The 144179-nt window shown below is 44.6% G+C and overlaps 1 protein-coding gene and 19 non-coding genes across 20 annotated transcripts; all 20 read left to right on the forward strand.

The window, feature by feature from the left end:
- The first annotated feature begins 14563 nt into the window (after window positions 1-14563).
- Window positions 14564-105774, forward strand: LOC139235670 (probable G-protein coupled receptor 139). The gene is made up of 3 exons (XM_070866711.1): window positions 14564-14640; window positions 30108-30331; window positions 104882-105774. The coding sequence occupies exons 1-3, from the start codon at window positions 14564-14566 to the stop codon at window positions 105772-105774; spliced, it is 1194 nt and encodes a 397-aa protein (XP_070722812.1).
- Window positions 53052-53134, forward strand: trnat-ggu (transfer RNA threonine (anticodon GGU)). Its single transcript has one exon. It is a non-coding gene; the product is annotated as a tRNA-Thr (tRNA).
- trnal-uaa (transfer RNA leucine (anticodon UAA)) lies at window positions 59000-59082 on the forward strand. Its single transcript has one exon. It is a non-coding gene; the product is annotated as a tRNA-Leu (tRNA).
- On the forward strand, window positions 61392-61474 carry trnal-uaa (transfer RNA leucine (anticodon UAA)). The gene has a single exon. It is a non-coding gene; the product is annotated as a tRNA-Leu (tRNA).
- Window positions 63785-63867, forward strand: trnal-uaa (transfer RNA leucine (anticodon UAA)). The gene has a single exon. It is a non-coding gene; the product is annotated as a tRNA-Leu (tRNA).
- On the forward strand, window positions 66178-66260 carry trnal-uaa (transfer RNA leucine (anticodon UAA)). Its single transcript has one exon. It is a non-coding gene; the product is annotated as a tRNA-Leu (tRNA).
- On the forward strand, window positions 68570-68652 carry trnal-uaa (transfer RNA leucine (anticodon UAA)). The gene has a single exon. It is a non-coding gene; the product is annotated as a tRNA-Leu (tRNA).
- On the forward strand, window positions 70963-71045 carry trnal-uaa (transfer RNA leucine (anticodon UAA)). The gene has a single exon. It is a non-coding gene; the product is annotated as a tRNA-Leu (tRNA).
- trnal-uaa (transfer RNA leucine (anticodon UAA)) lies at window positions 73356-73438 on the forward strand. Its single transcript has one exon. It is a non-coding gene; the product is annotated as a tRNA-Leu (tRNA).
- trnal-uaa (transfer RNA leucine (anticodon UAA)) lies at window positions 75748-75830 on the forward strand. Its single transcript has one exon. It is a non-coding gene; the product is annotated as a tRNA-Leu (tRNA).
- On the forward strand, window positions 78141-78223 carry trnal-uaa (transfer RNA leucine (anticodon UAA)). Its single transcript has one exon. It is a non-coding gene; the product is annotated as a tRNA-Leu (tRNA).
- Window positions 80547-80629, forward strand: trnal-uaa (transfer RNA leucine (anticodon UAA)). Its single transcript has one exon. It is a non-coding gene; the product is annotated as a tRNA-Leu (tRNA).
- Window positions 82946-83030, forward strand: trnal-uaa (transfer RNA leucine (anticodon UAA)). Its single transcript has one exon. It is a non-coding gene; the product is annotated as a tRNA-Leu (tRNA).
- trnal-uaa (transfer RNA leucine (anticodon UAA)) lies at window positions 85353-85435 on the forward strand. Its single transcript has one exon. It is a non-coding gene; the product is annotated as a tRNA-Leu (tRNA).
- Window positions 87728-87810, forward strand: trnal-uaa (transfer RNA leucine (anticodon UAA)). The gene has a single exon. It is a non-coding gene; the product is annotated as a tRNA-Leu (tRNA).
- trnal-uaa (transfer RNA leucine (anticodon UAA)) lies at window positions 90121-90203 on the forward strand. Its single transcript has one exon. It is a non-coding gene; the product is annotated as a tRNA-Leu (tRNA).
- Window positions 92527-92609, forward strand: trnal-uaa (transfer RNA leucine (anticodon UAA)). The gene has a single exon. It is a non-coding gene; the product is annotated as a tRNA-Leu (tRNA).
- Window positions 94926-95010, forward strand: trnal-uaa (transfer RNA leucine (anticodon UAA)). Its single transcript has one exon. It is a non-coding gene; the product is annotated as a tRNA-Leu (tRNA).
- trnal-uaa (transfer RNA leucine (anticodon UAA)) lies at window positions 97333-97415 on the forward strand. Its single transcript has one exon. It is a non-coding gene; the product is annotated as a tRNA-Leu (tRNA).
- On the forward strand, window positions 99739-99821 carry trnav-uac (transfer RNA valine (anticodon UAC)). The gene has a single exon. It is a non-coding gene; the product is annotated as a tRNA-Val (tRNA).
- Window positions 105775-144179: the final 38405 nt, after the last annotated feature.

The following is a 144179-nucleotide window of genomic DNA, read 5'->3' on the forward strand; positions in this document are numbered from 1 at the left end:
CTGACATTAAACATCTCCGAAAAACAAAGGTGCTCTATCAAACTAGCCCCGCCACACAGCACTGCCCTTCCAAGGCACCACGGGTGGCTCAGCTGCACAGGGGGGAGGGACAAAGAATAAAAGAGCTGTAGTGATAGGGGATTCTGTAGTAGGAGAACAGAGAGGCGTTTCTGCGGCCGCAGACGTGACTCCAGAATGGTGTGGTTCCAAGCTCAAGGATGTGACAGAGCAGACACAGGGAATTCTGGGGGGGTGGGGAGAGGGTAAACAGCTAGAGGTCATGGACCATATCAGGACCAGTACCATAGATAGAAAGAGGGATGAGGTCCTACAGGCAAAATTTAGGGAGCTAGGAAGAAAATTAAAGAGTAGGACCTCAAAGGTAGTAATCTCCAGATCACTACCAGTGCCACGTGCTAATGCGTACAAGAATAGAAGGACAGAGAGAATGAACACGTGGCTGGAGAGTTGGTGTAGGAGGGAGGGCTTTAAATTCTTGAGGGATTGGGACCACTTCTGGGGGAGATGGGACATGTACAAACCGGACGGGTTGCACCTCAACAGTGCCGGGACCAATATCCTCGCGGGAAGCTTTGCTAGTGCTGTTGGGGAGAGTTTAAACTAGCTTGGCAGGGGGATGGGCACTTGAGAACACATTCAATAGGGAAGGAAGTAAAGCAGAAATTGGATAGCATGAATTTAGAAAGCAAATCTGTAAAACAGAGGAAACAAGGAGGTCTTCCTGTGCTAAATGGTATATACTTTAATGCAAGGAGTGTAGCGAGTAAGCCAGATGAGCTAAGAGCACAGGTAGATACTTGGGAGTATGACATTATAGCCATGACAGAGACATGGCTTAAAGAGGGGCAGGTTTGGCAGATCAATATTCCTGGTTACAGGATTTTTTGACAAGACAGAGAGGGGGGTAAAAAGGGTGTCACAGTATTGATTAAATAAACTATTACAGCGGTGAGGAGGGATATTTTGGAGAGATCATCAAATAAGGCCATATGGGTCGAATTTAAAAATAAAAAAGGGGCAATTGCACTGCTGGCTGTGTATTATAGACCCCCAAACAGAGGGAGGGAGATAGAGGAATAAATATGTCGGCAAATTGCTGTGAAGTCCAAAAACCATAGGGCAGTAATGGTAGGGGATTTTAACTATCCTAATATTGATTGGGACAAATTTAGTGTGAAGGGTATAGAGGGTGCGGAATTCTTAAACTGCATTCAAGAGAACTTGTCAGAGGGGGCGGTTTTGGATTTCGTTTTGGGGAATGAATCTGGGCAGGTTGAAGGGGTATTAGTGGGAGAGCACTTAGGTGCCAGTGACCATAATTCATTCAGATTCAAGTTAGTTATGGATAAGGACAAGGATAGGCCTCGAATAAAAGTCCCAAATTGTGGAAAAGCTAACTTTGCTAAGTTGAGGGGTGATTTGGCCACAGTGGACTGGAAATTGTTTAACAGGGGTTGACACATACTTACCCGATGGGCCGACTCAGGATCCACCCCTCAAGCACCGCGATTGATTGCAGAACACGCTGCTCGCTGGGCCCTCCGGCCTCTGAGCTCTCTTCCTGTTGGTTCCCAGGGCAATCAATCACCACTCGCCAACATTACACTGACAGATTAAGTTGAGATGCTCAGAGGAAGAAATAAAATGAGGCCGTGAATCTGAGTTAAGAAATAAAATTAGAAAAGCATGATTAAATGAATGAGGAGTGGCAATATAAACTAAAGAGTACAATCCTAAAGGGGATGCATGAACAGTGAGATCTGCGGGTATATGTGCACAAATCGCTGAAGGTGGCAGGACAGTTTGAGAAAGCAGTTAGAAATGCTTACTGGATCCTGGGCATCACAGAGTACAAAAGCAAGGAAGTTATGATGAACCTTTGTAAAACACTGGTTCGGCCTCAACTGGATCATTGTGTCCAATTCTGGGCACCGCACATTAGGATGTGAAGGCCTTCGAGAGGGTGCAGAAAATATTGACAAGAATGATTCATGAGATGAGGGACTTCGGTTATGTGGATTGACTGGAGAAGCTGGAGTTGTTCTCCTGGGAGCAGAGAAGGTTGAGAGGAGAATTGATAGAGGTGTTCAAATTCATGAGGGGTCCGGACAGAGTAGATAGAGAGATACTGTTCCCATTGGTGGAGGGGTCGAGAACCAGAGGAGACAGATTTAAGGTGATTGGTAGATGAACCAAAAGCAACATAAGAAAAAACTATTTTATGCAGCGAGTGTTTAGGATCCGGAAAGCACGGCCTGAAAGGCTGGTGGAGACAGACTCAATCACAGCTTTCAAAAGGAAGGTGGATAAGTATCTGAAAGAAAACATTTGCAGGGGGAAAGGGCGGGGCAGTGGGACTAGCTGGGAGCCGGCAAGGGCTCGACGGGCCGAATGGCCTTCCGTGCTGTAACCATTCTTTGATTGTGTGAGCAGAACCACTCTGTTCCCTGACTCAATCTAAAGCCTTCCTGATTGTGAGCACCTCTGTTAAACCTGTCTATCTCCGCCTTAAATATATTCAATGACCCAGCCTCCACAGCTTTCTGGGGCAGAGATTTCTGCAGATTTACAGCACTCAAGAGAAGAAATTCCTCCTCATCTCAGTTTTAAATGGGCGGCCCCTTCTTTTAAGACAATGTCCCCTAGTAATCGGTTTCTCCATGTGGAAACATCCTCTCTGCATCCACCTTGTCGAGCCCCCTCCTTATCTTATAAATTTCAATAAGATCACCATTCTTTCTTCTAAACTCCAATGTGTACAGGCCCAACCTACTTAACCTATCCTCATAAGTCAACCCCTTCATCTCCAAAATCAACTTGCATTCACTGGTTCCACTCTGTCCCTTCCCCTGAAGGTGCTGACTCTGGCTGGGTTTAGTTCTACACTCACTGGTTCTCCTACCCTGAAGGTACTGACTCTGGCTGGGTTCAGTTCTACACTCAGTGGTTCCCCTCCCCTGAAGGTACTGACTCTGGCTGGGTTCAGTTCTACACTCACTGGTTCCCCTCCCCTGAAGGTGCTGACTCTGGCTGGGTTCAGTTCTACACTCACTGGTTCCCCTCTCCTGAAGGTACTGACTCTGGCTGGGTTCAGTTCTACACTCACTGGTTTCCCTCCCCTGAAGGTACTGACTCTGGCTGGGTTCAGTTCTACACTCACTGTCTCCCCTCCCCTGAAGTTCCTGACTCTGGCTGGGTTCAGTTCTACACTCACTGGTTCCCCTCCCCTGAAGGTGCTGACTCTGGCTGGGTTCAGTTCTACACTCACTGGTTCCCCTCCCCTGAAGGTGCTGACTCTGGCTGGGTTCAGTTCTACACTCACTGGTTCCCCTCCCCTGAAGGTTCTGACTCTGGCTGGGTTCAGTTCTACACTCACTGGTTCCCCTCCCCTGAAGGTACTGACTCTGGCTGGGTTCAGTTCTACACTCACTGGTTCCCCTCCCCTGAAGGTACTTACTCTGGCTGGGTTCAGTTTCAGACACTGACATCATTCGCATTGTTCCTGCAGCAAAATGGCCGCGCATGCGCTATTCTACTCACTGAATGAAGAAGGCGGAGCGCTGAAGCTGCCTTCCTGTACGAAGATGGCCGCCGTTAGCCTGGGCCTGTGACCGGGAGAAAACCCCGAAGCTGCAACCGCCGATATTCCGGTGATTATTCCGGGCTTGCGGCGAGCACCGGTTGTTTATGAAGCCTCCCCAGCTCCCCGCTGGTCCATTACTCCCCTCCGTCCCGCTGAAAAGGACACATCTGAGGAGCCTGTCCAAAACACGTCTTGTCCGCCATTACAGGTGTCGCGCATGCTCCAAACACAGCCAGGGTCTGCGCCTGCGCACTGACCTCCGTTAAACTTGGTGCGGCACATTCTCCCCCGCGGGGCATGCTGGATACATAAGACCATGAGAAATAGGAGCAGGAGTGGGCCACCCGTTCCCCTCAGCCTGCTCTCCATTCAATAACATTTGACTGGACAGTCGAGGGGGAGCGTCACTCTATCTCACCCGTGCTGTACCTGCCCTGAGAGTCTTTGATGGGACAGTGTACAGGGAGATTAACTCTATCTAACCAATGCAGTACCTAACCTGGGAGAGTTTTGGACAGGCTAGAGGGAGATTTAATCTTTATGTAACCCGTGCTGTACCTGCCTTTGAATGTCTGGTGAGACCATGTGGAGGGACCTTTACTCTGCATCTAACCTGCGTTGCAAGTTCCCTGGAAATAGTTGATGGGACAATATGTATTTAATTGTGTATTTAACCTGTGTTGTCCTGCCATGGGAGTGTTTGATAGGTCAGCTTACAGGGTGCTTTAAATTGTGACTAACCCTTGCTGTACCTGACCTGGGATTCTTTAGGACAGTGCAGGAGGACCTTTACTCTGTATGTAACCCGTGCTGTATCTGCCGTTGGACTGTGTAGAGAGAGATTTACTCTGTATTTAAATGGTGCTGTACTTCACCTCAGAGTGTTTGATGGGACAGTGTAGGGGGAGCTTTACTCTGTATCTAACCCGTGATGTACCTGCCCTAGTTGTGTTTGATGGGACAATGTAGACGAAGCTTTACTTTGAATCTGAGTCGGGATAAATGGGCCATTTTCCAGTTGGCAAACAGTGATTAGTGGGGTGCTACAGTGATCGGTGCTCAGTCCTCAACTATTTACAATCTATATTAATGACTTGGATGAAGGGACCGAGTGTAATGTAGTAACGATTGCTGATGATCCAAAGATGGATTGGAAAACAGATAAGATAATGAGAGGGCTCGACAAGGTGAATGCAGAGAAGATATTTGCACTCATAGGGGAAACTAAAACTCGGGGACCCAGTCTCAGAATAAGAGGTCGCTCATTTAAAACTGAGATGAGGAGAAATTTCTTCTCTCAAGGGTTATAAATCTATGGAATTTCTGCCTTAGAGAGCTGTAGAGGCTGGGTCATTGAATATATTAAAGGCAGAGATAGACAGATTTTTGAGCGACAAGAGAATAATGTGTATGGGGAGCAGGCAGGAAAGTAGAGCTGAGCTCAAGATCAATCAGCCATAATCTTATTAAATGGCGGAGCAGTCTCGAGGGGCAAGTGGCCTACTCCTGCTCCTATTTATTATATTATCATCGACCCTGTTCTATCCTTCCCTGGGAATGTGTGATGGGACAATGTAGACGGAGCTTTACTCTGTATCTAACGTGTGCTGTACCTGCCTCAGAATTTTTGTTGGGGTATTGTAGAGGGAGAGATTACTCTGTATTTATCCCATGCTGTACCTGCCCTCGGAGTGTGTGATGGGACAATGTAGACGGAGCTTTATTCTGTATCTAACCCCGTGTTGTACCTGCCCTTGGAATGTCTGGTGGGACAGTGTCGAGGGAGCTTTACTCAGTATCTAAGCAAGGCAAGTCTATCATTCCTTAGATAAGGAGACCATAACTGTGCACAGTGCTCCAAGTGTGGTCTCATCAAGGCCCTGTACAATTGTAGAGAGAGATTAGAGAGAGAATTACACTGTATCTAAATTATGCTGTACCTGCCCTTGGAATGTTTATTTGGACATTGCAGAGGGAGCTTTACTTATTATCTAACCAATGCAGTACCTGCCCTGGGAATGTCCGGTGGAACAGTATAGAGGGAGACTTAGTCTATATCTAATCCATGCTGTACTTGCCCTGGGATGGTTGGGACAGAGTAGTGGGAGATGCACCCCATGTCTAACCCCGTGCTGTACCTGCCCTGGGAGTGTTTGATGGAACAGTGCAGAGCGAGATTTACTCTGTATCTAACCCCGTGCTGTACCTGCCCTGGTGCTGTTTGATGGAACAGTGTAGAGGGAGCTTTTCTCTGTATCTAACCCATGTTGTACCTGCCCTGGGAGTGTTTGGGATATTGTAGACTGAGATTTAATCTGTATCAACCCTAGTAGTGTTTGGGACAAGATGGAGTGAGATTTACTCTGTATCTAACCCCTGCATTACTGGTCGTCCTGACATCAGTCGCAGCAAAAATGCTAAAATCTACTATTAAGCACGTTGTAAGTACTAACAGGATTGGGCAGAATCAGCACGGATTTATTTAGGGAAATTGTACTTGACAAATCTGTTCGCATTTTTGAGGCTGTAACTAGCAGGATAGATCAGGGCGAACCACTGGACGTGGTGTATTTAGATTTACAGAAGGCATTCGATGAGGTGCCACACAAGAGGTTATAAAATAAAATTAGGGCTCATGGGATTGAAGGTAATATACGAGCAAGGATTAAGGATTGGTTAACCTATAGAAAACAGAGAGTAGGAATAAACGGGTGATTTATGGGTTGGCAGGCTGTAACTGGTGGGGTGATGCAAGGATCGGTGCTTGGGCCCCAGCTACTCACAATCTATATCAATAATTTGGATGAGGGGACCAAATGTAATATATCGAAGTTTGCAGAGGTTGCAAAACTAGTTGGGAATGTAAGTTGTGAGGAGGATGAAAATAGGTTTCAAGGGGATATATACAGGCTCAGTGAGTGGGCAAGAACATGGTAAATGGAATATAATGTGAAGAAATGTTAAGTTAGACACTGACAGTAAAAATAGAAAGGCAGAGTATTGTTTTTTTAATGGTGAGATTGGGAAACATTGTGTTCAGAGGGACCTGGGTGTTCTTGTACACAAATCGCCAAAAGTTAATATGCAGGTGCAGCAAGCAATTTAGAAAGCAAATGGTATATTGGCCTTTATTACAATGAGATTTGAATATTTACGTCTTATTGCAATTATACAGGGCCCTGGTGAGACCACACCAGGAGTATTGTGTACTGTTTTGTTCTCCTTACCTAAGGAAAGATAAACTAGCTGTAGAGGGAGTGCAATGAAGATTCACCAGACTGATTCCTGGGATGGGGGGATTTTCCTATGAGAGATTGAATAGACTCGGCCTACATTCTCCAGCGTTTAGAAGAATGAGAGGTGAGAGGCGACACCCACAGTCCATGAACACATTTTTAAAAAGGGATGTGCGGTGTTTAACTTTGATAAAGGACGCCAGCCAAATTATTAGAGACACTCCCTGTCCTTCAGGACATGTGTTCAGGGGAGAAGCTGATGGTTTTATCTGATCATCTTTGGGTTAAATGTTGTGCTCATCGAGCTGAGCACCTCGTGCCAGCATCAAACACTCTCCAGTCGGGCACAGCTCGGGTTATATAAAGAGTGAACTCATCGGTCGCTCCCCGGCATAGATACTGAGGGACAGGCAGTGTCCGGGACACTGACATTTCTCACTCAATAAGGTATAAATTGATCCTGTACTTCTCCCCATTAATCCTGCGCTCCACACGGCTCGAACCCTGCTCCTGTTTCCTTCCTGTAACAGCACTGCGATCAACCCAGCCCTTAATGAGCAGGGCTCAGGGAGGGTGGTTGCTCGGCGCTGCAGTGATGTCATAAAGCAGGGCCATTCAGGCCAGCTGGTCGTCTCCTTGCCCTTTAAAGGTGGAGAGCTGGGACATCCTGTCTCCATACACAAACCACTGTTCATACTGAGAATCCCCGGGGAAGGCCCAAGGCCCAAGGCCCAGAGTGTGGAACACAACCAAAGGGGAAAGAGGAGGAGAGAAGGAGAGGTAAATCAAGGAGTGAGGACTGAGAGCCACCAAGCTTCAGTTTTAAAGCCTGGAGACTTCAGGAGGGATCAGTGAGTTCTGTAGTTTCAGGATCCAGGGAGAGAACAAGGAGCAGATGGGGAGACTTGTGTGGATTCCAGCACAGTGAGGATGTAGTGGGAGGGAGATTGTAACGGGCCGTTTATTAAGGGTGCAGGAGGGACAAGAGAGGAAAGGTCAGAGGAGCAATTACTGCAGCCGTGTCCATCAATAGTGAGAGAGAGAACGTGTGGGTCAGTGTGTGCCCTGGACAGGCCGGGAAACTATTTGTTTGCTGTGACCAGCTTTCCTTCTGTCACAAATAGCCTCCTAGAGCCCAGTGACACAAACAGCCAATTAAACTCCAGCCAATGTCCTTTGGTCGGGTGAGGTCTCCCTTTGTGAAACACGGTTGTTGTTAAAGCTTCTCATTCTGACTCGCTCACAGTGAGACAGTATCCACTGTCCCTTTTATTCCATGGGCTTCATCTTTGCTGGTATTGGTAACACGCCCGGTATCACTAAACACAAAACCCAGTCTGTCAATCACTTTCAGCTACTGGACTTAGCGTGTGCCCCACAGCATCTCTCTCACCTTCGATGTGTGAATAGGGCATCACACCTGCAAAGCTTGTTTAAGTTTGTATCCACGGAGCAAATTTATTTGAGAAAAGCCTGTAGGAAGATGAGACACATTTCAGGTGCCAATGTGCTGCTGGTTTGCCCGGCATTTTGCCTGCCATGAAAAATAACTGAACATTTCTCCCAGTGTAACCTTTGCTGTAATGAAATGTGTCTTTTAATAAGCCTCATGTCCTTGCTCATGTCTGCTGCAATTGTGTAGAAAGAGGATGTGTGAAGTGATGGTGTTTGTATGGAGATGTGAAACGAGGAAATGGTATTGGCGTGTGGCAGTGACACAGTCTTGTGGTCACAGGCAGAACCATGCACCGATATCCTTGTCGTTATGGTTTGAGCAGGGTCAGTTCATGAATGCTCAAGCTAAGAGGTGCCAGGGATCGGGAGCAGCGGCAATAAATAAAATCTAAATGTAAATTCCGATGTAGTTTATCTTCATTTATTCCTATTATAATAGCTTTTGCTGAATGTGGCCTATGCCAAGTGCCAGGATATTGGATCAGGCCCACCACAGAAAATGAGTTTGACACCTTGAGGTAGATAATGTCAACCGGATTCCGCCATCCACCAACCGAACAACTTCTTCACAAACTCAAGCTAGTTTGTAAGATGTGACCATGTTTACCAGAATCCATGTTCAGTATCTGTAATGGCCCCTTCCCTTTCCCCATGATGGAAAACAACAGCTCTCAGGATCCCTTCTAGCACCTTCCTGGTGATCAAGGTCACGTTGATGGGCCTTCAGTTCCTGAGCTCTGACTTGTGGCCAATTTGGAAAATGGGAACTACATGTGCTATCTTCCAATCTCAGGGAACAACCCATGACTCTACTGAGCTGTTGCAGATATGGGCAAGTGGCTGACAGAGCACCCGTCCCATCTCTTTAAACACCCTTGGGTGGATATCATCCGCACCTTACACCGTCAAGATTAACCCGCACGGTGACTTTGCTGACTGTGAAGAGAGATGAGAAAGACCAAAGTGCCATTTGCCCCTCTCAATGTGACCCTGAAGGACTGTGTCGAGGCTGAAGTTCTCCCCCATACGATTTTCCCCCAGATTGTCCTCTCTGAGCTCCAGCCAGGTGTTGCTAAACACACGGGTGGGAAAGACAAAAATCTACAGCAATGTGTTGAAAGCAACACGAATGTTTTTGTCTATATCCCAAATATTAAACTCCAGTCCAGTTACCAGAGTTATTAACATCAGCGGAAACAAACCCCAACTGTCAGAATGAACATGGTTCAGTCGGGATGTGATTAACAGCAGCAATAACAGCAGATACCAACCCCTGCAGTCACTTGTGAACTTGCTGGTGTATCAGTAGGTGCAATGACTGAATGAATCCCTTCCCACACTCCGGGTGGAGTAGCGGCGAGAGATCAGGGATGAGAGATTGGGGCCCACAAGAGGCGAGGGTTTGGGGTGGAGAGATTGTGGCCTACGAGAGGCACGAATTCGGGGCCCGGAAGCGGCAAGGGCCCAGGGACAGCATGGGCAAGACTACACTGTGATCTATGGGCATTAGGATTATGTGCACCAGGTCTGTGCAGCAGAACTTGGTCTCCAGTCGTCTTGTTTAACACTTGCCACAGGACCAAGACCTTGCTCTGTCCAGCCCGTGTGGTGGCTGGCGTACAACGGACACACACATTAAAAGAATGCATGCACAGGCATCTCCCACACTTCAATATGTAGTTCTGGACCTGGAATATCAGATCTCATATTGAAACATCTGTGAACTCATCCCTTTTTGGTGTGGACGTGGGTCATCCTCAATTCAAGGGACTGTCTAATACTATGCTGCACAGGAGGCCACGGATTGACTTCCGCATCCAGCACCCACCCTGATACAGAGCGGCTGGGAACTGCTGGGCCTGCTGTATAAATGCAACCAGTTGTTTTCATGGTTTGGGTGAGGCGCTGCCCCCGGTGTTTACTGGGGCCGAGCCCGGTTCTCTGACTCGGGGCGGGGGAGGGGGCCACACTCGGTGTTGCCCGGGGCCTGAGGGCCGCACTCGGTGCTGCCTGGGGCCTGAGAGCAGCACTCGGTGTTGCCTGGGGCCTGAGAGCCGCACTCGCTGTTGCCCGCGACCTGAGGGCCACACTTGGTGTTGTCTGGGGCCTGAGAGCCGCACTCGGTGTTGCCCGGGACCTGAGAGCCGCACTCGGTTTTGCCCGGGGCCTGAGAGCAGCACTTGGTGTTGCCTGGGGCCTGAGAGCCATACTCGCTGTTGCCCGCGACCTGAGGGCCACACTTGGTGTTGTCTAGGGCCTGAGAGCCGCACTCGGTGTTGCCCGGGGACTGAGGGCCGCACTCGGTGTTGCCCTGCGCCGTGCTCGCTCCGGTCTGTCCCTGGGAGCCTCTCCGCACAGGGAGGTGCTCTCTGGGAACCAGTCCTTCACACGTGTTGCCTCCCTGCTGATGGAGATTGGGTGTATTCCCCCGGGCGGAGCACTCTGGGTACAATCATTCGCTATTGTCAGGGAGTGGTACAGCACAGAAGGCCATGCGACCCATCGTGTCTGTGCCAGTTCTTCAGTGGAGCTGTTCAATGAGTCTCACTGCTCTCCTCTTTACCGATAGCTCGGTATATTCTTCCCGGCAAGTATTTATCCAATTCCCTTTTAAAAGTTACGATTGAATCTGCTTCCACCACCCTTTCGGATAGTGCAGTCTGGATCATAACAATTCGCTGGGTAACAAATGATCCCACATTTCACCTCTCGTTATTTTGCCAATCATCGGAAGTCTGACTCCTCTGGTTACCTTCCCTAATGCCGCTGGAAAGAATTTCCATATTTACTCTTTCTTCTAAATCATTCATAATTTTGTACATCTCTGTCAAATCTCCTTTTACCCTTTTTTGCTCTCTGGAGAAAACTTCACCAGGCTCTCCACATCACGGAAGTCCCACATCCCTGGCACCGCTACTTCCGCACCTTCTCTAAAAGCTTGGCATCATTCCGAAAGTTTGGAGCCCAAACTTGAACACAATTCTCCAGCTGAGGCCGAACCAGTTTTTTTATAAAGGTTTGGCAAACTAAACATCAAATGCTGATATTTCTCTGATGGGGTTTAAAGGGCGAGGTCCATCCAGTCAGTTGGATGTGTCAATGAGACTGCGATCTGAAATAAGCGCATTTGGAGTGGAGAGCCAGGGATATGCTGTGTAACTGGGCGCAAACAGTCCTGCACTCCCCCCACATCACTTGTTTCCCATTTGGCATGAAAGGAACGTGATAGTTGCAACAATTCATTTGATTTGATTTCAAATAGTTTAGTATAGAAATTGAATTATGTTTCTATGATTTCTTTGCCCCAACTCTGGTTCAAGGCCTCAATTTTTCGCTTCGACTGTGTACTCTCACAGGATTCGAATTCTGCGACTGTACATTGCAATTCCAACCCTGGGACTGTATATTGGGATTCTAACCCTGGGAGTGTAAGTGGGCATTCTAACCCTGGGGGAGAGTACATAGGGATTCTAACCCTGGCACTGTACATGGGGATTCTAACCCTGGGACTGTACATGGGGATTCTAACCCTGGGACTGTACATGGGGATTCTAACCCTGGGACTGTACATGGGGATTCTAACCCTGAGAGAGTACATGGGGATTCTAAACCTGGCACTGTACATGGGGATTCTAAGTCTGGCCCTGTACATGGGGATTCTAAACCTGGCACTGTAAATGGGGATTCAAAACCTGGCACTGTACACGGGGATTCTAACCATGGAACTGTATATCGTGTCCAGGCATTCGGGCCCCCTATGGAGCCGACCAGGCCTCTACTTCCCCGCAGTGCTCCAGGTGTGGTCTAGCCAGGGCTTTGTGCAGCTGCAGAAGGCTGGCAGTGCCCATGGAATAGTATCAAGGGAGGTAGCTTAGTCGTGACTTTAATTTTAAACTTTAAATCAACTTGGGAAACTTATAAATAACTTGGGAAAACTTTTTTAAAACTCCAGAAGAAACATTTAAAACTTCTGAAAAAACTTTTAACCAACATGGAAGAACTTTCAGGAATTCTTTTCTTTAAATTTTTTTTTTATTGAGGAATTGAATACAGTACCCGAATCTAACGAGAAAATAGTTTGGTGTGTTTTATTAGCATCATTTTCAATCATTTGAAACCAGGTTACACACGACGATGCCTGGCAAGCAGGTGTGCCTCCGACAAGGTGACCTGGACGTCAGCCTCCCGCCTCCCCCCAGAGGCGAGATTTCATCCCTCCATTTATGTATTTATTTGTCTATATCCCAAATATTAAACTCCAGTCCAGTTACAGGAGTTATCATCAGCAAAAACAAACTCCAATTGTCAGAATGTACATGGTTCAGTCAGGATGTGATTAACAGCAGATTCCACCCCTGCAGTCAGTTGTGAACTCGCTGGTGTGCCAGCAGGGTGGATGACTGAGTGAATCCCTTCCCACACTCAGAGCAGGTGAACGGCCTCTCCCCAGTGTGAACTCGCTGGTGTCTCAGCAGGCCGGATGACCAAAAGAATCCTTTCCCACACTCAGAGCAGGTGAATGGCCTCTCCCTAGTATGAATTCCCTGGTGTGCCAGCAGGTGCGATGGCTGAGTGAATCCCTTCCCACACACGGAGAAGGTGAACGGCCTCTCCCAAGTGTGAACTCGCTGGTGTGCCAGCAGGTCAGATGACTGAAAGAATCCCTTCCCACACTCAGAGCAGGTGAACAGCCTCTCCCCAGTGTGAATTCGCTGGTGTGACTGCAGGTGGGATGACTGAGTGAATCTCTTCCCACACACGGAGCAGGTGAATGGCCTCTCCCCAGTGTGAATGCGTCGATGAATTTCCAGTTCTGATGGCGACCTGAATCCCTTCCCACAGTCCCCACATTTCCACGGTTTCTCCATGGTGCGGGTATCCATGTGACTCTCCATGGTTGGATGATCAGTTGAAGCCTCACCCACACACACAACACGTTTACAGTTTCTCCGCGCTGTGAATGGTGCGATGTTTCTTCAAGCTGTGTAACTGGTTAAAGCTCTTTCCACAGGCAGTGCACTGGAACACTCACTCAGGTGTGTGTGTGTCTCGGTGCTTTTCCAGTCACACTGATATTTAAAATATTGTCCCACAGGCAGGACAGACAAATATTTCTTGTTCCGCTTTCAAATACCGATGATATTCAGGTCCTGATGAATCGATTGACTCCGTCAGATCTTGACGCGATGTTTGGTTTCTGTTTCCTGTCTGAAAATCTCCCCTTTTAATATGCTGTAAAAGGAAATAACAAAACTCATCACTGTCAGTGCAAGACACAAATTCAGGATAGACACATCTCGGGGCCAGGTTTCGACAGGAGTTGCTCCTATTGTTTTGGAGTATCCAATAAATCACAATTCTCCACGTTTAGTTTGTTCCACTTTCAGTCAGTTAGTTCAGTTTCTTTTTCCAGCCACTTACGCCCGTTTTGGCTAGTTAAGCAAGTTTAGACAGCGAAAAGTTACTCAAAACTAATTTAGGCCTGAGTCAGTGCTCACTTTTGTACGCTCAGAAAAACCTTGTGGAGACTTTAGAAATCAGGCGCCGGTAGCCAGAGATGGCGGGTGGCGGAGGGGTTGTGGAGGGAAGGGAAGTTCGAGGATTTTCCAAAGCATTAAATACTTCACTTTTAAAAATAAAGAACCATCATCAATAATAAATGATCAATAACTCAATCAATAAATAACATTTAAAAATAAATTAAAAATCAATCAATAAATAAAAAATTAAAATTTGCTACCTCAGCTACTGCAGCACCTATCCGTTCAGGAGCACTGCGAGCCCTCCAGCAGCACACACAGCCCTGCCTGCCTCCTTACATTTTGAAGGTTGAAGAGTTCAGGCGGGGCGTGCCACTGGGGAAGAGTTTGGGCAGGGCCCGCCGCCGGGGAAGAGTTTGGGTGGGGCCCGCCGCCGGGGAGGTGGTCGGGTGGGGCCCGTCGGAGAGATGGTCAGACGGCCCCATCACGGAGCTGGTGTTTGGGCGGGCCGACAGGGAGGCCTTGACGTAAGAGCAGTGGCAGTGATGCGAGGCCCGAGGACAGGCAGCGGCGAGGTGAGGGACGGTGAGGCAAGGCGAGGGGCGGCAAGGCGAGGCTCAGGCAGGCAGGCTACTCGGCCCGGGCTAGGGGAAGTGAACATCGCGTCGTTCCTTCGGCCAGTGATAGGATCGCCCACAGCCACGACACGCTGGGAGGGCCAGGAGCTACTGTGTACACACGCAGACCCCACTGCACACACAGGCAGCTGCCGACACTCTTTTTGGCGCATGGCTGTAGCTCCGCCCCCCGCTGCTTCTCTTGTGCTCAGCCCAAAGCAGGCCAGATCACCGTGGAGAATCCCGAGGTAAGTATAAGGCTCACTTTTCCTTCAAGAAAGTCGGCGGACCTCTCGGAGGTGCACCGTCCTATGGGTCAGTCGAAACTTGGCCTCCTAGTTTCCATGGAACATTCTGTCCTCTCTTGTTCTTCCAAAGCTGTAAATCCCTGTCCCACACATTGTCTCTCCTGCTGTGCTGAAATCCAAATCAACACACAATTCTAAACATTTCTCCTCCACTCAGAGTTTTCACCACCAATTCTGACTGGGTTCAGAAATACACTCACTGGTACACTTCCTTCTCCTATAGGAGTGGACTCTAGCTGGGTTCACTTGTACACTCACTGGTTCCCCTCCAATGTGTGTGGTGATTCTGGTTATTCTCAGTACTACACTCACTGGTTCCCGTCCCTCTGCTCCCCTAAAGGTACTGACTCTGGCTGGGTTCAGTTCTACACTCACTGGTTCCCCTCCCCTGAAGGTGCTGACTCTGGCTGGGTTCAGTTCTACACTCACTGGTTCCCCTCCCTCTCCTCCCCTGAAGGTACTGACTCTGGCTGTGTTCAGTTCTACACTCACTGGTTCCCCTCCCCTGAAGGTACTGACTCTGGCTGGGTTCAGTTCTACACTCACTGGTTCCCCTCCCCTGAAGGTATTGACTCTGGCTGGGTTCAGTTCTACACTCACTGGTTCCCCTCCCTCTCCTCCCATGAAGGTGCTGACTCTGGCTGGGTTCAGTTCTACATTCACCAGTTTCTCTCCAATATATGTCCCATGTGCCCGATCTCCATGTGTGAACCTCGACAGTGAGTGTCGACAGGCTATTCCACTGTCCTCACCTGAGGCCTCACACATGCATTTCCCAGCAGGATCACTGGACCCTCCTCACAATGGCTCAGTTTCTAAACAATAAGGTGATAAGTGGTTATGGGGAGCGGGCAGGGAACAGAAGAACATAAGAAATAGGAGCAGGAGTAGGCTATAGCGCTGCTCGAGCCTGCTCCGCCATTCAAAAAGATCATGCCTGATCTGATCATGGACTCAGCTCCACTTACCGGCCTGCTCCCCATAATCTCTTATCGTTTAAGAAACTGTCGATTTCTGTCTTAATTTTATTCAATGTCCCAGCTTCCACAGCTCTCTGAGGCAGCAAATTCCACAGATTTACAACCGTTTGATAGAAGAAATTTCTCCTCATCTCTGTTTTAAATGGGCGGCCCCATATTCGAAGATTATGCCCTCTAGTTCTAGTCTCACCTATCAGTAGAAACATCCTCTCTGCATCCACCTTGTCAAAACCCCTCATAATCTTATACATTTCGATAAGATTACCTCTCATTCTTCTGAATTCCAATGATTAGAGGCCCAACCTACTCAACCTCATAGGTCAACCCCCTCATCCCTGGAATCAACCTAGTGAACCTTCTCTGAACTGCCTCCAAAGCAAGTATATCCTTTCGTAAATATGGAAACCAAAACTGCACGCAGTAGTCCAGCTGTGGCCTCACCAATACCTTATATAGCTGTAGCAAGACTTCCCTGCTTGTATACTCCATCCCCTTTGCAATAAAAGCCAAGATACCATTGGCGTTCCTGATCACTTGGTGTACCTGCATACTATTCTTTTGTGTTTCATGCAGAAGTACCTCCAGGTCCCGCTGTACTGCAGCACTTCGCAATCTTTCTCCATTTAAATAATAACTTGTTCTTTGATTTTTTTTTCTGCTAAAGTACATGACCTCACACTTTCCAACATTATACTCCATCTGACAAATTTTTCCCCACTCACTTAGCCTGTTTATGTCCTTTTGCAGATTTTTTGTGTGCTCACACATTGCTTTTCCTCCCATCTTTGTATCGTCAGCAAACCTGGCTACGTTACACTCAGTCCCTTCTTCCACGTCGTTAATATAGATTGTAAATAGTTGGGGTCCCAGCACTGATCCCTGCGGCACCCCACGAGTTACGAGTTGCCAACCCGAGAATGAACCATTTATCCCGACTCTCTGTTTTCTGTCAGTTAGCCAATCCTCAATCCATGCTAATATATTGCCCCCAACCTCCTCAACATTTCCTCATTAGTCCATCCCCTCATCTCCAGAATCAACCTCGTAAACCTTCTCTGAACTGCCTCCCCTCTCCACCGCTGAAGATGCTGAATCTATCTGGTTTCAGTTATGCACTCACTGGTTCCCCTGCCCTGAAGGTGCTAACTCTGGCTGGGATCCATTTTGCACTCACTGGTACCCCTCCCTCCCATCTGCCACTCCCCTTAGGGTGCTGACTCTTGCTGGGTTCAGATATAGACTCTCTGGTTCCCCTCTCATTCCCTGAAGGTGTAGAATCTGGCTGCGATCAGTTCGCCAATCACTCATTTCCCTCCCACCCATCTCTCTCCTCCCCTGAAGGTACTGACTCTGGCTGGGTTCAGTTCTACACTCACTGGTTCCTCTCCCCTGAAGGTACTGACTCTGGCTGGGTTCAGTTCTACACTCACTGGTTCCCCTCCCCTGAAGGTACTGACTCTGGCTGGGTTCAATTCCACACTCACTGGTTCCTCTCCCCTGAAGGTACTGACTCTGGCTGGGTTCAGTTCTACACTCACTGGTTCCCTTCCCCTGAAAGTACTGACTATGGCTGGGTTCAGTTCTGCACTCACTGGTTCCCCTCCCCTGAAGGTGCTGACTCTGGCTGGGTTCAGTTCTACACTCACTGGTTCCCCTCTCCTCCCCTGAAGATGCTGACTCTGTCTGGTTTCAGTTCTGCACTCACTGGGTAACATACGATATAGGAGCAGCAGTAAGCCATGCGGCCCCTCGAACCTGCTCCGCCATTTAATACCATCATGGCTGATCCGATCATGGACTCAGGTCCGCTTCCCTGCCCACTCCCCATAACCCCTTATTGTTTAAGAAAGTGTTTATTTCTGTCTGAAATTTATACAATGTCCCAGCTTCCACACCTCTCAGAGGCAGTGAATTCCACACATCCACAACCCTCAGAAGAAATTTCTCCTCATCTCAGTTTTAAATGGAGGCCCCTTATTCTAAGATTATGCCCTCTAGTTCTAGTCTCCCCCATCAGTGAAACATCCTCTCTGCATCCACCTTGTCACGCCCCCTCATAATCTTATATGTTTCGATAAGATCACTTTTCTATCTTCTGAATTCCAATGAGTGTAGGCCCAACATATTCAACCTTTCCTCAGAAGTCAAACCCCTCATCTCCAGAATCAACTTTGTGAACCTTCTCTGAACTGTCTCCAATGCAAGTATATCCTTTCGTAAATATGGAAACCAAAACTGCACGCAATATTCCAAGTGTGTCCTCACCAATACCCTGTACAACTGTAGCATGACTTCCCAGCTTTTATACTCCATCCCCTTTGTAATAATGGCCAAGATTCCATTGGCCTTCCTGATCACTTGCTGTACCTGCATACTGATCTTTTGTGTTTCATGCATAAGTACCCCCAGGTCCCGCTGTACAGTAGCACTTGGCAATCTTTCTCCATTTTAAATAATAACTTGATATGTGATTGTTTTTTCTGCTAAAGTGCATGACCTCACACTTTCCAACATTATACTCCATCTGCCAAGTTTTTGCCAACTCACTTAGCCTGTCAATGTGGTTTTGCATATTTTGTGTGTCCTCCTCACACATTGCATTTCCTCCCATCTTTGTATCATCAGCAAATGTGGCTACACTACACTCGGTCCCTTCTTCCAAGTCGTTAATATAGATTGTAAAAAGTTGGGGTCCCAGCACTGATCCCTGCGGAAGCCCGCTAGTTACTGATTGCCAAACTGAGAATGAACCATTTATCCCGACTCAATATTTCCTTATAAGTCAACCCTCTCATCTCCGGAATCAACCTCCTCTCAACTGCCTCTCCTTTCCTCCCCTGAAGTTGCTGAATCTATCTGGTTTCAGTTCTGCACTCACTGGTTCCCCTCCCCTGATGGTGCTGACTCTGGCTGGGTTCAGTTCTACACTCACTGGATCCCCTCCCCTGAAGGTTCGGACTCTGGGTGGGTTCAGTTCCACACTCACTGGTTCCCCTCCCCTGAAGGTACTGACTCTGGCTGGGTTCAGTTCTACACTCACTGGTTCCCCTCCCCTGAAGGTGCTGACTCTGGCTGGGTCCAGTTGTATACTCACTGGTTCCCCTCCCTCCCATCTGCCCCGTCCCTGAAGGCACTAACTCCGGCTGTTTTCAATTCCACACTCACTGTTTCCCCTCCCTCCCCTCTCCAGCAGGCAGAGTTTAGGGAGCTCGGAGAGAGATTAAAAAGCAGGACCTCAAAAGTTAGTAATCTCCGAATTCCTCCCGATGTCACGAGCTAGTGACTACAGAAACAGGAGGATAGAGCAGATGAATGGCTGGCTGGAGAAATAGTGCAGGCGGGAGGGCTTTACTTTCCTGAGGCACTGGGACCGCTTCTGGGGGAGGTGGGACATGGACAAACCAGATGGGTTGCACCTCAACAGAGCCGGTACCAATATCCTCACGGTGGGGTGTGCTCGTGCTTTTGGGGAGGGGTTAAACTAGCTTGGCAGGGGGATGGGAACCTGAAAATAGATTCAGTAGGGAGGGGAGTAAAGCTGGAATTAGAAAGCAAAAATAAAGAAAGTGAGTTTGAAGGAGAGAGGAAACAAGCAGGAAAAACGTGTAAGAAAACACTTTGTCTCAATGCACATAGCATTTGAAACAAAATAGATGAGTTGACGGCACAAATAGATACAAATGGGTATGATCTGATAGCCATTACAGAGGCGTGGTTGCAAGGTGACCAGGTCTGGGAATTAAATATTTAGCGGTACTGGACAGTCCGGAAGGACAGAAAGAAAGGAAAAGGACGTGGAGTAGCTCTATTGATAAAGGATGGAATCACTGCAATAGTAAGAAACGATATTGGCTCAAATGATCAGGATGTTGAAACGGTTTGGGTGGAGATAAGGAACAATAAGTGGAAAAAGTCACTGGTGGATGTCGACTATAGGCCCCCTAACAACAGCTACTCTGTTGGTCAGCGCATAAACCAGGAAATAGTGGGGGCTTGTAAAAAGGGAACAGCAATAATCATGGGTGATTTTAACCTCCATATTGAATGGACAAATCAAATTGGTCAGGGTAGCCTTGAGGAGGAGTTCATAGAGTGCATAAGGGACGGGTTCCTTCAGCAGTATGTAACGGAACCAACCAGGGGGCAGGCCATCTTAGATCTGGTCCTGTGTAATGAGACAAGATTACTAAACAATCTCCTAATAAAGGATCTCTTGGAATGAGTGATCATAGCATGATCTGAATTTGAAATTTAGATGGTGGGTGAGAAAGTTGGATCTCTAACCAGCGTACTAATCTTAAATAAAGGAGACTATGCAGGTATGAGGGCAGAGTTGGGAAAGTGGACTGGGAAAATAGATTTAAGTGTAGGACGGTTGATGAACAGTGGTGTACATTTAAGGAGATATTGATTGCACAACTCTCAAGAAAAATATATTTCAGTGAGGAGGAAAGGGTGTAAAAGAAAAGATAGCCATCCGTGGCTAACTCAAGAAATAAAGGACGGTATCCAATTAAAAACAAGGGCATACAAAGTGGCCAAAACTCGTGGGAGGACAGAAGACTGGGAAGCTTTTAAAAGCCAGCAAAGAATGACTAAAAAAATGATTAAGAAAGGGAAGATAGACTATGAAAGTAAACTAGCACAAAATATAAAAACAGATAGCAAGAGTTTCTATAGGTATATAAAAAGGAAAAGAGTGGCTAAAGTAAATGTTGGTCCCTGAGAGGACGAGATCGGGGAATTAGTAATGGGGAACATGGAGATGGCAGAAACACTGAACAAATATATTCTATCAGTCTTTACGGCCGAGGACACTAACAATATCCCAACAGTGGACAGTCAAGGGGCTACAGGGGGGAGGAACTTAACACGATCACTAAGAAGGTGGTACTCAGTAAGATAACGGGATTAAAGGCGGATAAATCCCCTGGAGCTGATGGCTTGCATCCTAGGGTCTTAAGAGAAGTCGCAGCAGGGACAGTGGATGCATTGGTTGTAATTTACCAAAATTCCCTGGATTCTGGGAGGTCCCAGTGATTGGAAAACTGCAAATGTAATGTCCTTATTTAAAAAAGGAGGCAGAAAAAAAGCAGGAAACTATAGACCAGTTAGCCTAACATCTGTGGTTGGGAAAATGTTGGAGTCCATCATTAAAGAAGCAGTAGCAGGATATTTGGAAAAGCAAAATTTGGTCAGGCAGAGTCAGCATGGATTTATGAAGGGGAAGGCATGTTTGACAAATTTGCTGGAATTCTTTGACGATGTAACAAACAGGGTGGATAAAGGGGAACAAGTGAGTGTGGTGTATTTGGACTTCCAGAAGACATTTGACAAGGTGCCACGTAAAAGTTCACAGGGTTGGGGGTAATATATCAGCAAGGATAGAGGATTGGCTAACTAACAGAAAACAGAGAGTCGGATAAATGGTTCATTCTCTGGTTGGCAACCAGTAACTAGTGGGTTGATGCAGGGATCAGTGCTGGGACCCCAACTATTTACATTCTATATTCAAGAACTTGGAAGAAGGGAGTGAATGTAATGTTGCCGAGTTTGCTGACGATACAAAGGATGGGAGGAAAAGCAATATGTGAGTACACATAAAATCTGCAAAAGGACATAGACAGGCTAAGTGAATGGGAAAACATTTGGCAGATGGAGTATAATATTAGAAAGTGTGAGGTCATGCACTTTGGCAGAAAAAAAATCAAAGAGCAAGTTATTATTTAAATGGAGAAAGATTACAAAGTGCTGCAGTACAGCGGGACCTGGAGGCACTTGTGCATGAAACACAAAAGGATGGTATGCAGGTACAGCAAGTGATCAGGAAAGCGAATAGAATCTTGGCCTTCCTGATCCATGTTTCTGAAAAGATATACTTGCTTTGGAGGCAGTTCAGAGAAGGTTTCGGGGATGAGGGGGATGACTTATGAGGAAAGGTTGAGTAGTTTGGGCCTCTACCCATTGGAATTCAGAAGAATGAGAGGTGATCTTATCGAAACGTATAAGATTATGAGGCGGGGGGACAAGGTGGATGCAGAGAGAATGTTTCCACTGATGGGGGAGACTCGAACTAGAGGGCATAATCTTAGAATAAGGGGCCACCCATTTAAAATTGAGATGAGGATAAATGTCTTCTCTCAAAGGGTTGTAAATCTGTGGAATTTGCTGCCTCAGAGAGCTGTGGAAGTTGGGTCATAGAAACATAGAAAATAGTTGCAGGAGTGGGCCATTCGGTGTTTTTGTGACTGGAAGGCTATTTCCAGTGGGGTTCTGCAGGGCTCAGTGCTGGGTCCCTTGTTTTTTCTGGTATATATCAATGAATTGGACTTCAATGTTGGGGGTATGATTAAGACGTTTGCAGGTGAAACTAAAATAGGCTGTGTGGTTGAGAATTAAGAACAAAACTGCACACTGCAGGAAACTATAAATGTACTTTTCAGGCGGGCAGTAAAGTGGCAAATGGAATTTAATCCAGATAAGTGTGAGGTAATGCATTTGGGGAGGTCTAACAAGGCAAGGGATTACACATTAAATGCTACAGCACTGAAAATTGTTTAGGAACAAAGGGACCTTGAAGTGTAGGTCCACAGATCCCTGAAAGTGGCAGGCCAGGTCGATAAGGTGGTTAAGAAGGCACATGGAATATTTGCCTTTATTAGTCGAGGCATGGAATACAAGAGCTCGAGGTTATGCTTGAAATGGTTAGGCCGCAGTTGGAATACTGTGTGCAGTTCTGGTCATCACATTACAGGAAAGATGTGATTGTACTGGAAAGGGTACAGAGGAGATTTACAAGAATGTTGCCTGGACTGGAGAATTTTGGCGATGAAGAAAGATTGGAGATGCAGAGTCCATTTTCTTTGGATCAGAGGACACTGAGGGGAGACCTGATGAAAGTATTAAATTATAAGGGGCTTGGATGGAGTGGATAGAAAGGACCTGTTTCCTGTGGCAGAGTGGTCAATAACAAGGAGGCACAGATTTAAAGTAATTGGTTCAGAGGAGATACGAATGGAAATTTCTTCACCCAGAGGTTTGTGGGGGTCTGGAACTCACTGCCTGAAAGGCTGGTAGAGGCAGAAACACTCAGCACATTTGAAAAATACTTGGATGTGCACTTCAACTGTCATCACCGACAGGGCTACGGACCGAGAGCTGGAGAGTGGGATTATGCTGGATAGCTGTTTGTTGGCCGGCACGGACACAGTGGGCTGAAATGGTCTCCTGCCATGCTGTAAATTTCGATGATTTTATGATTTATGACCTAGATGAAGGGACCGAGTGTAATGTATCCAAATTTGCTGATGATACAAAACTAGGTGGGACAGTAAGCTGTGAGAACACAAGAGTCTGCAAGATATACATAGATAGATTATGTGAGTGGGCAGTAAGGTGGCAGATGGAGTATAATGTAGGGAAATGTGAGGTTATTCACTTTGGTAGGAAAAACAGAATATCTTTTAAATTATGAGAAACTTTTAAACTTTGGTGTTTAGAGAGATTTGGGGTGCCCTTGTGCAAGACACACAGAAAGTGAGCGTGCAGGTATGCAAGCAATAAGGAAGGCAAATGGTTTGTCCTTTATTGCAAGGGGTTAGAATATAAGAGTAAGGAGGTCTTGCTACAATTGTACAGGGCCTTGGTGAGACCACACCTGGAGTACTGGGCACAGTTTTGGTCTCCTTATCGAAGGACGGAACCACTGGCCTTGGACACTGTGCAACAAAGGTTCACAAGATTGATTCCTGGGCTGTCTTATGATGAGATAGTGTGTAGAATGGGCCTATACACTCTCAAGTTTAGAATAATGAGAGGTGATCTCATTGAAACATACAAGGTTCTTAAGGGGACTGACAGGTTAGATGCTGAGTGGTTGATTCCCTTGGCTGGACTGTCTCGAACTAGGGGGCACAGTCTCAGGATAAGTGGTAGGCCATTTAAGACAGAATTGAGGAGGATTTTCTTCATTCAGAGGGTTGTGAATCTTTGGCATTCTCTCCCCCAGAGGGCTGTGGATGCTCAGTCTATTCAAGGTTGAGATTGATAGATTTTTGTATATTAAGCGAATCAAGGGATATGGAGATCAGGCGGGAAAGTGGAGTTGAGGGCGATGATCAGCCATGATCTCATTGAATTGCGGTGCAGGCTCGAGGGACCTTATGGCCTCCTCCTGCCCCTATTTCTTATGTTGATATCCAGGGGGCTCTAGATTTATTAGTCCCACCCTTTTTCTTGAAGGTAACATACTTCCTCTGAACCCTCATTATCTCCTCATTGAATGCCTCCCACTGCTCTGGGACTGATTTAACTTCAACATAAGAACATAAGATTTCAGAGCAGGAGTATGCCATTCGGCCCCTCGAGCCTGCTCTGCCATTCAATGAGATCATGGCTGATCTTCTACCTCAACTCCACTTTCCTGCACTATTCCATATCCCTTGATTCCCTAAATTTACAAAAATCTATCGATCTCTGTCTTAAATATGCTCAAAGGCAGAGCCTCCACAGCCCTCTGGGGTAGAGAATTGCAAAGATTAATGAGTAAATAAGTTTCTGCTCTTCTCAGTCCTAAATGGCCAACCCCTTATTTTGAGACTGTGACCCCTGGTTCTAGACTCCTCAGCCAGAAACATCCTCCCTGCATCTATCCTGTCACGCCTTGTAAGAATTTTGTATGTTTCAATGAGATCATCTCTCATTCTTCTAAACTCTAGAGAATATGTGCCTAGGTCTACTCAATCTCTCCTCATAGGACAATCCTCCCACCACAGGAATTCAGTTTGGTGAACCTTCGTTGCCATCCTCAATGGCAAGTACATCCTTCCTTTGGTAAGCAGCCAAAACTGTACACAATACTCCAGCTGCAGTCTCACCAGGGCCCTATATAATTGCAGTAAGACATCTTTACTCCTGCACTCAAATCCTCTTGTAATAAAGGCCAACATACCATTTGCTTTCTTCGTTGCTTGCTGTACCTCCATATTAACTTTCAGTGATTCGTGTACAAGGACACACAAGGTCCCTCTGAATACCAAAGTTTCCCAATCTCTCACCATTTCAAATAGCTGTTTCCAGTCCACTTTGGCTAAATCACATATTCAGCTTCGTAAAATTGGCTTTTCCCCAATTGAGAACTTTTATTCCTGGTCTATCTTTGTCCTTTTCCATAACTACCCTAAATCTAACTGAATTACGATCACAAGCACCAATGCTCTCCCACTGATACCCCTTCCACCTGCCCAGCTTCAGTCCCTAATACTAAGTCCAGAACTTCCCCCTCTCTTGTTGGGCTTGCTACGTACTGGCTAAAAAGTTCTGCTGGTTGCTGACCCCTCTGTGAAGGGAAATAGGTCCTTCCTCTCCACTATATCTGGGCCCCTCATAATTTTATACACCTCATTAAAGTCTCCCCTCAGCCTCCTTTGTTCCAAAGAAAACAAACTATTAAGAGGGTTGGTGGGCTGGAGGAGGTTACAGAGATAGCGAAGGGTGAGACCCTGGAGAGAGTTGAACAAGAGAATGCGTATTTTAAAGGCTGATGCCACCAGCCATCTCGCCCAGCACAGAATGTAACTCACTACCAACAGGAAGGATGTTACTTTAACTACTACGAATGCATAATGCGGGGAAATCAATCTCTGTCCCTTTAACTAACAGTGTCATGGAAAGAGGGAAATGAATTACCTTTAAACACCTGATTATCTTGGCACTGAAGTGTCAGAAACTCACAATAGGAACTCCAGGAAAACAAAGTACTGAGCAATGTTACATTGTTTTGTTAACAAAATAAATCTCGATTTAATTTTTAAAAGATAAATTGTTCAACAGGGGTTCACACAGACTCACCTGACAGGCCGACTCAGGATCCACCCCTCAAGCACCGCGATTGGTTGCAGAAAACGCTGCTCCCTGGGCCCAACGGCCCCTGACCTCTCTTCCTGTTGGTTCCCAGGGCAATCAATCACCACTCGCCAACATTACACTGCAAGAACAAGTTGAGGGGCTTGGAGGAAGAAATAAAGCAAGACCGTGAACCTGTGAAGAAATAAAATTGGAGAAGCATGATGAAATAAACAAGGATAGACAATATAAACTGAAGGGTACAATCCGAAAGGGGGTGCATGAACAGTGAGACCTGCGGGTACATGTGCACAAATTACTGAAGGTGCAGGACAGGTTGAGAAAGCAGTTAAAAAAGCTTACAGGTTGCTGGGCAAGAAACTTATGATGAACCTTTGTAAAACACTGGTTCGGTCTCAACTGGAGCATTGTGTCCAATTCTGGGCACCGCACATTAGGATGTGAAGGCCTCAGAAAGGGTGCAGAAAAAATTGACAAGAATGATTCATGAGATGAGGGACTTCGGTTACGTGGATTGACTGGAGACGCTGGGGTTGTTCTCCTTGGAGCAGAGAAGGTTGAGAGGAGAATTGATAGAAGTGTTCAAAATCATTAGGGGTCCGGACAGAGTAGATAGAGAGCTACTATTCTCATTGGCAGAAAGGTGGAGAATCAGAGGAATTGAGGTGAATGGCAAAAGAACCAAAGGTGACATCAGAAAATCTATTTTATGCAGCGAGCGGTTAGAATCCGGAAAGCACGGCCTGAAAGGGTGGTGGAGGAAGACTCAATCACAGCTTTCAAAAAAAAAAGTTGGATAAGTATCTGAAAGAAAACATTTGCAGGGCTGGGGGAAGGGCGGGGCAGTGGGACTAGCTGGGAGCAGGCAAGGGCTCGACGGGCCGAATGGCCTTCCGTGCTGTAACCATTCTCTGATTGTGTGAGCAGAACCACTCTGTTCCCTGACTCAATCTAAAGCCTTCCTGATTGTGAGCACCTCTGTTAAACCTGCCCTGCACCTTCACTGCTCCAAGGAGAACCACCCCAGATGCTGCAGTCATCATCTTATTGAATGGCAGCAGGCTCGAGGGGCCAAAGGGCCGACTCATCTCCTATTTCTGATGTTCTCATGTGTTCATGTCACTGGTCCCCATCCTGCACCTGCTCCCTGCAGTAAGATGGCCGCCGCGTATGCTCCCTGCCCTGCAGCGGGACAATGGAAAGTATTGTGACGTCGAGGAAGCCCCGCCCGTGTTGCTCCCTGCTCCCCGTGGCGGGCGGACCCGTGCTGCCCAAAGATGGCGGCCAAACTCCCGGCAACCCCCGACAGTAACCAAGGCCCGTCCCCGCCCGAAGGTGCCCCACCCGCCGACTCGGCGGCAAATCTCACCGCCCGCGCGTGTCCGTGAGTCTGTGAGTCCTCAGGGAGGCTGGGCGCACTGCCCGGGCTGATCATCCATCCTCCGCGGGGGGGCAAAACGTCGTCTGTCCGCAGCTAATCTCCCACAATAGGCTGTCCCCACGTCTGCGCACAACTCCGCCTCGCCTCACCTGGGCCCCGAGCTCAAAGGCTGCGAGCGGAGCCCACCAACAAACCCCCCAACCGCCCGCAATCAGTGGCGGGGGGCGGGGCCGCGGCACCAATCAATCACTGGTCCCTGAAGATGCTGACTCTGGCTGGGTTCAGTTCTACACTCACGGGTTTCCCTCCCCTGAAGGTGCTGACTCTGGCTGGGTTCAGTTGTACACTCACTGGTTCCCCTCCCCTGAAGGTACTGACTCTGGCTGGGTTCAGTTCTACACTCACTAGTTCCCCTCCCCTGAAGGTACTGACTCTGGCTGTGTTCAGTTCTGCACTCACTGGTTCCCCTCCCCTGAAGGTACTGACTCTGGCTGGGTTCAGTTGTACACTCACTGGTTCCCCTCCCCTGAAGGTACTGACTCTGGCTGGGTTCAGTTCTGCACTCACTGGTTCCCCTACCCTGAAGGTACTGACTCTGGCTGGGTTCAGTTGTACACTCACTGGTTCCCCTCCCCTGAAGGTGCTGACTCTGGCTGGGTTCAGTTCTGCACTCACTGGTTCCCCTCCCCTGAAGGTTCTGACTCTGGCTGTGTTCAGTTCTGCACTCACTGGTTCCCCTCCCCTGAAGGTACTGACTCTGGCTGGGTTCAGTTGTACACTCACTGGTTCCCCTCCCCTGAAGGTACTGACTCTGGCTGGGTTCAGTTGTACACTCACTGGTTCCCCTCCCCTGAAGGTACTGACTCTGGCTGGGTTCAGTTCTACACTCACTGGTTCCCCTCCCCTGAAGGTAATGACTCTGGCTGGGTTCAGTTCCTGACACTGGCATCATTCACTTTGTTCCTGCACCAAGATGGCTGCGCATGCGCTCTGCTACTCACTGAATCAAGATGGCGGAGCGCTGAACCTGCCTTCCTGCACGAAGATGGCCGCCGTTAGCCGAGGCCTGTGACCGGGAGAAAGCCCCGAAGCTGCAACCGCCGATATTCCGGTTATTATTCCGGGCATGCGGCGGGCACCGGTTCTTTATGAAGCCTCCACGACTCCCTGCTGGTCGATTATTCCCCTCCGCCCCGCCGAAATGAACAATTCTCAGGAACCTCTGAAAAAGATGTCTCCTCCGCCATTACACGCACTGCGCATGCTCTCAACACAGCCTGGGCCCGCGCCTGCGCACTGAGCTCCTGTAGTCTGGGTGCGTCACAGTCTCCCCCGCGGGGCATGCTGGGTGCATAGGGCCATGAGAAACAGGAGCAGGAGTGGGCTCGTTACGACACGGTTATATACAGAGTAAAGCTGCCTCTCTACTGTCCTAAAGAATCCCAGGGCAGGGACAGCACGGGTTAGTTACAATTTAAAGCTTGCTGTACGCTGACTCATCAAACACTCCCAGGGCAGGTACAGCACATGTTAAATACATAGCAAGGATCCATCTGCACTGTCCCACCAGGTATTCCCAGGGTATGCACAGCACAGGTTAGATACAGAATAAAGCTCCCTCTGCACTGTCCCAAAGAACAATCCCAGGGCAGGTACAGCACAACTATTTTGTTGTTGACCTGTAAATCAAATGCATCCTGATTAAAGGAGGGAGGGAAACTATAACCGACAAAATAAACCAATTAAACTTTGGACGGTAAACTTAAATCAAATTAAAATTTGGTTGCTGGAGCTGATGATGCACTCCAGTCCCTCCGGTGCCGACCTCTTACAGAAGGCTGCAAGCGCACTGGTGGCAGGTACAGCACGGGTTAGATACAGAGTAAAGCTCCCTCTACACTGTCCCATCAAACACTGCCAGGATATGTACAGCACATGTTAGATACAGAGTAAAGCTCCATCAACAGTGACGCATCAAACACTCCCAGGTCAGGTACAGCACCAGTTAGATACGGAGTAAATCTCCCTCTACACTGTCCCATTAAACACTCCCAGTGCAGGTACAGCATGGGTTAGATACAGAGTGAAGCTCCATCTACACTGTCCGATCAAACACTCCCAGGGCAAGTACAGCATAATTTAGATGCAGGGTAAACGTCTCTCTAAACAGCCAATCCAAAAATGCACAGGACAGGCACAACACAGGTTAGGTACACATCATCATCATCACAGGCAGTCCGTCCAAATCGAAGAAGACTTGCTTATACTCTAAAGGTGAGTTCTTACGTGACTAAACAATCCAGTACGGGAATTACAGTCTCTGTCACAGGTGGGACAGCCAGTCGTTGAATGACAGGGTGGGTGAGACTGGTTTGCCGCATGCTCCTACGCTTGGTTTCTGCATGCTCTCAGTGATGAGACACGAGCTGCTCAGAGCCCTCCCGGATTCACTTCCTCAACTTAGGACGGACGTTTGTCAGGGACTCCCATGTATCAGGGGGTTGTTGAATTTTATCAAGGAGTCTTTGAGGGTGTCGTTGAAAGGTTTCCTCTGCCTACTGTAGGCTCGCTTGCCATGTAGGAGTTCCGAGTAGAGCCTTGCTTTGGGAATCTTGTGTCAGGCATGTGAACCATGTGTCGAGCCAGGGTATCCCTGGAGATTGAGCATGCAGTGTCCACCGGTAGACTCGTGGCCTTCCATGAGAGGTGAGCACCAGAGAGACTGGAGTGCATCATTCCAGAGGGAACAGAATTGTAATTTTAATTCATTTGATTTGATTTGACAAAAGTTACCTTTATGTTGAATTGTTAATTTGTGTTTTTGTTTCCCCTCAAAAAAACAAGGGGGCACTTTAATGAAAGTTTCTGGAGTGTGACCCCCCTCCACTCTTTAATCAGGGGGAACCTGATTATTGTTCTACTTAAAATAGTTGTGAACAATGTGGCCCACCCAATGCAGCTGGTCGAGTGTGGTCAGTGCTTCGATGATGGGGATGTTAGCCTGATCGAGGAAACACCAGGACTGGTTTGATGAGAATGACCAGGAGATGCAAGAGCTAATTAATCACAAGCACAGGGTATTTCTGAACCTAAAACAACAACCCAACTCGGGAGCAGCAAATCAGCATTACAGACGGCTTAAGGCCGAGGTTCAAGAAAAAAACCTGTGACCTAAAGCATAGATGGTGGGTGGAGAAATTAAAGGAGGCTCAGCAGCTGGCCGACAGCCGTGATGTGCGAGGATTCTTCATCGCAGTCAAGGCCACCTATGGCCCAAGCACCCAAGGCACCACTCCACTGCTGGCCAAGAATGAGGAAACACTCATCAAGGTCACTGAGGCCGTCAGGACTCGCTGGAAGGAGCACTTCGAAGATGTCCTGAACCAAGACTCTGCCTCTGATTCGAGTGTCCTCGACTCCATCCAGCAGCATGCTACCCGCCAACATCTCAGCAAAACCTCAGCCCTGCATGAGATAGAAAAGGCCATCCGCCAGCTCAAGAACAACAAGGCAATGGGAGCAGATGGAATCCCCACTGAGGCACTAAAGTATGGTGGAGAGGCAATATTGGCGTGAATGCGTGACCTCATCTCTCTCATCTGGAAGGAGGAGAGCAGGCCTGGAGATCTCAGAGATGCAGTAATCGTGACCATCTTTAACAAAGGAGACAAGTCCGACTGTGGCAATTACAGATAAGTCTCCCTGTTACCAGCCACTGGGAAAGTCATCGCTAGAATCCTCCTCAACCGTCTTCCCCTGTGGCTGAGGAACTCCTCCTGGAGTCACAATGTGAATTTCGTCCTCTACGGAGTACAACGGACATGGAGTAGATACAGATTAAAGCTCCCTCTACACTGTCCCATCAGACATTCCCAGGGCAAGTACAACATGGGTTATGTTATGTATGCAACCTGATGAAACCAACAATCTACCGCCATCAGAGGGCATATCTGTTGGAGTCCCAAGGGATCCCAGCATCGCTTGGGAGCATTGTATATAAGCAGGCCCCCCATGCTGTACGTGCACTCTGGAGTTAGAAAAAAAGAGACCAAGATCACACATCCTCATGTCTACAGTACTCAATCACATTACTTTATTCTGGACATAACAATTGGCGACGAGATAATGAAACATCATGCAAAAATGCAGAGAACTGTTGGTATCCTGGAGAAATTCTCAGAAGGGGACGATTGGGATGTCTTCATGCAGCGACTCGACTAATACTTCATGACCAACTGGCAGGGAATGTGAATGCTGCCAAACAAAGGGTGATCCTCCTCACTCTCTGCGGGGCAACAACCTATGGCCTCATGAAGAATTTTCTTGCTCCAGTGAAACCAACAACCAAATCGCATGACGAACTGTGTACGCTGGTCCAGGAGCACCTAAATCCGAAGGAGAGCATTCTGATGGCAAGGTATCGATTTTACACATGTCAACGGTCTGAAGACCAGGAAGTGGCGAGCTACGTCGGCGAAATAAGGCATCTTGCAGGACATTGCGAATTTGATGGATGCCTGGAGTAAATGCTAAGAGATTTTTTTGTGTTTGGCATTGGCCATGAGGATATCCTTCGCAATCTATTGACTGTTGAAACACTGCACCTAAGCAAAGCCATAATGATAGCCGAGGCATTTATGTCCACCAGCGATAACACCAAACAAATTTCGCAGCAATCAGATGTTTCGGCAAGTACTGTACACAAAGTAACATCGTTTTCAGGCAGGAATGCATATGGCAGAATGTACACGCCTGCAGCTGCATGATCTCAGATGACTCAGAGTCTGCCATCAAGCATTAATGCGAGGCAGTTAACAGCTTGTTGGCATTGCGGAGGTGATCATCGAGCCCATCAATGCAGCTTCAAACACTATGCGTGCAAAGGCTGTGGAACAATGGGACACCTCCAGCGAATGTGCAGATGAGCTGCAAACACTGCAAAGCACCACATTGCAGTGGAAGACCGATCCATGGTGGATCAAACTGAACTAGAGACTCAACCCGAGGAGGCAGATGTGTATGGGGTACACACCTTCACCACGAAATGTCCACCGATCATGTTAAATGTTGAACTGAACGGAATTCTGTATCCATAGAATTGGACATGGGTGCGAGTCAGTCCATCATGAGAAAACGGCCTTCGACAGGCCCAAGCTGAGCCCCATTCACACCAAGCTGAAAACGTGCACGAAAGAGCTGATCCCTATAATTGACAGCACAGCATATTAAAAGTCTCTTATGATGGAACAGTACACGAACTACCACTAAGGATCGTGTCAGGAGATGGCCCCACACTGTTCGGCAGAAGCTGGCTGAGAAAATTACGCTGGAACTGGGATGACATCCGAGCGCTTTCATCCATCGATGACGCCTCATGTGCCCAGGTTCTGAGCAAGTTTCCATCATTGTTTGAGCCAGGGATCGGAAGTTTCTTGAGGGCGAAGGTGCAGATCCATTTGATTCCCGGTACATGACCCATCCATCACAAGGCACGGGCAGTGACATATATGATGCGAGAGAAAGTGGAGATCGAGTTAGACAGGCTGCAATGAGAGGACATCATCGCACTGGTGGAGTTCAACGAGTGGGATAGTCAGATTGTTCTGGTTTTCAAGGGTGATGTCACGGTCAGCATATGCGGGACTATAAATTAATGATTAAGCATTTTTCGCTGCAGGACCAGTACCAGCAACCCAAGGCAGACAATCTATTTGCGACACTGGCAGGAGGAAAGATATTTACCAAGTTTGACCTGACCTCGGCCTACATGACGCAGGAGCTGGCGGAATCTTAAAAAGGCCTCACCTGCATCAACACGCACAAAGGTCTGTTCATCGACATTAGATGCCCGTTTGGAATTCGATCGATCGCGGCTATTTTTCAAAGGGACATGGAGAGTCTGCTAAAGTCGGTGCTGCACATCGTGGTTTTCCAGGATGATATACTGGTCACAGGTCGGAACACCATCGAGCACATGCAGAACGTGGAAGAGGTTCCAAATCGGCTAGATCATGTGGGACTCAGGTTGACACGCTCGAAGTGTGCTTTCCGGGCGCCAAAGGTCGAGTTCTTAGGAAGAAGAATCGTGGCAGATGGCACCAGGCGCACTGACGCCAAGACAGAGGCCATCAAGAACGCACCGAGACCACAGAACGTGACGGAGCTGCGGTCGTTCCTGGGCTCCTCAATTATTTTGGTAATTTCCTACTCGGGTTGAGCACCTTGCTAGAACCTCTACATATATGGCTGCACAAGGGAGATTATTAGGCATGGGGGAGATCAAAAGAGACTGCTTTTGAGAAAGACCGAAATCTGTTATGTTCCAACAAACTGCTTGTCCTGTATGATCCATGTAATCGTTTAGTGCTAGCTTGCGATGCATCTTTGTACGGGGTCGGGCGTATGTTACAATAAGCAAACGAATTGGGAACATTGCAACCGGTCTCCTATGCGTCCAGGTGTTTGTCCAAGGCCGAAAGAACCGACAGCATGATTGAAAAAGAAGCTCTGGCATACGTTTACGGGATGAAAAAATACACCAGTATCTGTTTAGGCTTTAGTTCGATTTAGAAACTCACCATAAGCCGCTCATATCGCTATTCACAGAGAGCAAAGGTATTAAAACCAATGCTTCTGCTCGCATCGAAAGATGGGTGCTCACGCTGTATGCATATAAGTATGTAATTCATCACTGGCCAGGCACAGAGAACTGCACTGATGCCTTCAGTCGGCTACTTTTCCCACCACCGGGGTGGAAATGGCACAGCCTGCAGACTTGCTCTTGGTGAAGGATGCATTTGAAAATGAAAAGTCACCCGTTACGGCCGCCAGATGAGGACCTGGACCAGCCAGGGTCCTTTACTGTCCCTTGTAAAAACTGTATCCTCCATGGGAGCTGGTCCAGCATCCCAGCGGAGATGCATGAAGAGATCAAGCTGTTCCAGCAGCGTAAAGACGAAATGTCCATACAGGTGGCCCGATATCGACTCAGATTTGGAGTCTTGCGTGTGCTAATGCACCACTTGCTCGTAACTGAGCAATGCACCCAGGGCACCCAAGTTTTTGGTCATGGCCCTCCAAACCGTGGTCTAGGATCCACGCTGACTTTGCTGGCCCATTTCTAGGCAAAATGTTCTTCGTTCTTGTGGATTTCTATTCCAACTGGATTGAGTATGTAATAATGTCTGTAAGCACGTCCACTGCCACCTTCGAAAACCTACGAGCCACGCACGGCCAGCCTGATGTCCTTGTCAGCGACAACGGGCCGTGCTTCACCAGCGCTGAATCCAAGGAATTCATGACACACAATGGGATCAAGCACATCACAACTGCCCCGTTCAAGCCCGCATCCAATGACCAGACAGAACGTGCAGTCCAAACCATCAAACAAAGCTTGAAACACCTGTCAAAAGAATCCCTGCAGACCCACCTGTCCCGAGTCCTGCTCAGCCACTGCACCAGACACCATTCTTTCACCGGGGTTCCCCAGCTGAGCTGCTCCTGAAAAGGGTGCTCAAAACAAGGCTTTCTCTCGTTCACCCTGATCTCCATGATCAAGTCGAGGGCAGGCGGCATCAATAAAGCATGTACCGTGATCGCACAAATTTGTAACGCAATATTGAAGTCAATGACCCTGTATTTGTACTCAACTATGGACATAGTCCCAAATAGCTTGCTGGCCCTGCCATAGCCAAAGAAGGGAGGAGGGTGTTTCAGGTCAAACTCGCAAATGGAATAACTTGCAGAAAGCATTTGGACCAAACCAAACTGCGATTCACAGACAGCCACAAGCAACCAACTTCGACCCTCCGACGCACACACAAGTGGCAGCCAACATCATGGTAGACCACGAAGCTGAACTCATCATCCCCAGCAGCCCAGCAAGGTCATCTGCGCAGCAATCCAGCGAAGAACCAACCAACTCACCTGCACCTGTATTTTTACTGAGACGATTGACTCTGGAGCGAAAAGCCCCAGATCATCTCAGCTTGCAAATAAGTATACGATTGACTTTGGGAGGGAGTGATGTTATGTGTGCAACCCTATGTAACCAGAATTCTACCACCACAATAGGCCGTATCTGTTGGAGTCCCAAGGGATCCCAGCGTCCCTTGGGAGCACTGTATATAAGCAGACCTTCCATGTTGTACGTGCACTCTGAAGTTTGAATAAAGAGACAGGTCACAATTACTCACGTCTACAGTACTCAATCACATTACTTTTTCTGAACTGAATATGTTAAATATAGAATAAAACTCACTCTATACTGTTACACCAAACGTTTCCAGTGCAAGTACAGCACAGGTTAGACACAGACTACATCTCCCTCTAACTTGTCTCAGCCATTCCAGGGCCGATACAGATCTGTTAGATCTAGAGAAAATATCCCTGTATTCTGTTCCAGCGGATATTCGCGGTACAGGTGCAGCACGGGTGAGACACAGAGTAAAGCTCCCTCTACACTGTCCCACTGTAATAAAAAGGCAAGCATGAAAGCTCGGTGCCTCAATGCGAGGAGTATTCGGAACCAAGAGAGGGCTCTGAGCTAGTTAGAGTGGGGGAGAGCTCAGATGAACAGGGCCCCAAGAAAGAATGCAAAAGGCAGGAGGCAACAGAGCAGAGCAGCACTGGGGTAAGAGTAAACCACAAGGTGATAGGAAGGGACAATATTTATAAATATAAAGGGGCTGCAGGAGGGGTCAAAACTAAAAATTATGGTTCAAAAACTAGTATTAATATACTCTACCTAAACGCATACAGCATTCGAAATAAAATAAATGAGTTGACGGCACAAATCATTACAAATGGGGATGATTTGGTGGCCATTACAGAAACGTGGTTGCAGGGGGGCCAAGACTGGGAATTAAACATACAGGGGTATCTGACAATTCGGAAAGATAGACAAGAAGTGAAAGGAGCTGGGGTAGCTCTGTTAATAAAGGATGATATCAGGCCAGTTGTCAGAGACGATATTGGCTCTCATGAACAAAATGTTGAATCATTGTGGGTGGAGATTAGAGATAGTAAGGGGAAAAAAGTCACTGGTGTGCGTAGTTTATAGGCCCGCAAATAATAACTTCATGGTGGGGCGGACAATAATCAAGGGAATAATGGAGGCATGTGAAAAAGGAACGGCAGTAATCATGGAGATTTTAACCTACATATCGATTGGTCAAATCAAATCGCACAGGGTAGCCTTGAGGAGGAATTCATAGAATGCATATGGGATTTCTTCTCGGAACAGTATGTTCCAGAACCTGCAAGGGAGCAAGCTATCTTAGATCTGGTCCTGTGTAATGAGACAGGAATAATAAACGATCTCCTCGTAACAGATCCTCTCGGAATGAGTGATCACAGTATGGTTGTATTTGTAATACAGATTGAGGGTGAGGAAGTAGTGTTTCAAACAAGCATACTATGCTTAAACAAAGGGGACTACAGTGGGATGAGGGCAGAGTTGGCTAAAGTAGACTGGAAACACAGCTGAGTGGCACAATTGAGGAACAGTGGAGGACTTTTAAGGAGCTATTTCATAGTGCTCAGCAAAATTATATTCCAGTGAAAAAGAAGGGCGGAAAGAGAAGGGATAACCAGCCATGGATAACCAAGGAAATAAAGGAGAGTATCAAATTAAAAACCAATGCTTATAAGGTGGCCAAGGTTAGTGGGAAACTAGAAGATTGGGAACAGTTTAAACGACAGCAAAGAATGACTAAGAAAGCAATAAATAAAGGAAAGATAGATTACGAAAGTAAACTTGCACAAAACATATAAACGGATAGTAAAAGCTTTTACCGATATATAAAACGGAAAAGAGTGACTAAAGTAAATGTTGGTCCATTCGAAGATGAGAAGGGGATTTAATAATGGGAAATTTGGAAATGGCTGAGACCTGAAACAATTATTTTGCTTCGGTTTTCACAGTGGAAGACACAAAAACCATGCCAAAAATTGCTGGTCACGGGAATGTGGGAAGGGAGGACCTTGAGATAATCTCTATCACTAAGAGGGTAGTGCTGGACAGGCTAATGGGACTCAAGGTAGACAAGTCCCCTGGTCCTGATGAAATGCATCCCAGGGTATTTAAAGAGATGGCGGAAGTTACAGCAGGTGCATTCGTTATAATCTACCAAAATTCTCTGGGCTCTGGGGAGGTACCAGCGGATTGGAAAGCATCAAATGTAACGCCTCTGTTTAAGAAAGGGGGCAGAGAAAAGGCAGGTAACTATAGGCCGGTTAATTTAACATCTGTAGTGGGGAAAATGCTTGAAGCTATCATTAAGGAAGAAATAGCGGGACATCTAGACAGGAATAGTGCAATCAAGCAGATGCAACATGGATTCATGAAGGGGAAATCATGTTTAACTAATCTACTATAATTATATGGGGATATAACGGGCATGGTGGATAGAGGTGTACCGATGGATGTGGTATATTTAGATTTCCAAAAGGATAAGATGCCACACAAAAGGTGACTGCAGAAGATAGAGGTACACGGAGTCAGAGGAAATGTATTCGCATGGATCAAGAATTGGCTGGCGAACAGAAAGCAGAGAGTCGGGATAAATGGGTCCTTTTCGGGTTGGAAATCGGTGGTTAGTGGTGTGCCACAGGGATCGGTGCTGGGATCACAACTGTTTACAATATACATAGATGGCCTGGAAGAGTGGACAGAGTGTAGTGTAACAAAATTTGCAGATGACACAAAGATTAGTGGGAAAGCGGGTTGTGTAGACGACACAGAGAGGCTGCAAAGAGATTTAGATAGGTTAAGCGAATGGGCTAAGGTTTGGCAGATGGAATACAATGTCGGAAAATGTGAGGTCATCCATCTTGGGAAAAAAAACAGTAAAAGGGAATATTATTTGAATGGGGAGAAATTACAACATGCTACGGTGCAAAGGGACCTGGGGGTCCTTGTGCATGAATCCCCAAAAAGTTAGTTTGCAGGTGCAGCAGGTAATCAGGAAGGCGAATGGAATGTTGGCCTTCATTGCGAGAGGAATGGAGTACAAAAGCAGGGAGGTCATGCTGCAACTGTATCGAGTATTGGTGAGGCCGTACCTGGAGTACAGCGTGCAGTTTTGGTCACCTTACTTAATGAAGGATATACTAGCTTTGGAGGGGGTACAGAGACGATTCACTAGGCTGATTCCGGAGATGAGGGGTTTAACTTATGATGATAGATTGAGTAGACTGGGTCTTTACTCGTTGGAGTTCAGAAGGATGAGGGATGATCTTATAGAAACATTTAAAATCATGAAAGGGATAGACAAGATAGAGGCAGAGAGGTTGTTTCCACTGGTCGGGGAGACGAGAACTAGGGGGCACAGCCTCAAAATACGGGGGAGCCAATTTAAAACCGAGTTGAGAAGGAATTGTTTCTCACAGAGATTTGTGAATCTGTGGAAGTCTTTGCCCAAGGAAGCAGTTGAGGCTAGCTCATTGAATGTATTCAAATCACAGATAGATAGATTTTTAACCAATAAGGGAATTAAGAGTTATGGGGAGCGGGCGGGTAAGTGGAGCTGAGTCCACAGCCAGATCAGCCATGATCTTGTTGAATGGCGGAGCAGGCTCGAGGGGCTAGATGGCCTACTCATGTTCCTAATTCTTATGTTCTTATGTTCTTATCAAACACTCCCAGAACAGATACAGCGTGGGTTGGAGACAGAGTAAAGTTTCCTCTTCACTGTCTCGTTAACCATTCCCTGGGCAGGTACAACCAAGCTCATGGTCTACAGGGCTGTCATAATACCCGCCCTCCTGTATGTCTCAGAGGCATGGACAATGTACAGTAGACACTTTTTCTCGCTGGAGATATATCACCAACAATGTCCCCGCAAAATCCTACAAATCACCTGGCAGTACAGGCACACCAACATCAGCGTCCTAGACCAGGCTAACGTCCCCAGCATTGAAGCACTGACCACACTCGATTAGCTCCGCTACGCAGACCACATAGTTCGCATGCCAGACACGAGACTCCCAAAGCAAGTGGTCTATGCGGAACTTCTTCACGGAAAATGAGCCAAAGGTGGGCAGCGGATACGTTACAAGGACACCCTCAAAGCCTCCCTAATAAAGTGTGAGATCACCACTGATATCCCTGGCCAGGGAGTCCCTGGCCAAAGACCACCCGAAGTGAAGGAAGTCTATCCGGGAGTTTAATCGCCAAGAGCATGCAGAAAACAAGTGCAAGCAGAGGAAAGAGCGTGCTGCAAATCGGTCCCACTCACCCCTTCCTTCAACAACTATCTGTCCCACCTGCGACAGAGTCTGTGGCTCTCGTATTAGACTGTTCAGCCCCAATTAACTCACTTCAGGTGTGGAAGCAAGTCTTCATCGATTCTGAGGGACTGCCTATGATGATGATGATGATAACACAGGTTAGATGCAGAGTAAAACTCCCTCTACAATGTCTCACCAGACATTCCCAGGCAGATACAGCTATGTTTATTGAAGGTTAGATCTCCCTCTTGCCTGTCCCAAACACTCCCAGGGTATGTACAACATTGGTTAGATACAGAGTTAATCTCCCTCTACACTGTCCCATCAAACATTCGCACAATAGGCACAGCAGGGGTTAGTCAGAGAGTAAAGCTCCCCATAGACTGATCCATCAAATACTCGCATCGCAGTTACGGCATGGATTAGATAGAGAGTACAACTCTTGCAACACTGCCCCATCAAAAACTGCCAGCGCAGGTATAGCACGGGTTACTTACAATGTAAAGCTCCCCCAACACTATCCATCAAACACACCCAGGGGAGGAACAACACGGGTTAGATACTGAGTAAAGCTCACCCTACACTCTCCTATCAAACACTCCGTGGAAAGATGCGACACGGAGTAGATGGAGAGAAAAGCTTGCTCTACACTATCCAATCAAGAACTGCCAGGGCAGGTACAGCACGGGTTAGACAGAAATGTTTAGGCTGGGTTTTCCAGAACTTGGGGCCTTGGCAACAGAAGGCACAGCCACCAAAGCCATCAATGGTTGAACAATTATAATCAGGGATGCTCAGGAAGACAGATATCTCATGGGTGGGCGGGGGGGGGGGGGCGGTGTGGTGCTGGTTGGGGCTGGAGCAGTTTACAGAGCTAGGGAGGGGCGAGGCCATGGAGAGTTTTGAAAATGTATTAGAATTTTGAAAGCAAGGCGTTGCTGAACGAGAAGCCAATGTAGTTCAGCGAGCACAGGGCTGATGGGTGAGCTGGACTTGGTGAGAGTTAGGGCATGGGCAACCGAATTTTGGATCAACTCAAGTTTATGCAGGTGAGAATGTGGCAGGAATGCGTTGGAATAGTCAAGTCCAGAAGTAACAAAGGCAGGGATGACGGGTCAGCAGCGGATGAGCTGAGGCAACGGCGATGTTACAGAGGTGGAAATATGTATTCATAATTATGCTGTGGATATGCGGTCAAAAACATACTTCAGGGTTAAGTATGGCACCAAGGTTGCAAACAGTCCGGTTCAGGCACAGACACAAGTTGGGGAGAGGGATTGAGTCGGTGGCTAGAGAGCTGAGTTTGTGGCAATGACAATTACAAATATCAGAATATTTCACAGGCTATCACGTGCAAAATGTGTGGATGCATTTTAAAATTCAATCGGTTCCAAAACCAGGTTACAGAAAGTTACGGATTTCAAATCTTATGCAAGACAGTTCAATAAAGGGGCGGTTCAAAGGATTTCAGCTGAGTTTAAACTGCAGTTAAGTCTATTACAACGACAACTCGTGTACTCAAACGGAACAAGTTTGGGGTTTGATATAATAGAAGGTGAACTAGGTGAGAAGTGATGTAAGTTAGATTAAGAAAAAGCACTAAAATGGAACAGTCGGTAACAGAACATCAATTAGTCTTCTCTGATCATGGAGCAATCAAAAAGTCGACACACTGTTTTTGAAACGAAGATAATTTGTTCAACATTTATACAAGATATTAATCTCCAGCCCATATATCGGGGTTATTAAGATAATCGGAAACAAACAAGAGCAGCCAGAATGAACATGGTTCAGTGCCCAAAGCAATCCCAGTAAATCCTGTTCTATTTACAAATGCAGCTTTTCTCCTCAGACTATTTAAAACTAAGATGAGGAGGAATTTCTTCTCTCAGAGGGTTGTAATCTGTGGAATTCTCTGCCCCAGAGAGCTGTGGAGGCTGGGTCATTGAATATATTTAAGGCTGAGGTAGACAGGTTTAACAGAGTTGTTCACAATCAGGAAGGCTTTAGATTGAGTCAGGGAACAGAGTAGTTCTGCTCACACAATCAAAGAATGGTTACAGCACGAAAGGCCATTCGGCTCGTCGAGCCCTTGCCGGCTCCCAACTAGTCTCACTGCCCCGCCCTTTCCCACCGGTCCTGAAAATGTTTTCTTTCAGATACTTATCCAATTCCCTTTTTAAAGCTGTGATTGAGTCTGCCTCCACCACCCTTTCAGGCGGTGCATTCCAGATCCTAACGACTCACTGCATAAAATAGATTTTTCTTCCATTGTCTTTGGTTCTTCTTCTCATCCACTTTAAATCCGTCTCCTCTGGTTCTCGACCCCTCCACCAATGGGAACAGTATCTCTCAATCTACTCTGTCCGGACCCCTCATGATTTTGAACACCTCGATCAATTCTCCTCGCAACCTTCTCTGCTCCAAGGAGAACAACCCCAGCTTCTCCAGTCAATCCACGGAACTGAAGTCCGTAATCTCGTGAATCATTCTTGTCAATCTTTTCTGCACCCTCTCTAAGGCCATCACATCCGAATCTGCGGTGCCCAGAATTGGACACAATGATCCAGTTGAGACCGAACCAGTGTTTTACAAAGGATCATCATAACCTCCTTGCTTTTGTACTCTGTGATGCCCAGGATCCTGCAAGCTTTTTTAACTGCTTTCCCAACCTGTCCTGCCACCTTCAGCGATTTGTCCACATATACCCGCAGGTCTCACTGTTCATGCATCCCCTTTAGGATTGTACCCTTTCGTTTATATTGTCTCTCCTTGTTCATTTAATCATGCTTTTCTAATTTTATTTCTTAACTCAGATTCACGGCCTCATTTTATTTCTTCCTCCGAACCCCACAACTTAATCTGGCAGTGTAATGTTGGCGAGTGGTGATTGATTGCCCTGGGAACCAACAGGAAGAGATGTCAGAGGCCGGAGGGCAGAGGGTGCAGCGTGTTCTGCAACAAATCACGGTGCTTGAGGGGTGGATCCTGAGTCGGCCCATCGGGTAAGTATGTTTCAACATCTGTTAAACAATTTATCTTTAAAAGTTAAATTGAGATTTCCTTTGTCAACAAAACAGTTTAACATCTGTCAGTATTTTATTTCCATTTATGAGTTCCTATTATGAGTTTCAGACACTTCAGTTCCAAGTGTACCAGGTATTTAAAGGTCATTCATTCCCTCTTTTCATGTCGCTGTTAGTTAAAGGGACAGAGATTGATTTCCTCTCATTATGCATTTGTAGTAGTAAAAGTAACATCCTTCCTGTTGGTCGTGATTTACATTCTGTGCTGGGCGAAATGACTGGTGGCATCAACCTTTAAAATACACATTCTCGTGTTTAAATCTCTCCAGGGTCTCACCCATCCCTATCTCTGTAACCTTCTCCAGCCAACCAATCCTCTTAACAGTTTGTTTTCTTTGGAACAGAGGAGGCTGAGTGCAGACGTTAATGAGGTATAGAAAATTATGAGGGACCTAGATAGAGTGGATAGGAAGGACCTATTTCCCTTCGCAGAGGGGTCAGCAACTAGCTGAACCTTTTAGCCAGTATGTAGCAAGCCCAGCAAGAGAGGGGGAAGTTCTGGACTTTGTATTAGGGATTGAAGCTGGGCAGATGGAAGGGGTATCAGTGGGAGAGCATTGGTGCTATTGATCGTAATTCTCTTAGATTTAGGGTAGTTATGGAAAAGGACAAAGATAGACCAGGAATAAAAGTTCTCAATTGGGGGAAAGCCAATTTTACTGAACTGAGATGTGGTTTAGCCAAAGTGGACTGGAAACAGCTACTTGAAGTGGTGAGAGATTGGGAAATGTTGGTGTTCAGAGGGACCTTGGTGTCCTTGAACACGAATCACTGAAAGTTAACATGCAGGCACAGCAAGCAATTAAGAAAACAAATGGTATGTCGGCCTTTATTACAAGAGAAGTTGAGGATAATAGTAAACATAAGAACAGGAACATAAGAAATAGGAACTGGAGTAGGACATACGGCCCCTCGAGCCTGCTCCGCCATTCAATGAGATCATGGCTGATCTGATCATAGACTCAGCTCCACTTACCCGCGATCACTCCATAACCCCTCATCCCCTTATCATTTAAACAACTATTTCTGTCTCAAGTTTATTCAATATCCCAGCTTCCACAGTTCTCTGAGGCAGCGAGTTCGACAGGTTTACAACCGTCTGAGAGAAGAAATTCCTCCTCATCTGTTTTAAATGGGCAGCCCCTTCTTCTAAGATCATGCCCTCTAGTTCCAGTCTCCCCCCATCTTATACGTTTCGATAAGATCACCTCTCATTCTTCTGAATTCCAATGAGTAGAAGCCAAAACTACTCAACCTTTCCTCATAATTCAACCTGCTGATCCCTTATATCAACCTAGTGAACCTTCTCTGAACTGCCTCCAAAGCAATTATATTCTTTCCTAAATATGGAAACCAAAACTGCATTCAGTATTCCAGGTGTGGCCTCACCAAAACCTTCTATAGCTGCAGCAAGACTTCCCCGCTTTTATACTCCATCCCCTTTGCAAAAAAGGTCAAAAAAGAATTGGCCTTCCTGATCACTTGCTGTACCTGCATACTATCCTTTAGTTTTTCATGCACAAGTAACCCCAGGGCCTGCTGTTTTGCGGCACATTGCAATCTTTCTCCATTTAAATAATAACTTGCTCCAAGATATCTTACTGCAATTATATAGGACCCTGCTGAGACGACACCTGGAGTATTGTGTACAGTTATGATTGCTTACCTAAGGAAGGATGTACTTACCATTGAGGATGGCAACGAAGGTTCGCCAGACTGATACCTGGGATGGAGGGATTGTCCTGTGAGGAGAGATTGAGTAGACTAGGCCTATATTCTGTACAGGTTAGAAGAATGAGAGGTGATCTCATTTAAAAACATAAAAATTCTTACAGGGTTTGACAGTATAGATCAGGGGTGTCAAACATACGGCCCGCGGGCCGAACACGGTCCCGCAAGCCTCTTCCTCTGGCCCACCACGTGTTTTAATTTATATGAACCCTCCCCTCCCCCCCGCCCCGATCTTTTGCTTGCTGACTGGAACACAACTTGAATTTGACGGCCGTCACGGAACAGGAGGAGGGTGGCGGAGGCACGGGAAAGGTCAGTCGGTGTCCACGGGGCGCAATTCTGGGACAACGAGGGCACTCACATGGACTGTCAATGGGAGATAAGTTTTGAGTGAGGCAGTGAGTAGACAAACACCAAGAGAGAGGGGGAGGAGTGTCGCTGGAACTCCAGGTGATGTAACAGATGATGGGGGTTAGTGCAGGGTAGGTAGTGAGGGGGTTGTGTTCTTGTACTTCTCCCCCCTCCTCAGCCCCAGTGAGGCGCTGATTTTAAAATTCTCAGCTTCCTGTTCAAACCCCTCGATGGCCCCGCCCCTCCCTATCTCTGTAACCTCCTCCAGCCCCTACAACTTTCCCTCTCTCTGTAACCTTCTCCAGTCCCGACACCCCTCCCTATCTCTGTAACCTCCTCCAGCCCCTACAACTTTCCCTCTCTCTGTAACCTTCTCCAGTCCCGATACCCCTCCCTATCTCTGTAACCTCCTCCAGCCCCTACTCCCTCCCTATTTCTGTAACCTCCTCCAGTCCCTACACCACTACCTATCTATGTAACCTCCTCCAGACCCTACACCCGTCCCTATCTCTGTAACATCCTCCAGCCCTACACCCCTCCCTATCTCTCTAACCTCCTTGAGCCCCTACACCTCTCCCTATCTTTGTAACCTCCTCCAGCCCTACACCCTTCCCTATCTCTGTAACCTCCTCCAGCCCTACACCCGTCCCTCTCTCTCTAACCTCTTCGAGCCCCTCCACCTCTCCCGATCTCTCCAACGTTGTTAGCGTTAACTTCAACCCACCACTAGGATTCTGTTAGCCTTAAAGTAAATGCAGGTTTTATTAATACAAGCCGGCAGGGGAGCTATCCTTGAAGGAATGCTCGAAGATAGAGCCAGAGACATATTACTTTATACAGTTTCAGATTATAGCATTAAGTAAATACGCATGTTCGAATTAATACATGCTGATTGATTAATACATGATTGGTACAGCGCTTCCTCCAATCTGGCTTCTATATGCCTTAATTGGCAATTCCAAATACATGTTGTTATGATTCTTTTTAATTAACTCTTATCTTGCTATACAATTCAAATTCTATGTTATCTGTGTCTCTGCCCAGCTCCCAAGGCCTTTGGTCTATGAATTGGAACATCTGCTCCTCTGTGGAAGGCATCCCACACATGGTTCCCACAGTCTGAAAACAGGCTGTGGGATCCATTTTAAAAACCTCTTAACTCCATTTTAAAACATCGCAATTGTTATTATTAATTGTAATTTCAATTTGTAATCTGCCCTTTCAGTCCCTCCTGTTGATCCCTGATTATTTCTAAATAATCAGCTGACCACATATATGTTCTGAGCCATCTGCTGGAAATGGTGATATCAAGTCCATATTCCTGGGATCGCTCGTAGTTCCATTTTTTGCGGAGTCTTTACACACTACCATTGACCATTCCCCTGGGATATTGGCACGCCATTTATATTTCTTTTTGTACATACAGCGCATAAGCTCGGGGGTCTTGGTTGTTTCCCTAACGCGTTACAAAATCATTCGCCTCCCTATCATGCCTACATTACATAATTAACAAGGCTGTTTGATGTTCGGCTAGAACCACGTGGTTGTATATCTCTCTGATCTGACACATCAGATATAGTTGGATCACGATACATGTCCCTTCCACTACCATTATTATCTCAATTAAATGCCACATCAATTTGAGGACTGCGTAGGCTTCAGGTGACCAGACCTTAAAAATATCCCACCATGAACAACAATCTTCCTTTCCCTGCCTTATCCTAACCTGATTCCTATGTCTCCCGCCTCGGTTTCGTTGATCAGGCGATAGGATTGGGACACTCACGACTCAGATCAGGTGTTCATGCCGTTTTTTTTTGTTTGATTAACCCTCTTTAGATCTAGCAAAGGCTTTCTGCGTTCTTGGTTACGGGCCTTGGCCAACCTCTTCTTCTTGCATCTCTTGTATCTGCCTGTGTAGTCTCCCAGGAGCATCAACACCACTATCAGCTGCACTAGGACTAACACATGGGATATAATTCGAATCCCTATCTTGTAACTTTACTCGGGTAAGCCTCGCCTGTCTTTGCACTTGTTACATAACATCACCAACCAACTCAAGGCTATTACTATCTTTACTGCCACTAGGGTATGGGAAAGGATCCTTATCCAGGGATGTATAATCTCAAGTACCAAGGCGGGTTTTTCAGGTTATCCTTTATTTCACTGTCCAGTTCTTCAGCTTTCTCCTTCAGCTCTTAATATCTTTTAATGTTATTTCTTGAGCTCAGTTAAATCTTCAAGTAACAGGTGAATTGATTGTGCTTGCTCTTCCATGTAAACATCCATGCCTTGCTTAATCTCATCACTTATATTTCATGTCATTGTCTTCCTGGCATGTCATGTTTGCTCTTCCCACTGCCACCGACAGTCTTGGAGTAACGTAAGTTCCCAGGCTAGTTACCACACAATATTCTCCTCGCCCATGATGGGTGTAATGTGTGGGTTCGGTTCGGGCAGGGTTTATTCCCATGACACATCCTTCCGTAGTATTGTCAAACCCGCAGCTATCCTTGCTCCCGTCTCCCACTGGGTGAGGGCATATAGTTAGACTCCCTTCTCTCCGGCACATGGATAAAGATATTCCCCTTATATTTCCAATTCTTTTTGATCTCATACTGGTCCATCGCGGATGCACTCTTCCCCTCGTATTATGTTTGTTTCCCCTCACATCCTCCTGTAACCGCATACACCCTTGTCATTCCTTTCAAAAAGGGCCACATTACAGCAAAAGTCTAAAGGGACAAAGTGTGTTAAAAAGACAAGCCTGAAGGCTCTGTGCCTCCATGTGAGGAATATTCGTAATAAGGTGGACGAATTAACTGCACAGGCACCAATTAATGAATATGATATAATTGGCACCACGGAGACATGGCTGTCCTAAGGCTGTGTCCCCTGGTTCTGGACTTCCCCAAAATCGGGAACAAGCTACCCGCATCTAACCTGTCCCGTCCCGCCAGAATCCTTATGTTTCTATGAAATCCCCTCTCATCCTTCTCAACTCCAATATATAAAAATCCAGTTGATCCAGTCTCTCCTCATATGATAGTCCAGCCATCCCGGGAATCAGTCTGGTGAACCTTCGCTGCACTCCCTCAATAGCAAGAACGTCCTTTCTCAGATTATGAGACCAAAACTGAACACAATATTCCATGTGAGGCCTCACCAATGCCCTGTACAACTGCCGTAAGAATCTGTTGAATCTGCATTTTACTGTAACTCTATGACATTCTGAACCGATAAAGAAATGGAATCGTGAAATGTATCTGTGTCTCTCAGTCTCTGCCTCACTCTCTACCTCTGTCTCTTTAGAGATCTGTGCATGTGTTTGCGTGTTTGAGTCTTTGTCTCCCTCACGCTGCCTCTCTCTGACTCACTCTGTCTTTCCCTGTTTTTCTGTTTGTCTCGGTCTCTCAATCTGCCCGTGTCTTTCTCACAGTGTCCAGTTCTGTTCCAAAGGGATTCTCACAGTCTCTCCGTCTGACTGTCTCTCTCTTTCCCATCATCACTGTCTGTCGATGTCTCTGCCTGTCTGTCTCTCTTTGCCTGTCTCTGTTCGACCGTGTCTCTAACCTGTTGAGTATTTCCATCATTTTCTGTTTTTATCTCTGTCTCTCGCTCTCACCTCTCACTATCTCTCTCTCTCTCTCTTTGACGCTCACTTTTTCCATGTCTTTGTCTTTGTCTCTGGCTTTCCTGTACTCTTTGCCTCCCTCTCTTTATGGAGCACACACACACACATATCTGTGTATGTGTGTGTTTGAGTCTTTGTTTCACTCAGTCTGCCTATCCCTCTCAGTCTCACACTTGCTCTCTCTCTATTTCTCTAGCTCACTGTCTGTCTCTCCCTGTTCCTGTTTTTGTATCTGCCTCTCAATGTGTCTGTCTCTTTCTCATGGTGTCTAGTTCTTTTCACAGCTCGATTCCTGCTGTCTCAAAATCTACACCCGTCAGTACCTCGTTAGTATAGTCGTGAGTATCCCCACCTGTCATGCGGGAGGAAGCATTTTCGAAATGTAGAATTGTACTTCTGTTATTCGGTATAGATTCATATTAAAAGTTCCAGAGCAACATAGAAGAGTAAAAATACAGCAAGACGATATTGGCTCTTCCAGATTTTTAGGAAACGGAGACTTTTTCAGGACTCTGTGGTGTTCTGATGCAGAGAGATGGATGATTGAGTTATATCTTAGTAACATTTAAAAACACACAGACGCAGTAATCGTGGCCGAGTGCTTAAGGCGATGGACTAGATATCCATTGGAGTTTACCCGCGCAGGTTCGAATCCTGCCGACTACGGATTTCAGTATTTTTCATTCAATTTCAGACTTTAACCAGGTTTCTGGAAAACGGATCCTGAGTTGGATGGAATAACGTCCCACACCTTTCAACACTGACATGTTATTCTCATTTTCATTAATCTGCAATATTTACGATACATACGGATAGAAAAACGCAACAATCAGCTAAATTAGCGACAGTGATTCAGCCTGTCTATCCCTCTATATGTCTAAGGCACTCTGTGTATGTCCATTGGTGCATCTATATTTTTGGTTATGTATGCGTGTGTGTCTCTGTGTCTGTCTATCTGTGTGTGTGTCTCTGTGTCTGTCTATCTGTGTATATGTCTCTGTGTATGCGCAACTGTCTGCGGATATCATCACCATGAATTTGGTATGTCCTGGAACTTTTAAAAAAGATTTGGGGAAAATAATACGGTTGTGACATTTGATATCGGCTTTGCTTCAGCGACAGCATTTTCGACTTCAAGTCCCACTCCTGAGACTTGAGCATATAATCTTGGTTGACACTCAAGTGCAGTACTTGGGGAATTTTGCATTGTTGAAGATGTTGACTTTCGGATGAAATGTTAAATTGAAGCTCCATCTGCTCTCTCGGGTGAATGTGAATGTTCCGACAGCATTATTCGATAAAGAGTACTGAGTTGCCCCCATGTCACTTTTATATAAATATTCTGAAATGCTCACTGAAAACCTGTGTGTATGCGTGTGTCTGTGAGGGTGGAGCTCAAGCCCAGATTCTCACAGAGACAGAATGTGAAGGTTCACAAGTCCAGAATGGCCGAGTGTATAAGTCGTTGCATTTAAGATCCAATGGGTTTATAGTTACGTGGGTTCGAACCCCACTCCTGGTAACTCTTGAATTTAACACCGATTTTCTCCCATCCTGCTCAGTGATACCCTAATGCCTTCTGTTGAAACTGTAACTCTGTCACATTCTCAACTGACCAAGAAATGGGATTGTGAAGTGCCTCTCACCTATATCTTTACGTGTTTGAGTCTCTGACTCAATGTGTCTGAGGACCAACAAGCTGAATTCAGGGAGCTCGGAGTTAAATTAAAAAGTAGGATTTCAAAGGTCGCAAACTCATAATTGCTACCAGCGCCACCTGCTAGTCGGAGCAGGAATCGCAGGATAGCTCAGATGAATACGTGGCTTGAAGTGTGGTGCAGATGGGAGGGATTCAAGTTCTGGGACTTTGGAACCGGTTCTGCGGGAGGTGGGACCTGAACGAAACCGGACGGTCTGCACCTGGGCAGGACCAGAACCAATGTTCAAGGGGGAGTGCATGCTAGCGTTTCTGGGGAGGGTTTAAAGTAATATGGCAGGGCGACGGTAGACAGAGGGAAGTAGAATGGGCGCAGAAGTGAAAGAATAAAAGTAAAGGTGGACGGCCGAGAAACCCACGGCAAAAATCAAATAGGGCCACTTTACAGCAAAATTCTAAAGGGTCAAAGTGTGTTAAAATAACAAGCCTGGAGGTTCTGTGCCTCATTGCGAGGAGTATTCGTAATAAGCTGGACGAATTAACTGCACAAGCAGCAATTACTGAATATTAAATAATTGACATCACGGAGACATGGCTCCAGGCTGACCAAGGCTGGGAATTCAACATTCAGGAAGCATAGACAGAAATGAAAAGGTGGTAGGGTAGCGTTGCTGGTTAAAGAAGAAATTAAGGCAATAGTGAGGAAATTAAGGCAATAGTAAAGAACGACATTAGCTTGGATGATGTGGAATATGAATGGGTGGAGCTGCGGAATACCAAAGGGAAGAAAACGCAAGTGGAGTTGTGTACAGATCAGCAGACAGCAGTAGTGAGGTTGGGGACAGCATCAAACAAGAATTTAGGGATGCGTGCCATAAAGATACAGTTGTTATCAAAGGCGACTTTATGTTACATGTAGATTGGGCTAACCAAACAGGTAGCAATATGGTGGAGGAGTATTTCCTCGAGCGTATTAGGGATGGTTTTCTCACTCAGTATATCGAGGGATCATCTAGAGGGCTGGCCATCCTAGACTGGGTGATGTGTAATGAGAAAGGATCAATTAGCAATCTTGTTGTGCGAGGCCCCTTGGGAAAGAGTGACCATAATAAGGTAGAATTCTTTATTAAGGTGGCGAGTGACACAGTTAATTCAGAGACTAGGGTCCTGAATTTAAGGAAAGATAACTTCGATGGTATGAGGCGTGAATTTGCTAGAATAGACTGGCGAATGATACTTAAAGGGTTGAAGGTGGATAGGCCATGGCAAACATTTAAAGATCAAATGGATGAACTTCAACAATTGTATTTCCCTGTCTGGAGTAAAAATAAAACGGGGAATGTGGTTCAACCGTGGCTAACAAAGGAAATTAAGGATAGTGTTAAATCCAGGGAAGAGGCATATAAATTGGCCAGAAAAAGCTTCAACCTGAGGACTGGGAGGAATTTAGAATTCGGCAGAGGAGGACAAAGGGTTTAATTAGGAGGGGGAACATAGATTATGAGAGGAATCTTGCTGGGAACATAATAAAGTTCGATAGATATGTGAAGACAAAAAGATTAGAGAAGACAAACGTAGGTCCCTTGCAATCAGATTCAGGTGAATTTATAATGGGGAAGAAGGCAATTGTAGACCAGTTGAACAATCACTTTGGTTCTGTCTTCACGAAGGAAGAAACGCATAACCTTCCAGAAATACTAGGGCACCAAGGATCTAGCGAGAAGGAGGAACTGAAGGAAATCCTTATCAGTCAGGTAATTGTGTTCGGGAAATTGATGGGATTGAAGGCCGATAAATCCCCGGGGCCTGATAGTCTGCATTGGAAAGTACTTAAGGAAGTGGCCCTAGAAATAGCGGATGATCATTTTCGAACAGTCTATCGACTCTAGATCAGTTCATATGAACTGAAGGGTAAATAATGTAACACCACATTTTAAAAAAGGAGGGAGATAGAAAGCGGATAATTACAGACCGGTTAGCCTGACAACAGTAGTGGGGAAAATGTACGAATCAATTTATTAAAGATGAAATAGCAGCGCATTTGGAAAGCAGTGACAGGATCGGTCCAAGCTGCATGAATATATGAATGGGAAATCAAGCTCGACAAAACTTCTGGAATTATTTGAGGATGTAGCTAGTATAATGGACAAGGGCAACCAGTGGATGTGGTGTATTTGGACTTTCAAAAGGCTTTCAACAAGGTCCCACACACGTATTGGTGTTCAAAGTTAAAGCACATGGTATTGGGGGTAATGTACTGACGTGGATAGAGAACTGGTTGGCAGACAGAAAGCAGAGAGTCGGGATAAACGGTCCTTTTCAGAAAAGCAGGCAGTGACTAGTGGGGTGCCACAGCGCTCAGTGCTGGGATCCCAGCTATTTACAATATACATTAATGATTTAGATGAAGGAATTGAGTGTAATATCTTCAAGTTTGCAGATGATACTAACAGGGTGGCGGTGTGAGCTGTGAGGAGGACGCTAAGAGGCTGCAGGGTGACTTGGACCGGTTAGGTGAGAGGGCAAATGCATGGCAGATGCAGTATAATGTGGATAAATATGAGGTTATCCACTTTAGTGGCAAAAACACGAAGGCAGAATATTATCTGTATGGCAACAGATTTGGAAAACGGGAGCTGCAACGAGACCTGGGTGTCATGGTACATCAGTCATTGAAAGCTGGCATGCAGTTGCAGCAGGCAGTGAAGAAGGCAAATGGTATGTTGGCCTTCATAGCTCGGGGATTTGAGTATCGGCGCAGGGAGGTCTTACTGCAGTTGTACAGGACCTTTGTGAGACCTCACCTGGAATATTGTGTTCAGTTTTGGTCTCGTAATCTGAGGAAGGTCTTTCTTGCTATTGAGGGAGTGCAGCAAAGGTTTACCTGACTGATTCCCGGGATGGCAGGACTGACATATGAGGAGAGATTGAATCGACTGTGTCTCTGTGTCTGTCTATCTGTATATATGTCTCTGTGTATGTGCAACTGTCTGTGGAAATCATCACCGTGAACTTGGTATGTCCTGGAACTTAAAAAAAAAGACTTGGGGAAAGTAATACGGCTGTGAACTTTTGTCTCAGCTTTGGTTCAGTGGCAGCATTCTCGACTGAATCAGGAGTTTGTGTGTTCAAGTCGCACTCCTGAGACTTGAGCATATAATCTTTGCTAACACTCAACTGCAGGACTTGGGGAATTTTGCATTGTTGAAGCTGTTGACATTCGGATGAAATGTTAAATTGAAGCTCCGTCTGCGCACTCGGGTGGATGTGAGAGGTCCCAGAGCATTACTTCAAAAAGAATAGGAAAGTTGCCCCCTAGTCAATATTGCTAAAAATGATCGGAAATGCTCCCTGAAACCCGATGTGCATGTGTGTGGCTGTGGGGGTGGAGATGAAGCCCAGATTCTCACAGAGACAGAATCCAATTGCTGACGGGACCAGGATGGCCGAGTGGTTAAGGCGTTGGGCTGGTGATCCAATGGGTTTTTACGCTCGTGGGTTCGTATCCCAGTCCTGGTGATTGCTTAATTAAACAAAGATTTTTTTCCCATCCTGCTCAGTGATACCCGAATTTCATCTGTTGCATTTGCATTTTCCTGTAACTCGGTGACACTCTGAGCAGATAATGAAATGAAATTGTGCAATGTATCTGTGTCGCTAAGTCTCTGCCTCTCTCTCCCTTTAGAGAGCTGTGTATGTGTTTGTGTATTTGAATCTTTGTCTCTCTCATTCTGCCTCTCTCTGATTCACTCTGTCTGTCCCTTTTACTTTGTTTGTCTCTGTCTCTCAATCTGTCTCTTTCTCACGGTGTCAAGTTCTGTTCCAAAGGGATTCTCTCAGACTATCTGTCTGACTGTCTCTCTCTTTCCATCATCTCTGTCTGTCCATGTCTTTGCCTGTCTCTATTACTCCCTGCCTCCAACCTGATGAGTATTTCCATCATTTTCTGTTTTTGCCTCTTTGTCTCTCTCTCTATCTGTCTTTTTCTCTATCTGTCTCCCTCTTTGTCTCTCTCTTTGTCCCTGGCTTTTTCTTTTCATTCCATCACTATTTGCCTCCCTCTCTTTTTGGAGCACGCAAACACATCTCTGTGTATATATGTTTTCAAGTCTTTGTCTCACGCAGTCTGACCCTCCGTCTCAGTCTCAAACTTTCTGTCTCTCTCCGTCTGTATCTCACTTTCTGTCACTCCCTGTTTCCCTGTTTGTCTCTGTTTCTCAATGTGTCTCTCTCTTTCTCACGGTGTCCAGTTCTGTTCCAATCGGATTCTCTCAGTCTCTCTTTCTGACTGTCTCACTCTTTCCCATCATCTCTGTCTGTCTATGTCTCTGCCTGTCTGTCTCCCTTTGTCTGTCTCTATTAGTCCCTGTCTCTAACCTGATAAGAGTTTCCATCATTTTCTGCTTTTGTCTCTATCTCTCTCTCTCTATCTGTATCTCTCCTTGTCACTGTATTTATCATTGTCTTTCTCTCATTCTATCCCTCTCTCTCTTAATAGATCACACACACAGACCTCTGTATATGTATGTGTTTGAGTCTTTTTCTCACTCAGTCTGCCTCTCCTTCTCAGTCTCACACTTTCTGTCTCTCGTTGTCTCTATCTCGCTGTCTGTCTCTCCCTGTTTGTCGGTTTGCCTCTGTCTCTCAATGTGTCTGTCGACTTTTCATGGTGTCCAGTTCTATTCACAACTCGATTCCTGCTCTGACAGAACTGATGCTCGTCAGTTTCTCGTTTGTATAGTGGTGAGTATCCCCGCCTGTCATGAGGAGTCCGGGGATCAATTCCCCGACGGGGAGGCAGTTGTTTCAAAATGTTGAATTTTACTTCTGTTTCTTGGAAGAGATTCATATTAAAAAGTTCCAGAGCAATATAGAACTGTAAAAATACAGGTAGAGGAGATTGCCTCTTCCTGATTTTGAGCAAACGGAGACTTTTTCATGATTCTTTGGCCGTCTGCTGCACAGAGATGGATGACTGAGTTGTTTCTGCGCAACGTTCAAGGAGGCAGAAATGCATTAGTCGTGGCCGAGTGGTTAAGGCGATGAACTCGAAATCCATTGAGTTTTCCCCATGCAGGTTCGAATCCTGCAGACTTCGATACCCAGCATTTTTCATTGCATTTCACAAATTTAACCATGTCTCTACAAAACTGATCCTGAGATAGGTGGAATAACATCCCACACCTTTCAACACTGACATCTCTTTCTGATTTTTATTAATCTGCAATATTAAAGATACATACGGATAGAAAAACGCAAAAAGCTGTCAAAGTTTCTACAGTGATTCAGACTGCCTATCCTTCTATATGTCTAAGGCATCGGTGCATCTCCGTTGGTGCGTGTAACTGTCTGTGGAAATCACCACCATGAATTTGGTATGTCCTGGAACTTATAAAAAAGAATTGGGAAAAATAATACTGTTGTGAACTTTGATATCGGCTTTGTTGCAGTGGCAGCAGTCTCGACTGAATCAGGAGTTTGTGTGTTCAATTCCCACTCTTGAGACTTAAGCATATAATCTTGGCTAACGCTCTAGTGCAGCACTTGGGGAATTTTGCATTGTTGAAGCTGTTGATGTTCGGATGAAATGTTAAATTGATGCTCCGTCTGCACCCTCGTATGGATGTGAAACATCCCAGAGCATTACTCGAAAAAGAATAGGAGAGTTGCCCCCGTGTCAATATTACTAAAAATGTTCGTAAATGCTCACTGAAAAACGATGTGTATGTGTGTGTCTGTGGGAGTGGGGTTGAATCCAGATTCTCGCAGAGACAGAATCCAGATTGTGACAGGACCAGGATGGCCGCGTGGTTAAGGCGGTGGCTTTAAAATTCAATGGACTTTTCCCGCGTGGGTTTGTACCCCACTCCTGGTATATCTTTAATTTAACACGGATTTCCTCCCATTCCGATCAGTGATACCGGATTTTCATCTGTTGAATCTGTAATTTTCTGTACCTATGTGACACTCTGAGCCGATAATGAAATGAAATTGTGAAATGTATCTGTGTCGCTCGGTCTCTGCCTCTCTCTCTCTTTCGAGAGCTGTGTATGCGTTTGTATGTTTGAGTCTTTGTCTCAATCTATCTGTCCCTGTTTCTCGATTTGTCTCTGTCTCTCAATCTGTCTCTTTCTCACGGTGTCCACGTATGTCCCAATGGGATTCTTTCAGACTCTTTGTCTGACTGGCTCTCTCTTTCCCATCATTTCTGTCTGACCATGTCTTTGCTGGCCTCTGTTCGTCCCTGTCTCTAACCTGACAAGTATTTCCATCATTTTCATTTTTTGTCTCTATCTCTCTCTCGCTATCTGTCTCTCTCCTTGTCACTGTCTTTATCATTGTCTTTCTCTCACTCTTTCCCTCTCTTTCTTTATAAATCACACACACACATCTCTGTATATGTTTGTATTTGAGTCTTTTTCTCACTCAGTCTGCCTCAGACTCATACTTTCTGTCTCTCGTTGTCTCTATCTCGTTGTCTGTCTCTCCCTGTTTGTCGGTTTGTCTCTGTCTCTCAATACGTCGGTCGGCTTCTCATGGTGTCCAGTTCTGTTCACATCTCGATTCCAGGTCTGACAGAGCCACTATCTGTCAGTTCCTCGTTAGTATAGTGGTGAGTATCCCTGCCTGTCATGCGGGAGACTGGGGTTCAATTCGCCAACGAGGAGGCAGTTGTTTCAAATATACAAAGTTTTACTTTTGTTTCTTGGTATCGACTCATGTTAAAAAGTTCCAGAGTACATAGAACATTAAAAATACAGCAAGATCAGATTGCTACTTCCAGATTTTTAACAAACGGAGACTGTTTCCGGATTCTGTGGCCGTCTGCTGCACAGAAATGGATGACTGAGTTTTATCTGAGTAACATTTAACAAGGCAGCGGACCAGTAGTTGTGGCCGAGTGGTTAAGACGATGGACTGAAAATCTATTGGGGTTGCCCCGTGCAGATTTGATTCCGGCCGACTGCGTTTCTCAGCATGTTTCATTCTGTTTGATAATTTAACCAGTTTCATGCAAAACTGATTCTGAGATAGATGGAACAAAAGCCAGCCAAAGTAGCGACAGTGAACCTGCCTGTCTATCCATCTATTTGTATAAGGCACTCTGTGTATATCTTGATCTGGGTGTCATGGTACATCAGTCATTGAAAGTTGGCACGCAGGTGCAGCAGGCGGTGAAGCAGGCAAATGGCATGTTCGCCTTCATAGCTGGGTGATTTGAGTACAGGAGCAGGGAGGTCTGACTGCAGTTGTACAGACCCTTGGTGGGGTCACACCTGGAATATTGTGTTTAGTTTTGTTCTCACAATCTGAGGAAGGACGTCCTTGCTATTGAGGGAGTACAGCGAAGATTCACCAGCTTGATTCCCGGGATGGCAGGACTGACATATGAGGAGAGACTGGATCAACTGGACTGGTATCCACTGGAGTTTAGAAGAATGAGAGGCGCTCTCATAGAAATATATAAAATTCTGACGAGATTGGACAGGTTAGAGGCGGGTAGAATGTTCCCATTGCTGTGGAATTCGAGAACCAAGGGTGACAGTGTAAGATTAAGTGGTAAGGTATTTAGGACCGAAATGAGGAGAAACTTCTTCACTCTGGCATTCTCTACCGCAGAAAGTTGTTGAGGCCAGATCGTTAGATATATTCAAAACGGAGTTAGATATGGCCCTTACGGCTAAAGGGATCAAGGGGTATGGAGAGAAAGCAGGAAAGGGGTACTGAGGTTGAATGATCAGCCATGATCTTATTGAATGATGGTGCAGGCTCGAAGGGCCGAATGGCCTACTCCTGCAACTAATTTATTTGTTTCTATGTTTCTATGTTGATGCGTGTATATTTTTGGTTATTGTGTGTGTGTGTGTCTGTGTATGTCTGTCTGTATGCATGTCTCTGTGTATGTGCAACTGTCTATGGAAATCATCACCATGAATTTGGTGCGTCCTGGAAATTTTAAAAAGCTTCGGGAAAATAATACGGTTGTGATCTTTGGTATCGGCTTTTTTCAGTGGCTCCATTCTCGACTGAATCAGGAGGTAGTGTGTGTCAGTCGCACTCCTGAGACTTGAGCACGTCATCTTGGCTGACACTCAAATGCAGTGCTTGGGGAATTTTGCATTGTTGAAGCTGTTGACATTCGGATGAAATGTTAAATTGAAGCTTCATCTGCACACTCGGGTGGATGTGAAAGGTCCCATAGCCTTCTCATGGTGTCCAGTTCTATTCACAGCTCGAATATTGCTTTGACAAAACCCATGCGCATCAATTCCTCGTGGGAAAGTGGTGAATATCCCCATCTGTCACACGGGAGACCACGGTTCAATTCCCAAACGGGGAGGCTGCATTTTACAAAAGGCAGAATTTTGCTTCTGTTTCTTGGTATAGATTCATATTAAAAAGTTCCAGAGCAGTATAGAGCAGCAAAAATACAGCCTCTTCCTGATTTTTAGCAAACGGTGACTTTTTCACTATTCTGTGGCCGTCTGCTGCACAGAGATGGATGGTTGAGTTTCAACTGAGTAACATTAAAAAAGGCAGCGAGCCAGTAGTCGTGGCCCAGTGGTTAAGGCCATAGACTAAAAATCCATTCGGGTTTCACTGCATAGATTTGAATCCTGCCGACTCCGTTTCTCAACATATTTCATTCTGTTTGACAATTTAAACAGGTCCCTGCAAAACTGATTCTGAGATAGACGGAACAACGTCCTACACCTTTCAATGCTGCCGCTATTTTCTTTCTTTCAATAATCTGCAATATTCACGATACATACGGATAGAAAATCGCAAAAATCAGCCAAAGTTGCGACAGTGATTCAGCCTTTCTATCCCTCGAGATGTCTAAGGCATCTGTGCATGTCCGTTGGTGCTTGTAAATTTTTGTGTGTGTGTCTCTGTGTCTGTCTATCTGTAAAAATGTCTATGTGTATGTGCAACTGCCTGTGGAAATCATCACCATGAATTTGGTATGTCCCGGAACTTAAAAAAAAGACTTGGGAAAGTAATATGGCTGTGAACTTTTGTCTCAGCTTTGGTTCAGTGGCAGCATTCTTGACTGAATCAGGAGTTTGTGTGTACAAGTCGCACTCCTGAGACTTGAGCATATAACCTTGGCTAACACTCAACTGCAGCATTTGGGGAATTTTGCATTGTTGAAACTGTTGACTTTCGGATGAAATCTTAAATTGAAGCTCCGTCTGCGCACTCGGGTGGTTGTGATAGGTCGCAGAGCATTGCTCGAAAAAGAATAGGAGAGTTGCCCCCGTATCAATATTCCGAAAAATGTTCGGAAATACTCCCTGAAAACCGATGTGTTTGTGTGTGTCTGTGGAGGTGGAGTTGAAGCCCAGATTCTCACAGAGACAGAATCTAATCGCTGACAGCACCAGGATGGCCGAGTGGTTAAGGCGTTGGGCTTAAGATCTAATGGGTTTATACCCGCGTGGGTTCGAGCCCCACTCCTGGTAATTACTTAATTAAACAGTGATATCTCCCATTCTGCTCAGTGATAAGTGATTTTCATCTGTTGCATTTGCATTTTTCTGTAGCTCGGTGACAATCTGAGCAGATAATGAAATGAAATTGTGAAATGTATCTGTATCGCTCAGTCTCTGCCTCTCGCTCTGTCTTTAGAGAGCTGTATGTGTATTTGTGCGTTTGAGTCTTTGTCTCTCTCAGTCTGCCTCTCTCTGATTCACTCTGTCTGTCCCTGTTTCTCTGTTTGTCTCTGTCTCTCAATCTGTCTCCTTCACACGGTATCCAGTTCTGTTCCAATGGGATTCTGTCATACTCTCTATCTGACTGTCTCGTTCTTTTCCATCATCTCTGTCTTTGCCTGTCTCTGCTCGTCCCTGTCTCTAACCTGATGAGTATTTCCATCATTTTCTATTTTTGTCTCGATGTCTCTCTCTCTCTATTTATCTTTCTCTCTATCTGTCTCCCTCTTTGTCTCTCTCCTTGTCCCTGTCTTTCTCTCACTCTTTCCCTCCCTCTCTTTATAAATCAGACAAACACATCTCTGTATATGTATGTGTTTGAGTCTTTGCCTCACTCAGTCTGACCCTAACTCTCAGTCTCAAACTTTCTGTCTCTCTCTGTCTGTACCTCGCTGTCAGTTTCTCCCTGTTTTGCTGTTTGCCTCTCTGTCTCTCAATGTGCCTGTCTCTTTCTCACGGTGTCCAGTTGTGTTCCAATGGGATTCTCTCAATCTCTGTCTGACTGTTTCATTCTTTCCCATCATCTCTGTCTAACTATGTCTCTGCCTGCCTGTCTCTCTTTGCCTGTCGCTGGTACTTCCTGTCTCTAACCTGCTGAGAATTTCCAACATTTTCTTTTTATTTCTTTGTCTCTCTGTCTATCTGTCGTTCTCTTTCTCCATCTGTCTCTCTCCTTGTCACTTTCTTTATGATTGTCTTTCTCTCACTCTTTCCCTCTTTCTCTTTATAGATCACACACACAGATCTCTTTAGATGTATGTGTTTGAGAGTCTTTTTCTCACTCAGTCTGCCTCTCGTTTTCAGTCTCACACTTGCTGTCTCTCGTTGTCTCGATCTCGCTGTCTGTCTCTCCCTGTTTGTCGGTTTGTCTCTGTCTCGCAATGTGTCTGTCGACTTCTCATGGTGTCCAGTTCTATTCACAGCTCGAATATTGCTTTGAAAAAACCCATGCGCATAAATTTCTCGTGGGAAAGTGGTGAATATCCCCGCCTGTCACACGGGAGACCACGGTTCAATTTCCTAACGGGGAGGCTGCATTTTACAAAAGGCAGAATTTTGCTTCTGTTTCTTGGTATAGATTCATATTAAAAAGTTCCAGAGCAATATAGAGCAGCAAAAATACAGCCTCTTCCAGATTTTTAGCAAACGGTGACTTTTTCACTATTCTGTGGCCGTCTGCTGCACAGAGATGGATGGTTGAGTTTTAACTGAGTAACATTTAAAAAGGCAACGAGCCAGTAGTCGTGCCCATAGACTAAAAATCCATTCGGGTTTCCCCGCATAGATTTGAATCCTGCCGACTCCGTTTCTCAGCATATTTCATTCTTTTTGACAATTTAAACAGGTCCCTGCAAAACTGATTCTGAGATAGACGGAACAACGTCCCACACCTTTCAATTCCGCCGCTATTTTCTTTCTTTCATTAATCTGCAATATTCACGATACATACGGATAGAAAATCGCAAAAATCAGCCAAAGTTGCGTCAGTGATTCAGCATGTCTATCCCTCGAGATGTCTAAGGCATCTGTGCATGACCGTTGGTGCGTGTAAATTTTTGTGTGTGTGCCTCTGTGTCTGTCTATCTGTAAAAATGTCGATGTGTATGTGCAACTGTCTGTGGAAATCATCACCATGAATTTGGTATGTCCCGGAACTTAAAAAAAAGACTTGGGAAAGTAATATGGCTGTGAACTTTTGTCTCAGCTTTGGTTCAGTTGCAGCATTCTTGACTGAATCAGGAGTTTGTGTGTACAAGTCGCACTCCTGAGACTTGAGCATATAACCTTGGCTAACACTCAACTGCAGCATTTGGGGAATTTTGCATTGTTGAAACTGTTGACTTTCGGATGAAATCTTAAATTGAAGCTCCGTCTGCGCACTCGGGTGGTTGTGAGAGGTCCCAGAGCATTGCTCGAAAAAGAATAGGAGAGTTGCGCCCGTATCAATATTCCGAAAAATGTTCGGAAATACTCCCTGAAACCCGATGTGTTTGTGTGTGTCTGTGGAGGTGGAGTTGAAGCCCAGATTCTCACAGAGACAGAATCTAATCGCTGACAGCACCAGGATGGCCGAGTGGTTAAGGCGTTGGGCTTAAGATCCAATGGGTTTATACCCGCGTGGGTTCGAGCCCCACTCCTGGTAATTACTTAATTAAACAGTGATTTTTCCCATTCTGCTCAGTGATAACTGATTTTCATCTGTTGCATTTGCATTTTTCTGTAGCTCATTGACAATCTGAGCAGATAATGAAATGAAATTGTGAAATGTATCTGTATCGCTCAGTCTCTGCCTCTCGCTCTGTCTTTAGAGAGCTGTGTATGTATTTGTGTGTTTGAGTCTTTGTCTCTCTCAGTCTGCCTCTCTCTGATTCACTCTGTCTGTCCCTGTTTCTCTGTTTGTCTCTGTCTCTCAATCTGTCTCCTTCACACGGTATCCAGTTCTGTTCCAGTGGGATTCTGTCATACTCTCTATCTGACTGTCTCGTTCTTTTCCATCATCTCTGTCTTTGCCTGTCTCTGCTCGTCCCTGTCTCTAACCTGATGAGTATTTCCATCATTTTCTATTTTTGTCTCGATGTCTCTCTCTCTCTATTTATCTTTCTCTCTATCTGTCTCCCTCTTTGTCTCTCTCCTTGTCCCTGTCTTTCTCTCACTCTTTCCCTCCCTCTCGTTATAAATCAGACAAACACATCTCTGTATATGTATGTGTTTGAGTCTTTGCCTCACTCAGTCTGACCCTAACTCTCAGTCTCAAACTTTCTGTCTCTCTCTGTCTGTACCTCGCTGTCAGTTTCTCCCTGTTTTGCTGTTTGCCTCTCTGTCTCTCAATGTGCCTGTCTCTTTCTCACGGTGTCCAGTTGTGTTCCAATGGGATTCTCTCAGTCTCTGTCTGACTGTTTCATTCTTTCCCATCATCTCTGTCTAACTATGTCTCTGCCTGCCTGTCTCTCTTTGCCTGTCGCTGGTACTTCCTGTCTCTAACCTGCTGAGAATTTCCAACATTTTCTTTTTATTTCTTTGTCTCTCTGTCTATCTGTCGTTCTCTTTCTCCATCTGTCTCTCTCCTTGTCACTTTCTTTATGATTGTCTTTCTCTCACTCTTTCCCTCTTTCTCTTTATAGATCACACACACAGATCTCTTTAGATGTATCTGTTTGAGAGTCTTTTTCTCACTCAGTCTGCCTCTCGTTTTCAGTCTCACACTTGCTGTCTCTCGTTGTCTCGATCTCGCTGTCTGTCTCTCCCTGTTTGTCGGTTTGTCTCTGTCTCGCAATGTGTCTGTCGACTTCTCATGGTGTCCAGTTCTATTCACAGCTCGAATATTGCTTTGACAAAACCCATGCGCATAAATTTCTCGTGGGAAAGTGGTGAATATCCCCGCCTGTCACACGGGAGACCACGGTTCAATTTCCTAACGGGGAGGCTGCATTTTACAAAAGGCAGAATTTTGCTTCTGTTTCTTGGTATAGATTCATATTAAAAAGTTCCAGAGCAATATAGAGCAGCAAAAATACAGCCTCTTCCAGATTTTTAGCAAACGGTGAATTTTTCACTATTCTGTGGCCGTCTGCTGCACAGAGATGGATGGTTGAGTTTTAACTGAGTAACATTTAAAAAGGCAACGAGCCAGTAGTCGTGGCCCATAGACTAAAAATGCATTCGGGTTTCCCCGCATAGATTTGAATCCTGCCGACTCCGTTTCTCAGCATATTTCATTCTTTTTGACAATTTAACCAGGTCCCTGCAAAACTGATTGTGAGATAGACGGAACAACGTCCCACACCTTTCAATGCCGCCGCTATTTTCTTTCTTTCATTAATCTGCAATATTCACGATACATACGGATAGAAAATCGCAAAAATCAGCCAAAGTTGCGTCAGTGATTCAGCATGTCTATCCCTCGAGATGTCTAAGGCATCTGTGCATGACCGTTCGTGCGTGTAAATTTTTGTGTGTGTGCCTCTGTGTCTGTCTATCTGTAAAAATGTCGATGTGTATGTGCAACTGTCTGTGGAAATCATCACCATGAATTTGGTATGTCCCGGAACTTAAAAAAAAGACTTGGGAAAGTAATATGGCTGTGAACGTTTGTCTCAGCTTTGGTTCAGTTGCAGCATTCTTGACTGAATCAGGAGTTTGTGTGTACAAGTCGCACTCCTGAGACTTGAGCATATAACCTTGGCTAACACTCAACTGCAGCATTTGGGGAATTTTGCATTGTTGAAACTGTTGACTTTCGGATGAAATCTTAAATTGAAGCTCCATCTGCGCACTCGGGTGGTTGTGAGAGGTCCCAGAGCTTTGCTCGAAAAAGAATAGGAGAGTTGCGCCCGTATCAATATTCTGAAAAATGTTCGGAAATACTCCCTGAAACCCGATGTGTTTGTGTGTGTCTGTGGAGGTGGAGTTGAAGCCCAGATTCTCACAGAGACAGAATCTAATCGCTGACAGCACCAGGATGGCCGAGTGGTTAAGGCGTTGGGCTTAAGATCCAATGGGTTTATACCCGCGTGGGTTCGAGCCCCACTCCTGGTAATTACTTAATTAAACAGTGATTTTTCCCATTCTGCTCAGTGATAACTGATTTTCATCTGTTGCATTTGCATTTTTCTGTAGCTCATTGACAATCTGAGCAGATAATGAAATGAAATTGTGAAATGTATCTGTATCGCTCAGTCTCTGCCTCTCGCTCTGTCTTTAGAGAGCTGTGTATGTATTTGTGTGTTTGAGTCTTTGTCTCTCTCAGTCTGCCTCTCTCTGATTCACTCTGTCTGTCCCTGTTTCTCTGTTTGTCTCTGTCTCTCAATCTGTCTCCTTCACACGGTATCCAGTTCTGTTCCAATGGGATTCTGTCATACTCTCTATCTGACTGTCTCGTTCTTTTCCATCATCTCTGTCTTTGCCTGTCTCTGCTCGTCCCTGTCTCTAACCTGATGAGTATTTCCATCATTTTCTATTTTTGTCTCGATGTCTCTCTCTCTCTATTTATCTTTCTCTCTATCTGTCTCCCTCTTTGTCTCTCTCCTTGTCCCTGTCTTTCTCTCACTCTTTCCCTCCCTCTCTTTATAAATCAGACAAACACATCTCTGTATATGTATGTGTTTGAGTCTTTGCCTCACTCAGTCTGACCCTAACTCTCAGTCTCAAACTTTCTGTCTCTCTCTGTCTGTACCTCGCTGTCAGTTTCTCCCTGTTTTGCTGTTTGCCTCTCTGTCTCTCAATGTGCCTGTCTCTTTCTCACGGTGTCCAGTTGTGTTCCAATGGGATTCTCTCAGTCTCTGTCTGACTGTTTCATTCTTTCCCATCATCTCTGTCTATCTATGTCTCTGCCTGCCTGTCTCTCTTTGCCTGTCGCTGGTGCTTCCTGTCTCTAACCTGCTGAGAATTTCCAACATTTTCTTTTTATTTCTTTGTCTCTCTGTCTATCTGTCGTTCTCTTTCTCCATCTGTCTCTCTCCTTGTCACTTTCTTTATGAAGGTCTTTCTCTCACTCTTTCCCTCTTTCTCTTTATAGATCACACACACAGATCTGTTTAGATGTATGTGTTTGAGAGTCTTTTTCTCACTCAGTCTGCCTCTCGTTTTCAGTCTCACACTTGCTGTCTCTCGTTGTCTCGATCTCGCTGTCTGTCTCTCCCTGTTTGTCGGTTTGTCTCTGTCTCGCAATGTGTCTGTCGACTTCTCATGGTGTCCAGTTCTATTCACAGCTCGAATATTGCTTTGACAAAACCCATGCGCATAAATTTCTCGTGGGAAAGTGGTGAATATCCCCGCCTGTCACACGGGAGACCACGGTTCAATTTCCTAACGGGGAGGCTGCATTTTACAAAAGGCAGAATTTTGCTTCTGTTTCTTGGTATAGATTCATATTAAAAAGTTCCAGAGCAATATAGAGCAGCAAAAATACAGCCTCTTCCAGATTTTTAGCAAACGGTGACTTTTTCACTATTCTGTGGCCGTCTGCTGCACAGAGATGGATGGTTGAGTTTTAACTGAGTAACATTTAAAAAGGCAACGAGCCAGTAGTCGTGGCCCATAGACTAAAAATCCATTCGGGTTTCCCCGCATAGATTTGAATCCTGCCGACTCCGTTTCTCAGCATATTTCATTCTTTTTGACAATTTAACCAGGTCCCTGCAAAACTGATTCTGAGATAGACGGAACAACGTCCCACACCTTTCAATTCCGCCGCTATTTTCTTTCTTTCATTAATCTGCAATATTCACGATACATACGGATAGAAAATCGCAAAAATCAGCCAAAGTTGCGTCAGTGATTCAGCATGTCTATCCCTCGAGATGTCTAAGGCATCTGTGCATGACCGTTGGTGCGTGTAAATTTTTGTGTGTGTGCCTCTGTGTCTGTCTATCTGTAAAAATGTCGATGTGTATGTGCAACTGTCTGTGGAAATCATCACCATGAATTTGGTATGTCCCGGAACTTAAAAAAAAGACTTGGGAAAGTAATATGGCTGTGAACTTTTGTCTCAGCTTTGGTTCAGTTGCAGCATTCTTGACTGAATCAGGAGTTTGTGTGTACAAGTCGCACTCCTGAGACTTGAGCATATAACCTTGGCTAACACTCAACTGCAGCATTTGGGGAATTTTGCATTGTTGAAACTGTTGACTTTCGGATGAAATCTTAAATTGAAGCTCCGTCTGCGCACTCGGGTGGTTGTGAGAGGTCCCAGAGCATTGCTCGAAAAAGAATAGGAGAGTTGCGCCCGTATCAATATTCCGAAAAATGTTCGGAAATACTCCCTGAAACCCGATGTGTTTGTGTGTGTCTGTGGAGGTGGAGTTGAAGCCCAGATTCTCACAGAGACAGAATCTAATCGCTGACAGCACCAGGATGGCCGAGTGGTTAAGGCGTTGGTCTTAAGATCCAATGGGTTTATACCCGCGTGGGTTCGAGCCCCACTCCTGGTAATTACTTAATTAAACAGTGATTTTTCCCATTCTGCTCAGTGATAACTGATTTTCATCTGTTGCATTTGCATTTTTCTGTAGCTCATTGACAATCTGAGCAGATAATGAAATGAAATTGTGAAATGTATCTGTATCGCTCAGTCTCTGCCTCTCGCTCTGTCTTTAGAGAGCTGTGTATGTATTTGTGTGTTTGAGTCTTTGTCTCTCTCAGTCTGCCTCTCTCTGATTCACTCTGTCTGTCCCTGTTTCTCTGTTTGTCTCTGTCTCTCAATCTGTCTCCTTCACACGGTATCCAGTTCTGTTCCAATGGGATTCTGTCATACTCTCTATCTGACTGTCTCGTTCTTTTCCATCATCTCTGTCTTTGCCTGTCTCTGCTCGTCCCTGTCTCTAACCTGATGAGTATTTCCATCATTTTCTATTTTTGTCTCGATGTCTCTCTCTCTCTATTTATCTTTCTCTCTATCTGTCTCCCTCTTTGTCTCTCTCCTTGTCCCTGTCTTTCTCTCACTCTTTCCCTCCCTCTCTTTATAAATCAGACAAACACATCTCTGTATATGTATGTGTTTGAGTCTTTGCCTCACTCAGTCTGACCCTAACTCTCAGTCTCAAACTTTCTGTCTCTCTCTGTCTGTACCTTGCTGTCAGTTTCTCCCTGTTTTGCTGTTTGCCTCTCTGTCTCTCAATGTGCCTGTCTCTTTCTCACGGTGTCCAGTTGTGTTCCAATGGGATTCTCTCAGTCTCTGTCTGACTGTTTCATTCTTTCCCATCATCTCTGTCTATCTATGTCTCTGCCTGCCTGTCTCTCTTTGCCTGTCGCTGGTGCTTCCTGTCTCTAACCTGCTGAGAATTTCCAACATTTTCTTTTTATTTCTTTGTCTCTCTGTCTATCTGTCGTTCTCTTTCTCCATCTGTCTCTCTCCTTGTCACCTTCTTTATGAAGGTCTTTCTCTCACTCTTTCCCTCTTTCTCTTTATAGATCACACACACAGATCTCTTTAGATGTATGTGTTTGAGAGTCTTTTTCTCACTCAGTCTGCCTCTCGTTTTCAGTCTCACACTTGCTGTCTCTCGTTGTCTCGATCTCGCTGTCTGTCTCTCCCTGTTTGTCGGTTTGTCTCTGTCTCGCAATGTGTCTGTCGACTTCTCATGGTGTCCAGTTCTATTCACAGCTCGAATATTGCTTTGACAAAACCCATGCGCATAAATTTCTCGTGGGAAAGTGGTGAATATCCCCGCCTGTCACACGGGAGACCACGGTTCAATTTCCTAACGGGGAGGCTGAATTTTACAAAAGGCAGAATTTTGCTTCTGTTTCTTGGTATAGATTCATGTTAAAAAGTTCCAGAGCAATATAGAGCAGCAAAAATACAGCCTCTTCCAGATTTTTAGCAAACGGTGACTTTTTCACTATTCTGTGGCCGTCTGCTGCACAGAGATGGATGGTTGAGTTTTAACTGAGTAACATTTAAAAAGGCAACGAGCCAGTAGTCGTGGCCCATAGACTAAAAATCCATTCGGGTTTCCCCGCATAGATTTGAATCCTGCCGACTCCGTTTCTCAGCATATTTCATTCTTTTTGACAATTTAACCAGGTCCCTGCAAAACTGATTCTGAGATAGACGGAACAACGTACCACACCTTTCAATGACGCCGCTATTTTCTTTCTTTCATTAATCTGCAATATTCACGATACATACGGATAGAAAATCGCAAAAATCAGCCAAAGTTGCGTCAGTGATTCAGCATGTCTATCCCTCGAGATGTCTAAGGCATCTGTGCATGACCGTTGGTGCGTGTAAATTTTGTGTGTGTGCATCTGTGTCTGTCTATCTGTAAAAATGTCGATGTGTATGTGCAACTGTCTGTGGAAATCATCACCATGAATTTGGTATGTCCCGGAACTTAAAAAAAAGACTTGGGAAAGTAATATGGCTGTGAACTTTTGTCTCAGCTTTGGTTCAGTTGCAGCATTCTTGACTGAATCAGGAGTTTGTGTGTACAAGTCGCACTCCTGAGACTTAAGCATATAACCTTGGCTAACACTCAACTGCAGCATTTGGGGAATTTTGCATTGTTGAAACTGTTGACTTTCGGATGAAATCTTAAATTGAAGCTCCGTCTGCGCACTCGGGTGGTTGTGAGAGGTCCCAGAGCATTGCTCGAAAAAGAATAGGAGAGTTGCGCCCGTATCAATATTCCGAAAAATGTTCGGAAATACTCCCTGAAACCCGATGTGTTTGTGTGTGTCTGTGGAGGTGGAGTTGAAGCCCAGATTCTCACAGAGACAGAATCTAATCGCTGACAGCACCAGGATGGCCGAGTGGTTAAGGCGTTGGGCTTAAGATCCAATGGGTTTATACCCGCGTGGGTTCGAGCCCCACTCCTGGTAATTACTTAATTAAACAGTGATTTTTCCCATTCTGCTCAGTGATAACTGATTTTCATCTGTTGCCTTTGCATTTTTCTGTAGCTCATTGACAATCTGAGCAGATAATGAAATGAAATTGTGAAATGTATCTGTATCGCTCAGTCTCTGCCTCTCGCTCTGTCTTTAGAGAGCTGTGTATGTATTTGTGTGTTTGAGTCTTTGTCTCTCTCAGTCTGCCTCTCTCTGATTCACTCTGTCTGTCCCTGTTTCTCTGTTTGTCTCTGTCTCTCAATCTGTCTCCTTCACACGGTATCCAGTTCTGTTCCAATGGGATTCTGTCATACTCTCTATCTGACTGTCTCGTTCTTTTCCATCATCTCTGTCTTTGCCTGTCTCTGCTCGTCCCTGTCTCTAACCTGATGAGTATTTCCATCATTTTCTATTTTTGTCTCGATGTCTCTCTCTCTCTATTTATCTTTCTCTCTATCTGTCTCCCTCTTTGTCTCTCTCCTTGTCCCTGTCTTTCTCTCACTCTTTCCCTCCCTCTCTTTATAAATCAGACAAACACATCTCTGTATATGTATGTGTTTGAGTCTTTGCCTCACTCAGTCTGACCCTAACTCTCAGTCTCAAACTTTCTGTCTCTCTCTGTCTGTACCTCGCTGTCAGTTTCTCCCTGTTTTGCTGTTTGCCTCTCTGTCTCTCAATGTGCCTGTCTCTTTCTCACGGTGTCCAGTTGTGTTGCAATGGGATTCTCTCAGTCACTGTCTGACTGTTTCATTCTTTCCCATCATCTCTGTCTATCTATGTCTCTGCCTGCCTGTCTCTCTTTGCCTGTCGCTGGTGCTTCCTGTCTCTAACCTGCTGAGAATTTCCAACATTTTCTTTTTATTTCTTTGTCTCTCTGTCTATCTGTCGTTCTCTTTCTCCATCTGTCTCTCTCCTTGTTACTTTCTTTATGAAGGTCTTTCTCTCACTCTTTCCCTCTTTCTCTTTATAGATCACACACACAGATCTCTTTAGATGTATCTGTTTGAGAGTCTTTTTCTCACTCAGTCTGCCTCTCGTTTTCAGTCTCACACTTGCTGTCTCTCGTTGTCTCGATCTCGCTGTCTGTCTCTCCCTGTTTGTCGGTTTGTCTCTGTCTCGCAATGTGTCTGTCGACTTCTCATGGTGTCCAGTTCTATTCACAGCTCGAATATTGCTTTGACAAAACCCATGCGCATAAATTTCTCGTGGGAAAGTGGTGAATATCCCCGCCTGTCACACGGGAGACCACGGTTCAATTTCCTAACGGGGAGGCTGCATTTTACAAAAGGCAGAATTTTGCTTCTGTTTCTTGGTATAGATTCATATTAAAAAGTTCCAGAGCAATATAGAGCAGCAAAAATACAGCCTCTTCCAGATTTTTAGCAAACGGTGAATTTTTCACTATTCTGTGGCCGTCTGCTGCACAGAGATGGATGGTTGAGTTTTAACTGAGTAACATTTAAAAAGGCAACGAGCCAGTAGTCGTGGCCCATAGACTAAAAATGCATTCGGGTTTCCCCGCATAGATTTGAATCCTGCCGACTCCGTTTCTCAGCATATTTCATTCTTTTTGACAATTTAACCAGGTCCCTGCAAAACTGATTGTGAGATAGACGGAACAACGTCCCACACCTTTCAATGCCGCCGCTATTTTCTTTCTTTCATTAATCTGCAATATTCACGATACATACGGATAGAAAATCGCAAAAATCAGCCAAAGTTGCGTCAGTGATTCAGCATGTCTATCCCTCGAGATGTCTAAGGCATCTGTGCATGACCGTTCGTGCGTGTAAATTTTTGTGTGTGTGCCTCTGTGTCTGTCTATCTGTAAAAATGTCGATGTGTATGTGCAACTGTCTGTGGAAATCATCACCATGAATTTGGTATGTCCCGGAACTTAAAAAAAAGACTTGGGAAAGTAATATGGCTGTGAACGTTTGTCTCAGCTTTGGTTCAGTTGCAGCATTCTTGACTGAATCAGGAGTTTGTGTGTACAAGTCGCACTCCTGAGACTTGAGCATATAACCTTGGCTAACACTCAACTGCAGCATTTGGGGAATTTTGCATTGTTGAAACTGTTGACTTTCGGATGAAATCTTAAATTGAAGCTCCATCTGCGCACTCGGGTGGTTGTGAGAGGTCCCAGAGCTTTGCTCGAAAAAGAATAGGAGAGTTGCGCCCGTATCAATATTCTGAAAAATGTTCGGAAATACTCCCTGAAACCCGATGTGTTTGTGTGTGTCTGTGGAGGTGGAGTTGAAGCCCAGATTCTCACAGAGACAGAATCTAATCGCTGACAGCACCAGGATGGCCGAGTGGTTAAGGCGTTGGGCTTAAGATCCAATGGGTTTATACCCGCGTGGGTTCGAGCCCCACTCCTGGTAATTACTTAATTAAACAGTGATTTTTCCCATTCTGCTCAGTGATAACTGATTTTCATCTGTTGCATTTGCATTTTTCTGTAGCTCATTGACAATCTGAGCAGATAATGAAATGAAATTGTGAAATGTATCTGTATCGCTCAGTCTCTGCCTCTCGCTCTGTCTTTAGAGAGCTGTGTATGTATTTGTGTGTTTGAGTCTTTGTCTCTCTCAGTCTGCCTCTCTCTGATTCACTCTGTCTGTCCCTGTTTCTCTGTTTGTCTCTGTCTCTCAATCTGTCTCCTTCACACGGTATCCAGTTCTGTTCCAATGGGATTCTGTCATACTCTCTATCTGACTGTCTCGTTCTTTTCCATCATCTCTGTCTTTGCCTGTCTCTGCTCGTCCCTGTCTCTAACCTGATGAGTATTTCCATCATTTTCTATTTTTGTCTCGATGTCTCTCTCTCTCTATTTATCTTTCTCTCTATCTGTCTCCCTCTTTGTCTCTCTCCTTGTCCCTGTCTTTCTCTCACTCTTTCCCTCCCTCTCTTTATAAATCAGACAAACACATCTCTGTATATGTATGTGTTTGAGTCTTTGCCTCACTCAGTCTGACCCTAACTCTCAGTCTCAAACTTTCTGTCTCTCTCTGTCTGTACCTCGCTGTCAGTTTCTCCCTGTTTTGCTGTTTGCCTCTCTGTCTCTCAATGTGCCTGTCTCTTTCTCACGGTGTCCAGTTGTGTTCCAATGGGATTCTCTCAGTCTCTGTCTGACTGTTTCATTCTTTCCCATCATCTCTGTCTATCTATGTCTCTGCCTGCCTGTCTCTCTTTGCCTGTCGCTGGTGCTTCCTGTCTCTAACCTGCTGAGAATTTCCAACATTTTCTTTTTATTTCTTTGTCTCTCTGTCTATCTGTCGTTCTCTTTCTCCATCTGTCTCTCTCCTTGTCACTTTCTTTATGAAGGTCTTTCTCTCACTCTTTCCCTCTTTCTCTTTATAGATCACACACACAGATCTGTTTAGATGTATGTGTTTGAGAGTCTTTTTCTCACTCAGTCTGCCTCTCGTTTTCAGTCTCACACTTGCTGTCTCTCGTTGTCTCGATCTCGCTGTCTGTCTCTCCCTGTTTGTCGGTTTGTCTCTGTCTCGCAATGTGTCTGTCGACTTCTCATGGTGTCCAGTTCTATTCACAGCTCGAATATTGCTTTGACAAAACCCATGCGCATAAATTTCTCGTGGGAAAGTGGTGAATATCCCCGCCTGTCACACGGGAGACCACGGTTCAATTTCCTAACGGGGAGGCTGCATTTTACAAAAGGCAGAATTTTGCTTCTGTTTCTTGGTATAGATTCATATTAAAAAGTTCCAGAGCAATATAGAGCAGCAAAAATACAGCCTCTTCCAGATTTTTAGCAAACGGTGACTTTTTCACTATTCTGTGGCCGTCTGCTGCACAGAGATGGATGGTTGAGTTTTAACTGAGTAACATTTAAAAAGGCAACGAGCCAGTAGTCGTGGCCCATAGACTAAAAATCCATTCGGGTTTCCCCGCATAGATTTGAATCCTGCCGACTCCGTTTCTCAGCATATTTCATTCTTTTTGACAATTTAACCAGGTCCCTGCAAAACTGATTCTGAGATAGACGGAACAACGTCCCACACCTTTCAATTCCGCCGCTATTTTCTTTCTTTCATTAATCTGCAATATTCACGATACATACGGATAGAAAATCGCAAAAATCAGCCAAAGTTGCGTCAGTGATTCAGCATGTCTATCCCTCGAGATGTCTAAGGCATCTGTGCATGACCGTTGGTGCGTGTAAATTTTTGTGTGTGTGCCTCTGTGTCTGTCTATCTGTAAAAATGTCGATGTGTATGTGCAACTGTCTGTGGAAATCATCACCATGAATTTGGTATGTCCCGGAACTTAAAAAAAAGACTTGGGAAAGTAATATGGCTGTGAACTTTTGTCTCAGCTTTGGTTCAGTTGCAGCATTCTTGACTGAATCAGGAGTTTGTGTGTACAAGTCGCACTCCTGAGACTTGAGCATATAACCTTGGCTAACACTCAACTGCAGCATTTGGGGAATTTTGCATTGTTGAAACTGTTGACTTTCGGATGAAATCTTAAATTGAAGCTCCGTCTGCGCACTCGGGTGGTTGTGAGAGGTCCCAGAGCATTGCTCGAAAAAGAATAGGAGAGTTGCGCCCGTATCAATATTCCGAAAAATGTTCGGAAATACTCCCTGAAACCCGATGTGTTTGTGTGTGTCTGTGGAGGTGGAGTTGAAGCCCAGATTCTCACAGAGACAGAATCTAATCGCTGACAGCACCAGGATGGCCGAGTGGTTAAGGCGTTGGTCTTAAGATCCAATGGGTTTATACCCGCGTGGGTTCGAGCCCCACTCCTGGTAATTACTTAATTAAACAGTGATTTTTCCCATTCTGCTCAGTGATAACTGATTTTCATCTGTTGCATTTGCATTTTTCTGTAGCTCATTGACAATCTGAGCAGATAATGAAATGAAATTGTGAAATGTATCTGTATCGCTCAGTCTCTGCCTCTCGCTCTGTCTTTAGAGAGCTGTGTATGTATTTGTGTGTTTGAGTCTTTGTCTCTCTCAGTCTGCCTCTCTCTGATTCACTCTGTCTGTCCCTGTTTCTCTGTTTGTCTCTGTCTCTCAATCTGTCTCCTTCACACGGTATCCAGTTCTGTTCCAATGGGATTCTGTCATACTCTCTATCTGACTGTCTCGTTCTTTTCCATCATCTCTGTCTTTGCCTGTCTCTGCTCGTCCCTGTCTCTAACCTGATGAGTATTTCCATCATTTTCTATTTTTGTCTCGATGTCTCTCTCTCTCTATTTATCTTTCTCTCTATCTGTCTCCCTCTTTGTCTCTCTCCTTGTCCCTGTCTTTCTCTCACTCTTTCCCTCCCTCTCTTTATAAATCAGACAAACACATCTCTGTATATGTATGTGTTTGAGTCTTTGCCTCACTCAGTCTGACCCTAACTCTCAGTCTCAAACTTTCTGTCTCTCTCTGTCTGTACCTTGCTGTCAGTTTCTCCCTGTTTTGCTGTTTGCCTCTCTGTCTCTCAATGTGCCTGTCTCTTTCTCACGGTGTCCAGTTGTGTTCCAATGGGATTCTCTCAGTCTCTGTCTGACTGTTTCATTCTTTCCCATCATCTCTGTCTATCTATGTCTCTGCCTGCCTGTCTCTCTTTGCCTGTCGCTGGTGCTTCCTGTCTCTAACCTGCTGAGAATTTCCAACATTTTCTTTTTATTTCTTTGTCTCTCTGTCTATCTGTCGTTCTCTTTCTCCATCTGTCTCTCTCCTTGTCACCTTCTTTATGAAGGTCTTTCTCTCACTCTTTCCCTCTTTCTCTTTATAGATCACACACACAGATCTCTTTAGATGTATGTGTTTGAGAGTCTTTTTCTCACTCAGTCTGCCTCTCGTTTTCAGTCTCACACTTGCTGTCTCTCGTTGTCTCGATCTCGCTGTCTGTCTCTCCCTGTTTGTCGGTTTGTCTCTGTCTCGCAATGTGTCTGTCGACTTCTCATGGTGTCCAGTTCTATTCACAGCTCGAATATTGCTTTGACAAAACCCATGCGCATAAATTTCTCGTGGGAAAGTGGTGAATATCCCCGCCTGTCACACGGGAGACCACGGTTCAATTTCCTAACGGGGAGGCTGAATTTTACAAAAGGCAGAATTTTGCTTCTGTTTCTTGGTATAGATTCATGTTAAAAAGTTCCAGAGCAATATAGAGCAGCAAAAATACAGCCTCTTCCAGATTTTTAGCAAACGGTGACTTTTTCACTATTCTGTGGCCGTCTGCTGCACAGAGATGGATGGTTGAGTTTTAACTGAGTAACATTTAAAAAGGCAACGAGCCAGTAGTCGTGGCCCATAGACTAAAAATCCATTCGGGTTTCCCCGCATAGATTTGAATCCTGCCGACTCCGTTTCTCAGCATATTTCATTCTTTTTGACAATTTAACCAGGTCCCTGCAAAACTGATTCTGAGATAGACGGAACAACGTACCACACCTTTCAATGACGCCGCTATTTTCTTTCTTTCATTAATCTGCAATATTCACGATACATACGGATAGAAAATCGCAAAAATCAGCCAAAGTTGCGTCAGTGATTCAGCATGTCTATCCCTCGAGATGTCTAAGGCATCTGTGCATGACCGTTGGTGCGTGTAAATTTTGTGTGTGTGCATCTGTGTCTGTCTATCTGTAAAAATGTCGATGTGTATGTGCAACTGTCTGTGGAAATCATCACCATGAATTTGGTATGTCCCGGAACTTAAAAAAAAGACTTGGGAAAGTAATATGGCTGTGAACTTTTGTCTCAGCTTTGGTTCAGTTGCAGCATTCTTGACTGAATCAGGAGTTTGTGTGTACAAGTCGCACTCCTGAGACTTAAGCATATAACCTTGGCTAACACTCAACTGCAGCATTTGGGGAATTTTGCATTGTTGAAACTGTTGACTTTCGGATGAAATCTTAAATTGAAGCTCCGTCTGCGCACTCGGGTGGTTGTGAGAGGTCCCAGAGCATTGCTCGAAAAAGAATAGGAGAGTTGCGCCCGTATCAATATTCCGAAAAATGTTCGGAAATACTCCCTGAAACCCGATGTGTTTGTGTGTGTCTGTGGAGGTGGAGTTGAAGCCCAGATTCTCACAGAGACAGAATCTAATCGCTGACAGCACCAGGATGGCCGAGTGGTTAAGGCGTTGGGCTTAAGATCCAATGGGTTTATACCCGCGTGGGTTCGAGCCCCACTCCTGGTAATTACTTAATTAAACAGTGATTTTTCCCATTCTGCTCAGTGATAACTGATTTTCATCTGTTGCCTTTGCATTTTTCTGTAGCTCATTGACAATCTGAGCAGATAATGAAATGAAATTGTGAAATGTATCTGTATCGCTCAGTCTCTGCCTCTCGCTCTGTCTTTAGAGAGCTGTGTATGTATTTGTGTGTTTGAGTCTTTGTCTCTCTCAGTCTGCCTCTCTCTGATTCACTCTGTCTGTCCCTGTTTCTCTGTTTGTCTCTGTCTCTCAATCTGTCTCCTTCACACGGTATCCAGTTCTGTTCCAATGGGATTCTGTCATACTCTCTATCTGACTGTCTCGTTCTTTTCCATCATCTCTGTCTTTGCCTGTCTCTGCTCGTCCCTGTCTCTAACCTGATGAGTATTTCCATCATTTTCTATTTTTGTCTCGATGTCTCTCTCTCTCTATTTATCTTTCTCTCTATCTGTCTCCCTCTTTGTCTCTCTCCTTGTCCCTGTCTTTCTCTCACTCTTTCCCTCCCTCTCTTTATAAATCAGACAAACACATCTCTGTATATGTATGTGTTTGAGTCTTTGCCTCACTCAGTCTGACCCTAACTCTCAGTCTCAAACTTTCTGTCTCTCTCTGTCTGTACCTCGCTGTCAGTTTCTCCCTGTTTTGCTGTTTGCCTCTCTGTCTCTCAATGTGCCTGTCTCTTTCTCACGGTGTCCAGTTGTGTTGCAATGGGATTCTCTCAGTCACTGTCTGACTGTTTCATTCTTTCCCATCATCTCTGTCTATCTATGTCTCTGCCTGCCTGTCTCTCTTTGCCTGTCGCTGGTGCTTCCTGTCTCTAACCTGCTGAGAATTTCCAACATTTTCTTTTTATTTCTTTGTCTCTCTGTCTATCTGTCGTTCTCTTTCTCCATCTGTCTCTCTCCTTGTTACTTTCTTTATGAAGGTCTTTCTCTCACTCTTTCCCTCTTTCTCTTTATAGATCACACACACAGATCTCTTTAGATGTATCTGTTTGAGAGTCTTTTTCTCACTCAGTCTGCCTCTCGTTTTCAGTCTCACACTTGCTGTCTCTCGTTGTCTCGATCTCGCTGTCTGTCTCTCCCTGTTTGTCGGTTTGTCTCTGTCTCGCAATGTGTCTGTCGACTTCTCATGGTGTCCAGTTCTATTCACAGCTCGAATATTGCTTTGACAAAACCCATGCGCATAAATTTCTCGTGGGAAAGTGGTGAATATCCCCGCCTGTCACACGGGAGACCACGGTTCAATTTCCTAACGGGGAGGCTGCATTTTACAAAAGGCAGAATTTTGCTTCTGTTTCTTGGTATAGATTCATATTAAAAAGTTCCAGAGCAATATAGAGCAGCAAAAATACAGCCTCTTCCAGATTTTTAGCAAACGGTGAATTTTTCACTATTCTGTGGCCGTCTGCTGCACAGAGATGGATGGTTGAGTTTTAACTGAGTAACATTTAAAAAGGCAACGAGCCAGTAGTCGTGGCCCATAGACTAAAAATCCATTCGGGTTTCCCCGCATAGATTTGAATCCTGCCGACTCCGTTTCTCAGCATATTTCATTCTTTTTGACAATTTAACCAGGTCCCTGCAAAACTGATTCTGAGATAGACGGAACAACGTCCCACACCTTTCAATGACGCCGCTATTTTCTTTCTTTCATTAATCTGCAATATTCACGATACATACGGATAGAAAATCGCAAAAATCAGCCAAAGTTGCGTCAGTGATTCAGCATGTCTATCCCTCGAGATGTCTAAGGCATCTGTGCATGACCGTTGGTGCGTGTAAATTTTTGTGTGTGTGCCTCTGTGTCTGTCTATCTGTAAAAATGTCGATGTGTATGTGCAACTGTCTGTGGAAATCATCACCATGAATTTGATATGTCCCGGAACTTAAAAAAAAGACTTGGGAAAGTAATATGGCTGTGAACTTTTGTCTCAGCTTTGGTTCAGTTGCAGCATTCTTGACTGAATCAGGAGTTTGTGTGTACAAGTCGCACTCCTGAGACTTGAGCATATAACCTTGGCTAACACTCAACTGCAGCATTTGGGGAATTTTGCATTGTTGAAACTGTTGACTTTCGGATGAAATCTTAAATTGAAGCTCCGTCTGCGCACTCGGGTGGTTGTGAGAGGTCCCAGAGCATTGCTCGAAAAAGAATAGGAGAGTTGCGCCCGTATCAATATTCCGAAAAATGTTCGGAAATACTCCCTGAAACCCGATGTGTTTGTGTGTGTCTGTGGAGGTGGAGTTGAAGCCCAGATTCTCACAGAGACAGAATCTAATCGCTGACAGCACCAGGATGGCCGAGTGGTTAAGGCGTTGGGCTTAAGATCCAAAGGGTTTATACCCGCGTGGGTTCGAGCCCCACTCCTGGTAACTACTTAATTAAACAGTGATTTTTCCCATTCTGCTCAGTGAAAACTGATTTTCATCTGTTGCATTTGCATTTTTCTGTAGCTCATTGACAATCTGAGCAGATAATGAAATGAAATTGTGAAATGTATCTGTATCGCTCAGTCTCTGCCTCTCGCTCTGTCTTTAGAGAGCTGTATATGTGTTTGTGTGTTTGTGTCTTTGTCTCTCTGAGTCTGCCTCTCTCTGATTCACTCTGTCTGTCCCTGTTTCTCTGTTTGTCTCTGTCTCTCAATCTGTCTCCTTCACACGGTATCCAGTTCTGTTCCAATGGGATTCTGTCATACTCTCTATCTGACTGTCTCGTTCTTTTCCATCATCTCTGTCTTTGCCTGTCTCTGCTCGTCCCTGTCTCTAACCTGATGAGTATTTCCATCATTTTCTATTTTTGTCTCGATGTCTCTCTCTCTCTATTTATCTTTCTCTCTATCTGTCTCCCTCTTTGTCTCTCTCCTTGTCCCTGTCTTTCTCTCATTCTTTCCCTCCCTCTCTTTATAAATCAGAAAAACACATCTCTGTATATGTATGTGTTTGAGTCTTTGCCTCACTCAGTCTGACCCTAACTCTCAGTCTCAAACTTTCTGTCTCTCTCTGTCTGTACCTCGCTGTCAGTTTCTCCCTGTTTTGCTGTTTGCCTCTCTGTCTCTCAATGTGCCTGTCTCTTTCTCACGGTGTCCAGTTGTGTTCCAATGGTATTCTCTCAGTCTCTGTCTGACTGTCTCACTCTTTCCCATCATCTCTGTCTATCTATGTCTCTGCCTGCCTGTCTCTCTTTGCCTGTCGCTGGTACTTCCTGTCTCTAACCTGCTGAGAATTTCCAACATTTTCTTTTTATTTCTTTGTCTCTCTGTCTATCTGTCGCTCTCTTTCTCCATCTGTCTCTCTCCTTGTCACTTTCTTTATGATTGTCTTTCTCTCACTCTTTCCCTCTTTCTCTTTATAGATCACACACACAGATCTCTTTAGATGTATGTGTTTGAGAGTCTTTTTCTCACTCAGTCTGCCTCTCGTTTTCAGTCTCACACTTGCTGTCTCTCATTGTCTCGATCTCGCTGTCTGTCTCTCCCTCTTTGTCGGTTTGTCTCTGTCTCGCAATCTGTCTGTCGACTTCTAATGGTGTCCAGTTCTATTCACAGCTCGAATATTGCTTTGACAAAACCCATGCGCATCAATTTCTCGTGGGAATGTGGTGAATATCCCCGCCTGTCACACGGGAGACCACGGTTCAATTCCCTAACGGGGAGGCTGCATTTTACAAAAGGCAGAATTTTGCTTCTGTTACTTGGTATCGATTCATATTAAAAAGTTTCAGGGCAATATAGAGCAGCAGAAATACAGCCTCTTCCAGAATTTTAGCAAACGGTGACTTTTTCACTATTCTGTGGCCGTCTGCTGCACAGAGATGGATGGTTGAATTTTAACTGAGTAACATTTAAAAAGGCGGCGAGCCAGTAGTCGTGGCCCATTGGTTAAGGCCATAGACTAAAAATCCATTCGGGTTTCCCCGCATAGATTTGAATCCTGCCGACTCCGTTTCTCAGCATATTTCATTCTGTTTGACAATTTAACGAGGGCCCTGCAAAACTGATTCTGAGATAGACGGAACGACGTCCCACACCTTTCAATGCCGCCGCTATTTTCTTTCTTTCATTAATCTGCAATATTCACGATACATACGGATAGAAAATCGCAAAAATCAGCCAAAGTTGCGACAGTGATTCAGCCTGTCTATCCCTCGAGATGTCTAAGGCATCTGTGCATGTCCGTTGGTGCGTGTAAATTTTTGTGTGTATGTCTCTGTGTCTGTCTATCAGTAAAAATGTCTATGTGTATGTGCAACTGTCTGTGGAAATCATCACCATGAATTTGGTATGTCCTGGAACTTAAAAAAAAGACTTGGGAAAGTAATATGGCTGTGAACTTTTGTCTCAGCTTTGGTTCAGTGACAGCATTCTTGACTGAATCAGGAGTTTGTGTGTTCAAGTCGCACTCCTGAGACTTGAGCATATAATCTTGGCTAACACTCAACTGCAGCATTTGGGGAATTTTGCATTGTTGAAACTGTTGACTTTCGGATGAAATGTTAAATTGAAGCTCCGTCTACGCACTCGGGTGGTTGTGAGAGGTCCCAGAGCATTACTCGAAAAAGAATAGGAGAGTTGCCCCCGTGTCAATATTCCGAAAAATGTTCGCAAATACTCCCTGAAACCCGATGTGTTTGTGTGTGTCTGTGGAGGTGGAGTTGAAGCCCAGATTCTCACATAGACAGAATCCAATCGCTGACGGCACCAAAATGGCCGAGTGGTTAAGTCGTTGGGCTTAAGATCCAAAGGGATTATACCCGCGTGGGTTCGAACCCCACTCCTGGTAATTACTTAATTAAACAGTGATTTCTCCCATTCTGCTCAGTGATAACTGATTTTCATCTTTTGCATTTGCATTTTTCTGCAGCTCGGTGACAATCTGAGCAGATAATGAAATGAAATTGTGAAATGTATCTGTATCGCTCAGTCTCTGCCTCTCGCTCTGTCTTTAGAGAACTGTATATATATTTGTCTGTTTGAGTCTTTGTCTCTCTCAGTCTGCCTCTCTCTGATTCACTCTGTCTGTCCCTGTTTCTCTGTTTGTCTCTGTCTCTCAATCTGTCTCCTTCACACGGTATCCAGTTCTGTTCCAATGGGATTCTGTCATACTCTCTGTCTGACTGTCTCGTTCTTTCCCATCATCTCTGTCTTTGCCTGTCTCTGCTCGTCCCTGTCTCTAACCTGATGAGTATTTCCATCATTTTCTGTTGTTGTCTCGATGTCTCTCTCTCTCTATTTATCTTTCTCTCTATCTGTCTCCCTCTTTGTCGCTCTCCTTGTCCCTGTCTTTCTCTCACTCTTTCCCTCCCTCTCTTTATAAATCACACAAACACATCTCTGTATATGTATGTGTTTGAGTCTTTGCCTCACTCAGTCTGACCCTAACTCTCAGTCTCAAACTTTCTGTCTCTCTCTGTCTCTACCTCGCTGTCAGTTTCTCCCTGTTTTGCTGTTTGTCTCTGTCTCTCAATGTGCTTGTCTCTTTCTCACGGTGTCCAGTTGTGTTCCAATGGGATTCTCTCAGTCTCTGTCTGACTGTCTCACTCTTTCCCATCATCTCTGTCTATCTATGTCTCTGCCTGCCTGTCTCTCTTTGCCTGTCGCTGGTAGTTCCTGTCTCTAACCTGCTGAGAATTTCCAACATTTTCTTTTTATTTCTTTGTCTCTCTGTCTATCTGTCGCTCTCTCTCCATCTGTCTCTCTCCTTGTCACTTTCTTTATGAAGGTCTTTCTCTCACTCTTTCCCTCTTTCTCTTTATAGATCACACACACAGATCTCTTTGGATGTATGTGTTTGAGAGTCTTTTTCTCACTCAGTCTGCCTCTCGTTTTCAGTCTCACACTTGCTGTCTCTCGTTGTCTCGATCTCGCTGTCTGTCTCTCCCTGTTTGTCGGTTTGTCTCTGTCTCGCAATGTGTCTGTCGACTTCTCATGGTGTCCAGTTCTATTCACAGCTCGAATATTGCTTTTGACAAAAGCCATGCGCATCAATTTCTCGTGGGAAAGTGGTGAATATCCCCGCCTGTCACACAGAGACCACGGTTCAATTCCCTAACGGGGAGGCTGCATTTTACAAAAGGCAGAATTTTGCTTCTGTTTCTTGGTATAGATTCATTTTAAAAAGTTCCAGGGCAATATAGAGCAGCAAAAATACAGCCTCTTCCAGATTTTTAGCAAACGGTGACTTTTTCACTAGTCTGTGGCCGTCAGCTGCACAGAGATGGATGGTTGAGTTTTAACTGAGTAACATTAAAAAAGGCAGCGAGCCAGTCCTCGTGGCCCATTGGTTAAGGCCATGGACTAAAAATCCATTCGGGTTTCCCTGCATAGATTTGAATCCTGCCGACTCCGTTTCTCAGCATATTTCATTCTGTTTGACAATTTAAACAAGTCGCTGCAAAACTGATTCTGAGATAGACGGAACAACGTACCACACCTTTCAATTCCACCGCTATTTTCTTTCTTTCATTAATCTGCAATATTCACGATACATACGGATAGAAAATCGCAACAATCAGCCAACGTTGCGACAGTGATTCAGCCTGTCTATCCCTGGAGATGTCTAAGGCATCTGTGCATGTCCGTTGGTGCGTGTAAATTTTTGTGTGTGTGTCTCTGTGTCTGTCTATCTGTAAAAATGTCGATGTGTATGTGCAACTGTCTGTGGAAATCATCACCATGAATTTGGTATGTCCTGGAACTTAAAAAAAAGAATTGGGAAAGTAATATGGCTGTGAACTTTTGTCTCAGCTTTGGTTCAGTGGCAGCATTCTTGTGTGAATCAGGAGTTTGTGTGTTCAAGTCGCACTCCTGAGACTTGAGCATATAATCTTGTCTAACACTCAACTGCAGCAATTGGGGAATATTGCATTGTTGAAACTGTTGACTTTCGGATGAAATGTTAAATTGAAGCTCCGTCTGCGCACTCGGGTGGTTGTGAGAAGTCCCAGAGCATTACTCGAAAAAGAATAGGAGAGTTGCCCCCGTGTCAATATTCCGAAAAATGTTCGGAAATGCTCCCTGAAACCCGATGTGTTTGTGTGTGTCTGTGGAGGTGGAGTTGAAGCCCAGATTCTCACAGAGACAGAATCCAATCGCTGACGGCACCAGGATGGCCGAGTGGTTAAGGCGTTGGACTTAAGATCGATGGGTTTATACTTGCGTGGGTTCGAACCCCACTCCTGCTAATTACTTAATTAAACAGTGATATCTCTCATTCTGCTCAGTGATAACTGATTTTCATCTGTTGCATTTGCATTTTTCTGTAGCTCGGTGACAATCTGAGCAGATAATGAAATGAAATTGTGAAATGTATCTGTCTCGCTCAGTCTCTGCCTCTCGCTCTGTCTTTAGAGAGCTGTATATTTATTTGTGTGTTTGAGTCTTTGTCTCTCTCAGTCTGCCTCTCTCTGATTCACTCTGTCTGTCCCTGTTTCTCTGTTTGTCTCTGTCTCTCAATCTGTCTCCTTCACACGGTATCCAGTTCTGTTCCAATGGGATTCTGTCATACTCTCTGTCTGACTGTCTCGTTCTTTCCCATCATCTCTGTCTTTGCCTGTCTCTGCTCGTCCCTGTCTCTAACCTGATGAGTATTTCCATCATTTTCTGTTTTTGTCTCGATGTCTCTCTCTCTCTATTTATCTTTCTCTCTATCTGTCTCCCTCTTTGTCTCTCTCCTTGTCCCTGTCTTTCTCTCACTCTTTCCCTCCCTCTCTATATAAATCACACAAACACATCTCTGTATATGTATGTGTTTGAGTCTTTGCCTCACTCAGTCTGACCCTAACACTCAGTCTCAAACTTTCTGTCTCTCTCTGTCTCTACCTCGCTGTCTGTTTCTCCCTGTTTTGCTGTTTGTCTCTGTCTCTCAATGTGCCTGTCTCTTTCTCACGGTGTCCAGTTGTGTTCCAATGGGATTCCCTCAGTCTCTCTGTCTGACTGTCTCACTCTTTCCCATCATCTCTGTCTATCTATGTCTCTGCCTGCCTGTCTCTCTTTGCCTGTCGCTGGTAGTCCCTGTCTCTAACCTGCTGAGAATTTCCAACATTTTCTTTTTATTTCTTTGTCTCTCTGTCTATCTGTCGCTCTCGCTCCATCTGTCTCTCTCCTTGTCACTTTCTTTATGATTGTATTTCTCTCACTCTTTCCCTCTTTCTCTTTATAGATCACACACACAGATCTCTTTAGATGTATGTGTTTGAGAGTCTTTTTCTCACTCAGTCTGCCTCTCGTTTTCAGTCTCACACTTGCTGTCTCTCGTTGTCTCGATCTCGCTGTCTGTCTCTCCCTGTTTGTCGGTTTGTCTCTGTCTCGCAATGTGTCTGTCGACTTCTCATGGTGTCCAGTTATATTCACAGCTCGAATATTGCTTTGACAAAACCCACGCGCATCAATTCCTCGTGGGAAAGTGGTGAATATCCCCGCCTGTCACACGGGAGACCACGGTTCAATTCCCTAACGGGAAGCCTGCATTTTACAAGAGGCAGAATTTTGCTTCTGTTTCTTGGTATAGATTCATATTAAAAAGTTCCAGAGCAATATAGAGCAGCAAAAATACAGCCTCTTCCAGATTTTTAGCAAACGGTGACTTTTTCACGATTCTGTGGCCGTCTGCTGCACAGAGATGGCTGGTTGAGTTTTAACTGAGTAACATTTAAAAAGGCAGCGAGCCAGTAGTCGTGGCCCAGTGGTTAAGGCAATAGACTAAAAATCCATTCGGGTTTCCCCGCATAGATTTGAATCCTGCCTACTCCGTTTCTCAGCATATTTCATTCTGTTTGACAATTTAACGAGGGCTCTGCAAAACTGATTCTGAGATAGACGGAACAACGTGCCACACCTTTCAATGCCGCTGCTGTTTTCTTTCTTTCATTAATCTGCAATATTCACGATACATACGGATAGAAAATCGCAAAAATCAGCCAAAGTTGCGACAGTGATTCAGCCTGTCGATCCCTCGAGATGTCTAAGGCATCTGTGCATGTCCGTTGGTGCGTGTAAATTTGTGTGTGTGTGTCTCTGTGTCTGTCTCTCTATAAAAATGTCTATGTGTATGTGCAACTGTCTGTGGAAATCATCACCATGAATTTGGTATATCCTGGAACTTAACAAAAAGACTTGGGGAAAGTAATATGGCTGTGAACTTTTGTCTCAGCTTTGGTTCAGTGGCAGCATTCTTGACTGAATCAGGAGTTTGTGTGTTCAAGTCGCACTCCTGAGACTTGAGCATATAATCTTGTCTAACACTCAACTGCAGCATTTGGGGCATTTTGCATTGTTGAAACTGTTGACTTTCGGATGAAATGTTAAATTGCAGCTCCGTCTGCGCACTCGGGTGGTTGTGAGAGGTCCCAGAGCATTGCTCGAAAAAGAATAGGAGAGTTGCGCCCGTATCAATATTCCGAAAAATGTTCGGAAATACTCCCTGAAACCCGATGTGTTTGTGTGTGTCTGTGGAGGTGGAGTTGAAGCCCAGATTCTCACAGAGACAGAATCTAATCGCTGACAGCACCAGGATGGCCGAGTGGTTAAGGCGTTGGTCTTAAGATCCAATGGGTTTATACCCGCGTGGGTTCGAGCCCCACTCCTGGTAATTACTTAATTAAACAGTGATTTTTCCCATTCTGCTCAGTGATAACTGATTTTCATCTGTTGCATTTGCATTTTTCTGTAGCTCATTGACAATCTGAGCAGATAATGAAATGAAATTGTGAAATGTATCTGTATCGCTCAGTCTCTGCCTCTCGCTCTGTCTTTAGAGAGCTGTGTATGTATTTGTGTGTTTGAGTCTTTGTCTCTCTCAGTCTGCCTCTCTCTGATTCACTCTGTCTGTCCCTGTTTCTCTGTTTGTCTCTGTCTCTCAATCTGTCTCCTTCACACGGTATCCAGTTCTGTTCCAATGGGATTCTGTCATACTCTCTATCTGACTGTCTCGTTCTTTTCCATCATCTCTGTCTTTGCCTGTCTCTGCTCGTCCCTGTCTCTAACCTGATGAGTATTTCCATCATTTTCTATTTTTGTCTCGATGTCTCTCTCTCTCTATTTATCTTTCTCTCTATCTGTCTCCCTCTTTGTCTCTCTCCTTGTCCCTGTCTTTCTCTCACTCTTTCCCTCCCTCTCTTTATAAATCAGACAAACACATCTCTGTATATGTATGTGTTTGAGTCTTTGCCTCACTCAGTCTGACCCTAACTCTCAGTCTCAAACTTTCTGTCTCTCTCTGTCTGTACCTCGCTGTCAGTTTCTCCCTGTTTTGCTGTTTGCCTCTCTGTCTCTCAATGTGCCTGTCTCTTTCTCACGGTGTCCAGTTGTGTTCCAATGGGATTCTCTCAGTCTCTGTCTGACTGTTTCATTCTTTCCCATCATCTCTGTCTATCTATGTCTCTGCCTGCCTGTCTCTCTTTGCCTGTCGCTGGTGCTTCCTGTCTCTAACCTGCTGAGAATTTCCAACATTTTCTTTTTATTTCTTTGTCTCTCTGTCTATCTGTCGTTCTCTTTCTCCATCTGTCTCTCTCCTTGTCACCTTCTTTATGAAGGTCTTTCTCTCACTCTTTCCCTCTTTCTCTTTATAGATCACACACACAGATCTCTTTAGATGTATGTGTTTGAGAGTCTTTTTCTCACTCAGTCTGCCTCTCGTTTTCAGTCTCACACTTGCTGTCTCTCGTTGTCTCGATCTCGCTGTCTGTCTCTCCCTGTTTGTCGGTTTGTCTCTGTCTCGCAATGTGTCTGTCGACTTCTCATGGTGTCCAGTTCTATTCACAGCTCGAATATTGCTTTGACAAAACCCATGCGCATAAATTTCTCGTGGGAAAGTGGTGAATATCCCCGCCTGTCACACGGGAGACCACGGTTCAATTTCCTAACGGGAAGGCAGAATTTTGCTTCTGTTTCTTGGTATAGATTCATATTAAAAAGTTCCAGAGCAATATAGAGCAGCAAAAATACAGCCTCTTCCAGATTTTTAGCAAACGGTGACTTTTTCACTATTCTGTGGCCGTCTGCTGCACAGAGATGGATGGTTGAGTTTTAACTGAGTAACATTTAAAAAGGCAACGAGCCAGTAGTCGTGGCCCATAGACTAAAAATCCATTCGGGTTTCCCCGCATAGATTTGAATCCTGCCGACTCCGTTTCTCAGCATATTTCATTCTTTTTGACAATTTAACCAGGTCCCTGCAAAACTGATTCTGAGATAGACGGAACAACGTACCACACCTTTCAATGACGCCGCTATTTTCTTTCTTTCATTAATCTGCAATATTCACGATACATACGGATAGAAAATCGCAAAAATCAGCCAAAGTTGCGTCAGTGATTCAGCATGTCTATCCCTCGAGATGTCTAAGGCATCTGTGCATGACCGTTGGTGCGTGTAAATTTTGTGTGTGTGCATCTGTGTCTGTCTATCTGTAAAAATGTCGATGTGTATGTGCAACTGTCTGTGGAAATCATCACCATGAATTTGGTATGTCCCGGAACTTAAAAAAAAGACTTGGGAAAGTAATATGGCTGTGAACTTTTGTCTCAGCTTTGGTTCAGTTGCAGCATTCTTGACTGAATCAGGAGTTTGTGTGTACAAGTCGCACTCCTGAGACTTGAGCATATAACCTTGGCTAACACTCAACTGCAGCATTTGGGGAATTTTGCATTGTTGAAACTGTTGACTTTCTGATGAAATCTTAAATTGAAGCTCCGTCTGCGCACTCGGGTGGTTGTGAGAGGTCCCAGAGCATTGCTCGAAAAAGAATAGGAGAGTTGCGCCCGTATCAATATTCCGAAAAATGTTCGGAAATACTCCCTGAAACCCGATGTGTTTGTGTGTGTCTGTGGAGGTGGAGTTGAAGCCCAGATTCTCACAGAGACAGAATCTAATCGCTGACAGCACCAGTATGGCCGAGTGGTTAAGGCGTTGGGCTTAAGATCCAATGGGTTTATACCCGCGTGGGTTCGAGCCCCACTCCTGGTAATTACTTAATTAAACAGTGATTTTTCCCATTCTGCTCAGTGATAACTGATTTTCATCTGTTGCCTTTGCATTTTTCTGTAGCTCATTGACAATCTGAGCAGATAATGAAATGAAATTGTGAAATGTATCTGTATCGCTCAGTCTCTGCCTCTCGCTCTGTCTTTAGAGAGCTGTGTATGTATTTGTGTGTTTGAGTCTTTGTCTCTCTCAGTCTGCCTCTCTCTGATTCACTCTGTCTGTCCCTGTTTCTCTGTTTGTCTCTGTCTCTCAATCTGTCTCCTTCACACGGTATCCAGTTCTGTTCCAATGGGATTCTGTCATACTCTCTATCTGACTGTCTCGTTCTTTTCCATCATCTCTGTCTTTGCCTGTCTCTGCTCGTCCCTGTCTCTAACCTGATGAGTATTTCCATCATTTTCTATTTTTGTCTCGATGTCTCTCTCTCTCTATTTATCTTTCTCTCTATCTGTCTCCCTCTTTGTCTCTCTCCTTGTCCCTGTCTTTCTCTCACTCTTTCCCTCCCTCTCTTTATAAATCAGACAAACACATCTCTGTATATGTATGTGTTTGAGTCTTTGCCTCACTCAGTCTGACCCTAACTCTCAGTCTCAAACTTTCTGTCTCTCTCTGTCTGTACCTCGCTGTCAGTTTCTCCCTGTTTTGCTGTTTGCCTCTCTGTCTCTCAATGTGCCTGTCTCTTTCTCACGGTGTCCAGTTGTGTTGCAATGGGATTCTCTCAGTCACTGTCTGACTGTTTCATTCTTTCCCATCATCTCTGTCTATCTATGTCTCTGCCTGCCTGTCTCTCTTTGCCTGTCGCTGGTGCTTCCTGTCTCTAACCTGCTGAGAATTTCCAACATTTTCTTTTTATTTCTTTGTCTCTCTGTCTATCTGTCGTTCTCTTTCTCCATCTGTCTCTCTCCTTGTTACTTTCTTTATGAAGGTCTTTCTCTCACTCTTTCCCTCTTTCTCTTTATAGATCACACACACAGATCTCTTTAGATGTATCTGTTTGAGAGTCTTTTTCTCACTCAGTCTGCCTCTCGTTTTCAGTCTCACACTTGCTGTCCCTCGTTGTCTCGATCTCGCTGTCTGTCTCTCCCTGTTTGTCGGTTTGTCTCTGTCTCGCAATGTGTCTGTCGACTTCTCATGGTGTCCAGTTCTATTCACAGCTCGAATATTGCTTTGACAAAACCCATGCGCATAAATTTCTCGTGGGAAAGTGGTGAATATCCCCGCCTGTCACACGGGAGACCACGGTTCAATTTCCTAACGGGGAGGCTGCATTTTACAAAAGGCAGAATTTTGCTTCTGTTTCTTGGTATAGATTCATATTAAAAAGTTCCAGAGCAATATAGAGCAGCAAAAATACAGCCTCTTCCAGATTTTTAGCAAACGGTGAATTTTTCACTATTCTGTGGCCGTCTGCTGCACAGAGATGGATGGTTGAGTTTTAACTGAGTAACATTTAAAAAGGCAACGAGCCAGTAGTCGTGGCCCATAGACTAAAAATCCATTCGGGTTTCCCCGCATAGATTTGAATCCTGCCGACTCCGTTTCTCAGCATATTTCATTCTTTTTGACAATTTAACCAGGTCCCTGCAAAACTGATTCTGAGATAGACGGAACAACGTCCCACACCTTTCAATGACGCCGCTATTTTCTTTCTTTCATTAATCTGCAATATTCACGATACATACGGATAGAAAATCGCAAAAATCAGCCAAAGTTGCGTCAGTGATTCAGCATGTCTATCCCTCGAGATGTCTAAGGCATCTGTGCATGACCGTTGGTGCGTGTAAATTTTTGTGTGTGTGCCTCTGTGTCTGTCTATCTGTAAAAATGTCGATGTGTATGTGCAACTGTCTGTGGAAATCATCACCATGAATTTGATATGTCCCGGAACTTAAAAAAAAGACTTGGGAAAGTAATATGGCTGTGAACTTTTGTCTCAGCTTTGGTTCAGTTGCAGCATTCTTGACTGAATCAGGAGTTTGTGTGTACAAGTCGCACTCCTGAGACTTGAGCATATAACCTTGGCTAACACTCAACTGCAGCATTTGGGGAATTTTGCATTGTTGAAACTGTTGACTTTCGGATGAAATCTTAAATTGAAGCTCCGTCTGCGCACTCGGGTGGTTGTGAGAGGTCCCAGAGCATTGCTCGAAAAAGAATAGGAGAGTTGCGCCCGTATCAATATTCCGAAAAATGTTCGGAAATACTCCCTGAAACCCGATGTGTTTGTGTGTGTCTGTGGAGGTGGAGTTGAAGCCCAGATTCTCACAGAGACAGAATCTAATCGCTGACAGCACCAGGATGGCCGAGTGGTTAAGGCGTTGGGCTTAAGATCCAAAGGGTTTATACCCGCGTGGGTTCGAGCCCCACTCCTGGTAACTACTTAATTAAACAGTGATTTTTCCCATTCTGCTCAGTGAAAACTGATTTTCATCTGTTGCATTTGCATTTTTCTGTAGCTCATTGACAATCTGAGCAGATAATGAAATGAAATTGTGAAATGTATCTGTATCGCTCAGTCTCTGCCTCTCGCTCTGTCTTTAGAGAGCTGTATATGTGTTTGTGTGTTTGTGTCTTTGTCTCTCTGAGTCTGCCTCTCTCTGATTCACTCTGTCTGTCCCTGTTTCTCTGTTTGTCTCTGTCTCTCAATCTGTCTCCTTCACACGGTATCCAGTTCTGTTCCAATGGGATTCTGTCATACTCTCTATCTGACTGTCTCGTTCTTTTCCATCATCTCTGTCTTTGCCTGTCTCTGCTCGTCCCTGTCTCTAACCTGATGAGTATTTCCATCATTTTCTATTTTTGTCTCGATGTCTCTCTCTCTCTATTTATCTTTCTCTCTATCTGTCTCCCTCTTTGTCTCTCTCCTTGTCCCTGTCTTTCTCTCATTCTTTCCCTCCCTCTCTTTATAAATCAGAAAAACACATCTCTGTATATGTATGTGTTTGAGTCTTTGCCTCACTCAGTCTGACCCTAACTCTCAGTCTCAAACTTTCTGTCTCTCTCTGTCTGTACCTCGCTGTCAGTTTCTCCCTGTTTTGCTGTTTGCCTCTCTGTCTCTCAATGTGCCTGTCTCTTTCTCACGGTGTCCAGTTGTGTTCCAATGGTATTCTCTCAGTCTCTGTCTGACTGTCTCACTCTTTCCCATCATCTCTGTCTATCTATGTCTCTGCCTGCCTGTCTCTCTTTGCCTGTCGCTGGTACTTCCTGTCTCTAACCTGCTGAGAATTTCCAACATTTTCTTTTTATTTCTTTGTCTCTCTGTCTATCTGTCGCTCTCTTTCTCCATCTGTCTCTCTCCTTGTCACTTTCTTTATGATTGTCTTTCTCTCACTCTTTCCCTCTTTCTCTTTATAGATCACACACACAGATCTCTTTAGATGTATGTGTTTGAGAGTCTTTTTCTCACTCAGTCTGCCTCTCGTTTTCAGTCTCACACTTGCTGTCTCTCATTGTCTCGATCTCGCTGTCTGTCTCTCCCTCTTTGTCGGTTTGTCTCTGTCTCGCAATCTGTCTGTCGACTTCTAATGGTGTCCAGTTCTATTCACAGCTCGAATATTGCTTTGACAAAACCCATGCGCATCAATTTCTCGTGGGAATGTGGTGAATATCCCCGCCTGTCACACGGGAGACCACGGTTCAATTCCCTAACGGGGAGGCTGCATTTTACAAAAGGCAGAATTTTGCTTCTGTTACTTGGTATCGATTCATATTAAAAAGTTTCAGGGCAATATAGAGCAGCAGAAATACAGCCTCTTCCAGAATTTTAGCAAACGGTGACTTTTTCACTATTCTGTGGCCGTCTGCTGCACAGAGATGGATGGTTGAATTTTAACTGAGTAACATTTAAAAAGGCGGCGAGCCAGTAGTCGTGGCCCATTGGTTAAGGCCATAGACTAAAAATCCATTCGGGTTTCCCCGCATAGATTTGAATCCTGCCGACTCCGTTTCTCAGCATATTTCATTCTGTTTGACAATTTAACGAGGGCCCTGCAAAACTGATTCTGAGATAGACGGAACGACGTCCCACACCTTTCAATGCCGCCGCTATTTTCTTTCTTTCATTAATCTGCAATATTCACGATACATACGGATAGAAAATCGCAAAAATCAGCCAAAGTTGCGACAGTGATTCAGCCTGTCTATCCCTCGAGATGTCTAAGGCATCTGTGCATGTCCGTTGGTGCGTGTAAATTTTTGTGTGTATGTCTCTGTGTCTGTCTATCAGTAAAAATGTCTATGTGTATGTGCAACTGTCTGTGGAAATCATCACCATGAATTTGGTATGTCCTGGAACTTAAAAAAAAGACTTGGGAAAGTAATATGGCTGTGAACTTTTGTCTCAGCTTTGGTTCAGTGACAGCATTCTTGACTGAATCAGGAGTTTGTGTGTTCAAGTCGCACTCCTGAGACTTGAGCATATAATCTTGGCTAACACTCAACTGCAGCATTTGGGGAATTTTGCATTGTTGAAACTGTTGACTTTCGGATGAAATGTTAAATTGAAGCTCCGTCTACGCACTCGGGTGGTTGTGAGAGGTCCCAGAGCATTACTCGAAAAAGAATAGGAGAGTTGCCCCCGTGTCAATATTCCGAAAAATGTTCGCAAATACTCCCTGAAACCCGATGTGTTTGTGTGTGTCTGTGGAGGTGGAGTTGAAGCCCAGATTCTCACATAGACAGAATCCAATCGCTGACGGCACCAAAATGGCCGAGTGGTTAAGTCGTTGGGCTTAAGATCCAAAGGGATTATACCCGCGTGGGTTCGAACCCCACTCCTGGTAATTACTTAATTAAACAGTGATTTCTCCCATTCTGCTCAGTGATAACTGATTTTCATCTTTTGCATTTGCATTTTTCTGCAGCTCGGTGACAATCTGAGCAGATAATGAAATGAAATTGTGAAATGTATCTGTATCGCTCAGTCTCTGCCTCTCGCTCTGTCTTTAGAGAACTGTATATATATTTGTCTGTTTGAGTCTTTGTCTCTCTCAGTCTGCCTCTCTCTGATTCACTCTGTCTGTCCCTGTTTCTCTGTTTGTCTCTGTCTCTCAATCTGTCTCCTTCACACGGTATCCAGTTCTGTTCCAATGGGATTCTGTCATACTCTCTGTCTGACTGTCTCGTTCTTTCCCATCATCTCTGTCTTTGCCTGTCTCTGCTCGTCCCTGTCTCTAACCTGATGAGTATTTCCATCATTTTCTGTTGTTGTCTCGATGTCTCTCTCTCTCTATTTATCTTTCTCTCTATCTGTCTCCCTCTTTGTCTCTCTCCTTGTCCCTGTCTTTCTCTCACTCTTTCCCTCCCTCTCTTTATAAATCACACAAACACATCTCTGTATATGTATGTGTTTGAGTCTTTGCCTCACTCAGTCTGACCCTAACTCTCAGTCTCAAACTTTCTGTCTCTCTCTGTCTCTACCTCGCTGTCAGTTTCTCCCTGTTTTGCTGTTTGTCTCTGTCTCTCAATGTGCTTGTCTCTTTCTCACGGTGTCCAGTTGTGTTCCAATGGGATTCTCTCAGTCTCTGTCTGACTGTCTCACTCTTTCCCATCATCTCTGTCTATCTATGTCTCTGCCTGCCTGTCTCTCTTTGCCTGTCGCTGGTAGTTCCTGTCTCTAACCTGCTGAGAATTTCCAACATTTTCTTTTTATTTCTTTGTCTCTCTGTCTATCTGTCGCTCTCTCTCCATCTGTCTCTCTCCTTGTCACTTTCTTTATGAAGGTCTTTCTCTCACTCTTTCCCTCTTTCTCTTTATAGATCACACACACAGATCTCTTTGGATGTATGTGTTTGAGAGTCTTTTTCTCACTCAGTCTGCCTCTCGTTTTCAGTCTCACACTTGCTGTCTCTCGTTGTCTCGATCTCGCTGTCTGTCTCTCCCTGTTTGTCGGTTTGTCTCTGTCTCGCAATGTGTCTGTCGACTTCTCATGGTGTCCAGTTCTATTCACAGCTCGAATATTGCTTTTGACAAAAGCCATGCGCATCAATTTCTCGTGGGAAAGTGGTGAATATCCCCGCCTGTCACACAGAGACCACGGTTCAATTCCCTAACGGGGAGGCTGCATTTTACAAAAGGCAGAATTTTGCTTCTGTTTCTTGGTATAGATTCATTTTAAAAAGTTCCAGGGCAATATAGAGCAGCAAAAATACAGCCTCTTCCAGATTTTTAGCAAACGGTGACTTTTTCACTAGTCTGTGGCCGTCAGCTGCACAGAGATGGATGGTTGAGTTTTAACTGAGTAACATTAAAAAAGGCAGCGAGCCAGTCCTCGTGGCCCATTGGTTAAGGCCATAGACTAAAAATCCATTCGGGTTTCCCTGCATAGATTTGAATCCTGCCGACTCCGTTTCTCAGCATATTTCATTCTGTTTGACAATTTAAACAAGTCGCTGCAAAACTGATTCTGAGATAGACGGAACAACGTACCACACCTTTCAATTCCACCGCTATTTTCTTTCTTTCATTAATCTGCAATATTCACGATACATACGGATAGAAAATCGCAACAATCAGCCAACGTTGCGACAGTGATTCAGCCTGTCTATCCCTGGAGATGTCTAAGGCATCTGTGCATGTCCGTTGGTGCGTGTAAATTTTTGTGTGTGTGTCTCTGTGTCTGTCTATCTGTAAAAATGTCGATGTGTATGTGCAACTGTCTGTGGAAATCATCACCATGAATTTGGTATGTCCTGGAACTTAAAAAAAAGAATTGGGAAAGTAATATGGCTGTGAACTTTTGTCTCAGCTTTGGTTCAGTGGCAGCATTCTTGAGTGAATCAGGAGTTTGTGTGTTCAAGTCGCACTCCTGAGACTTGAGCATATAATCTTGTCTAACACTCAACTGCAGCAATTGGGGAATATTGCATTGTTGAAACTGTTGACTTTCGGATGAAATGTTAAATTGAAGCTCCGTCTGCGCACTCGGGTGGTTGTGAGAAGTCCCAGAGCATTACTCGAAAAAGAATAGGAGAGTTGCCCCCGTGTCAATATTCCGAAAAATGTTCGGAAATGCTCCCTGAAACCCGATGTGTTTGTGTGTGTCTGTGGAGGTGGAGTTGAAGCCCAGATTCTCACAGAGACAGAATCCAATCGCTGACGGCACCAGGATGGCCGAGTGGTTAAGGCGTTGGACTTAAGATCGATGGGTTTATACTTGCGTGGGTTCGAACCCCACTCCTGCTAATTACTTAATTAAACAGTGATATCTCTCATTCTGCTCAGTGATAACTGATTTTCATCTGTTGCATTTGCATTTTTCTGTAGCTCGGTGACAATCTGAGCAGATAATGAAATGAAATTGTGAAATGTATCTGTCTCGCTCAGTCTCTGCCTCTCGCTCTGTCTTTAGAGAGCTGTATATTTATTTGTGTGTTTGAGTCTTTGTCTCTCTCAGTCTGCCTCTCTCTGATTCACTCTGTCTGTCCCTGTTTCTCTGTTTGTCTCTGTCTCTCAATCTGTCTCCTTCACACGGTATCCAGTTCTGTTCCAATGGGATTCTGTCATACTCTCTGTCTGACTGTCTCGTTCTTTCCCATCATCTCTGTCTTTGCCTGTCTCTGCTCGTCCCTGTCTCTAACCTGATGAGTATTTCCATCATTTTCTGTTTTTGTCTCGATGTCTCTCTCTCTCTATTTATCTTTCTCTCTATCTGTCTCCCTCTTTGTCTCTCTCCTTGTCCCTGTCTTTCTCTCACTCTTTCCCTCCCTCTCTATATAAATCACACAAACACATCTCTGTATATGTATGTGTTTGAGTCTTTGCCTCACTCAGTCTGACCCTAACACTCAGTCTCAAACTTTCTGTCTCTCTCTGTCTCTACCTCGCTGTCTGTTTCTCCCTGTTTTGCTGTTTGTCTCTGTCTCTCAATGTGCCTGTCTCTTTCTCACGGTGTCCAGTTGTGTTCCAATGGGATTCCCTCAGTCTCTCTGTCTGACTGTCTCACTCTTTCCCATCATCTCTGTCTATCTATGTCTCTGCCTGCCTGTCTCTCTTTGCCTGTCGCTGGTAGTCCCTGTCTCTAACCTGCTGAGAATTTCCAACATTTTCTTTTTATTTCTTTGTCTCTCTGTCTATCTGTCGCTCTCGCTCCATCTGTCTCTCTCCTTGTCACTTTCTTTATGATTGTATTTCTCTCACTCTTTCCCTCTTTCTCTTTATAGATCACACACACACATCTCTTTAGATGTATGTGTTTGAGAGTCTTTTTCTCACTCAGTCTGCCTCTCGTTTTCAGTCTCACACTTGCTGTCTCTCGTTGTCTCGATCTCGCTGTCTGTCTCTCCCTGTTTGTCGGTTTGTCTCTGTCTCGCAATGTGTCTGTCGACTTCTCATGGTGTCCAGTTATATTCACAGCTCGAATATTGCTTTGACAAAACCCACGCGCATCAATTCCTCGTGGGAAAGTGGTGAATATCCCCGCCTGTCACACGGGAGACCACGGTTCAATTCCCTAACGGGAAGCCTGCATTTTACAAGAGGCAGAATTTTGCTTCTGTTTCTTGGTATAGATTCATATTAAAAAGTTCCAGAGCAATATAGAGCAGCAAAAATACAGCCTCTTCCAGATTTTTAGCAAACGGTGACTTTTTCACGATTCTGTGGCCGTCTGCTGCACAGAGATGGCTGGTTGAGTTTTAACTGAGTAACATTTAAAAAGGCAGCGAGCCAGTAGTCGTGGCCCAGTGGTTAAGGCAATAGACTAAAAATCCATTCGGGTTTCCCCGCATAGATTTGAATCCTGCCTACTCCGTTTCTCAGCATATTTCATTCTGTTTGACAATTTAACGAGGGCTCTGCAAAACTGATTCTGAGATAGACGGAACAACGTGCCACACCTTTCAATGCCGCTGCTGTTTTCTTTCTTTCATTAATCTGCAATATTCACGATACATACGGATAGAAAATCGCAAAAATCAGCCAAAGTTGCGACAGTGATTCAGCCTGTCGATCCCTCGAGATGTCTAAGGCATCTGTGCATGTCCGTTGGTGCGTGTAAATTTGTGTGTGTGTGTCTCTGTGTCTGTCTCTCTATAAAAATGTCTATGTGTATGTGCAACTGTCTGTGGAAATCATCACCATGAATTTGGTATATCCTGGAACTTAACAAAAAGACTTGGGGAAAGTAATATGGCTGTGAACTTTTGTCTCAGCTTTGGTTCAGTGGCAGCATTCTTGACTGAATCAGGAGTTTGTGTGTTCAAGTCGCACTCCTGAGACTTGAGCATATAATCTTGTCTAACACTCAACTGCAGCATTTGGGGCATTTTGCATTGTTGAAACTGTTGACTTTCGGATGAAATGTTAAATTGCAGCTCCGTCTGCGCACTCGGGTGGTTGTGAGAGGTCCCAGAGCATTGCTCGAAAAAGAATAGGAGAGTTGCGCCCGTATCAATATTCCGAAAAATGTTCGGAAATACTCCCTGAAACCCGATGTGTTTGTGTGTGTCTGTGGAGGTGGAGTTGAAGCCCAGATTCTCACAGAGACAGAATCTAATCGCTGACAGCACCAGGATGGCCGAGTGGTTAAGGCGTTGGTCTTAAGATCCAATGGGTTTATACCCGCGTGGGTTCGAGCCCCACTCCTGGTAATTACTTAATTAAACAGTGATTTTTCCCATTCTGCTCAGTGATAACTGATTTTCATCTGTTGCATTTGCATTTTTCTGTAGCTCATTGACAATCTGAGCAGATAATGAAATGAAATTGTGAAATGTATCTGTATCGCTCAGTCTCTGCCTCTCGCTCTGTCTTTAGAGAGCTGTGTATGTATTTGTGTGTTTGAGTCTTTGTCTCTCTCAGTCTGCCTCTCTCTGATTCACTCTGTCTGTCCCTGTTTCTCTGTTTGTCTCTGTCTCTCAATCTGTCTCCTTCACACGGTATCCAGTTCTGTTCCAATGGGATTCTGTCATACTCTCTATCTGACTGTCTCGTTCTTTTCCATCATCTCTGTCTTTGCCTGTCTCTGCTCGTCCCTGTCTCTAACCTGATGAGTATTTCCATCATTTTCTATTTTTGTCTCGATGTCTCTCTCTCTCTATTTATCTTTCTCTCTATCTGTCTCCCTCTTTGTCTCTCTCCTTGTCCCTGTCTTTCTCTCACTCTTTCCCTCCCTCTCTTTATAAATCAGACAAACACATCTCTGTATATGTATGTGTTTGAGTCTTTGCCTCACTCAGTCTGACCCTAACTCTCAGTCTCAAACTTTCTGTCTCTCTCTGTCTGTACCTCGCTGTCAGTTTCTCCCTGTTTTGCTGTTTGCCTCTCTGTCTCTCAATGTGCCTGTCTCTTTCTCACGGTGTCCAGTTGTGTTCCAATGGGATTCTCTCAGTCTCTGTCTGACTGTTTCATTCTTTCCCATCATCTCTGTCTATCTATGTCTCTGCCTGCCTGTCTCTCTTTGCCTGTCGCTGGTGCTTCCTGTCTCTAACCTGCTGAGAATTTCCAACATTTTATTTTTATTTCTTTGTCTCTCTGTCTATCTGTCGTTCTCTTTCTCCATCTGTCTCTCTCCTTGTCACCTTCTTTATGAAGGTCTTTCTCTCACTCTTTCCCTCTTTCTCTTTATAGATCACACACACAGATCTCTTTAGATGTATGTGTTTGAGAGTCTTTTTCTCACTCAGTCTGCCTCTCGTTTTCAGTCTCACACTTGCTGTCTCTCGTTGTCTCGATCTCGCTGTCTGTCTCTCCCTGTTTGTCGGTTTGTCTCTGTCTCGCAATGTGTCTGTCGACTTCTCATGGTGTCCAGTTCTATTCACAGCTCGAATATTGCTTTGACAAAACCCATGCGCATAAATTTCTCGTGGGAAAGTGGTGAATATCCCCGCCTGTCACACGGGAGACCACGGTTCAATTTCCTAACGGGGAGGCTGAATTTTACAAAAGGCAGAATTTTGCTTCTGTTTCTTGGTATAGATTCATATTAAAAAGTTCCAGAGCAATATAGAGCAGCAAAAATACAGCCTCTTCCAGATTTTTAGCAAACGGTGACTTTTTCACTATTCTGTGGCCGTCTGCTGCACAGAGATGGATGGTTGAGTTTTAACTGAGTAACATTTAAAAAGGCAGCGAGCCAGTAGTCGTGGCCCATTGGTTAAAGCCATAGACTAAAAATCCATTCGGGTTTCCTTGCATAGATTTGAATCCTGCCGACTCCGTTTCTCAGCATATTTCATTCTGTTTGACAATTTAACCAGGTCCCTGCAAAACTGATTCTGAGATAGGCGGAACAACGTCCCACACCTTTCAATGCCGCCGCTATTTTCTTTCTTTCATTAAACTGCAATATTCACGATACATACGGATAGAAAATCGCAAAAATCAGCCAAAGTTGCGATAGTGATTCAGCCTGTCAATCCCTCGAGATGTGTAAGGCATCTGTGCATGTCCGTTGGTGCGTGCAAATTTTTGTGTGTGTGTCTCTGTGTCTGTCTATCTGTAAAAATGTCTATGTGTATGTGCAACTGTCTGAGGAAATCATCACCATGAATTTAGTATGTACTGGAACTTAAAAAAAAGACTTGGGAAAGTAATATGGCTGTGAACTTTTGTCTCAGCTTTGGTTCAGTGGCAGCATTCTTGAGTGAATCAGGAGTTTGTGTGTTCAAGTCGCACTCCTGAGACTTGAGCATATAATCTTGGTTAACACTCAACTAGAGCATTTGGGGAATTTTGCATTGTTGAAACTGTTGACTTTCGGATGAAATGTTAAATTGAAGCTCCGTCTGCGCACTCGGGTGGTTGTGAGAGGTCCCAGAGCATTACTCGAAAAAGAATAGGAGAGTTGCCCCCGTGTCAATATTCCGAAAAATGTTCGGAAATGCTCCCTGAAACCCGATGTGTTTGTGTGTGTCTGTGGAGGTGGAGTTGAAGCCCAGATTCTCACATAGACAGAATCCAATCGCTTACGGCACCAGGATGGCCGATTGGTTAAGGCGTTGGGCTTACGATCCAATGGGTTCATACCTGCGTGGGTTCGAACCCCACTCCTGGTAATTACTTAATTAAACAGTGATTTCTCCCATTCTGCTCAGTGATAACTGATTTTCATCTGTTGCATTTGCATTTTTCTGCATCTCGGTGACAATCTGAGCAGATAATGAAATGAAATTGTGAAATGTATCTGTATCGCTCAGTCTCTGCCTCTCGCTCTGTCTTTAGAGAGCTGTATATGTATTTGTGTGTTTGAGTCTTTCTCTCTCTCAGTCTGCCTCTCTCTGATTCACTCTGTCTGTCCCTGTTTCTCTGTTTGTCTCTGTCTCTCAATCTGTCTCCTTCACACGGTATCCAGTTCTGTTCCAATGGGATTCTGTCATACTCTCTGTCTGACTGTCTCGTTCTTTCCCATCATCTCTGTCTTTGCCTGTATCTGCTCGTCCCTGTCTCTAACCTGATGAGTATTTCCATCATTTTCTGTTGTTGTCTCGATGTCTCTCTCTCTCTATTTATCTTTCTCTCTATCTGTCTCCATCTTTGTCCCTCTCCTTGTCCCTGTCTTTCTCTCACTCTTTCCCTCCCTCTCTTTATAAATCACACAAACACATCTCTGTATATGTATGTGTTTGAGTCTTTACCTCACTCAGTCTGACCCTAACTCTCAGTCTCAAACTTTCTGTCTCTCTCTGTCTCTACCTCGCTGTCAGTTTCTCCCTGTTTTGCTGTTTGTCACTGTCTCTCAATGTGCCTGTCTCTTTCTCACGATGTCCAGTTGTGTTCCAATGGGATTCTCTCAGTCTCTGTCTGACTGTCTCACTCTTTCCCATCATCTCTGTCTATCTATGTCTCTGCCTGCCTGTCTCTCTTTGCCTGTCGCTGGTAGTTCCAGTCTCTAACCTGCTGAGAATTTCCAACATTTTCTTTTTATTTCTTTGTTTTTCTGTCTATCTGTCGCTCTCTCTCTCCATCTGTCTCTCTCCTTGTCACTTTCTTTATGATTGTCTTTCTCTCACTCTTTCCCTCTTTCTCTTTATAGATCACACACACAGATCTCTTTAGATGTATGTGTTTGAGAGTCTTTTTCTCACTCAGTCTGCCTCTCGTTTTCAGTCTCACACTTGCTGTCTCTCGTTGTCTCGATCTCGCTGTCTGTCTCTCCCTGTTTGCCAGGTTGTCTTTGTCTCGCAATGTGTCTGTCGACTTCTCATGGTGTCCAGTTCTATTCACAGCTCGAATATTGCTTTTGACAAAATCCATGCGGATCAATTCCTCGTGGGAAAATGGTGAATATCCCCGCCTGTCACACGGGAGACCACGGTTGAATTCCCTAACGGGGAGGCTGCATTTTACAAAAGGCAGAATTTTGCTTCTGTTTCTTGGTATAGATTCATATTAAAAAGTTCCAGACCAATATAGAGCAGCAAAAATACAGCCTCTTCCAGATTTTTAGCAAACGGTGACTTTGTCACTATTCTGTGGCGTCTGCTGCACAGTGATGGATGGTTGAGTTTTAACTGAGTAACATTTAAAAAGGCAGCGAGGCAGTAGTCGTGGAACAACGTCCCACACCTTTCAATGCCGCCGCTGTTTTCTTTCATTCATTAATCTGCAATATTCACGATACATACGGATAGTAAATCACAAAAATCAGCCAAAGTTGCGACAGTGATTCAGTCTGTCTATCCCTCGAGATGTCTAAGGCATCTGTGCATGTCCGTTGGTGCGTGTAAATTTTTGTGTGTGTGTCTCTGTGTCTGTCTATCTATAAAAATGTCTATGTGTATGTGCAACTGTCTGTGGAAATCATCACCATGAATTTGGTATGTCCTGGAACTTAAAAAAAAAGACTTGGAGAAAGTAATATGGCTGGGAACCTTTGTCTCAGCTTTGGTTAAGTGGCAGCATTCTTGACTGAATCAGGAGGAATCATTTTTGATGCAGCGTGTTGTTGTGATCTGGAATGCAATGCTTGAAAGGGTGGTGGAGGCAGATTCAATAGTAACTTTCTAAAGGGAATTCGATAAGTACTCTAAGATGGAAATAGCATGGTTCCGAGAGGAGAACAGGGGATAGCTCTGTCAAAGAGCCTGCACAGGCACGATGGGCCGAATGGTTTACTTCTGTGCTGTATCATTCTCTGCTTGGCCCTCGGCCTCCTACTTCAGATTGGAGCAACACCTTCGTCATTTTACTGGAGCCGGTCAACCAGTGGCTCATTTGCTCCTCCAGGATGTTTCCGTGTAACTCCTCATCCCATCTTCAAACCGGGAGCCAAAATACAAATTTAACCCGACCGTTCATCATCCCTTGTGGAATGGTCCACATTCACCACCTCTGAAATGATTCACAACATTTAACGTGTCTTTTACAATCTGCTTCTTGTTGCATGTCCGATTCTGAATGGGTGGCTCCCATTAAGCTCTCCGTCACCACCTATCCCGCAGGCTATAAGCTCATCCACGACTGTCACTTAGTGGCTCCCATTAAACGCTCCCTCAACACGTTTCACGCAGGTTCTAGACAGACCCCGGCTCTCACTGAGTGGCTGCCATTAAACGCTCCCTCACCAACTATGCCGCAGGTTATAAGCTCACCCCCAGCTGTCACTGAATGACTCACATTAAAGGCACCCTCACCACCTATCAAATGAGTTATAGACTCACCCCCAGCTCTCACTGAGTGGCTCACACTAAACGCTCCTTCACTACCTATCCCAGAAGTTATGGACTAACACCCGTCGCTCACTGACTGGCTCACACTAAACGCTCCCTCACTACCTATCCCACAAGTTATGGACTCACCCCCGGCTCTCATTGAGTGGCTCCCATTAAACACTCCCTCACCACCTATCCCACAGGTTATGGACTCACCCACGGCTCTCACGGAGTGGCTCACACAATACTCTCCATCACCTTCTATCCCACAGGTTATGGACTCACCCCCAGCTCTCATTAAGTGGCTCTCATTAAACGCTCCCTCACCACATATCCCGCAGTTTATAGGCTCACCCCCGGCTCTCAAGGAGTAGCTTACACTATACGCTCCCTCACCACCTATCCCGCAGTTTATAGGCTCATCCCCGGCTCTCAAGGAGTGCTTACACTATACGCTCCCTGACCACCGATGCCACAAGTTATAGACTCACCCCCGGTTCTCACTGAGTGGTTCCCATTAAATACTCCCTCACCACCTATCCCGTAGGTTATAGACTCATCCCTGGCTGTCACTGAGTAGCTCCCATTAAACGCTCCCTCACCACCTAATCCACAGGTTATGGACACACCCCCGGCTGTCACTGAGTGGCTCATGTTAAACGCTCCCTGAACACGTATCACGCATATTATAGACTGACCACGGCTCTCACTGAGTGGCTCCCATTAAACGCACCCTCATCAAGTATTCATCAGGTTATAAACTCACCACCGGCGGTCACTGAATGGCTCCCATTAAACGTGCCCTCACCACCTATCCAATGGGTTATAGACTCACCCCCAGCTCTCACTGACTGGCTGAGACTAAACGCTCCCTCACCACCTATCCCGCAGTTTATAGACTCACCTCAGCTCTCATGGAGTGGCTCACACTATATGCTCCCTCACCACCTATCCCACAGTTTACAGGCTCACTCCCGGCTCTCACTGAGTGGTTCCCATTAAACGCTCCCTCACCACCTGTCCAATGGGTTATAGACTCACCACCAGCTCTCACTGAGTGGCTCACACTAAATGCTCCATCACCACTTTTCCCGCATTTTATAGACTCACCCCCGGCACTCATTGAGTGACTCCCATTAAACTCTCCCTCACCACCTATCCCGCAGTTTATAGACTCACCTCGGCTCTCATGGAGTGGCTCACACTATACGCTCCCTCACCAGCTATCCCACAGTTTATAGGCTCACCCCCGGCTCTCACTGAGTGCTTCACATTAAATGCACCCTCACCACCAATCCCACAGATTATGTACTCGCACCGGGCGCTCACTGACTGGCTCCCATTAAACGCTCCCTCACCACCTATCCCACAGGTTATGGACTCACCCCCGGCTCTCACTGAGTGGCTCCGATTAAACATTCTCTCACCACTTATCGCGCAATTTATAGACTCACCCCCAGCTCTCAAGAAGTGGCTCACAATATACGCTCCCTCACCTTCTATCTCACAGGTTATGGACTCACCTCTGGCTCTCACTGAGTGGCTCCCATACAACGCTCCCTCACCACTTATCCTGCAGTTTATAGGCTCAACCCAGCTGTCACTGACAGGTTCTCTGCAGTGCCGCCATTACAGTGATACTGGATACCATGACACTGTCTAATGGTCAAGGAACAACTGGACCGAGTGCTGGGAGTTGTGCCCTGACCAACATTTGTCCCTCAAACAATATCACAAAGGTGCAGTTTGCTGGTCAATGATCTCATTGCCTTTTTTCACCGCCCATTAGCAGAATGGCTGCTCCATTAACCAGATAGCAACAATCGTAATTGGAGTCATTCCATATGGGAATTTTACGATTCTCCTGAGGTGTAAATAGCAGTCGATCGCACTCTTTCTACCATCAATTTTCAAGGTGACATTATGTTTAGCTTGTCCTATTTAATGTTGGGATACATTATTCATTAACTATTAGTTTATGTCTGTTCTTTACTATGGTCAGTTTCGCTCTCCTTCTCTTTTTGTGCCGAGTTCAGGCGATTATAGCTTCAAGTCTATCGAGCAAAACGCTTTCCCTGCGATTCCATATTGTTCCGTATTTAGTAAAGCTCTGCTTATCTGGCAAATTGATTGGTTTCCATCAACTGATCAGGTAATGAACTCAGAAACCAAGTCCAGTCAAACTAAGACTTTGAATGGCTATGGAGGCTGGGTCACTGAAGATAATTAAGGCGGAGATAAACAGATTTTTGAGCGATAAGTGAAAGAAGGTTTCGGGGGGTTGGGCAAGGAAGTGGAGCTGATCCATGATCAAATCAGCCATGATCTTATTAAATGGCGGAGCATGCCCGGGGGAGGGGGGTGCGGTGGGAGGCAAATTGCCTACTCCTGCTCCTATTTCATATGTGCTTATGTTCTTATGATGGTAGTCTGATGTGTAATTTCCATTTTGCTCCTTTTTGCAGCGAACATCGCGGCGATTGTGATCCTGTCCCGAGGAAGGTGCGGTCTCTCCAGGTGTATCACTCGGTACCTGGTGTTCATGGCGGTGACCGATCTCCTGGTCATTATCACCGCTGTGATATTGAATAGAATTGGTGGTATCTATTTCCGGAATAGCATTCTGTCCACCACACCAGCGTGCAGCATCAGCACTGTGCTCATTTATTCATCAAGAGACAGTTCTGTCTGGTTAACGGTCGCGTTCACCTTTGATCGATTTGTGGCCATTTGTTGCCAGAAGCTGAAAACAAAATACTGCACCGAGACAACGGCGGCTGTGGTGATAGGAGCGGTCTGTGCCCTGAGTTGTTTAAAAAACATCCCTTTCTACTTCACGTATGAGCCATTATTTACTATTAATAAGGTGGCCTGGTACTGCAACATAAAACTTACTTTTTATGTTTCACCCGCTTGGACAGCGTTTGACTGGCTGGACCGTATTCTAACCCCGTGTGCACCGTTCCTCCTGATGTTACTGCTCAATGCTGTGACCGTCAGATACATTCTAGGGGCTAGTAGGGTCCCCAGGAGACTCCGGGCCCAAAACAATGGAGCGAGTCAGAGTGATCCAGAGATGGAGAGCCGGCGAAAGTCCATAATTTTACTCTTCACCATCTCGGGAAGTTTCATCCTGTTGTGGTTGACGTATGTTATCAATTTTCTCTATGTCCGAATTGAAAACAATAATTATTTCAATGACCCCAAATTTATTCTGCAGGAAAGTGGAAATATGCTTCAGCTCCTAAGCTGCTGCACTAACACGTTTATTTATACAGTGACTCAGAGTAACTTCAGACAGCAGTTAAAGAACGCGCTGAAATATCCATTGAATCTAGTTGTTAAATTACTTCTATAACGAAACTAGCTATTCCAGCACTCAACCTCCATTAAGCTCTGCACTGTAGTCTTTCGTTCCAATTCTCCAAACCCGCTGGTCATTCCTATTCTCCACAGTAGAAACATACACTTTATCACCCAATTTAATGTTGTAAACTGATTTATTTTATTTCCAAGTGACCCGTCATGTCCTATGGATGCTGACACTTACCTTAGTGCAGTAAGTCAGTTGTATCTTTAGGAATAACTTGGTTTTTGAGGTGGATGCACTCAGCCGTGGTAGCCCTCTTGCACCTCAGTTAGAATAATGTGGGTTCAAGTCCCATTACAGGCTGACCCGCCAGTGCAGTACTGATGGAATGCTTCTTTGTCAGATGGTGCTGTCTTTCAAGTGAGACTTTAAACCGAGGTTCCGTCTTCCCTCTCAGGTGGATGCCAAGGATCTGAGTGTATTATTTTCAAGAAGTGAGTAAATGTTCTGCCGATGCCCTGACCAATGCTTATCGCTCAACAAATATCACCAAAACTGATTATCTGCGCCTGTATTTATTTCTCGGTAGGTGGAACTTTGCTGAGTGCAAATCCGCTGCCACGTTTCCCTGCATTACAACAGTGACTACACTTCAATATAAAGCACCTTGGAACCTCCCTGGGTGTGAAGCTCCATGGAACCTTCTTGGGAGTACATCGCCTTGGACCCTCCCTGGGAGTAAAACAATTTGGAACCTTCCTGGGTGTAAAAAATTTTGGATCCTCCCTGGGTCTGAAATACTTTGGAACCTCCCTGGGAGAAAAACAATTTGGAACCTCCCTGGGTGTAAAACACTTTGGAACCTCACTGGGTGTAAAGCTCCAGGGAACCTCCCTGGGTGTAAATCGCCTTCGAACCTCCTTGGGTGTAAAACATTTTGAAACCTCCCTGTGGGTGTCAAACACTTTGGAACCACCCCCCATCCCGGGTGTAATGCTCTTTGGAACCTCCCTGGGTGTAAAACACTTTGGAACGTCCCAAGGTGTAAAACACTTTGGAACCACCCTGGGAGTAAAACACTTTGGAACCTCCCTGGGTGTAAAACACTTTGGAACCTCCCTGGGTGTAAAACACTTTGGAACCTCCCTGGGTGTAATGCTCTTTGGAACCTCCCTGGGTGTAATGCCCTTTGGAACCTCCCTGGGTGTAATGCGCTTTGGAACCTCCCTGGGTGTAATGCCCTTTGGAACCTCCCTGGGTGTAATGCGCTTTGGAACCTCCCTGGGTGAAATGTTCTTTGGAACCTCCCTGGTTGTAAAACACTTTGGAACCTCTCTGCATGAAAACACTTTGGAACCACCCTGTGTGTAAAACACTTTGGAACTTGCCTGGCTGTGAAACACTTTGGAACCTCCGGGTGTAAAACACTTTGGAACCTTGCTGGGGTGTAAATATCTTTGGAAACTCCCTGGGTATAAATCTCTTTGGAAGCTCCCTGCGTGTAAAACACTTTCGATCCTCCCTGGGGATACATCTCTTTGGAAACTCCCTGAGTGTGAAGCACTTTGGAACCTCACTGGGTATGAAACACTTTGGAACCTCCCTGAGTGTAAATATCTTTGGAAACTCCCTGGGTGTAAATATCTTTGGAACATCTCTGGGTGTAAAGCACTTTGGAACCTCCCTCGCTGTAAAGCTCCATTGAACCTCCCTGGGTGTAAAGCCCTTTGGAACCTTTCCAGGTGTAAAGCACTTTGGAACGTCTCTGGGTGTAAAGCCCTTTGGAACCTCCCTGGGTGTAAAGCGCTTTGGAACCTCCCTGGTTGTAAAGTTCTTTGGTACCTTCCTGCATGTCACACTCTTTTGGTCAACCCTCGCTGCAACGCCCTTTGGAGCCTCCCGATAGGTTGGACAGACAAGTTCATTACTGCTCCCAGATGAGAACAGCTTCGTTGTTCTATCCTCCTATTGCCCACCGCTCAGCTGCAGTCCTTTGTCCGTACAGCTGAGATTGGACATTGCATCAGGAAAGGGAAAAGAATCGAAACTGCAGCGAGTGAGTTGTGTCCCGAAAATGGAATACTGTTACTTTGCCTCTAGCAGAGATAAGCTATAATTTTATTATCCCTCTTTCGTTCTCCTTTTTACCAAATTTGCTGTCTCCACTTTAAACACAAGTAGCTGTATCCATTAATGAGAGAGCTATGGGCCCGAATCTTAAACATAACACTGCCAGCTCACTTGGATGTACAAAATGTCCCTCGTTGTTTTCACTTGGAATAGCCTAAACGGGCAAGGAATAATTGCTCCATTACTGATACAGTAAATATAAGAAAATATATTCTCCATCGTTAGTTCTAGCGAAATTGAAAGAATGTTTGTACAATATTTCGCTAGAAATCTCCGAAAAATAAAACTGTAAAGTGTCTACAGACAAAAGTGGGACTACATCTCGGTCGCAGCTTTTTCGTAATGTTGTTCTGTTGCATTAATCGTTGATTAATGTAAACAGCACGCACTTTTACATCGCAATCTCTGCCTGTTGTAATTTGAAGAACAACTCTTCAGTCTTACATGTGATGAACCTCCCCTATCCTTTCCAGCTGCCTCTGTTCCAATGAAATGATAAGAATATATACACTGAGACTGTGAAATAGGAACGTGAAGGGTAAATGTTAGAGAAAATATGGTGATGTACTGGGCCAACTGATTACCAGGCACTGACTGGCACTTCTTCAATGTATAAATATACACTGTGAACTTTATGGCTTTAAAGGAATGTTTGCAATTCACCAAATCAACACGTTTCTCTTCCGTGTCTATTCGCTGATACCAAAAAATAAATGCTTCGTGTCATTCTGGCTAATATATCATTCCTCTTGCGCGGTGCACAACAACAATAAATTACATTTATTCAGCGCCTTTAACATAGTAAAGAATCTCAAGGCACTTCACAGGATCTTTATCGAACAAAATGTGACAACGAGTCACTTAAGGAGATATTAGCGCAGGTGATCAAAAGTTTGGACAAAGAGGTAGGGTATAAAGAGCGTGTTAAAGAAGGAGAAGGTGTCAGAGAGGCGTAGATGTTTAGGGAGGGAATTAGAAAGCTTATGCCTTTTCAGCTGAAGGTACAGCTGTCAAAGGTTGAGCGATTAAGAACACAAGAAATAGGAGCAAGCATAGGCCATTTGGCCCGTCGAGCCTGCTCCGCCATTTATTAAGATCATGGCTGATCTGATCACGGAATCAATTCCACTTCCTTGATCGCTCCCCATCACCCTTTACACCCTAATCACTCAAAAAGCTGCCTATCTCCGCTTAAAGATATTCAGTGACCAAGCCTCCACAGCTTTCCTTGGCAGAGAAATCCAGAGGTGTAAGACACACTGAGAGAAAAATTCCTCCTCATTTCCGCTCTGAATGGGCGACCCCTTATTTTAAAACTATTCCCCCTAGCTCTTGAATAACCCACGAGGGGAAAAATCCTCTCTGCATCTACCGTGACGAGCCCTCTCAGTATCTTGTATGTTTCAATAAGATCAACTCTCATTCTTCTAAACGCCAAGGAGTATATGCCCAACTTGCTCAACCTTTCTTCACAAGTCCACCTGTTCATCTCAAGAAGCAACCTAGTGAACCATCTCTGAATAGCCTCCAATGCAAGTATATCCCTGCTTGTATAATGAGACCAAATTCGTACACAGTACTCTAGGAGTGTTCTCACCAATACTTTACACAGATTTGTAGGACTTGTCTGCTTTTATACTCTTTACACCTTGCAATAAAGGTTAACATTCCATTTGCCTTCCCAATAATTTGCTGTATCTGCATACCAAATTTTTATGTTTCATGCACACGGACCCCAGTTCACTCTGTACTGCAGTATTTCGCAATTATTCTCCATTTAAATAATAATTTGCTTTTTTATGTTTCCTGCCAGATTTTCTGTGTCCTCCTCACATTTTGCTTTCCCACCCATCATTGTATCATTAGCAAACTTGACAACATTACATGGACCCTTCATCCAAATAATTATTATAGATTGTAAATAGTTGAGACACTTGCACCGCAGTCTTTATCATTTGCCAACCGGAAAATGTTGCATTATTCCAGACTCTATGTTTTCTGTTCGGTAGCCAGTCCGCTATCCATGGTAATATATTTCCCCAAACCCCGTGCACTCTTATCTTGTGCAGTAACCCTTTATGTGGCACTTTATAGACTGCCTTCTGGAAATCCAAACAAATCACATCCACTGGTTCCCCTTTTATATCCTCAAACAACTCCAGAAAATTTGTCGAACATGATTTCCCTTTCATAAAACACAGCTGACTCTGCTTGACTTTATTATTGGTTTCCAAATGTCCTGCTATTGCTTGCTTAATAATGAACTCCAGCAATTATCCAACGACAGATATTAGTCTAACTGGTCTATAGTTTCCTGCTTTCTATCTGCCTCCTTTTCAAATAGGGGTGTTGCATTTGCGGTTTTCCAATCCACCGAGCCCTCTACAAACTCCAGGATATTTTACTAGATTAGAACCAATGCATCCAGTATCTCCGCAGCAACTTCTGTTAAGATCCTAGGATGCAGGCCACGAGGTCCAGATGACTTGTCCATCTTTAGTCGCCATATTTTACCGAGTGCTTTTACTTTAGTGATAAGGATAGTTTAAAGTTCCTCCCTCCCTATACCCCCTTGATTATTTTTATTGTGATGTTTTTATTCTACCATAAAAACCGATAAAAAATATGTATTCAAAGTATTAGCCACTTCCCTGTTCCCCATTATTTTTTCACCAGTCTCATCATGTAAGGGACCAATATTTACTTTTGCTACTCTCGTCCTTTGTTTATACCTGTTGAAGCTCTTACTATCTGTTTGTTTATATTTCTTGCTAATTTACTCTCATAATCTATCTTTCCTCTCTGAGTTTTTTTTTTAGTCATCCTTTGCTGTTAAAAAAAATTCCCAATCCTCTGGCCTCCCAGTTACCGGAGATATTCAAGAGGCCAGAACTGGAGCAGCGCAGAGATCTCGTAGGAGTGTCGGGTTGGAGGAGACTACAGATGTCGGGAGAGGCGAGACCGTATAGGGATTGGAAAACAAGAATTAATGTTATAAAATCGAGCATTTATCAGACGAGGAGCCAACGTGGGTCAGCGAGCACAGGGATGATTGGTAAGCAGGATTTATAGCGAATTAAGCCATGGACAGCAGAGTCTTGGATGATCTAAAGTTTACGGTGGGGTAGAATGTAGGTAAGCTGCAAGGAGTGCATTGCAAAGTCAAGTCTAGATGTCAAAAAGCAATGGCTCATGTTTTCAGCAGCAGCTGAGCTGAGGCAGAGATAGATTTTGCGAAGTTATGGAGTTCGGAGTAGGCGGTCGTGGTGATGGATCAGTAATGTGGTAGGGTGCACATCCAATGTTCAATTATGGCACCAAGATTACAATCAATCTCGTTCAGGCTCAGAAAGTTACCAGGTAGAGTCAGTAATTAGGGAACGGGGTTTGTGCCAGAGACCAAAGACAATGATATTTATTGCTGGATGTAGCACAGGCTGTTTGACAAATCTGAGAGAGTTTAGGTGTCGAGAGACCAGATGATGAGGTAAAGCGTGGTGTCATCAGCATACATGTGCAATCTGTATAATTGTGTTCGGATATAATCGCCGAGGGGCAGCACGGAGATGGGAAGCATGAGTTGCCAAGGATAGATACTTGGGGAACTCCAGAGGTAACAGTGCTGGAATGGGAATTGAAAGAGGTCCAGAATTGAACACAATACACTAAATGTGTTTTACCTACAGTCTTATATATGTACTTGTACTTCCATCTTTTTGTATTCCAGTTCGCTTGTAATAACTTGCGATAATGGCCAATATTCCATTAGCCTTTCTGAATATAGTTTGTGCCTGTCCACTGAATTGTAGTGCTTCCTGTACGTGGTAACCTCTCTGTTCCTCTCAAGTTCCAAGCTTCTCACAATTTAGTAAATACTCTGATCTATCTCTCTTAGGTCCAATTGGATGATCTCAAACATACTCACGTTAAACTCCAACTGCCACAGTTTTGCCCGGTTTTGGATTATATCTCAATGTATTGGCATTAAGTATGATCTCATTGAAAGACGTAAGATTCTCAGAGGGTTTGATAGGCTAGATGCTCAGACGGTGTTTCCCTTGCCTGGATGGTCTAGAAATAGGATGTTTCATCTTAGGAACAAGGGTTGACCATTGAGGACTGAGATGAGGAGATTTTGTTTCGCTCAGAGGGTTGCGATTCTTTGGAATTCTGTAACGCAGAGGACTGTGGATGTTCAGAGGTTGATTATATTCAATGCTTAGAGTGATAGATATTTGGACGCAAATGTAATCATGTGATATGGAGATCAGGTGGAAAATTGTGGTTGAGGTCGAAGAACAGCCATGATCTTATTAATTGGCGCTCAGGGTCAAGGGGCCGTATGGTCGACTTCTGCGCCTATTTATTATGTTCTATGCTATTCAGCATTCTTTGCCAGACTTTGCATCAATACAGTTCAATTCCAATAGAGTGCTTTCCCATTCATCTCGCATTGTAGGTGTGTGATCTCCATTGGGCTGGGAAATCATTTCCCCTTGCAGATTAGGTCAAGGAGCTATATCCAGGAACTGTGGGTTTTAGACTTTGCAACCAGACCGCATAATGCCCTCACCCCACATCAACATAAACCAGTTAACTGCTAGATTTGCATTTAAAATGTATTTCACATGGCTTCCTCCTGAATTTCGAGCAGGAATTTCCTGGATCTTAGTTACTTAACAATCACGCTGAACTATGAACCAGTATATGCCTCAATCTGGGCGCCAGTAACTTTCGCCCAAATTTGCATGGATCTTACAAGAGAGCATATACCCCATCCGATTTGATTCCCATTAACAAATAAATAAATTAGGGCGGGCTGTACAATCAACCTACTGCAGGATTTGATGCCCTGTAGAGGTTACAAGTTTTAATCTTGTTTTAATAAAGCTGTCAAAACTATACACCCGCAGCTAACCTTTGACTGCAGTGCATGCGTATGTCAATAATCAAACTTGTTAATAAATGAAACCTAATTTTCCACCAATCTATGTTGGTTCTTGATAGGGGCAACTGTCAGATACCCGAATGTGAATTTTGCTACTGAAATATTTGACACCGAGCCGCATTAGGAGAAATTAGCGCAGGTACCAAAAGATTGGTCAAAGAGGTAGGTTTTAAGGAGCGCCTTGAAGGAGGAAAGGGAGGTAGAGAGGCGGAGAGGTTTAGGGAGGGAGATCCAGAGCTTGAAGCTCAGGGAACAGAAGGCACGGCCAACAATGGTTGTGCGATTATAATCAGGGATGCGCAAGAGGGCAGAATTAGAGGCTGGAAGAAATTAGAGAGATTGGAGAGGCGATGCCATGGAGGGATTTCAAAATAAGGATGGTAATTTTGAAATTAAGGCATTACTTAACCAGAAACCAATGTAGCTCAGTGAGCCCAGGGACGATGGGTGAGCAGGAAACGGGCAGCTAAGTTTTGGATACCTATCGTTTATGTAGGGTAGAATGTGGGAGGCCAGCTATGAGTGCATTGGAACAGACACATCTAGAGGTAACAAAAACATGGATGAGGGCTACAGCACCGGATGCGCTGAGGCAAGTGCTGTGGCCACGTCGTCAGAAGCTCATTTCAGGGTCAAAATATGATATCAAGGTTTGCTTCAGTCTCAGACAGAAGTTGGGCAGAGGGATGGAGTCAGCTGCTCCAAGGAAATCACGTTTCACACATTTATTTGAGTTATGATATTCTTTTATCATTTCCTCAGTAATGTATTCCAGCATGTGCCCGACGACTGAGTTCAGGTTCCTGGCCTGTAGTTCCCTTTCTTTTTAATCTTTGCTCCATTTCTTGAATAGTGGCGTTATATTTATTACCTCCCAATCCACTGGGCCATTCTATTATCAGAAAAGTTTGGAAGATGACAACCAATGCATCCACTATCTCTGCAATCACCCCATTTAGAACCCTAGGATGTAGGCAATCCGGTCGAATGGATTTGTAGGCCTTTAGTCATTTTGGTTTCTCAAGTACTTTTTCTCTTCTGATATTAATGAATTTAAGTTCCTCACTCTTAATATTCCCTTGTTTTTCCATTGCTTTTTTATGTTTTTGTGTCTACTACTGTGAAGGCAGAAATAAAATATTTGTTTAAAGTCTATGCCATTTCATTATTTCACCTGTTCCAGCCTGTAAGGAACCAACACTTACTTTTGCTAATCTCTTCCTTTTTACATACTTGTAAAAGGTCTTACAATCTGTTTTTATCTTTCTTGCTACTTACTCAACATTTACCAAAAGATGTAGTAGAAAAACATCTATAAACTAGAAACTAGATGTCATAAAGATTAATCGTTGCGGAATACAAAAGGTCCGATGATGTCTAACCAATCTGCTTAATTTATTTGAGGAAGTAAATAAAGGGTAATGCAGTAGACGTAATGGCTCGGATTTTGCGGTTGCAATTGCAGCGAAACTGTCAGCGTTCACCACGTTTATCCTGTGAATCTGACAGCAACTTCTGTCTGATTCCTTCTCTTTCTAGACTACTCTTTATTCTAACGTGCCTTCTCTCCCAGTTATATTCTTGACATGTTTCTCCTCTCTGACACATCACCCTTGTTTCCCTCCCTCTGCCAAATAGGTTTGAACAGTAACAGTGTTACTGTGACCTCCTTTCATGTTTGGCTCTTTGTTTCACCATGGCAACTCCACAACAAGCTTTTCATAGAATCTCTTAAAATCGCTTTAGGCCTGTATAATTTCTATTTGAATCCAGTCTAATGCATCCAACCCATTCGAGTAAAAGTGACTCACATCTGCTTGTTCCATTCACTGTATTCAATTCCCATGCGTGAAAATCATTGTTAATTTGTTTGTTTAAATAACTGACAAAAATAAATTTATGATGTGATCAAATCGTCTCTCGGACGAGTAACACCAGATATAAACAAGGTACCTTTTTATGTGTCACAGAGAATGGCTCACAGAAAATGCATGCACCACAAAAGAGCCTGATTTATACCATTTACTACATCGTTCTTGCAGCTCTCGGAGTCCCATGTAAGTTATTGTATTAATGTATTATTGATACAAATCGCTTACTTGTTGGAGTTAAGTTATAATTGTCTCGTTGTCTTAACCACCAATTCCTCCCTTAAAGTTGTATCCTTTGAGACAATAATGTATCCCAGCTTTCTGTTTTTTATTTTATTGAAACAATTAGTTAACTTCCGATTCACACTCTTACACACACTCATACACACTCATGCACACAATGGATACAGGATTATTCTCCTTCACAACCGATTTGCAGCCTCGTATCTGAACCCGCCCAGTTTATGGAACACAGCACTGATAGCCTTGCCGTTGTTTCTACAGGAAATCCGAGACATTGTGTCTTACTTCTGATCAGTGCCTTGAAATGAGGTTTAAAAGCTTTGGCCCTGACTTTGCTAAAACAATTAAAGGCGAGGCTATCAGCGCTTACTCTTATTAAAAGTAAATCGGACATCAACTTGCGGCGTCCACACATGCAGAATCAAATGGTGAAATCAGAAAGTTGCCATCCGAGTTGCTTGGCTCCTACAGGAGCTTCCTGTATCCTTTAACCGGGACTTGCCGACAGACTCGGCTTTCAAATACACTGCGTGAAGTAGGAATAGTTATGTGATAGATACACACTTTACACCGCAGAATCATTTAGGGTAAGTCAATTGATATGTAAATTATTTTTAACGGCGAGATAATTATTAATGACTGTCAAGCTATCTCTCTGGGACTGTAACATAACGTTTACATATGCAGAGTCCTGTTCCTTCAGTTGTTAATTTTTGTTGGAGATGTTCAATAAGTGTAAAAGATAAATATTTGTTATTTCTTTCACTTTTATCTCTCTCCCTTTATCCTAGCTTTCGTTGCTTCAATTTATTTCGCTTTACCTGATTGGTTTTGAAGTAACTATTCTAACTACACTTCTTGGTTCAGATTCTGCGGATTGTTCGATCTGATTGGTTAATTGTGGACAGCGTTCAACGAACAACGCTAGCCGTTCATTGTACTTACACTTGCCCACAGACTTTATATGGATTTTTGCACTGGAACTTTTGGTCTGCAGAAATCCAAAACAGCGCCGATCAGTGTGTGTAGAGGACCAGTAACTGCGTATCTCCCTAACCAACCAGACTGAAAGAAATCCTTACACAGACATGCCAAGTTTGAACCAGGAAGTGTAAGTTATAATAGTTAATCAAAAGCCAAGTCATGGACACAAAGCAAAAGAAAGTGATGGAAAAAAAGGAGAGGATAAAGGAGAGGCACGGATTTTGCAGTTAGCTGCCCTCAATTAATACTGCCCACAATCATCTAGCGATCACTGTGGCATGGATTGCACCTTTCCCAACATTAATTTCATTCTGGTGTTACCTATAGGGGATCACTGGCGTGCAGCGACAGTGATGTCATCAAGCAGGCTAAGAAGACGGTGACAATGAATAATTCTTTAAACAGCAACCCAGGAAGTAGAAAGCATGGATTATCATTCACTTTTTACTCATTTAATAGCAAGCGAAAATGATATTGGGACAGACTCATGGCATTAAGAATGAAGCTGAAATATAAATTAAAAAAACTTTAAATATATATTGTATTAATTTAACAATCTAGGATTTTTTTCACAATGCAGAAATCTAACAGTCTACAACGTATTTATCCAATGCAAGAGAGCGTTTTCAACAGTAATTATGACTTGCTATGCCTTTAAACCCGCCGTTCGCCGCATTCAACAAGGCATAACGTTTTCAGTTTTTTAGATGCGATATTAGAGTGTAAAAGTGGAAGTTCACGTTAATTCCGATGATTTTAAGATTTATTTCTTCGAGAGCTTCATCAGTGCATCCTATGGAGGAGCAGGGAATTACTTGCAGCAACTTCCAGATTTCGACATTTAAATCTGCGTCTTTGAACACTAGAATGTGCTGGTAGTTTCATAAGTTAATGAAGGCAAACGCTGAGAGTTTCGTCATTCTTACAAAGACAAAATCCTGGCCAAATTATTTGCTTGATTTTGAATTGATGATTCATTAAATTATTAATTCTTACCTCGACGTTGAAAGCTCATTTTCTGTTTTTATATTTTCATCATTTACCGTTGCTTTTTAATTTATTGTGATTTCACAGTTTCTTATTTTCCAATTAACTTCAATGTTCCATGTACTGCAACAAACTACCTTCACTTTTAACCCATTATTTTTCACGTTATTTTACTTTCACTCAGGTCTTTTGACAAACTTCAGTTGTAATTTCAAATGTTACTGTATTATTCCATAAAAACATAAGAATATGTGAAAAAGAAGCAGGATTAAGCTACCTGGCCCCTCGAGCCTGCAACGCCAATTAATGAGATTATGGCTGATGTGATCATGGACGTCCCTGCACGCTCCGCATAACCACTTCCGCTCAAAAATCTGTCTCTGCCCGCCTTACATCTATTCAATGACCCAGCCTTCACAGCTCTCCGGGGTCGAGAATACCTTAGATTTAGAACACTCTGAGAGAAGAAATTCCTCCTCACCTCAATTTTAAATGGTCGGCCTTGAATCTGAATCTCTGTCCACTAGTTTAAGTTCCCCTATGAGTGGAAATATCCTTTTTTGAACACCGACTAATGCAAGTATATCTTTCCTTAAATACGGAGACCAAAGCTGTACGCAGTACTCAATGTGTGGCCTCACCAATACCCTGTACAGTTGTTGGAGAACTTCTCTGCTTTATGTTCTATCCCTCTTGCAATAAATGTCAACATTCCATTTGCCTTCCTGATTACTTGCTGCACCTGCATACTCACTCTTTGTTTTTCATGCACAAGGACCCTACAGGTACCTATGTACTGCAGGTCTTTGCAATGTTTCATGTCCTCCTCACAATTTACTTTCGCACTTATACCACTTGGTTATATGCCATGCATCGGTATCAATGGACACTATGTTAGTTCTGTAAAATAAAGAGGCTACTAACTTCAGACACCATTCACACAAAGTCATATTGGAATTCTAATCTGCCATTTCTCTTATTTGCAGCGAATTTTGTGACGAAAGGGATTCCTTCCCAAGGAAGGTGTGGTCTCTCCAGATGTATCATTTTGTATCTGGTGTCGATGGGGCTGACCGATCTCCTGGTCATTATCATCGCTGTAATATGAAATAGGATCAGTATTACTTATTCCCCAGTTAGCTTCCTATCCATTACCCCGCTGTTTAATGTCAGTAGTGTATTAATATTTGCAGCCAGTTCGGCCTGGTTCACACATCGCTTTCACTTTCGATCAATTTGTCGCCATTTCTTTCAAAATCGTAAAACAAAATACAGCATGAAGAAAACGGCGGCTGTGGTTTTTGAACGGTCTGTGCGCTGTGCTTTACATCCATTTTGATTTTATCTATAAATCATCGTATATAATTAACAAGATATCGTGTTACTGCAACGTTAAGTTACTTTTTTATACGCCTCCTTTATGGACAGCGTTTAACTGGAGTGGCTGCATTCTAGCCCCGTGGCTCCCGTTGATTCTGATCTTGCTGCTCAATGCTCTGACCGTTAGACGCATTCTCGGCCAGTAGAGCCCGCAGGAGACTTCGAGCCCACGGCAATGAATATACTCAGAGTGAGCTCGAAACAGAGAACCGCAGAAATTCCATCGTTTTACTCTTCGCCATGTCATGAAGTTTTAACTTTTTATTGATGGCTATGTTGCAAAGGTATTATTTGTTGAAATTACAAAAGGTAATTATTCCGTGGGTTTCAACTTCAATGAGCCAAAGTTTATTTTCAGGTTATTTGTAACTATGCTGAAGCTTTTGAGTTCCTACACCAACACCTGTATTTATGCCATTATCCAGAATAAATTCAGACAACAGTTGAAGAATATGGTGACTTTTCCTCTCAATCTACTTGTTAAATGATTTACATAATTACATAGATTGTAACATTGATTCTGTCCAATATTCCACGATGCAGACCTTTACCAAACATATGCACTCACTACCTTTGCTTTCACACGGAACTCCCAGATTGCCACTCGCTCCAAGATTGTTCCACATACACACAACGTGGGCATGTTTGAGGGTATTTTAACTATTTCTCCCAAATCGAATCTTGTAAAAGGCTCTGATTAGGTTTTCAGTAATTCTATCCATTCTGCAGGCGCTGTCTTACTTTTGCACAGATTTTAGAGCGCCAATCACCCTTGACAATCTCGACATTAATAATTGAGATAGTCAGATTATTGAATATAAGCAGATGCACGTATAGATTATGAAATAAAATAACTTAGTTGGTATTTTGTGTAATTAAACGAAAGTACTGTAAGATTGTAAGGTTAAAACACACAACAGCGAGATGCAAAGCTGTAGAAGTGAGCTTTTATCAGAGGGGAGTGTGAAGAAGGAATTTCGATTGCCAGCTTAGAAAAGAGAAAATCAATATTATGAAATAAAGGTTTGAAGAGATAAGACATCAACACATGCACAACAAATGGTAACAGTTAAACTTAGGACAAAATGAGTGCAACTGTATCAATAGCATTTACGCAGAGAGGTAGTCCTAACATATGGTACAAACATTCTTTCGAAAAATACCACTGTCTGAAGCTGCTGGAAAATCTTCAATCTGCTTCTTCTGAGGCTAGTGTAAAAAGCAAACACAACACGCATGTGATCTCCTGATGACCAATCATTTGCAAATTATTTATAAATACTACCGATCTCATATGCATTGTGCATAATTGGTGTGTATTATTATCTCTTTGAATTGATTTCCTACATTACAACAGCGATTGTACTTCAGAAGAACTTTATTGATTGTAAAGCGCTTTGGTGCATCTGCGGTTCATGAAAGGCGCTATATAAATGCAGGAGCTTTAAATAATCATTTAATTGTTTTCCATTTTTCGAACTTGTGTTACAGGTAAAGAATGCATGATGAATTTTAATACCTTCATATTAAAGCAATAAGGATAGATGACAATATTCTATAATACGTCTAAACATAGGCAATACAGATACATGACAATTATCAATAATGCCTCTACTTAAAGTAAATAGCGATATATGACACTATTCTATAATATCTTCACATAAAGCAATAAATATACATGACAATAAACAATAATATAAACGAATTAATCCAATAGTGTGATGTATAACCATATCCTATGTAAACGCAACAATGATGTGTTAGACTTTTAGTTTCATGTTAGTTTCATGATGTGGAATCTTTATGGGGAGAGCTGCATAACAGCAAAGGGCAAAAAACGTTAGTGGGGGTTGTGTACAGACCTCCAAACAGTGGTAGTGATGTTGGGGAGGGCATCAAACAGGAAATTAGGGGTGCATGCAATAAAGTTGCAGCAGTTATAATGGGTGACTTTAATATGCACGTAGATTGGGATAGCCAAACTGGAAGCAATACGGTAGAGGAGGATTTCCTGGAGTGCATAAGCGATGGTTTTCTAGACCAATATGTCGAGGAACCAACTAGGGGGGAGGTCATCTTAGACCGGGTGTTGTGTAATGAGAGAGGATTAATTAACAATCTCATTGTTCGAGGCCCCTTGGGGAAGAATGACCATAATATGGTGGAATTCTGCATTAGGATGGAGAATGAAACAGTTAATTCAGAGACCATGATCCAGAACTTAAAGAAGGGTAACTTTGAAGGTACGAGGCATGAATTTGCAAGGATAGATTGGTGGATGATCCTTAAGGGGTTGATTGTGGATGGGCAATGGCAGACATTTAGAGACCGCATGGATGAGATACAACAATTGTACATTCCTGTCTGGCGTAAAAATAGAAAACAGAAGGTGGCTCAACCGTGGCTATCAAGGGAAATCAGGGATAATATTAAAGCCAAGGAAGTGGCATAGAAATTGGCCAGAAATAGCAGCGAACCTGGGGACTGGGAGAAATTTAGAACTCAGCAGAGGAGGACAAAGGTTTGATTAGGGCAGGGAAAATGGAGTACGAGAAGAAGCTTGCAGGGAATATTAAGACGGATTGCAAAAGATTCTACAGTTATGTAAAGATAAAAAGGTTAGTAAAGAAAAACGTATGTCCCCTGCAGTCAGAATCAGGGGAAGTCTTAAACGGGGAACAAAGAAATGGCAGACCAATTGAACAAGTACTTTGGTTCGGTATTCACTAAGGAGGACACAAACAACCTTCCGGATATAAAAGGGGTCAAGGGTCTAGTAAGGAGTAGGAACTGAGGGAAATCCTTATTAGTCGGGAAATTGTGTTGGGGAAATTGATGCGATTGAAGGCCGATAAATCCCCAGGGCCTGATGGACTGCATCCCAGAGTACCGAAGGAGGTGGCCTTGGAAATAGCGGATGCATTGACAGTCATTTTTCAACATTCCATTGACTGGATCAGTTCCTATCGAGTAGAGGGTTGGCAATGTAACCCCACTTTTTACAAAAAGAGGGAGAGAGAAAACAGGTAATTATAGACCGGTCAGCATGACCTCAGTAGTGGGTAAAATGAAGTAATCAATTATTAAGGATGTCATAGCAGCGCATCTGGAAAGAGGTGACATGATAGGTCCAAGTCAGCATGTATTTGTGAAAGGGAAATCGTGCTTGACAAATCTTCTGGAAATTTTTGAGGATGTTTCCAGTAGAGTGGACAAGGGAGAAGCAGTTGATGTGGTGTCTTTAGACTTTCAGAAGGCTTTCGACAATGTCCCACACAAGAGATTAATGTGCAAAGTTAAAGCACATGGGATTGGGGGTAGTGTGCTGAATTGGATTGAGAACTGTTTGACAGAAAGGAAGCAAAGAGTAGGAGTAAATGGGTACTTTTCAGAATGGCAGGCATTGACTAGTGGGGTACCACGAGGTTCTGTGCTGGGGTCTCAGCTGTTTATACTGTACATTAATGATTTAGACGAGGGGATTAAATGTAGTATCTCCAAATTTGCTGATGACACTAAGTTGGGTGACAGTGTGAGCTGCGAGGTGGATACTATGAGGCTGCAGAGTGACTTGGATAGGTTAGGTGAGTGGGCAAATGCATGGCAGATGAAGTATAATGTGGATAAATGTGAGGTTATCTACTTTGGTCGTAAAAACAGAGAGACAGACTATTATCTGAATGGTGACAAGTTAGGAAAAGGAGAGGTGCAACGAGACCTGGGTGTCATGGTCCTTACTACTAGGGAGATCAAGAGGTATGGCGAGAAAGCAGGAAGGGGATACTGAAGTTGCATGTTCAGCCATGAACTCATTGAATGGCGGTGCAGGCTATAAGGGCCGAATGGCCTACTCCTGCACCTATTTTTCTATGTTTCTATGTTTCTATGTTAACTAAATGTTCGTCCTGCGAAGGATTCAATTACCAATAATAGGAATGTTCCTGATTTTAGAACACCTACCATGCCCATCCGCTGTCTTTCCCTCATTTGTCACCACCACTCAGGCACGCCGCGGTGTGACTGAAATGTCCTTAAATATCTTTGTTGTGTACCCTCTGTACCTGCTGCGTTAGAAGTTGCCCCATGTCATCTGCAAGGACCAACTTCGGAAGCCATCTGGACTGGAAGATGACATTCTTTGCTGCTTCGAGAAGCTTTTATGAAGGATAAGAGCATAAAATATGACTCTGACATGTTAACTCTACTTCAGTCAGGTACTCCCACATAACCGCTTTCCTAGATGAACGATATCGATGGGAGTCACAGTGAGTCACTGAGAGACAATATTCCCATTTATTTTACCAGGGATACAAACAGCCGCAGGAACAGGATGTGTTTGGAGGCGATCCCCATCTGCGTGTAAAACAGATTCTGACCAGTGACCCACCGATTTATCAGATTCATGTCATGTCGTAGATATATATTATAACGTTGACACCAAACATCTTACCAATGTTCGTCAAACTCTTTCCATCGCTGATTCTTCCAACATGCTTCGAGTTTGCACATGTCATTTCAGTATACAGAAATGACTTTATTTCTCCAGCATGGATGATCAGTCCAAGGAGTTGCGGTAGCACTGATATTAAAGAAAGAGGTAAAGGCAGTAGGGAGAAAGGCTCTTAGCTCAGAACATCAGAATGTGGGCTCAGTATGGGTGGAGGTCGGATGAAACAAAGGGCAGTAAACAGTGGTGGGAGTACTTTATAGCTGCACTGAGAGTACTAATAGTAGTGGACAATATATAAATTGTGAATGATTATTAATCTTCATATGGACTGTGAGAAACACATTGGCAAAAAGTACTTGAAGGATGAGTTATTGGAATGCATTCGAGAGAGTTTACTAGAACAATGTGTCGATGAACCAAAAAGTTACAGGTTATTTTATATCTAGCATTGTGTGACGAGGCAGAGTAACCTTCTAGTGAAGTATCATCTGGAGAAGAGTCATCAAATTATGATAGTATTCCATGTTAAGTCCGAAACATCAGTCTTCAATTTAAACAATGCCATTTAGAGGCGAGTTGGCTGAGATACATTCTAGTAATTAGATTAAAAAATATGACGGAAGATGAAGTGGAAAATATTTAAATAAATAATTCATGATTGTCAACGAGTATACATAACGTACGGGAAGAAACTCCATTGGAAAATCACGACAGCCATGACGAACTAAACAAGTTATGGATAGTACTTGGTTAAAAAAGAGGCTTATAGTGTTTCAAAAACTACTAATAACCATAAAGATTAGGAAAGGTTTTAAATATCAGCAATGATGAGTAATAACTTGATGAACAGGGAGAATATAAATTATGAGAGTTAAACAGAAATAAACTTTAAAAGATATTAAAAGCTTTTGCAAGTATGGAAAAAAACATATGAGCGAAATTAAACGTGGGTCCCTGAGAGGCAGAGACATGAGAAATGTTAATTGTAATAAGAAAATCGCAGAGGGTTTCTACAAATGTTTTTTGTGTGTCTTCACAGTAGAAGACACAAAGATCATAACGGAAATTGTGGGGAATCAAATGTGTATTTATAGTGAGGAACTTAAAGTATTTATTATCAGTAAAGTAAAAGTATTGGAGAAATTAATGGACTGAAAGACGACAATCCCCTGGACCTGACGGCCTACCTCATAGGGCTCTAAAAGAGGTAGCTGCAGAGATAGTGGATGCATTGATTCCCCAGAATCTAGAACGGTACCAGTGGATTGGAAGGAGGAAAATATATCCCGGCTATACAAGAAAGGAGGGAGAGAGAAAACAGGAAACCATAAACTGGTTTGCCTGACATCAGGAATAGGGAACATGCAAGAATATAATATTAAGGGCATAGCAACATGGCACTTGGAAAAACTCAAAAAAGTTAGGTAGAGCCAAAATTGTTTAATGAAAGGAAAATAGTGTTTGACAAATATATTCATGTTTTTTAAGGGGTAGATAAGGCGGAACCGGTGGATGTAGTATATTTGCACTTCCATAAGGCATTCAATAAGTTGCCACACAAGAGGTTTTTACACAGGATTAGGGATCATGCAATTGCAAAATGTAGCATGGATTGAGGATTGCTTACGGCCAGTAAAAATGAAAAAGAAAGACTTGCATTTATAGAACACGCTTCATGAACACCGGACATCACAAAGAATTTTACAGTCAATAAAGGACTTTTGAAGTGTAGTTATTGTTGTATTGTAGGAAACACGGCAGCCAATTTCACACAGCAATCTCTCGCAAACATCAATGTGCAATGTCGAGATAATCTGTTTTAAGGGATATTTATTAAGGAATACATATTGGCAAAAACAACGGGGAATATTCCCCTATTCAGTGCTGTGGGATCTTTTACATAGACCTGAGAGCACAGCAGGGGCCTCAGTTTATTGTCTCATCTGAAAGATGGCAACGCCAACAATTCAACACTGCTTCAGCCTAGAGTTTTGTGCTGAACTATTTCGTGTGGGACTTGAAGCCAGAAGCTCTGATTCAGAGGTGAGTGTGCTGCCTACCGAGCCACGGCTGGAAAGGAGAGCAGGAATAAACAGGTGTTTTTCTGAATGGCTGGTTGCAACCTGTGGGTTACCAAGAAGACGAATGCTTTGGCTTGAGCAATTTCAAATCTACATCAATGACTAAATGAGGAGACGTGCAGAAATATATCCAAGTTTTCTGATGAAACAATGTGACGTGGGAAGGTAAGTTGTGGGCAGGATGCAAGGAGGCTCAAAATGGATATAGACCTTTAAATGAGGTTAAATGATTCGGCAAATCGTGGCAAACCCTGCAGTTTACGGGCTGGTTCATGTTAACAGAGGCTGAGTTCTATGTTAAGTGGCCGAGTTCATTTTAGCAGAGGCCGAAAACTTTGGTCAGGGGCCGGCTTCATGTTAGCTTAAGGGGACAATTCTACAGGAGGTGCATGAATAGCGAGACCAGGGGTTATATGTGCATAAATCGTTGAAGATGGCAGAGCAGGTTGAGAAAGCGTGAAAAGATACTGGGCTTCAAAATAGAGGCATAGAGTACAAAAGCATGGAAGCTTTGACATACCTTTATGAAACACTGGTTCGGCCTCGACTGGATTATTGTCTCCAATTCTGGACAACTATTTTACGAAGGCTGTTAACGCCTTAGAGAAGGTGCAGAAACAATGTACGTCAAAGGTTCCTGGGTGAGGGAATTGAGTTACATGGATAGACTGGACATACTGTGGTTGCTCTCCTCAGAAGAACATGGAAGTTGGAAAAGTGACTGGATTGAGGTGTTCAAAATTATGAGCGGTCTGTACAAAGTAGTTAGAGAGAAACTATTCCCATTGGCAGAATGGTGGAGAACCAGAGGACAGGTGATTTAACGTGATTGGCAGAAGAACCAAAGGCTACATGAGGATAAACATTTTTTATCCAGCTAGTGATTAGAATCTAGAATGAACTGCCTGAAAGGGAGTGGAGGTAGTTTCAATCACTGCCTTCAAAATGGAGTTGGATAAGAACCCGAAGGAAAAAAAAACTGCAAAGATACGGGGAAAGGACGGGGTAGTGGAGCTAGCTACATTTTGAACACCTCAATCTCGTCACTTTTCCAACTTCCATGTTCTGAGGAGAGCAACCACAGCTTGTCCAGTCTCTCCATGTAACTCAATTCCCTCACCCAGGAACCTTCGACGTACTTTGCGTCATAGAGGTGTAGTGGTAAACATAGTTGCTTTCCAAGCAGTTGACCTGGGTTCAATTCCCAACCATCATATTTTTTACTTTTTGAGGATGTTTCCAGTAGAGTGGACAAGGGAGAACCAGTTAATGTGGTATATTTGGACTTTCAGAAGGCTTTTTACAAAGTCCCGCACAAGAGATTAACGTGCAAAGTTAAAGCACATGGGATTGGGTGTAGTGTGCTAACTTGGATTGAGAACTGGTTGGCAGACAGGAAGCAAAGAGTAGGAGTAAATGGGGACTTTTCAGAATGGCAGGCAGTGACTAGTGGGGTACTGCAAGGTTCTGTGCTGGGGCCTCAGCTGTTTACACTGTGCATTAATGATTTAGACGAGGGGATTAAATGTAGTATCTCCAAATTTGCTGATGACACTAAGTTGGGTGGCAGTGTGAGCTGCGAGGAGGATGCTATGAGGCTGCAGAGTGACTTGGATAGGTTAGGTGAGTGTGCAAATGCATGGCAGATGAAGTATAATGTGAGGTTATCCACTTTGGTTGTAAAAACAGAGAGACAGACCATTATCTGAATGATGACAGATTAGGAAAAGGGGAGGTGCAACGAGACCTGGGTGTCATGGTACATAAGTCATTGAAGGTTGGCATTCAGGTACAGCAGGCGGTTAAGAATGCAAATGACATGTTGGCATTCATAGCGAGGGGATTTGAGTACAGGGCAGGGAGATGTTACTACAGTTGTACAGGGCCTTGATGAGGCCACACCAAAGTATTGTGTACAGTTTCGGTCTCCTAACTTGAGGAAGGGCATTCTTGCTATTGAGGGAGTGCAGCGAAGGTTCGCCATACTGATTCCCGGGATGGCGGGACTGACATATCAAGACAGATTAAATCAACTGGGCTTGTATTCACTGGATTTCAGAAGAATGAGAGGGGATCTTATTGAAACGTTTAAAATTCTGACGGGATTAGACAGGTTAGATGCAGGAAGAATGTTCCCAATGTTGGGGAAGTCCAGAACCAGGGGTCACAGTCGAAGGATAAGGGGTAAGCCATTTAGGACCGAGATGAGGAGAAACTTCTTCACCCAGAGAGTGGTGAACCAGTGGAATTCTTTACCACAGAAAGTTGTTGAGGTCAATTCGCTAAATATATTCAAAAATGAGTAAGATGTCGTCCTTACTACTAGGGGGATCAAGGGCTATGGCGAGAAAGCAGCAATGGGGTACTGAAGTTGCATGTTCAGCCATGAACTCATTGAATGGCGGTGCTGGATCGAAGGACCGAATGGCCTAATCCTGCACCTGTTTTCTATGTTTCTATGTTTCTATGATCTGGCAGAGACCCGGTACCGGCTTATCTGGCAGAATGGCCTCCTTCTGCGTTGTAACTATTCTATCATTTCTGATGAAAAGACGAGTCCTGTGTTAAAGGAGCCGAGGTCATGTTAACAGAGACCGAGTTCTGTGCTCAGAGGGCCGGTTTCATATTAACAGAGATCGATTTCTGTGCTCAGAGCCGCGTTCATGTTAGCGGAGACCCAGTCCTGAGTTCAGTGATCGGGTTCATGTTAACAGAGGCTGACTCCTGCGACCAGGGGCCGGGTTAATATTAACAGAGGCCGAGTCCTGTGTTTAGAACCGAGTTTGTGTTACCAGCGACCCAGTCCTGAGCTCAGGGGCTGTTTTAATGTTAACTGAATGTTATAATCCTAAAGTGGGTGCATGAACAGAGAGAGCTAGCTGTATATGTGTGCAAATCGTTGAAGGTGGGCAGGGTAGGTTGACAAAGCGGTTACAAGTCACACGAGACACCGGGCTTCAAGAATACAGGTATAGAGTACAAAGGACATTGTTATGAACCCGCCCAAAACACTGGTTCCACCTCAATTGGAGTATTGTGTCCGATTCTGAGCACTGCATTTTAAAAACGATCCGAAAGGTTTCGAGAAGTTGCAGAAAAGTTTTACAAGAATGATTCCACAGATGAGGGACGTCAGTTACCTGGACAGACTAGAGGATCTGTGGTTGTTCTCCTTAGTGCAGAGATGTTTGGCACGTGATAGAGGTGTCCAAAATCATGCAGGTTCTGCACAGAGCAGATCGAACGAAACGGTATGCATTGGCAGAAGGATAGAAAACCAGAGAACACTGATTTAAGGCGATTGTTAAAAGAACCAAAGGCAATATAAGGAACAAACTTTTTCGCACAGCTATTGGTTAAGATCTGGAATGCATTGCCTGAAAGAGTGGTGGAGTCACCGAGGCCGACCTGGTTGGGAACACCAGCAACTACAGCGGAGATAAGATGAGCTAGCCCAACGCAGGGAGCAGCGTAAGCCGTCCTGAGAGGAAGACAAAAGCAAAGTGGGTGACAAAACCGACTTCACAGCAACTCAGGTAGCTGGTTGTTGGCGTAACTTGGAGTGACATCGAGCCAAGCGGCGAGGTCGGGGCCCAGAAGAGTTTGGCGAACAATGGAAAGTTTCGGAGGTTGGCGAGCAGCTTGACGTCCGGAGGACGGTAACCAGTGGGAGTTCCGGATGTCACCGATCAGCACGAGCTCCGCAGGTCGGTGAGCAGTGGGAGGAGTGGCAAGGTTCGGAGGTCGGCCAGCAGCAGGAGGTTCGCAAGTCGGCGATTAGGAGAGGACAGGAGGTCGGCGAACTGTGGACATTAGCGAGGAGCGGAGGACGGGACCAGCGAGGCCTGGAGATGGGAAGTGGCGAGGAATAGATGTTGGGAACAGCGAGGGCAGTACCCATGAGCAGCAACTTCGAGTCCCATGAATCCCAGGGAGACAGGAACTGCTGGAACGAGAGACGAAGACAGTTGGTGTATGCATGAGTGTACGTACTATACCTTTGCAGCAGAGCGTGGTCTTCAGTCACCTTGTATCCCCTTGCCACTTGGCCAAGACCTTGCTCTGCCAAGCCCGTGTGATAGCTGGTGTGCAACTGCAACCCGAGTTTAAAATATATCACATAAAGGCATTTTCCTCCCTTCAAAAGGAAGTGCTGGACCTGGAACGTCAGGACCCTCATGGACAACTTCAACAGTGATAGACAGAAATGTCGCATTACTGTCGTTGCCCGGGAACTCTGATGTTTTAATGGACACATCACCGCATTAAGCGAGATAGCGGCTAGGGGAAAGCCAGCTCAAAAAACAAGGCGGTGGGGACAGCTTCTTCAGGAAAGATAAACCAGAAGAAGAATGCCGGCTCAGTAGTGTTAGCTTCGCCATAAAAAAATTAGCTAGTCGGCCGTGTCAGAGACTCCCCTTGCTGGATAAACGAAAGCATCATGATTCTTTGCCTCACCCTAGCCCAGAACCAGGGTGCTACGGTCTACAGAGCGTACCCCCCAACCCGGGAAGCAACAGACGTGACCAAAGAGTAATTCTACTCCAGGCTCGAACAATCCCTGTCCCTCGGCTCAGCGGGTGTATTGTATCGGATTAATCATATAGGGATAATGATGATATTTAGTCATCTTGAGTGTGTTTCTGTCCCAGGCATCATGGAATGATATGCAGAGAAACAGAGAGAGAGAGCTTGAGGTCTCATGCTTTGTGGACGAGCACCTGCGGCCTTATAGATTATGAGTTCGCCATAAGCCACATGCACATGTTTTGCTCAATAGTATGTTATTTGATAATAAAAAGGTACAGCACTGTCCCGTAGCTCTTCGAACTTCACCTTGGACCGAAATTCGCGAGCTGTGCCGGGACCCCCAATGCTCCTTACCAGCCGTCCCTTGAGGAGTTCTGGACGGGCAGAAGGCCGTGAGCTTTGTTACTTTGTATCATACTTCTCTTTTGTTCGTAAACTGTATTTTTAAAGTTTCTTTTCTCTCAGTAAACGGTATGTTATTCTTTACTTCATTTGCCTTGTCTCTTATTTAACATTCATCCAGATCCCGAATCTGAGTCTATTATTATCGATCCAAAACATTTTGGCGTCACAAACAGGATCTGGTAAAATGCTTAAGAGAAAAGACGAAGAGCAGTCTCCTCCTGCGAGAGAGAAGTATAGAATACCAGGGTGGGGCACGAGGGATGAGGGTTTTGGCTCTCTTGCCAAGGTGCTAGCCCGGTTTGGACCCCGGCAACATGGGGAGACGCCGTTATTGGAACAGAACAAAGGTAGAGCCGTACCCCATGCAGTACTGCCTCTCCTGGACGAAGAGGGCTTCCCACAGGAGAAAAATAGTCTCCCACAAATGGAATGGATTTTGTTGATAGCCTTAAGGGCGATGTGCAAACAACTGAAGGAAAGTGAGACAGAAAACCTACCGCTAAAAACAGCTGTTAAGGTTTTGGAAATTGAAAACTCGACCCTGATTGAAGCAGTCCACACTGCACAAGAGCGGGCGGACAAGGTCAATGAACAAACAGAATCTTTAATATGCCGTCTGGTGACAGTACAAATTAAAAAGAAAGCTAGACGACGGAAATTACAGCTGGATTCGAAATATATCGTTTGTATTTGCTGCTGCATGTGGTATGGGCTTGCTCAATCCGATCCCAGTGAGTGTTTAAAAGCCCATGCAAAATCATATGGGGAATGTATACAAGGTGGAAGAAATGGAGAGGAGGGGGGAATGGGAGAAACTAAAGACCCTCCCCCATACGCTGCGAGCACGGAAGCTAGACCCCTTATAACAAATAAGACGAAACAGTAAGATGGGGAACAGCCGGTAACCACTAGAGGGGTGCATGACTTCACCACTAGTGAGTTACAAGAAATGGTTACTATTGGGCTCCAGCAAAACTATCCCTCTGCCGTTGATTGGGAAGGGGAGGTAAAACCTTGGAAGACTATGGCAGAGTGTGCAACACAGTTGCGCAACATGGCAACACAGGGAGGAATATATCACCAACAATCTGGGGGGCCAGATCAGGAGCTCTTTACGGCAGGAAGGCGGAGCAGGCTGATGAAGATTGGCCCTCCTATGATGAGGGGTGCGCTACACGCATTATTGGGACCAGCCCACGGGCAGCGGGTGGCGCACGCCTGCCTATTTTTAGGACAGTTGGAGGATGTAGAAGATCCCCTCGACTAGGGGTGTTGCCGGAATCCGGGAGCACCCCCTGTTACAACTATATCAACCCAAGCTCCCGGGGATCTGAGGCCACACATTCTGATTACTTACCTGACAGGGGAGTAACCATAATCAGCTTTGTTGAATGACGAAAGACTTTGTGAATGACTGTCTGTGAATGAATGCGCTTTTGTGTTTTTTTGACTGCGGAATGAATTTTTCATATGTCTGAAAGCCTGTTTGGAAAAATAGTGGAGCTGCCTGTTTGTTTTAGCTCCACCCATTTTTTCAAAAAGAGTGAAAACATGTTTAACCCTTCGTAGTGTTGTCCTGTATGTGGGAAGTCTTCCGAAAGTGTGAACCATACAGCGGACACCATACAAGAGCTCTTGGAGGCGGGTATCATTGGACATGCAGTGTCCCCCTACAATAGTCCTGTTTCGCCTGTGCAGAAACCCGACAAAAGTTGGAGATTGACTGTGGACTACCGACAACTGAACAAATTTACCCCTCCCCTGGCAACCGCTGTTCCAGATGTAGCAACTATAACAGAGCGGCTGTCTAAAGAAGGTGCGGAGTGGTATGCGGTAATCGACCTGGCCAATGAGACACACAAGGTCAGGCGAGCGCAGGAAAGCTCCATAATGCGCTGGAAATTGTATTTCGCAGACAGAGCAAGTACAGGAATAGAAGGAATCACCAGACTACATGATCATGTGGATGAGTGCCTACATATAGCTGAGAGTGAACTTACGCAGTCGTCTGTCAATTTAACCAAAGAGTCACCGATCTCCTGGGGGGTGTCTTTTGAACAGTTAACACCTGAAGAACGTAGCCATGCCTGGTTCACAGATGGCTCAGCGGTCTGGCGAAACGGCCTTCGGTGATGGCGAGCCGCTGCCTTCAATACAAAAACCCAGACAAATGTGTATGTTGAGGGCGTGGGAGGCTCCAGCCAGCTCGCAGAACTAGCAGCTGTAGTCCTTACGTTAGAAGAGGAACAGCAACAAGTACACATATATACTGACTCATGGGCAGTAGCCAATGGCATGGCGAGCTGGATGCAAAACTGCCATGAACATAACTGGCAAATAACTGGCAAAGACTTGTGGGGAAAGCACTTATGGGAACAAATATCGTTCAAAGCCCAGAAGATAAAAATAGCTGTATATCTTGTGGACGCTCACATGAAAAACACTTCAAAGACCTCTGAATATAATAACACCATTGATAATATAGCCCGGGTATGGGCTGTCAAAGAGGCGGTAGAGGAAGAATATGGCAAAGGCAAGTGGACCCACCACTAATCTGGACGTTTGTGCATTCATGGTACGATACAATGGGCACGAAATAGGGGGTTACATTTGATTACGGAGGGTGTTAAACAGATCATAAACACCTGTGAAATTTGTCAAAAGGTGAAGCATTTTCCCTACAATGACAAACCGGTGCCCATATTAAGAGAGGGACTCAACCAGCACAAATATGGTAAGTTGATTATATAGGACCTTACCATTGCAACAAAGGTTCCAATATTTCGTCACTGCTGTCGATAACTATTCTGGACTTTTGGTAGCTTATCCAGTGACTAAAGCGAATCAACAAAGTACGATGAAACGACTGGAGAATTAAAACGTATACTACGGAGAGCCAGCAGAAGTACAGTCCGATAATGGGTCGCACTTCACAGGTCAAGCAGTGCAACAGTGGGTGTTAGACAATGGGATCTATTGGATGTTTCACATACCTTACTATCTGCAAGCAAAGGGTTAATAGAACGCATGAATGGTCTACTTAAACAACAGATTAATATTAATTCCCACTAACACCTTGCAAGGGTGGTTAAAGGTCTTACCACAAGCAGTGCGCAATCTGAATCACCGACCATTAAGCGGGGGGAGCTCCCATAAGCCACATGTTAAGCAAAGTTAGTGTCCCGCCTATTGAAAAGGAAAATCAGACTCAGGACACAGTTTGTGAAGGAGGAAAAGTGGTGGTGCAGTACCCCCAGAAACCCTTACAAGCAGGAGAAATCTTAGCGAAAGGAGAAGAAAACACTTATTGGGTGTTCCTGACTGGTCAAGATATTCCTCGCTGTGTTGACAAGGGTAAATTGACTAAACGAGGCTGAATTAACATACCTATGCTTCCTCCCGCAGGAATTCTTTCCAAAATGGCGACTTACCAACTCATGCTGGCCAGTCTCTGTGTCTCGTTATCTGTGACCGTGGTGCTCCATCCTCAAACACAGCATGGGATGGCTGTATAGGGTGGCGGTTAGCTAACACTGGTCGTATGCACGACAATGACTAACCTTCCTCCCACTGCAGGCCTAACTCGTTTAGCTCAATTTCTAAAAACTAACACTGATCGTCATTTGACTCATCGTGTTATTACTGATATTACTACTTGTATGTATTCTTTGGTGTAGATTGCGTGTGTTGCTTGTGCCGACTCAACGTGTAACTGATGCATTACGCCTTTAACTTGATTATATCACTTAGAATGTCTAGATATCAAGGGTGAATTGTATTTTATAGGGTTAATCATATAAGGTTAATTATGATATTTAGTCATCTTGTGTGTGTTTCTGCCCCAGGCCTCGTGGAATTTTATGCAGAGAAACAGAGAGAGAGAGACCTTGAGGTCTCATGCTTTGTGGACGAGCACCTGGGGCCTTACAGATTAGGAGTTGGCCATAAGCCACATGCACCCATGTTTTGCTCAATAATATGTTATTTGATAGTATAAAGGTACAGCACTCTACCGTAGCTCTTCGAACTTCACCTTGGACCGTGATTCGCGAGCGGTGCCTGGACCCCAATGCTCCAGACCAGGCGTCCCTTGAGGAGTTCCAGACGGACAGAAGACCGTGAGTGTTGTTGCATCTTATCATACTTCTCTTTTCTTCGTAAACTGTATTACTAATGTTTCTTTTCTCTCAGTAAACGGCATTTTATTCTTTACTTCATTTGTCTTGTCTCTTAGTTAACATTCATCCCGATCCCGAACCTGGGTCTGTTATTATTGATCCAAAACAGCGGGCGACAATCTAATCCACCTCAACGAAATTAACGCCAGAGTTGGAAAGGACACAGTCCTCCGGGGATTTGTGTCCTGCAGACAGGGAGTAGGGAAAACCAACTCCAACAGCACCCTCCTCCTGACGAAATGCTTGGAACATGGCCTTGTCATAACCAACATCTTATTCTATCAAAAAGACAAATATAAGACTTCATGGCAACACCCTCACTCCAAGCATTGGCATCTGTTAGACTATGTCATCGTCCGAGCAAGGGACTGCAATTTCATGCGCATCACCCACGGCATGACAGGAGCTGACGACTGCTGGACGGCCCACTTCTTAATCCGCTCTGTCATCACCATTAATGAAGCTCCATAATAGCAACGGCAACAGAAACAATGCGGCAGGAAAATCAACACTGGAGCACTCAAAGATCCGACGAGCACTCAGCCAGCGCCTCACTGCCAACCTGACGACTACCAGTGACCCAGAGGCACAGAATCTCCACAGTGCCTGGTTTGCCCTCAAGGCCTCTATAATTAGCACCTGTGAAAAGACGCTCAGTCATTCGACCAGGAAATACCAAGACTGGTTGTACGAGAAAGATCAGAGATCCAGTAGCTAATAGCCGACAAGTTTAAGGCATTCTTGAACTCGAAATAGCAACACAACTCAAGAGCAAGAAAGCAAATCTACTGACGTCTGAAGAAGAGGTCTGACAAAAAACTCGCGACCTAAAAACAGATGATTTGTGGAGAAATGCAGGAGATTTAGCAACTAGCCGACAACCACGACATGCAAACACTCTTTATCGAAGTCAAGACCACCTACAGCACAAGCACCGAAGAACTTACCCCACTGAGGGCCAAGAGCGGAGCATTACTCGTGAAGGACAGAGAGGGTCCGGGGGGTGGGGGGCGGGGTGGGGGGGTCACTGCCCGCTGGAAGTTGCACTTCGATGATCTCCTTAACCAAGACACTGTCTTCGACGAGAGTATCCTCGACTCCATAACCTCAGCACTTGCCCAGCCCGGCATGAGGTTGAAAAGGACATCTGACAAATGAAGAACAAAAAAGATTCAGGAGCAGATGGAATCCCCGCTGAAGCGCTAAAGTATGGTGGAAAAACATTCTTGGTGCGAATCCATAAACTCATCTCTCTTATTTGGAAGGTGGTGAGCATGCCAGGGAATCTCAGAGACGCTGTGATCGTGACCATCTTCAAGAAAGGTGACAAGACCGATTGTGGTAATTACAGAAGAGTTTCCATGCTATCTGTCAAAGGGAAAGTCATCTCGAGAATCCTCCTCAATCGCTGTCTTGAAGTGGCTGAACAGCTCCTCCTAGATTTGCAATGTGGATTCCGCCCACAAATTCCAGAAAAATGCAGGGACAGCACAAACCTCTGTACATGGCGTTCTTTGATCTCACAAAGGTCTTGGACACTGTCAAGTGCGAAGGGTAATGGCGTGTCCTGCTGAAATTCGGCTCGCCTCAAAAGTTCGTCACGATCCTCCACCTGCTTCACAATGACATGCAAGCCGTGATCCTGACAAATGGATTCATCCCAGACACAATACACGTGCGGACAGCTCTCAAGCAAGGCTGTGTCATCGCAACACCGCTCTACCCAAGCTTCCTTGCTGCAATGCTCAATGTCACATTCAATAATCTCCCCGCGGGAGTGGAGCTAATCTGCAGAATAAACGGGAAATTGTTCAACATCCATTTCCTCCAGTCCAGGTCCGAGGTCATCCCATCCTCGGTCATTCAATTACAGTAATCTGCAGAACAAACGGGAAATATTCAACATCAGTCGTCTCCAGTCCAGATCCAATATATTCCATCGTCTGTCATTGAATTACAGTAATCAGACGACATTTGTGTTTGTGCACACTCGGAGGTCGAACACCAAACCGTCTTCAACACTTTCACTGAGCGCACCAAGTATAGGCCTTATAATAAACATCCGTAAGGCAAAGGACCTCAATCAATCTGCTTCCGTCAAACAGTACTGCCCCGTGATTATCAAGATCCACGAGGAAGCCTTGGACCACATGGACCTTTTTCCATACCTCTGGATCCTACTATTGACAAGGGCAGACGTGGATGACGAAGTCCAGGACCTCAAGCCCGGCAGTAAGGTTACAGTCTACCCAAAAGTAGTGATAACCGTCCTGTTGTATGCTACAGAGACACGGACCGTGCACAGTAGGCACCTCAAAGCACTGGAGAAGTACCATCAGCGCTGCCTCTGCAAGATCCTGCAACTCCATTGATAGAATAGACGAACCGACGTCAGTGTTCTTGCTCAGACCAACATCGTTAGCATTGAGGCATTGACCCTGCTTGATCAGCTCCGATGGACGGGCCACAGCATCCGCATGCAAAACAAGAGCTCTACTCAGAGATGAGACACGGTAAGCGAGTCCCAAATGGGTGGAGGAAATTCTTTAAGGACACCCTCAAAGCCTCCTTGAAAAAGTACAATATTCCCACCGACACCTGGGAATCCCTCTCACAGAAGCGCTCAAAGTGGAGGAGAAGCATCCGGGAATGGGCCGAATACCACCAATCTCTTAGCTGCGAGCACATGGAAGCCATGTGGAAACAGTGGAAGGAGCACATGGCAACCCAAGCAGTCCATCCACCCGTCCCCCTAACCACCTTCTGACGCACCTGTGACAGACACTGTCGGTCCCACACTGGACTCATCAGTAACCTGAGAACTTATATTAGCGTGCAAGAAAGTCATCCTTGAGTCCAAGGGACTGCCAAAGATGAAGTAGAAATACAAATAAACAAAGTTCCACATTGGAGCCATCTTGACTTTGCGTGCATTATTGATGTCGTAACTGAAGTCCCTCATCCCTGGAATCATTCTCGTAATTATTTTCTGCACCCTCTCTAAGGCCTTCACATCCTTCCTAAAGTGCGGTGCCCAGAATTGGAAACAATACTCCAGCTGAGGCTGAACCACTGTTTCAAAGAGGTTCATCATAATATCCACACTTTTGTAGTCTGTAGCTCTATTTATGAAGCTGAGAATCCCGTAAGCATTTTTAGCTGCTTTCTCAACCTGCCCTGCCACATTCAACACTTTCTGCACATATATATCCCCAGGTCTCTCTGTACATGCACCCCCTTTAGGGTTGTACCACTTACTTTATAAGGCTTCTCCTCATTATTTCTACCTCTGTAGCTTCGCATTTTTTCTGTGTTAAACATCGAATACCACATGTGTGTTCTCTTCACCAGCCTGTCTATATCTTCCTGACGTCTATCACTCTCCTCCTCACTGTTCACTATATTTCCAAGTTTAGTTTCATCTGCAAATTGTGAACTAACCCTCTGTACACCCACATATAAGTCATTAATATATGTGAAGTAAAGCATTGCTCCTAGGTCCGACCGCTGAGGAACACCACTGTATACCTTCCTACAATCCGAAAAACAATCACTCACCACTGTCACGTAGTTAATTTCGTGTGCATGCTGCCAGTGTCTCTTTTATTCCACGGGTTCAATTTTGCTGGCAAACCTATTATGTGTCACTTTGTCAAACGTCTTTTGGAAATCCATGTACACTACATCAATCCCATTGCCATCCTCAACCCTCTCTGTTCCCTCTTCAAAAGCCTCGATCAATTTGCTTAAGCACGATTTGCCTTTTACAAAATGCATACTGGCTTTCCTTAATTAATTCACAGCTATCCAAGTGGCTGTTAATTGTGTCCCTGATTATTGTTTCTAAATGCTTCCCCACTACCGCAGTTAAACTGACTGGCCTGTAATTGCTAGGTTTGTCTTCACTCCCTTTTTGAACATGGTGCAACATTTGCAATTCTCCAGGCCTCTGGCATCACCATCGTACCTATGGAGGATTGGAATATTATGGGCAGTTCCTCTGCGATTTCTACCCTCAATTCCTTCAGCATTCTGGGATGCATACCATCCACTCCTGGTGACAGATCTATTTTAGTATATCCAGCCTTTCTACTACCTCATTCTTTACCAATATTAACATATCAAGTGTCTCCACGACCTCGTCGTTCACTATGTCTGTGGCAGCATGCTCTTCCTGAGTGAAGAAAGATGCAAGTTACTCATTTAGTTTCTCAGCCATACCCTCTGCCTCCACACATATTCTCTCATCGGCTCCACCCCATCTCTTATTAACCCTTTATGATATATTTTGGCTGCCATTCTATTCTCATACTCTCTGTTTGCCCCTCATTTTCTTTTCCATTTCTCCTCTCATCTTTCTATATATATTTGCAACCTCATATCTGATTTACACGCTATTTTTCTGCTTCATCATATTCCCTATCTGTTTCCTCATCCAGGGAGCTCTGACTTTAGTTTCTTTACGTGCAAATGTACCTCGGCTGTACCGGAATTATTTCCTCTTTAAAGACCGCCCATTATCCCACTATAGTTTTGCCTGCCAATATATCATTCCAGTTTCCCCGGGCCAGATTTCGTTCTCATCCACTGAAATTGGCCTTCACCCAGTTTAAGATTTTTTACATTAGTTTGCTCCCTGTCCTTTTCCATAGCTAATCTAAACGTTATAATACTATGATCACTGATGGTTAAATGTTCACTGACTGACATTTGCTCCACTTGACCAACTTCATTCCGCAGAACAAAATCCAGCAATGCCTCCTCTCTCGTCGTGTCATAAACATACTGATCAAAAAAGATCTCCGGAACACACATCAGAAATTCTTCCCCTTCTCTGCCCATAACAGTAACTTGATCCCAGTCTATATTAGGTTATTTGAAGTCCCCCATTATTACTAGTCTATAGTTCTTGCACCTCTCAGTAATGTATCTGCAAATTTAGTCCTCTATATCTTTACCACAATTTAGTGATCTATAGATAACACCTAGTAGTGTAATGGCATCTCTATTATTTCTTATCTGTAGCCATATAGATTCTGTCCGGGACTCTCCAGACATCCTCCCTCTCCAGCTCTGTAACATTCTGCTTAACCAATATTGCCACTTCCTATCTTTCCTTCCCTATCTTTCCTGAATACCTTATAAACAGGAATACCTAATACTCAATCCTGTCTTTTTTTTTAGCCAGATCACATTTATTGCCACAAAATCATATTCCAATTTCTGGCTATTTGTGCCTCCAGTTCACTTACCTTGTTTACTAAACTTCGTGCATTCAAATAAGAACAGAAGAAATAGGAGCAGGAGAAGGCCATTCAGCGTATCGAGACTGCTCCGCCATTCAATAATGTCATGGCAAATCTGACCTTGGCCTCAATTCCCCTCCCAGCCCGGTCCCCATAACCCTTTACTCCCTTACATACATACAATGTAAAGCCATCCTGTATTCTTTCTTATTTTGACCCCACCAGATACCTTACTATTTCGTACTTTAGTGCTCTCTGCCTCTCCCAATTCTTTGGACACTTTCTTTCCCCTTTCTAATGTTACATCCTGGGGCCTATCGCCCTGCCAAATTGATTAAACACTCCCCAACAGCAATAGAAAACCTTCCCGTGAGGATATTGGTACCAGCTGTTTGGGGTGCATTCCCTCGGGCCTGTAGAGGTTCCACCACCCGCTGAACCGGTCCCAGATTCCCCAGAAATTTGAAGCTCTCCCTTGTGCACCATCTCTGCAGCCATGCATTAATCTGCTCTATCCTCCAGGTTCTATACTCACTCGCCGTGGCAGCAGGAGTAGTCCGGAGATTAATACCTTTTGGTTGTTATGAGTGAACCACATTGCTGTGGGACTGGAGTCCATGTAGACCAGTCCGGGTAAGGACGGCAGATTTCCTTCCCTAAAGGACCTTTTTGAACCAGATGGCTTTTTACGACAATCATTGCTATAAAATGGGCGTTAAGTGGGCGTTAAGCAGGCAAAAAATTTGGAGCTTCCAGCCCCCTCTATACATTAGAGCATCGCAGACTTAGAGGCGATCTGATTCAGCTCTATAAGATAATAAAGTTGACAGTTTCAGCTGACAGTTTATTTGAATAAAATAGGTTAGGCGGGACAAGCAGTCACATATTTTAATTTTATAGAATTAGGTCGAGGTTAGACGTCACGAAGTAGTTCTTTCGCCAGAAAATAGTAGACTTCAGGAAAAAGCTGCCATTTCATTTGGTGGATGCACACTCACTGAATTTCTTCAAGTGAAAGCTGAATTTGTTTCTTGCTGCGGTGGAGTTTAACTCTTTCAAAGCGTAGGTTCTGCAGGGAATTAAAGTCGATAGTGATCTCCTGAGCTAGTTTCGATCGCTTATATGGATCAGAGAGGAATTTCCCAGATTTTTCCCCACAAATTGGCCCGTGCTTTGTATCTGGTATTTCGCAGCTCCCAGGAGATCACATGATTTGGGTGGGGTGAAGTGTATATGTTGTGATACACACGCTATTGCAATTGTATGTGGAAGGCTTGATGGACCAAATGGTTTTTACCTGCCTGTCATTGTGGCTTTGTTCATATGTTCCTATGTTCTATCCAATTAGTCACACTTTAGGGAGGTGTTGCTACAGTTGTATAGGGCCTTGGTGAGGCCACACCTGGAGTATTGTGTACAGTTTTGGTCTCCTAACTTGAGGAAGGACGTTCCTGCCTTTGAGGGAGTGCAGCGAAGATTCACCAGACTGATTCCCGGGATGGTGGGACTGACCTATCAAGAAAGACTGGATCAACTGGGCTTATATTCACTGGAGTTCAGAAGAGTGAGAGGGGACCTCATAGAAACGTTTAAAATTCTGACGGGTTTCGACAGGTTGGATGCAGGAAGAATGTTCCCAATGTTGGGGAAGTCCAGAACCAGGGGTCACAGTCTAAGGATAAGGGGTAAGCCATTTAGGACCGAGATGAGGAGAACCTTCTTCACCCAGAGAGTGGTGAACCTGTGGAATTCTCTACCACAGAAAGTAGTTGAGGCCAATTCACTAAATATATTCAAACGGGAGTTAGATGAAGTCCTTACTACTAGGGGGATCAAGGGGTATGGCGAGAAAGCAGGAAGGGGGTACTGAAGTTTCATGTTCAGCCATGAACTCGTTGAATGGCGGTGCAGGCTAGAAGGGCTGAATGGCCTGCTCCTGCACCGATTTTCTATGTTTTTTCTATGTTACACCCGGGCTCTTTCCCCATAAACCTGCAAATATTTCCCCTTCTGTATTTATCCAATTCCATTTGGAAAGTTACGATTGAATCTGTTACCGCCACACTTTCATGCAGTGCATTGCAGATCATAAAAAATTGTTGTGTAAAGGAAACGTTCCTCACATCACCTCTGGCTCTTTGCCCAATCACCTTAAATCTGTGTCCTCTGGTAACAGAAACTTCTGCCAGAGGAAACCGTTTCTCCTTTTCTCCCCATCTATTAAATCTCCTCTAAACCGTCTCTTCTCTAAGGTGAACAACCCCAGCTTCTCCAGTCTCGCAACACAACAAATGTCCCTCGTCCCTCCTACCAATCTAGTAAATCTGAATCCTGTCTACGGCCTTGACATCCTTCCCAATGTGTGACGCTCAGAATTGAATACAATTCTCCAGCTGAAACTTAACCAGTGTTTTATAAATCTTTTCCAGAAGTCAACACCAATATTGCTCTTGTTGTGATGGGGTTAAGAAGGGCGAGGCTAATCCAGTCAGTTGGATGTGTGAATGAGACCGATGAGCTGAAAGAAGTGCAGTTGGAGTGGAGAGACAGGAACATGCAGTTTAATCGGGTGCAAACACTCCTGCACAGCCCACACACCACTTGCTGCTCACTTGGAGCAAGAGGCAAATATTAATTGCAGCAATTCATTTGATTTGATTTTAAATAGCTTATTTTATAAACTGTATCATATTTCTGTAACTGCAGTTCCCAGCTCAGATTCTTCCTCGGAGCATTTGGGACTCACCTGGTAGCGTAATGAGTGGTGATCAAATGTCCTAGGAACCAACAGGAATATTGGTCAGAGGTCGGAGGGCCAAGGGAGCAGCGTGTTCTGAAACCAATCGTGGTGCCTGATTGGCCATTCTGGTGAGTCAGTATTAACCCCTGTTAAACTATTTATCTTTTGAAAGTTAAATCGAGGTTTCTGTTGTCAAGGGAACTGTTTAGCATCTCTCATTCTTTCATTTGCCTGGAGTTCCTATTATGAGTTTCAGTCAGCTCAATGCCAAGTGGACCAGATGTTTAAAGGCCATACATTTTCCGATTTCCATGTCACTGTTATTTAAAGGTACAGAGGTTGATTTCCCCTCATTATGCATCTGTTGTGATATTTAGAGGGACAATGTCTCAACATGCTGCACCTTTAGGAGATAAAGTAATGTATTTCCTGTTAGTACTGAGTCACATTCTGCACTGGGGAAGAGGGCTGGTGGCTTCAGCATTTAAAATTCTCATCCTCTTGTTCAAATCGCTCCATGGCCTCGCTCGTATGTCTTTGACCTCCTCCAGCCCCACAACCCACCTTACTGAGGAGAAACAGTTTGCAGTGAGAAGAGTCGATAAGCAGAGGCCACAGATTGAAGGTAATTGGTGAAAGACCCAGAGGTGACATGAGGGCATAAATTACACAGCGAGATGTTAAGACATGCAAGGCAGTGCCTGAAAGGCCAATGCAACTAGATTCACTAGCAATTTTTAAATGGAAATTGGGTAAAAAATTAAATTGGAAAATAAATTGCAGGCGAGACATGGAAACATAGAAACACAGAAAATAGATGCAGGAGCAGGCCATTCGAATCTTCGAGTCTGCACCACCATTCAATAAGATCATGGCTGATCATTCACCTCAATACCCCTCTCCTGCTTTCTCTCCATACCTCTTGATCCCTTTAGCGGTAAGGGCCATATCTAACTCTCTCTTGAATGTATCCAATGAACTGGCATCAACAACTTTCTGCTGTAGGGAATTCCACAGATTAACAACTCTGAGTGAAGAAGTTTCTCCTCATCTCAGTCCTAAATGGCTTACCCCTTATCCTTAGACTATGCCCCCTGGTTCTGGACTTCCCCGACATCGGGAACATTCTTCCTGCATCTAACTTGTCCAGTCTCATCAGAATTTTATATATGTTTCAATGAGATCCCCTCTCATCCTTCTAAACTCCAGTGAGTATAGGCCCACCCGATCCAATCTCTCCTCATATGTCTGTCCTGCCATCCTGGGAATCAATTTGGTGAAACTTCGCTACACTCCATCAATAGCAAAAACGTCCTTCCTCAGATTAGGAGACCAAAACTGAACAAAATATTCCAGGTGATGCCTCACCAAGGCCCTGTACAACTGCAGTAAGACCTTCCTGCTCCTATATTCAAATACCCCAGCTATGAAGGCCAACATATCATTTGCTTTCTTCACCGCCGACTGTACCTGCAGGCCAACTTTCATTGATTGATGTACCATGACACCCAAGTCTCTTTGTACCTCCCGTTTTCCTATTCTGCCCCCATTCAGATAATATTCGGCCTTCATGTTTTGGCCACCAAAATGGATAACGTCATATTTATCCACGTTATACTGCATCTGTCATGCACTCACCTAACCTGGCCAAGTCACCCTGCTACGTCAAAGCGTCGTCCTCATAGCTCACACCGCCAGCCAGCTTCGTGTCATCTGCAAAACTGGAGATATAACATTCAATTCCGTCACCTAAATAATTAATGTATATTGTAAATAGCTTGGGTGCCAGCACTGAGCCCTGAGGCATCTCACTAGTCACTGCCTGCCATTCTGAAAAGGATCCGTTTATCCCGAGTCTGCTTCCTGTCTGTCAACCAGTTCTCTATCCATGTCAGTACATTACACCCAATACCATGTGCTTTAATTTTGCAGACCAATCTCTTGTGTGGGACCTTGTCAAAAGCCTCTTGAAAGACCAAAAACATCACATCCACTGGTTCTCCCTTGTCCCCTCTACCAGTTACATCGTCAAAACATTCTAGAAGCTTTGACAAGCATGATTTCCCTTTCATAAATCCATGCTGACTTGGACCGTTCCTGTCACTGCTTTCCAAATGCGCTGTTATTTCATCTTTAATAATTGATTCCAACATTTTCCCCTCTACTGATGTCAGGCTAACCGGTCTATAATTACCAGTTTTCTCTCTTCCCTACTTTAAAAAAAAGTGTTGTTACATTAGCTAACCTTCAGTCCACAGGAACTGATCCAGATTCGATAGA

Source organism: Pristiophorus japonicus, chromosome 23 (assembly GCF_044704955.1).
Source record: "Pristiophorus japonicus isolate sPriJap1 chromosome 23, sPriJap1.hap1, whole genome shotgun sequence".
Taxonomy (NCBI): Eukaryota; Metazoa; Chordata; class Chondrichthyes; family Pristiophoridae; genus Pristiophorus; species Pristiophorus japonicus.

Coding starts and splice junctions, on each gene's coding strand:
- LOC139235670 (XM_070866711.1), top strand. CDS start 14,564: ATGGCTGTAGCTCCGCCCCCCGCTGCTTCTCTTGTGCTCAGCCCAAAG. Junction 14,641..30,107: donor TCACCGTGGAGAATCCCGAG/GTAAGTATAAGG, acceptor CCTAAAGCATAG/ATGGTGGGTGGAGAAATTAA. Junction 30,332..104,881: donor AGACTCTGCCTCTGATTCGA/GTGTCCTCGACT, acceptor TCCTTTTTGCAG/CGAACATCGCGGCGATTGTG.